The 106579-nt window shown below is 43.0% G+C and overlaps 2 protein-coding genes across 7 annotated transcripts in view; one reads left to right on the top strand and one right to left on the bottom strand.

Moving 5' to 3' along the window:
- Nucleotides 1–7966, top strand: part of LOC110496662 (casein kinase II subunit alpha) — a 19002-nt gene extending 11036 nt beyond the window's left edge. Inside the window, exons 3-13 of the mRNA XM_021572680.3 lie at nt 205–316; nt 2043–2144; nt 2347–2397; nt 2526–2585; nt 4253–4336; nt 4978–5088; nt 5524–5625; nt 5943–6043; nt 6451–6599; nt 6851–6940; nt 7139–7966. Of these exons, the coding sequence (XP_021428355.1) occupies nt 205–316; nt 2043–2144; nt 2347–2397; nt 2526–2585; nt 4253–4336; nt 4978–5088; nt 5524–5625; nt 5943–6043; nt 6451–6599; nt 6851–6940; nt 7139–7251 (1075 nt within the window). The 3' untranslated portion in view covers nt 7252–7966. The remainder of the gene's footprint in view (nt 1–204; nt 317–2042; nt 2145–2346; nt 2398–2525; nt 2586–4252; nt 4337–4977; nt 5089–5523; nt 5626–5942; nt 6044–6450; nt 6600–6850; nt 6941–7138) is intronic.
- Nucleotides 7967–9830: 1864 nt separating this feature from the next.
- On the bottom strand, nt 9831–78810 carry LOC110496663 (protein tyrosine phosphatase type IVA 3). 6 transcript variants are annotated; one of them, XM_036953447.2, is made up of 6 exons: nt 78677–78810; nt 31300–31899; nt 27769–27861; nt 15260–15390; nt 11777–11851; nt 9831–11497 (listed from the first exon to the last, which is right to left on the bottom strand). In XM_036953447.2, exons 2-6 carry the CDS (start codon nt 31402–31404, stop codon nt 11380–11382), a joined length of 522 nt encoding a protein of 173 aa, XP_036809342.1. In that variant the 5' UTR covers nt 31405–31899; nt 78677–78810; the 3' UTR covers nt 9831–11379. The 6 variants fall into 6 exon arrangements, with proteins under 6 accessions (XP_036809342.1, XP_036809340.1, XP_036809343.1 ...); XM_036953445.2 differs by lacking the exon at nt 78677–78810 and adding an exon at nt 32784–33055; XM_036953448.2 differs by lacking the exon at nt 78677–78810 and adding an exon at nt 32468–32761.
- Between the last annotated feature and the right edge of the window lie 27769 nt (nt 78811–106579).

Below are 106579 nucleotides of genomic sequence, written 5' to 3'. Positions count from 1 at the left end.
CGTGACATTTCTATCTGCAACATTCCACAACGTTTGCCTACTGAACATGGCCCTGGTGCATTGCAGGTCTAATCTAAAATGTGGAATGTGCCAGCTTTATCATCAGGTATCAGTGTTCACTATCAGTTGGGGGAATCAGGGCTCATCTGTGTTAACATTGTTGTGAATATTACTCATTGTTATATTTGTCTGTCTGTCCCTCAGGAATCAAGATGACTACCAGCTGGTGCGAAAGCTCGGCCGGGGCAAATACAGCGAAGTGTTTGAAGCTATCAACATCACAAACAACGAGAAAGTAGTCGTCAAAATACTCAAGGTACTGGCGCAGGACTTCATCCTATTGAGACCCAGTGTGTTTCTTTCAAATATATGTTTTGAATGTTTTTTTGACCCTTTATTAACCTCTATAGGGTACGTGGAACGGTAGCTTCTCAACTGTCAACAGCCAGTGAAACTGCAGGGCGCCAAATTAGAAACAACAGAAATCCCATAGCTAAAATTCCTCAAACATGCATGTATTTTACACCATTTGAAAGATATACTTGTTGTAAATCCAGCCACAGTGTCCGATTTCAAAAAGGCTTTACGACGAAAGCAAACCAAACGATTATGTTAGGTCGGAGCCAAGTCACAGAAAAACACAGCCATTTTTCCAGCCAAAGAATCAGAAATATAGATAAAATGAATCACTAACCTTTGATGATCTTCATCAGATGACACTCATAGGACTTCATGGTACACAATACATGTATCTGAGTTTACATTGGAGCGTTATGTTCAGTAGTTCCAAAACATCCGGTGATTTTGCAGAGAGCCACATCAATTCACAGAAATAGTCATAATAAACATTGATAAGCGATACAAGTGTTATTCACAAAATTAAAGATATACTTGCAACCGCTGTGTCAGATAAAAAAAAAAACTGTTTGGAAAAAGCAAACCATGCAATAATCTGAATTGGAGTTAACATTAGTCAGAAATAGCATTATAAATATTCACTTACATTTGATGATCTTCATCAGAATGCACTCCCAGGAATCCCAGTTCCACAATACATTTTGGATTTGTTCCATAAAGTCCATTTATGTCCAAATAACTCCTTTTGGTTCGCACGTTCAGTACACAATCTAAACTCACGACGCGCAGGCAGGTCCATGCAAAAGTTCAGACGAAAAGTTCCGTTATAGTCCGTAGAAACATGTCAAACGATGTATAGAATCAATGTTTAGGATGTTTTTAACATAGATCTTCAATAATATTCCAACCGGAGAATTCCTGTCTTCCGAAAAGCAGTGGAACGAGAGCTACCTCTCACGTGAACGAGTGTCACGAGCCTGTGGCACTCTGCCAGATCACTGACTCAAAGAGCCCTTATACGCCTCTCCTTTACAGTAGAAGCCTCAAACAAGCTTCTAAAGACGATTGACATCTAGTGGAAGCCTTAGGAAGTGCAACAGGACCAATATCCCACTGTATCTTCAAAAACCACAAACCTCAGATTTCCCACTTCCTGGTTGGATTTTTTCTCAGGTTTTCGCCTGCCATATGAGTTCTGTTATACTCACAGACATCATTCAAGCAGTTTTAGAAACTTCCGAGTGTTTTCTATCCAAATCTACTAACTATATGCATATTCATAGTTTAATATGGGCACACTTTTCATCCAAAATTCCCAAAGCTGCCCCCTACCCTAGAGAAGTTAAAGACAGAGGGGGAGACGGGCTTATGGGAGTAACAGTGGGAAGGCTGGAGTCAGGGGTGGAGCGTGTCTCTGCTGGGGAGAGACATACATACATACATACTACCTCTAGACCACAGGCTCTGCAACTCAGACCCAAAGTTATTGAAGCTGTGGATAGGTTTCACTAAGAGATTGGCAGCTAGTCTTTTACCTGTTATTTGGCCAATGACTGATGATTATGAATGGGCCATATAGCAGGGTTCCCCAATAGGCAGCTTATGTTAATTGTTAATTGACAGAAGCTCTGTCAAACATTCTCTTTGCCCAATCTCTCGGTCTGTTCTTCTCTCGTGCTCAACAGCCAGTAAAAAAGAAGAAAATCAAGCGAGAAATCAAGATTCTAGAAAACCTGCGAGGCGGCCCCAACATCATCTCACTTCTAGACATCGTCAAGGATCCAGTGGTCAGTTTCATCAACCTACCAATAACACATGCCATCATGCTGCTCGGTACATATCATATGACATTTTGGCTACCACTCTCGCTGAAAATCCAGCTGAATCTGGTATGAATCTGCTATTTAATGGTAGTTTATACTGATCATATTTGGTCTGTTTTTCAAAAGAAATTGTATAGTTTTTTTTATTGTATTTTTTTTATTGCAGTCTCGGACTCCAGCTCTGGTCTTTGAACACGTCAACAACACAGACTTCAAGGTAAGAAGAATCACAGTTAATTTTTATCCAGTCAAAATGGAAGCCGAAGCTTTGACCACATGCCTCTATTACTTCCCTCATGGTAGCATTCTGCTGAAATGTCTTCAGTTGTTCTTCTCTTTTTGCAGCAATTGTATCAAACGCTATCCGACTACGACATACGGTTCTACATGTATGAGATCTTGAAGGTAAGACCCCATTATTGTAACCTATAACTGGTTGTGCCTCCCAAATGGCACCCTGTTTTCTATATAGTGAACTATAATGGAATATGGTGCAATTAGGGACACAGTCTGGGTGATTGAGACTGGAGCTTCTCCAATCCCCCCTGATTAAAATAGCGTTATGTTGTTCAGGACTTCAGCTTTAAGTCGCAGCACTATAGAGTTGGGTGATTTTATTAGGATAGTATCTATCGGATACCGAAGATGATTGACGGCAATTGTCGATGGTGACATCATCGTGATGTGACAGCCAATTACAGAATGCAAGAGAACGATGTAAACGGAGCTAAGATTTTTTATTTTATAGCGGTCACTCTGGTGTCTAATTATTTTAAAAGCTGAATTTTGGCTAAAGCCTAATCCCGCCCCGCCCCACTCCTGCTGTTGCTGAGGGCCTCTCACTCTTCACCATGGTGATCAGGACAGGCGAGAGAGAGGCGCCTCATATGGAGGAGACGTGTTAAAGACGAGGATTTATCTGAGTGGACAGGCCTGACACGTCGCGCCTCTCTCTGTGCTGCCAGCCACAACCCCAGCTCAGCACAACCCATCTCCAGCCCCAGCTCAGCACAACCCATCTCCAGCCCCAGCTCAGCACAACCCATCTCCAGCCCCAGCTCAGCACAACCCATCTCCAGCCCCAGCTCAGCACAACCCATCTCCAGCCCCAGCTCAGCACAACCCATCTCCAGCCCCAGCTCAGCACAACCCATCTCCAGCCCCAGCTCAGCCAGGAGTATTTATACCACAGCTGCTCCTCACATGGCTGCTTTTCAACTAGCTACAGGAAAACCACTATGCCTGAGACTTCATGAGTTTATTATTATTCAGTTTACACTGTAGCCTGTATGGATGGATAAAAACCTGCGGGTTTCATAATTATTTCAATAGCATTTTTAAGCATTTACCCGTTGACTTGATCTCTGAGGACAATGGGAATATACTTGACTTTTGTTTGTCCTCAGCATCTTTCTTGTGAAGACACCTGATGTTTAAAAAAAAAAACAAGGCTCTAAAAATGGCAGTACTATGGACAGGGTTCACTTAGGTTTGCTGCTCTACAACAGCTCTGTCTCAGACGGTGGTAGCAGCCTTGTTGATTCCTACTGCCAATCATGGGACAGAAAGCTGCAGATCTCCAGGAGCAGGGTTGATGAGAATATAATGTTCACATTTTCAGTGGGATTATTGTATGTAAAACTATAATACTTTATTAATATAAGTCTATTTTAGACTTTTAGATGTATAGTGTGTGTAGGGTCACATTCTGCCGGTGGGAAAGCAAATCAATCATTACACCACTGATGATAATACCCAATAGGTGTGTTGGCCAAGTGTTTTCCATTATGTTTTGGTCACTAGGACTTAATGCAGCCATAAAGATGACTCGCAAGTTCTTTCTCCCCACTTAATTGGCTGGAATACGTTAGAGAGACCTGTTATCCACCTGTGAGCACCGTGGCTATGTTCAGTACGCACAAAACGCTCACAAACTGGGAGGTACTATCTGAACTTGGCCGATGAGAAATGCTTGCTTCTTTTGTTTTCTGTTGCAAAACGTTTTTCCACGGTGTGCCGTAGTGAACGTGAGCCAGTTGTCAGCTGTTTCTCCTCTCTGTTCACACCCTCAGGCTCTGGACTACTGTCACAGTATGGGAATCATGCACAGAGACGTCAAGCCACACAACGTCATGATCGACCACGAACACAGAAAGGTACTGGCCTATCCTTCCCTTTTCCCTCCCTCCCTTCTCTACTCTGATTGGCTAATGTACGTGTGGTCACAGAGACCAACTTATGGCCGGAGTATTGCCTGACAGTTTGCTGCTGTTGGGTTTAGTTGGTTCGCAAAGCACTCATCTGTGATTGGTCCAATTGTGGCATACAAGAAATTTAGCCAATCGTTGACTAGCTTGTGAGTGTGTAACCACCACAGTAGAAAGCTCAACATGAATCTTTCCCCAATAGAGAACTACTCAGCACAACCCCTCTGAGGGGTCTAATGGGACCTTTTCATTCACTTGGTAGGATAATTCATGTTGCCTCTTGAGGTAAGACAAATTTCAGAGATAGTCTTTGGTTTATTTTTCTAATATGATATAAAACATTAATCATATTTATTTACTAAGGTTCGGTCCCCCATTGTGACTATTAAACATAAATTATCAATTAATTTATGAGATTTCTATCTGATTCTGTATATACAAATTACAATTCATGCACTCCCCACACACACACACATTTTTTGACAAAGTCCTGAGTGTGTTGATTTAATCCATCTATATGAATATTAGTCCTGGCCGTTGGATTCTAATAATGTTTTCAAACTAACTGGATTTCATCTTCTGTCTCCTAGCTTCGCCTTATAGACTGGGGTTTGGCAGAGTTCTACCACCCTGCTCAGGAGTACAACGTACGAGTGGCTTCCCGATACTTCAAGGGTCCAGAGCTGCTGGTCGACTACCAGGTTAGTCAGGCGTCGTGCCAGGCGTCGTGCCCCATTGAACACGGCCCTGTTTTATCAGCTTTCTTCTAAAGACGATATACTGTATTCCTACTGCATTGATCTGGGGAACAATCGACTGTCGTATAGCTATGGTTCTTGGTTTACTTTCGTCCTCAGAAGATTGAATTAGATGCATCTGTTCTGTACAATGTAGGTTTATGCCACATTTTATCCAGAAAATAAATCATGCAGTCAGAGCAGATGTCATTTCACATCTGCCCAGAACACCGTCCCGAAAAAACCCCCACTCAAAATGTAAAAGGGATCATTTCTTTTGTTTTATTAAAAATTCACCTCAATAACCTACATCTAATTTAATTCTACTGTCGCCTTTTCCTTGACTTATTCTGTGGTCTGATGTTTTGACACCATTCCCTGTTGACTGTCCCTGTATAGATGTACGACTACAGTTTAGACATGTGGAGCTTGGGCTGCATGCTGGCCAGTATGATCTTCAGGAAGGAGCCTTTCTTCCACGGACACGACAACTATGACCAGGTGAGAGCTCAGCCATCCTATCAAATCAACCAAACTATACATCAATCAATTGTATTTGTTTATAGATACTTTAGTTTATTTAGTAAATATTTTCTTAACTCTGCATTGTTGTTAAGGGCTTGTAAGTATTTCACGGTAAGGTACACCTGTTGTATTCGGCGCATGTGACAATTTGATTTGATTATAACATTACTTTATTGTCCAATGGCATGTCTGCTGCTTTATCCCCTCTGATAGACAACTAGTAGTAGTGGTTCTAGTGATGTTCGGGCAGCCCTCCATTGTTTAATGCATGTCATGTCCCGTTTGTTTTGCAGCTTGTACGAATCGCAAAAGTCCTGGGCACAGAAGACCTGTATGACTACATCGACAAATACAACATCGAGCTAGACCCAAGGTTCAATGACATCCTGGGCAGGTAGGTTGCAGAATCGCAGAAGTTGTTAGTGTTGCGTCTGTCTGTCAGTTTGAGCAATGAGACGAGGCGTAGAATCACAATGACTAGTTATTTTGGATGCACTGTGATTTGTAGATCAGCGATTCTGCACATTCCGGCTGCGATAGTCAATCTAGTTCAGAGATTCTGCGCATTCCGGCTGCGATAGTCAATCTAGTTCAGAGATTCTGCACATTCCGGCTGCGATAGTCAATCTAGTTCAGAGATTCTGCGCATTCCGGCTGCGATAGTCAATCTAGTTCAGAGATTCTGCACATTCCGGCTGCGATAGTCAATCTAGTTCAGAGATTCTGCGCATTCTGTCTGACCGTGAGGAGAGGCTGTGTCCATGTTGTGTTCTGTCTATGACCATTTAGTCTGTTTCCCAGGCATTCCCGTAAGCGGTGGGAGAGGTTTGTCCACAGTGAGAACCAGCACCTGGTCAGCACTGAGGCACTGGACTTCCTGGACAAGCTGCTGCGTTACGACCACCACGCCCGCCTCACCGCCCGGGAGGCCATGGAGCACCCCTACTTCTGTGAGCTCCACCTCTTAAATAGCATACATACTTAACATGCATGGTCAGAGTGGAGGCCATTGATTCCTCCTACTTCTGTGACCTGCGAGTCATTCCTACCGTACTATATATACACACACTTCTTCCCATTGTTCACAGGAATGTATTGAACTCTGAGGTCACGGTTGTGATGCATAGCTGCGTTTGTGTCTGAAATATCTGCTGCATCTCTGTGGCCTTAGCTTGCTTTTCTGTCATTCTCTGTCTGTCAGACCCCATTGTGAAAGACCAGGCGAGGATGGGCTCTATATCAGGGCTGTCGACTGGTTCTACCCCAGTCAGCTCCTCCAGTATGATGACAGGTAACAAACACGGGGTCTGATGATATGAGGTGTCTGCAGGGGTCATAACAGTATGTGGCTGTTCTGAAGAGATGATTCTACAGCTGGCCAAGGAGGACTGTTAATTATAGAAAATAGTATCAGTTCTTATGTGAATATTTTCTTCTTAGGGAAGACCCCAGACTCTTCCTCTGACCCTGTTTTCCTCCTCTTCTCCAGGCATCACTTCCATGTCCTCGTCGCAGCCCCTGGCTAACGTGGCGGGCTCTCCTGTGATCTCTTCCCCCAGTGCTCTGGCCACGCAGGTCCCAGCCGCCGGGGCCCAGCCCTGAAAGGTGCTCTCAGCCTGGGGCCCGGGACGGACCCACTGCCCCTGTCTGGCCCGGCCTACCAAGCCCTCAGCAGGTCCAGGCAACAATCATTTTTATGTTGAGTATAACAAAGAGAGAGAGAAAAAAAGATATTAGGTTCCCCTTTTTTCTTTTACCATACAATAATTATATAATGAGATCCGGGCGCACAACGAGAGACAGAAAAAAGATAAAACAAACATTACTTGCGTCTGTGTCCGGATAAAAACAGTAGCTGCGTTCTTTCATAATGAGTGTCTAGAAATGCAACTACAATGTAGAAATGAAGCAAAATGGATAATAAAATGTATTTTATATGTCCCTAAAGTACTTTTGTTTGAGGTGGTTTTCTATGGGCCAGAGGTTGTACTCATTTTCTAGTGTTTTTGTTTTCTAATCAACTGTTAGTGGTCACATGAAATGACTCATGGGCTGCATGTAACACTTTCTGTTTGTTAAATACATTTCTTCTGTTGGTCATATCGTTTCAACATTGAATTTCTCTCTATAGAACGGCACCCCCCCCCCCCGTAGTTATTTTCAATGTTATCCGTAATGTTCTTATCACGAGGCATTTTCACAATGATTATGCTTGTTATTTAGTTGTGGCTATTCCAAGGCTCATTGAACAACCATTTTGTACAAGAGTTAAGGTGACATATGACATTGTGTTTATAAAATGTGTTCAATAAGCCCATGTTGTTGTAGTTTACTGGCTAGTTGAGACTTCACTGGCTCATTGTTTTACTTTAGTTTAAGAGACCTCACTGTCCCAGTTTTACTAAATGAGGAGTTGACTTGTTTGAAGCTGAGATGGAAAATGGAGAAAGTCCAGTTGGATAAATGATCATACACGTATAGAAACCTAAGTCTCTTACCTTCCGGAAAAGCACCAAGATCAATGATTGAATCTCCTTTTTTTGTACAATTTGAATGATATATACTTACATGGTTGTTTAATTAATGAGCCCAGGAATGGAATCTTTCACTCTGTAGCTAAAGGGTTATCATGAGTTCCAATTCATAAGAGTTATTGTGAGAGGCTGCAGCTCAAACAGTGGGTGAAGAAGAGTTTGCACTCAAGGCTCTCTGGATAAGTATCTGCTAAATTACTCAAATCTAAGGTAGGACTAGTATCAGGACTAGAACAGTATCTGTCGTGTGGGGAAATTAAGGGTTGTTCAGAAGGGATTTTTTTATTTTTACTGGGAGCTACAACCTGAACTTATTCAATAAGTGTTTTTTTTATAGAAAAACCCTTTGCTTTGGTGTACCCTACTCAATCATTACCCAGAAGGCCCAGTAGATTTGGTTATGCACTATGCAGAAATCGCTCAGCCATGAACTGGTTGCAAACATTCTAATAGTCTGCTTATTTTCAGTTTGCGATAAAACAAGTATGGTGTAGAGTAATTGTTCCATCTCAACCGCTGTGAAATATTTTCAGCTGTTTTGAACCTAGTGAACAAAGCCAAAATGTCACTTAACAGGAAGCATAGAAACAGATCTATAACTCACATTTCTATGTGAATTTGGTCAGGTAGCCCAAAAAGTGACATATTGCAGGTTTAAAGCCCTGGCCCACAAGTGAATGCGAATATCACATTGAAAAGACAGATCTGGTGGAAAACTTCAGGTGGTGGTCAGGGACACATTGCTGATGCGATCAGGCTACTGAAACAACACTCCGCCCACAATAAAGGTGTGTTGTTGGAGCAAGAGGGACCTTTTTTCATGCCTAGCTTTTGAGGAATGTGTTTTGTGGCTTCATAAAAGGCTAGCGGTTAGCTGGCTACTGCCATCAAGTTGATGTATTGTCAGATTTAGCCTATTCCATTTACATACTGCATTTGAATATAGCGTGGGAAAAGGGCATCTAGACACTGTGGATGCATTTAAATATAGGTGTAGATGCATGACTTGTTCGGATTTCCATGATCAGAATACAAAAGCTGCATGAACTGTCAAGTCTAGACCTGGCGTTACTCAACAGCAGCAGGGATGGGAGTCACAAGGAGGATATTGTTTTAAGTCTTCTGGTTCATTTGATACAGATCTCCTTTACGGAATCAGTTCTAAATAGCACCCTATTCCCTATATAGTATCCTACTTTTGACAGGGTGCCATTTGGGATACAGCCTGGGAATCGAAACCGAACAGTTTGGATTCCCAGGCTAGCCCAGAGTCTCTCCCATCTGGGGAAGGTTAGGAAGGGAAACAGGGCCCTGGTTCTGCTGAAGTGGAAGAATGGAATATGAGCGTGGGCCCCTACACACAGTAGAGACTACCAAATTTGAGAAAGGGATTCTTTCATCAATCAAATGTATTTATAAAGCCCTTTTCATCCAATCAATCTCTGAAGGTGGTGAGTATCTGACCACAATCAATTATTTTACTCGTCCCCTGATCTTGGCCAGATGTTTAGGTGTAGACATGTTAACACCAGGTATAAACCGGGCTCTTGAAAGCCCTTTCCCTCAGGTGAACCCATAACTCAAAGGCACCATCTACTTGGCAAAACAGGTATTTTTACTGTTCAGAGATTTGAAATACTGTCATACTCTGATAACAAAATAGTTTATTATTAATACAGCTAATTATACCATATTTTGGATCGAGTCCATCAAAGTTATATCCACACCCTGTAGCAACTCATTACGTCCAGCAGGTGGAAGCATTGTGGAGAGTAATTAAAGTAGTGAGTCAATCAAAACAAAGTGGATGACTGCTACTGCTGTCATATTTTCACGCTCCTCTTACATAATCCAATGTCTCACACTACTCCCACTCAGCTCATCGCACCAGGAATGAGCAGTTCCATGACAAACACTTTATTTCTATACAGCTGAAGGTGGTTTCTTCAAAAGGCAGACGGAAGGCGACTTCAATGCGGCGAACAGAGACAAGGCTGTGTGTCTGGTGAGGTGTAAACTGACTACACCTGCACAAGAGTTGACCTGATAGAGAAACTGGGCTAGAAAAGAAACGCAGAACGTGCATTCATTCTGGTTGGCCTAACCAACTATGCCAATGGGGGGGGGGGGTGGGGTAAACCAAAGTGTTTTGACGTGACCCTTGAATTCAGCAACAGCATTTAACTCCCTGCGAGTAGACTCAATGCACAGCTGCCGTGTAACAAAGAGTATGGTAGAGAGAGAGGGACACGTATTCAGTACAGGATATGACCGTAGAGCACTTTGTGGCTTTTTGTCCCTTAGGTGCAGATCTAGGATCAGCTTCCCCTCCCCAAATCCTAACCTTAACATTAGTGGGGAAACTGCAAAACTGACCCAAGATCAGAGTCTAGGGGAAATTTAACTCTGCTTCCTCCCATACACCCGTGAGCCAGTAAGTGAATAACCGTCCTACCTAGCCTAACATCAGTTACAAAATTGAGGTACAGTACAAATAAACCTATTGGTCATCATCCAAGTGCACCCCACCCTATAACCATCCCAACCCCTCTGTTCTCATCTGCAAGCCCACTGAATATTCAAGCTAGAAAGGGGCATCATGACAAAAATATATTACAGTAATCATCAGGTCATTGGAACAAGGAGTGAACAGAACAGCCTACTCTAGGCAGGGCAAAAAAGGGCAACCAGGCACAAAAAAAAAAAAAAATCCCATGATTCACATTGGTTTTATATTCATACAGCTAAAGCTGGCTGTCTTTCAGACCATGAGTTGAGGCGCTACCACCATTTGGTAGCAAAGGGTGTTGGAGGTACAATTACCAAGTCAAGTCATTTGCGGCGAGGCACCACCCAATGGTTATGATGGAGTTCAATGTGGCGAGAGTCAACGTCCTATTGCCACCATCCATTCCAAGCTACCTTCGCCTGGCTCTTGGATAAAAAGTCAGATTCAAGGAGGTCTTGGCTGGATCCATCGACCCCCTCAGTAAGCGCTGTCATTAGGCACCAGGGAGACATCACACCCTTCCTTTGGTGGAGCTGCTCAGCTCAGTTCATGATTTATAAATCCAATAGTTCTCAAAAGTTCAGTCACAAAGTGCATTGGCTGTGGACTTGTCCGTCGTCGTCGGTATCCATTCGGGTCAGATCAGTCGGTGGCAGGCAGATGATTGGCTGAGAGGGGTGGGGGGGGTCACATGATGCAGCACTTGTTCTTGAAGATGTGTGGGTCTTTGTAGCGCAGTCTCTGTTTGGGTCGGTACTTCTCCAGGTAGGTCAGCTGCTTGCTGTTGATCGCCCCTCGGCGCTTCCTGGAAAACAAAAAAAACATGGATATTTAAGAACGAACTACAGTAAGAGAACTGAGCTCAACAGACCTCATCTGTAGAGGTTCTTATCCTCTAATAATAGGGCCACTTGTTCAAAACAGACAGATCCATAAGCATTTAAATCAGTCAAAAAAGGTGTGTCTGACAGCCATGACAATGAACGCAAGAGCAACAAGTTTCATAACATGACCGCAGTAGATCAAGAGAGTTTGGCAGAATACAGAAGAACAGTAAGACGGAAAGAGAGTGAGGGATACTCACTGTCTGATAAACTGGATGGCGTCCTCATATTTCATACCACTCTCGATCAGTGCCAACGCCACCAGCACCGGGGCTCTGCCAAGACAGAACATCCACAACAGGCCAGTCAGAAACAATCACATCACTAACTGATATAGAAAGTTGACTTTCTTTCTTAGATTCCTTTCCAGATGGGATGCAAAGGGTCCCAAAGCTTCATTCAGGCCCTCCGGCACCAAAATGATCTATTGAAACCAAAATTATTTTAGGCAGGGAACAATAGAGGGGATAGATAGGGGGCGCACTGCAATACCTTACTGTACAGAACAGAATAACCTGTGGCTGTATAGGACAGTGGTGACTCCTGAATATGAGGGCCAGAGTACGGCTGGTGAGTGGTGCCCTTTACTGAAACAGTGAAAGCTTGGGACGTGGGAGGGTGAAGTTGCTCCTAGATGCTGATCTGGAATCAGTTTAGCATTTCCACCACTAATGGTTATGTTTAGGATTGGGGAAGGAGAAGCTAGATCTGTACCCAGATGAAAACTCCCCCCCAGAGTGTGTGGGACATAGAAAGGCAAAGTGTGAGACAATGGCTGTGTGTGTGAGTGTGCTCTCATACACAACCTTCTCAAACAGAGCATCCCCTTACAAGGCACAGACAGAGCTATGTGCTTTCAGCCAGACTAACTTCCACTAACCTGTTGAATCCACAAAAGCTTTAGCTCAACACTGCTTACTAATAGGGTTAAGGGGGCTGGTTCCGCCATAACCTCAGAGTTTTGGGTCTTTTTAATGAGGAGCGGGGATAAAGATGTGTCAGTCTCAGAATAAACCGGGGACACAATATTCTGTGAACGTTTCAAAACAAATCTAATCATGGGCCATTAAGGTTTTTCCTGTTAGACACACAACCTAAACGTAAGCCTGTAACCCCCTCTTAGTGAGCCTTTGCTCAGAGAAAAAGGGTGCTGAAACAGTCTTTTCCATTTGAAACGTATGAAAATAAATAAGTTGGGCCAAGAAAACATTGGCACCATTTCAAAAGCTGAGGCTAGCTCCTTGGGGAAGGGAGATGTGCGTCAGAGATGGGGTTATACTGCCACCAAACCAGACTGCCAGGGTTATACTGCCCCCAAACCAGACTGCCAGGGTTATACTGCCCCCAAACCAGACTGCCAGGGTTATACTGCCCCCAAACCAGACTGCCAGGGTTATACTGCCCCCAAACCAGACTGCCAGGGTTATACTGCCCCCAAACCAGACTGCCAGGGTTATACTGCCTCCAAACCCAGACTGCCAGGGTTATACTGCCTCCAAACCCAGACTGCCAGGGTTATACTGCCTCCAAACCCAGACTGCCAGGGTTATACTGCCCCCAAACCAGACTGCCAGGGTTATACTGCCCCCAAACCAGACTGCCAGGGTTATACTGCCCCCAAACCAGACTGCCAGGGTTATACTGCCTCCAAACCAGACTGCCAGGGTTATACTGCCCCCAAACCCAGACTGCCAGGGTTATACTGCCCCCAAACCCAGACTGCCAGGGTTATACTGCCCCCAAACCAGACTGCCAGGGTTATACTGCCCCCAAACCAGACTGCCAGGGTTATACTGCCCCCAAACCAGACTGCCAGGGTTATACTGCCCCCAAACCCAGACTGCCAGGGTTATACTGCCCCCAAACCAGACTGCCAGGGTTATACTGCCCCCAAACCAGACTGCCAGGGTTATACTGCCTCCAAACCAGACTGCCAGGGTTATACTGCCCCCAAACCAGACTGCCAGGGTTATACTGCCCCCAAACCAGACTGCCAGGGTTATACTGCCCCCAAACCAGACTGCCAGGGTTATACTGCCCCCAAACCAGACTGCCAGGGTTATACTGCCCCCAAACCCAGACTGTCAGGGTTATACTGCCCCCAAACCAGACTGCCAGGGTTATACTGCCCCCAAACCAGACTGCCAGGGTTATACTGCCCCCAAACCAGACTGCCAGGGTTATACTGCCCCCAAACCAGACTGCCAGGGTTATACTGCCCCCAAACCAGACTGCCAGGGTTATACTGCCCCCAAACCAGACCCCCATGTCACTCGGTTTATAACTCTACCCCTACTACATTCTGTTGGACTGTTTGTTTGTGTGTAATAAGAAGAAGAGCAGTGTGTCTTTACACAAAGTCTGATCAGTATAATACTGTCCTATTGTTCAAAAACATGTCCCAGTGGGGTGGTTGCTAGCTAGAATGGCTCACTTTCTCCCTTCACAGCTTCAAAACGACAAGAGGGAAAGTTAGCCTATCCCTGCTGCAGACAGAGGGGTGGATCCAGGGTCATCTCTAGTTACTGGGCTGCTGGGCTGGGGCCTGATATAAACACTAGATGGAATGGGATGGAACAGCAGATTCAATTATAGGGTATTGGCCCCCGCTCTGCTCCAACTGGGGTCGGGCCTGATCCCAGCTAAAAGGTCATGGAAGGAGCCCAGCGTACGTACAGTGAAGAGGGGACCGCAAAAACAAATGCCTCCTTCCTGTTTCGTCTTCAGACTTCACCCCCGGTGCCTCTAATAATACTGTGGGATTACTGAATTGCTGCAGCACGGGGGCACCAAGGGGTCTGTTTGTGTTGACTTTGGCCCAGTGCTAGGCTAGCTAGCTAGCCAGCCCTCAGAGAGAAGGGGAGACAGGGAGGGGTCTAGACACCGGTCTAGAAGAGGTTGTTCAGTATGATGGGGTGGGCAGCTACGCATTAGCCTGGTCCCATATCTTTTTGTGGTTTCTTGCCAACTCCTTTGGTTATTGTCACACCAGCACACACAGATCTGGGACCAGGCAACCTCATTGTGGCTGTGTAGAGGAAGAGTGGGTACTGGGAAAACTCACGCTGAAGCGCTGAGCTAGAAGGATACTCGCCGCTATTATCTGTCTTACTCAGAAGGCCCCTTTTCTTTCCCCTAGAAATGAACAATGGGTGTGTCCCAAACGGCACCATATATAGTGCTGCCACTTGGGACGCAACCAGAGGTGCCTATCCTATCCTTGAACCTGGAGAGGTGTGGGTCCGGTGAGAATGAGCCTCCCTTGACCCAGGTTTAACCAACTGACTGGCAGATAAACTTGGTAAGCACTGTGCAAAGCTCAGTGACAGTCAACACAACCTCTTTGGATCCAGTTCCGTGTGATACCTTGTTAACCTTAAATCAAAAATGTCCCCTTGATCTGATTATAGGCAATGATATGCATGAATACTCAAACACGGTTGTCCATTCACTACAGAGCATCCTACTGGTCCCCTAATACAGAGTATCAATAATAATAATAATAATAATAATAATAATAATAATAATAATAATAATAATAATAGCCATTTAGCAGATGCATATACCCAAAGTGACTTACAGTCATGTGTGCATACATTTTAAATATAGGTGGTCCCAGGAAACAAACCCACTATCCTGGTGTTATGAGCACCATGCTCTACCAACTGAGCTGGTCCCCTCACCTGCCCAGTCCAGCCACACAGTGCACAGCTACGCAGCAGCCTGGATCCTCTAGGAAACGGGACCTTAGCAGACTCAGCCAGTCCTCCACCACCTTAGAGGGAGGGGGCGCGCCGTCGTCAAACTGCCAGTCCTGGGGAGGGAGAGAGAGAGATAGACTGCGGCCTTAGGGCTCAGACACACCAATAGCATTTGCTGGCTGAGAGTACTTAGCACCTCTAAACATAATTAGCGCGCTGATTTTACATGTAGAATCTTGTGAAAACGATCGTCAGATTAACACTAGATCTACTTTCGGTGCGATGTGTTCGAGCATTAATGACACGATGCTCCTGGGAAATAGTATGGTTTGGAATCTCATGCATAGCACTTTGGAATGTTGTGTTGACTGTACTTGAAGTGTTCTCTGTTGTCATTTTCTAAGCTTCACAAAGTTGTTTAAAATGAAAGTTCAGGTGACCACAGTGGGGAAAACATTGGTTTGCATGCCACTGCAATGCCAAGCACACTAGGATTGGGCGGTATACCGTATATATACAGTATACCAGGGTATTTGGGATGGTTTTTCAATACCATTGAAACTATTTATTTGAAGTTTTTCAATACATTTTAATATTTGTAGCTATTTTTTAAAGTAAATATCTGCAGTTAACTTGTGTAATTCATTAGGAGATAAAGCAGATTGCGTTCTTCATTTCACCAGGCACATTATGATGCTTACTTAGTTCCCCAGAACAGTTTATCCAGTCACGTGCTTGTTAGTAAGTAGCACAACGTGAGAAAGCGGGAGTGAGAAAGCGGGAGCAGGTGAGTCCGGCTGTGTATTGACAGGGGTCGCGCGTTTTATGTTGAACGTTTTTGTTGTTGTTGCTTGAACAGAGTGATCAGGGACGTGCAGCTATAGTTTTCCTTCACAGAAAATGCATTAATGCAAACACATTCAGCAGAAAATAGATTAATTTTCATCAGATGACAACAGAAGTGCAATGCTATTTGGCTGGCAGCCAAAGGTAAATCAGCTTAAAATGAAAAGGCTAACACTACGCATGTCCATCATATTTCTAATGTTTAGGCCTATCATAAACATAATGTAGCCAGCTATATTTCCAATTTTTTTGCTTAAAGTTAATCTTGCATTTTACCTGAGAAATAGGCTGCCTATTTGAAAAGCACTGGAGAACAGTAGCTACAGTACAAATCAGGTAGAGCGCTGTCTGCTCATCTGAAGCACAGAATTAGTATGATGCCGAGCAGAAATTACAATAAGAAGCATTTTAGATCTGTGCTTACAAAGCGCAGCAAGATACACTATATATACACACTATATATACACACAGTGCAATCGGAAAGTATTCAGACCCCTTCACATTTTGTTACGTTACAGCCTTATTCTAAAATTGATGATTTTTTTTTTTTAACACAACAACCCTGCTGAAAAACATACCCACAGCATGATGCTGCCACCACCATGCTTCACCGTACGGATGGTGCCATGTTTCCTCCAGACGTGGTGCTGGAATTCAGGCCCAAGAGTTCAACCTTGTTTCTCATGGTCTGAGAATCTATAGTTGCCTTTTGGAAAACTCCAGACGGGCTGTCATGTGCTTTTTACGGGGTAGTGGCTTCCGTTTGACCACTCTACCATAAAAGTCTGATTGGTGGAATGCTGCAAAAATGGTTTGTCCTTCTGGAAGTTTCTCCCATCATCACATAAGAACTCTGGAGCTCTGTCAGAGTGACCATCGTTTTCTTGGTCACCTCTCTGACCCTTCTCCCCCGATTGCTGAGTTTCGTCAGCTCTAGGAAGAGAGTCTTGGTGGTTCCAAACTTCTTCCATTAAAAAATGATGGAATCCACCGTGTCCTTGGGGACATTCAATGCTGCAGAAATGTTTTGGTACCTTTCCCCAGATCTGTGCCTCGCCACAATCCTGTCTCGGAGCTCTATGGACAATTCCTTCAACCTCATGGCTTGGTTTTTGCTCTGACATGCACTGTCAACTGTGGGACCCTATGTAGACAGTTGTTTGCCTTTCCAAATCGTGTCCAATCAATTTAATTTATCACAGGTGGACTCCAATCAAGTAGTAGAAACATCAAGGACGATCAATTTAAACAGGATGCACCTGAGCTCAATTTCGAATCTCATAGAAAAAGAAGGTCTGAATACTTATGTAAATAAGGTACAGTTGAAGTCGGAAGTTTACATACACTTAGGTTGGAGTCATTAAAAGTTGTTTTCAACCACTCCACAAATTTCTTGTTAACAAACTATAGTTTTGGCAAGTCGGTTAGGAAATCTACCTTGTGTATGACAAGTATTTTTCCAACAATTGTTTACAGACAGATTATTTCACTGTATCACAATTCCAGTGGGTCAGAAGTTTACATACACTAAGTTGACTGTGCCTTTAAATAGCTTGGAAAATTCCAGAAAATGATGTCATGGCTTTAGAAGCTTCTGATAGGCTAATTGACATCATTTGAGTCAATTGGAGGTATACCTGTGGATATATTTCAAGGCCTACCTTCAAACTCAGTGCCTCTGCTTGATATCATAGGAAAAAAATCAATAGAATTCAGCCAAGACCTCCACAAGTAAAAAAAACTTTGTAGACCTCCACAAGTCTGGTTCATCCATGGGAGCAATTTCCAAACGCCTGAAGGTACCACGTTAATCTGTACAAACAATAGTATGCAAGTATAAACACCATGGAACCACGCAGCCATCATACCGCTCAGGAAGGAGATGCGTTCTGTCTCCTAGAGATGAATGTACTTTGCTGCGAAAAGTGCAAATCAATCCCAGAATAACAGCAAAGGACCTTGTGAAGATGCTGGAGGAAACAGCTACAAAGGTATCTATATCCACAGTAAAACGAGTCCTTTATCGACATAACTTGAAAGGCCGCTCAGTAAGGAAGAAGCCACTGCTCCAAAACCGCCATAAAAAAGTCAGACTTCGGTTTGCAACTGCACATGGGGACAAAGATCGTACTTTTTGGAGAAATGTCCTCTGGTCTGATGAAACAAAAATAGAACTGTTCGGCCATAATGACCATCGTTATGTTTGGAGGAAAAAGGGGGAGGCTTGCAAGCCAAAGAACACCATCCCAACCGTGAAGCACGGGGTGGCAGCATCATGTTGTGGGGGTGCTTTGCTGCAGGAGGGACTGGTGCACTTCACAAAATAGATGGCATCATGAGGATGGAAAATTATGTGGATATATTGAAGCAACATCAAGATATCAGTCAGGAAGTTAAAGCTTGGTTCCAAATGGACAGTGACCCCAAGCATACTTCCAAAGTTGTGGCAAAATGGCTTAAGGACAACAAAGTCAAGGTATTGGAGTTGCCATCACAAAGCCCTCACCTGGAATTTTTACTAGGATGAAATGTCAGAAATTGTGAAAAACTGAGTTTAAATGTATTTGGCTAAGGTGTATGTAAACTTCAACTGTATGTTGAAAAAAATATATACATAAAATTTGCAAAAATGTCTAAAAACCTGTTTTTGTTTTGTCATTTTAGGGTATTTTGTGGAGATTGATGAGGGGGAAAAGTATTCAATCCATTTTAGCATAAGGCTGTAACGTAACAAAATGTGGAAAATGTCAAGGGGTCTGAATACTTTCCGAAGGCACTGAATATGTGCCTGAGTATGTGGACACCCCTTCAAATTAGTGGATTTGGCTATTTCAGTCAAGCCCGTTACTGACAGGTGTATAAAATCAAGCACACAGCAATGAAATCTCAATAGACAAACATTGGCAGTAGAATGGCCTTACTGAAGAGCTCAGTGACTTTTGACATGGCACAGTCATAGGATGCCACCTTTCCAACAAGTCAGTTTGTCAAATTTCTGCCCTAATAAAGCTGAACCGGACAACTGTAAGTGCTTGTATTTTGAAGTGGAGCAACAACAGCTCAGCCGCGAAGTGGCCACACCAGCTCACAGAACGGGACCGCCAAGTGCTGAAGCGTGTAAAAATCATCGGTCCTCAGTTGCACACAAGCCTAAGATCACCTTGCGCAATGCCAAGTTTTGGCTGGAGTGGTGTAAAGGTCCCCAACTCCATGTGGGGGGCCCAACTCCATATTAATGCCCATGATTTTGGAATGAGTATCAGCCACAGTGGTCTGGACCCAGGGCCTGTTGATCTACAGTCACAGTATCAGCCACAGTGGTCTAGCCACAGTGGTCTGGACCCAGGGCCTATTGATCTACAGTCACAGTAGTCTGGACCCAGGGCCTGTTGATCTACAGTCACAGTAGTCTGGACCCAGGGCCTGTTGATCTACAGTCACAGTAGTCTGGACCCAGGGCCTGTTGATCTACAGTCACAGTAGTCTGGACCCAGGGCCTGTTGATCTACAGTCACAGTAGTCTGGACCCAGGGCCTGTTGATCTACAGTCACAGTAGTCTGGACCCAGGGTCTGTTGATCTCCAGGGAGGGCTGGCTGTCTAGGGAGTGTTTAAAAAGTATCACTAACTCATACCTCTCAACAATTGTCCCAAATACAGTTCCAGTCAAACGTTTGGACACACCTACTCATTCCAGGGTTTTTCTTTATGTTTACTATAATCTACATTGTAGAATAATAGTGAAGACATCAAAACTATGAAAAAGCACATGGAATCATGTAGTAACCTGAAGTGTTAAACAAATCAAAATATATTTTAGATTTCACATTCTTCAAAGTAGCCACCCTTTGCCTTGACAGCATTGCACACTCTTGGCATTCTCTCAACCAGATTTACCTGGAACAGTCTTGAAGGAGTTCCCACATACGCTGAACACTTGTTGGCTGCTTTTCCTTCACTCTGCAGTCCAACTCATCCCAAACCATCTCAATTGGGTTGAGGTCAGGTGATTGTGGAGGCCAGGTCATCTGATGCAGCACTCCATCACTCTCCTTCTTAGTCAAATAGCCCTTACACCGCCTGGAGGTGTTTTGGGTCTTTGTCCTGTTGAAAACAAATGATAGTCCCACTAAGCGCAAACCAGATGGGATGGCATATCGCTGCAGAACGCTGTGGTAGCCATGCTGGTTAAGTGTGCATTGAATTATAAATAAACCACTGACAGTGTCACCAGCAAAGCTCCCCCACACCATCACACCTCTTCCTCCATGCCTCACGGTTGGGAACCACACATGCGGAGATCATCTGTTCACCTACTCTGCGTCTCACAAAGACACGACGGTTGGAACCAAAAATAGAACATTTCGGATAAGACAAAAAGGACAGATTTCCACCGGTCTAATGTCATTGCTCCTGTTTCTTGGCCCAAGTAAGTATATTCTTCTTAGTGGTGTCCTTTAGTACTGGTTTCTTTGCAGCAATTCGACCATGACGGCCTGATTTACAGTCTCCTATAAACAGTTGATGTTGAGATGTGTCTGATACTTGAACTCTGTGAAGCATTTATTTGGGCTGCAATGTCTGAGGCTGGTAACTCTAATGAACTTATCCTCTGCAGCAGAGCTAACTCTGGGTCTTACTTTCCTGTGGCGGTCCTCATGAGAGCCAGTTTCATCATAGCGATTGATGGTTTTTGCGACTGCACTTGAAGAAACGTTCAAAGTTCTTGATATTTTCCGGATTGACTGACCTTCATGTCTTAAAGTAATGATGGACTGTTGTTTCATATTATGGTGTTGCCATAATATGGACTTGGTCTTTTACAAAATAGGGCTATCTTCTGTAAACCACCCCTTGTCACAACACAACTGATTGGCTCAAACACATTAAGGAATGACATTTCACAAATTAACTTAGGGCACACCTGTTAATTGAAATGCATTCCAGGTGAATACCTCATGAAGCTGGTTGAGAGAATGCCAAGAGTGTGCAAAGCTGTCATCAAGGCAACAGGTGGCTACTTTGAAGAATCTCAAATATAAAATCTATTTTGATTTTTAAAAAATATTTTTTGGTTACGACATGATTCCATGTGTTATGTCATAAAAAAAATTATTCACTATTATTCTACAATGTAGAAAATATTAAAACATTAAGAAAAACCCTGGAATGAGCAGGTGTGTCCAAACTTTTGACTGGTACTGTAGGTGTGTCATTTATAGTAAACAGTGTGGAATTACCATAGTAACACCTAACAGAGGAGGGAGTTGGCCTTTCATGAGGAAGCAGAGACCAAGAGCCTCTTACCCCCACAAACACACACACACACACAATCCCTACCAGGCAGCTTAGGCGGCAGCCACCACCAAAACAGACCATCTCTCATTTGGGGGTTAGGCTATTTATTTGCCTTGGGCCGTGTCTTACTGTTTTCCTAGGCTTTCTAGCATCAGCTCCTGAAGGCTAAATATTTGCAGCGTAGTACATGTTGTAAGCTGCTGCATGATGTTGGCTGAGGTAATATGGGCTCAATAACAGCAGCACTGGCCTACTCCGGAAACGAGGTATGATCACACGCACACTCACCTCGCATGCTGGCACACACACACACACACACACAGGCTTCCGTTCCGGTCAACGTGACCTCGGAATGGTTTTTAGAATGTCATAGATACAAGATGACCTGCTCCAATACCATGCTCTCAACACACAGAACACACTGTTCACATTAACTATCCAATTATGAGACCCTAGCTGTGAAATCCTGTAGCCAAGGCAACTCACTGCCTCCAGAGCATCAAATCGCAGTGGAGATATTGAATAAACATACAATTCACTATAACAATTCACCATAATCAATTCCTAGTTAACAGCGATATCCCAAATGAGTTAACACTTAAAACGTCACATCACCCGTTTCTTCCCTATTACAACAGTTATTCAACAGTTGAAGCAGCCTTTAAGAAGAACAGCCATCCTCCCAGGTCTCCGTCCATGTGAGCGGAGTTCTAGGCAAAACACCCTGCAGGCCAGACAGATAGAGCTATGATAACAGAGTACAGCTCTATCCATCTGTCTGGCCCTAGCTTCATTGTTGTTGTCAATATTTTGGGGCACTGGACAGCTGATTGCTTAATAGAGTACGAGCCCTTTGACAAGATCTCTCCAGATTTCCCCAATATCCCTATAGAGATAAAGGAGAGGGTGGGAGGTAGCAGAGGTGTCATTCCCATAGGGGGCACGTGCTCCCTCAGATTAGACCTGTTTAAAATCAAAGAAATGTATCTGTAATACTACTAGCCACCTAGCAATTGTATGAAGTTGGCTTTAGCTAGCCCAGCCTACTAGCTACCAAGAAGCCATTTCAGGCTACTAAAACACAGGCTAGTGTTTTGGTACTATATCTCTTGACAAAATGATGAAAATAATCATGGCCTCCAAACCTTCAAGCTGCATACTGGACCCTATTCCAACTAAACTACTGAAAGAGCTGCTTCCTGTGCTTGGCCCTCCTATGTTGAACATAATAAACATCTCTCTATCCACCGGATGTGTCCTAAAGTGGCAGTAATAAAGCCTCTCTTGAAAAAGCCAAACCTTGACCCAGAAAAAAAAAATAAATAAAAAATAAAAAATAAAAAAATAAAATCGGCCTATATCGAATCTCCCATCCTTCTCAAAAAAAATTGAAAAATCTGTCACGGCCTTCCAGAAGATAAACAATGTATACAAAACGCTTCAGACTGGTTTTAGACCGCATCAAAGCACTGAGACTGCATTGTGAAGATGGCAAATTACCTTTAAATGGCGTCAGACAGAGGCTCTGCATCTGTCCTCGTGCTCCTAGACCCTAGTGCTGCTTTTGATACCATCGATCACCACATTCTTTTGGAGGGATTGGAAACCCAAATTGGTCTACACGGAAAAGTTCTGGCCTGGTTTAGATCTTATCTGTTGGAAAGATATCAGTTTGTCTCTGTGAATGGTTTGTCCTCTTGACAAATCAACTGTAAATTTCAGTGTTCCTCAAGGTTCCATTTTAGGACCACTATTGTTTTCACTATATATTTTACCTCTTGGTGATGTCATTCGGAAACATAATGTTAACTTTCACTGCTATGCGGATGACACACAGTTGTACATTTCGATGAAACATGGTGAAGCCCCAAAATTGCCCTCGCTGGAAGCCTGTGTTTCAGACATAAGGAAGTGGATAGCTTCAAATGTTCTACTTTTAAACTTGGACAAAACAGAGATACTTGTTGTAGGTCCCAAGAAACAAAGAGATCTTCTGTTGAATCTGATAATTAATCTTGATGGTTATACAGTCGTCTCAAATAAAACTGAAGGATCTCGACGTTGGACCCTGATCTCTCTTTTGACGAACATATCAAGACTGTTTCAAGGACAGCTTTTTTCCATCTACGTAACATTGCAAAAATCAGAAACTTTGTCCAAAAATGATGCAGAAAAATTCATCCATGCTTTTGTCACTTCTAGGTTAGACCACTGCAATGCTCTACTTTCCGGCTACCCAGATAAAGCACTAAATAAACCTCAGTTAGTGCTAAATACGGCTGCTAGAATCCTGACTAGAACCAAACAATTTCATCATATTACTCCAGTGCTAGCCTCCCTACACTGGCTTCCTGTCAAGGCAAGGGATGATTTCAAGGTTTTACTGCTAACCTACAAAGCATTACATAGGCTTGCTGCTACCCATCTCTCTGATTTGGCCCGGCCGTACATACCTACACGTAAGCTACGGTCACAAGACGCAGGCCTCCTAACTGTCCCTAGAATTTCTAAACAAACAGCTGGTGGCAGGGCTTTCTCCTATAGAGCTCCATTTTTATGGAATGGTCTGCCTACCCATGTGAGAGACGCAGACTCGGTCTCAACCTTGAAGTCTTTATTGAAGACTCATCTCTTCAGTAGGTCCTATGATTGAGATATTTGTGGGCTATACCTGGCCTTGTCTCAGGATGGTAAGTTGGTGGTTGAAGATATCCCTCTAGTGGTGTGGGGGCTGTGCTTTGGCAAAGTGGGTGGGGTTATATCTTGCCTGTTTGGCTCTGTCCGGGGTATCGTCAGATGGGGCCACAGTGTCTCCCGACCCCTCCTGTCTCAGCCTCCAGTATTTATGATGCAGTAGTTTGTGTCGGGGGGGCTAGGGTCAGCCTGTTATATCTGGAATATTTCTCCTGTCTTAGCCGGTGTCCTGTGTGAATTTATGTATGCTCTCTCTAATTCTCTTTCTTTCTCTCCCTCTCTCTCTCGGAGGACCTGAGCCCTAGGACCATGCCTCGGGACTACCTGGCATGATGACTCCTTGCTGTCCCCAGTCCACCTGGCCGTGCTGCTGCTCCAGTTTCAACTGTTCTGTCTGCGGCTATGGAACCCTGACCTGTTCACTGGATGTGCTACCTGTCCCAGACCTGCTGTTTTCAACTCTAGAGACAGCAGGAGCGGTCTATTTACATCTATATTTTTCATAGCTGTCTATATACCGCCACAGACCGATGCTGGCACTAAGACCGCACTCAATGAGCTGTATGTGGCCATAAGCAAACAGGAGAACGCTCATCCAGAGGCGGCGCTCCTAGTGGCTGGGACTTTAATGCAGGAAAACTCAAATCAGTTTACCTCATTTCTATCAGCATGTTAAATGTGCAACCAGAGGGGGGATTAAATAAATAAACTCTAGACCACCTTTCCTCCACACAGACGCATACAAAGATCTCCCTCGCCCTCCATTTGGTAAATCTAAACATACTTGTATCCTCCTGATTCCTGCTTACAAGAAAAAACTAAATCAGGAAGCACCAGTGACTAGATCAATAGGAAAGTGGCCAGATGAAGCAGAAGCTAAGCTACAGGACTGTTTTTCTAGCAGGGTAGGGAACAACACATCCGCAACGCTGATCCTCAACACGGGGGCCACTCAGGGCTGCGTGCTCAGTCCCCTCCTGTACTCCCTGTTCACTCATGACTGCATGGCCAGGCACGACTCACCAACACCAACAACAAGTTTGCCGATGACACAACATTGGTAGGCCTGATCACCGATGAGACAGCCTATAGAGAGGAGTTCAGAGACCTGGTCGTGTGGTGCCAGGACAACAACCTCTCCCTCAGCGTAATCAAGACAAAGGAGATGATTGTGGACTACAGGAAAAGGAGGTCCGAGCACACCCCCATTCTCATCAACAAGGCTGTAGTGGAACAGGTTGAGAGCTTCAAGCTCCTTGGTGTCCACATCACCAACAAACTACCATGGCCCAAACACACTAAGACAGTTGTGAAGAGGGCACGACAAAGCCTATTCCGCCTCAGGAGATTGAAAAGATTTGGCATGGTTCCTCAGATCCTCAACAAGGTTCTACAGCTGCACCATTGAGAGCATCCTGCCCGGTGTGGCAACTGCTCGGCCTTCGACCGCAAGGCACTACAGAGGGTAGAACATACGGCCCAGTACATCACTGGGGCCAAGCTGCCTGCCATCCAGGACCTCTATATCAGGCGGTGTCAGAAGAAGGCCTAAAAATTGTCAAAGACTCCACCCACCTTAGTCATGGACGGTTCTCTCTGCTACCGCACGGCAAGCGGTACCGGAGCGCCAAGTCGAGGTCCAAAAGGCTTCTTAACAGCTTCTACCCCCAAGCCATAAGACTCCTGAATAGCTAAGACTCCTGAATACCCAGACCCCTATTTTACGCTGCTGCTACTCGCTGTTTATAATCTATGCATAGTCACTTTAACTCTACATGTGCATATTACCTCCAGTGCTCCCACACCGGTACCCCCAGTATATAGCTTCGCTTGTTATTTTACTGCTACAGTTTAATTATTTGTTACTTTCACTAAAAATAAAAATGTATACTTATTTGTATTTTTTTTCTTAACTTCTTAAAGCATTGTTGGTTAAGGGCTTGTAAGTAAGCATTTCACTGTTGTATTCGGCACATGTGACAAATACAATTTGATTTGAATCTTACCCTGGAGGCAGAACTGGGCGTTAGATGGGCCAACTGCAAAGTCAATATTGGCTCTATAATAAAAATTAATGACAACAGAATTGTGTTTTTTTTTTAAATCTTAATTTAAAGTTAGCGTTAAGCATTAGGGTTAGCAGTGTGGTTAGGGTTAGGCATTAGGGTTAGCAGTGTGGTTAGGGTTAGGCATTAGGGTTAGCAGTGTGGTTAGGGTTAGGCATTAGGGTTAGCAGTGTGGTTGGGGTTAGGCATTAGGGTTAGCAGTGTGGTTGGGGTTAGGCATTAGGGTTAGCAGTGTGGTTGGGGTTAGGCATTAGGGTTAGCAGTGTGGTTAGGGTTAGGCATTAGGGTTAGCAGTGTGGTTAGGGTTAGGCATTAGGGTTAGCAGTGTGGTTAGGGTTAGGCATTAGGGTTAGCAGTGTGGTTAGGGTTAGGCATTAGGGTTAGCAGTGTGGTTAGGGTTAGGCATTAGGGTTAGCAGTGTGGTTAGGGTTAGGCATTAGGGTTAGCAGTGTGGTTAGGGTTAGGCATTAGGGTTAGCAGTGTGGTTAAGGTTAGAATCAGATTGTATGACTTTGTGGCTGTGCCAGCTAGTGACCACTCTGCAGAGCTGCAGGGAAAAAACGGTTTCAGGTTTTCTAAAAATGTGAAATTCTCCAACTTCAGGACAGGGGGCCTAGCCCCACTCCAGACATCCCCCCCAGCCGTCCTCACGTACTTTGTGCCCCCTCAGATTTTTGGGGTGCATGACGCCCCCGAGACAAAGGCTACCCCCTCTCAGGCATTCACTTCTGTTTTTCTGGATGCTGGAGAGCTATTGCCAATTGCCATGATCCTCAATGTTTTCCAGGGTTCTGGCAGAAAGCTAAGTATGTCCTTCACGTAAACAAAAATCCAGGATCTTGTGTTTACTTAACCTCGTCCCCAGGCTATTGCGCGTGGCGCATATAAGACTGGGATATCAACGATTAAAAGTTGGCCTTAGTGGGAGTGACCATATAATTCAATGGGGGTGACCTACTGAGTAAAGTATTTGTCATCATTGTGTGTTGTGGGAGATAAAGCCAATATCTTTCAGTATTGGGCTAACAAAGGCCCAGTTTGACACATTGGACCACCAGACTCTTCTCCCATTTGGGTGGAAGTGTCTGGCAACAAGATTAGTGCTTACGTAACTGGAGAGAGAGAAAAAAATGGAGATGTGGAGGCCGTGTGGAGTAACCAGGCTCTGCAGCTGCCATGGCAACGATGGAACGTTGACGTATGGGTAATCAGAAACAGTGTCTTCGAGTTCAGATACAGATACTGGTCCGAGTTGTGTGTTTAAGGGTGACCCAGATGAGTCTTCGAAGGGGTATTGGCTGTTATCAGGATGTTGGGTGTATATCAGTACTTATGCATGTGTGCCTGTGTTTACGTGCATATAAGGACCGGGTGTGCTCCAGGAATTTGCCCCCCCCCCCCGCCCATCTACCTCAGCCCCCACTGAACACAGAGCAGTTTGTTTGATAACACTCTGCCCCCTCCTTCCCTCCCTCGTCCCTCGTCGTGTCTTTCGGGGGAATCAGTAAGGGAAGTCCTGTCTGAGACACTCCCCTCTACTCTTCACAGGGAAATGTGAGGGACATGTGACACTGTGGGCTGTACTCACCACCACGGTGATGCCGTCCTTCTCCAGCGGAGCCTTGTCATAGGTGACCTCACACACTCTCACCACCGTCGTGGCTCCGTACTTCTTAAGGTCCTAAGGGGGGAGGGGTGGGGGCAAGTTAGGTTAAAAGTAACTCACACTGTGTGTGTGTGAGGAGGGAGGGGACAAGTTAGGTTAAAAGTAACTCACACTGTGTGTGTGTGAGGAGGGAGGGGACAAGTTAGGTTAAAAGTAACTCACACTGTGTGTGTGTGAGGAGGGAGGGGACAAGTTAGGTTAAAAGTAACTCGCACTGTGTGTGTGTGAGGAGGGAGGGGACAAGTTAGATGAAAAGTAACTCACACTGTGTGTGTGTGAGGAGGGAGGGGACAAGTTAGGTTAAAAGTAACTCGCACTGTGTGTGTGTGAGGAGGGAGGGGACAAGTTAGATGAAAAGTAACACACTGTGTGTGTGTGTGAGGAGGGAGGGGACAAGTTAGGTTAAAAGTAACTCGCACTGTGTGTGTGTGAGGAGGGAGGGGACAAGTTAGATGAAAAGTAACTCACACTGTGTGTGTGTGAGGAGGGAGGGGACAAGTTAGGTTAAAAGTAACTCGCACTGTGTGTATGTGAGGAGGGAGGGGACAAGTTAGATGAAAAGTAACTCACACTGTGTGTGTGTGAGGAGGGAGGGGACAAGTTAGGTTAAAAGTAACTCACACTGTGTGTGTGTGAGGAGGGAGGGGACAAGTTAGATGAAAAGTAACTCACACTGTGTGTGTGTGAGGAGGGAGGGGACAAGTTAGGTTAAAAGTAACTCACACTGTGTGTGTGTGTGTGGGGAGGGAGGGGACAAGTTAGGTTAAAAGTAACTCACACTGTGTGTGTGTGTGTGTGTGTGTGTGTGTGTGTGTGTGTGTGAGGAGGGGAGGTACACGTATGTATACAAATAGAGCCAATATGTCTGCATGCACATGTTCATATGGTAGAACAGGAGTAAACAAACAGGAGTCTGATTGAGTTATTTTTAAGGGTTCTGCCTGTGTCTGTCCGTCCGCCTGTCTGCCTGTGCCTGTCCTTCCGCCGCGGTACACTTTGACAGCGCACCTGTGTCTGTCCGCGGTACACTGTGAGAGGGCACCTGTGTCTGTCCGCGGTACACTGTGAGAGGGCACCTGTGTCTGTCCGCGGTACACTGTGAGAGCGCACCTGTGTCTGTCCGCGGTACACTGTGAGAGCGCACCTGTGTCTGTCCGCGGTACACTGTGAGAGCGCACCTGTGTCTGTCCGCGGTACACTGTGAGAGGGCACCTGTGTCTGTCCGCGGTACACTGTGAGAGGGCACCTGTGTCTGTCCGCGGTACACTGTGAGAGGGCACCTGTGTCTGTCCGCGGTACACTGTGAGAGCGCACCTGTGTCTGTCCGCGGTACACTGTGAGAGGGCACCTGTGTCTGTCCGCGGTACACTGTGAGAAGGCACCTGTGTCTGTCCGCGGTACACTGTGAGAGGGCACCTGTGTCTGTCCGCGGTACACTGTGAGAGGGCACCTGTGTCTGTCCGCGGTACACTGTGAGAGGGCACCTGTGTCTGTCCGCGGTACACTGTGAGAGGGCACCTGTGTCTGTCCGCGGTACACTGTGAGAGCGCACCTGTGTCTATCCGCGGTACACTGTGAGAGCGCACCTGTGTCTATCCGCGGTACACTGTGAGAGCGCACCTGTGTCTGTCCGCGGTACACTGTGAGAGCGCACCTGTGTCTGTCCGCGGTACACTGTGAGAGGGCACCTGTGTCTGTCCACGGTACAAGGTGAGAGGGCACCTGTGTCTGTCCGCGGTACACTGTGAGAGGGCACCTGTGTCTGTCCGCGGTACACTGTGAGAGGGCACCTGTGTCTGTCCGCGGTACACTGTGAGAGGGCACCTGTGTCTGTCCGCGGTACACTGTGAGAGGGCACCTGTGTCTGTCCGCGGTACACTGTGAGAAGGCACCTGTGTCTGTCCGCGGTACACTGTGAGAGGGCACCTGTGTCTGTCCGCGGTACACTGTGAGAGGGCACCTGTGTCTGTCCGCGGTACACTGTGAGAGGGCACCTGTGGCCCACGTTGTTCTGAGAAGTGTAGCGGTAGTTCTGCTATTGTCTGACCGTGCGGCACGCTCCTCTCACCGCAAGGTGTCCGAAGGTTGCACCAGGACACCATAGAAACGGAGGCTTTGTGAAATCAGGAGCCTGTTGTTATCATCCCTCTGTACTGTTTTATCAGTGTAGAAGCAGTGTGGGGAGGAGGGGCTTGGATCAGTATTGACATAATGTAATAGTGCAGCCAAAGCGCGCGTGCGCAGAGAGAACGAGAGAGAGAGAGAGAAAACGAGAGAGAGAGAGAAAACGAGAGAGAGAGAGAGAAAACGAGAGAGAGAAAACGAGAGAAAACGAGAGAGAAAACGAGAGAGAGAAAGAAAACGGAGAGAGAAAACGAGAGAGAAAACGAGAGAGAGAAAACGAGAGAGAGAGAGAACAGGGAGCGAGAATAGGGAGCGAGAACAGGGAGCGAGAACAGGGAGCGAGAGAGAGAACAGGGAGCGAGAGAGAGAGAGAACAGGGAGCGAGAGAGAGAGAGAACAGGGAGCGAGAGAGAGAGAGAACAGGGAGCGAGAGAGAGAGAGAACAGGGAGCGAGAGAGAGAGAGAACAGGGAGCGAGAGAGAGAGAACAGGGAGCGAGAGAGAGAGAACAGGGAGCGAGAGAGAGAACAGGGAGTGAGAGAGAGAGAACAGGGAGCGAGAGAGAGAGAACAGGGAGCAAGAGAGAGAGAGAACAGGGAGCGAGAGAGAGAGAGAACAGGGAGCGAGAGAGAGAGAGAACAGGGAGCGAGAGAGAGAGAGAACAGGGAGCGAGAGAGAGAGAGAACAGGGAGCGAGAGAGAGAGAGAACAGGGAGCGAGAGAGAGAGAGAACAGGGAGCGAGAGAGAGAGAGAACAGGGAGCGAGAGAGAGAGAGAACAGGGAGCGAGAGAGAGAGAGAACAGGGAGCGAGAGAGAGAGAGAACAGGGAGCGAGAGAGAGAGAGAACAGGGAGCGAGAGAGAGAGAGAACAGGGAGCGAGAGAGAGAGAGAACAGGGAGCGAGAGAGAGAGAACAGGGAGCGAGAGAGAGAGAACAGGGAGCGAGAGAGAGAGAACAGGGAGCGAGAACAGGGAGCGAGAACAGGGAGCGAGAACAGGGAGCGAGAACAGGGAGCGAGAACAGGGAGCGAGAACAGGGAGCGAGAACAGAGAGAGATCGAGAACAGAGAGAGATCGAGAACAGAGAGATCGAGAACAGAGAGATCGAGAACAGAGAGATCGAGAACAGAGAGATCGAGAACAGAGAGATCGAGAACAGAGAGATCGAGAACAGAGAGATTGAGAACAGAGAGAGAGAGAGAACAGAGAGAGAGAGAGAACAGGGAGAGAGAGAGAACAGGGAGAGAGAGAACAAAGAGGGAAGATGAGAGAGAGATAAAGGTGAGAAAAGAACAAGGGAGAAAGAGAGGGTTGGATAGAGCAGTCCTCACCTCGATGAAGCTGTTCAGGGTGGAGTTGGTGGGGTTGTGCGTGATGAGTAGTCGCATGTTCTTGTAGCACACCTCGGCAGGCGCCGGACGGTTCATACGGGCCATGTTGACAACCGTTACCCAGCTGGGGGTGCGAATGCAACACGGACAGGGACGCACAGGGGACACAAAGTGGTGGACCACGGACGCCACGGTAACTGGTGGGCTGAACTCCTCCGAAAACTCCTCTTCAATCCTCTTCTCAGTCCTTTCCCTCCTTTGAAAAGATCCGCCCTCGGGTTGGTCGATCCTCTGGGGTCACTGTGGTTGGTTTAGATGAGGAAGAGCGTAGCCATGGGCTTGGGGCTTTCACTGAAGAGTAGTGGAATAGTTAGTCCAATCACCCCATTAGAGTTCCTGAGAGGGTCTTACGGTGAGAGATCTAAGGGGGTGGAGAGTCCTGGGAGGCAGGGAGCCCTTCAGTGCAGGTTAGTAGGCTGAGAAGGCAAAGCAGTGGGCATCCTCCCCTGGATCAGTCTATGCTCTGGGATGTTGCGCGTGGCAGTAGTCTCCAGTCTTCTGCAAGAACGCCATCAAAAGCACAGCGCCAAGGATGTAAAACTGTGTGAAAGGGGAAGGGGCAAAGGAAGACAGAAGAGAGTTATCGCTGATAAATCTGAGACATTGGCTGCCTCCCAGTGAAGGACAATGGTGTTTCCCTGCTTTCTCTCATTCCCCCAACTAGCACTATGTAAATATACTGATTGATGATGTGCAACATCAAATAATGGTCTAATGTTTCAATGAGCAACAAGGGCATTCATTTCACCTCCAGTCACTGTTTTTATTTCCCTAACTAATTTGATACATTAGATATGCTGGAAATCAACATAACAAGCATGCCAATTATTTAAAAAAATATCACATAAAACTGACTTTATCATCTGCTCTACCAACTACAATATTTTTTCGTGTGCAAAAAAACAAACATTTGAAAAACATGATTTACACTTGCCCACATCCATCCTGATTCAATAATAACATTTACTAGCCTACCGCTATGCATTGTGGAACATTGCATTGATGACACACACACTTATACAGATTAACTTTATATCCTCAAAATATAATTCAATCCGTGCAATCAAAAAAAGACGACAACCCCCCCACCCACCCACAAAAGGCGCACCTTTGTTCACTCCGGCGAGTTAAAACTCCCGGTGTGAACAAAACATAATACTAGTCCACATCATAGCCATATATTTAGAACAATATGGCTCTGGTCCACATCCACAAAATCTTCCAACTGCTCCTCGAATAATGGATAGGACACAGACAGACCAAACAGCTTTCAGTGTGTACAGGGTCGATAATAAACCCTACATAACCCTCGAAGAACAAGCGCACGCTGATTATAAATGAGAAGAGACCTATGTGGCCAAACGAGTTTATGCGCCCGTCTCTACCTCTCTCTCGTTGCTCTATCCCCTCCCCGTGCCGCTTACCTTACGCAGCTCCCTGATCGGAATCCTGTTGTTCCCAAGAGAATAAGAGGAGGTAAACAGTCTCTACAGCCGACACCAAAATGCCTTTTTTCTCAGACTCTGTTGAGACAGTTCAGACTTGATTTATGGCACGTAGTACACTGTCGCCTACTCCGCTACACGCCATCGGTCTGCAACTCCTATCACAGCAAAGCAGACACAGCCTCCTCTACCCATACGAGAGGGAGGGAGAGCCACCCCCAACTATATATTGCATCCCATTTTCATGATTCAGTTCTCATCTCAGTATTGGTAAATATATCCAATGCAAAACCGCCAAAAAGTTGCTCATTTGCAGCACGAAATCAACATTGTGAGGAATGTCTTAAACTTTCTGCCACTAATAAATCTTGTATTTATTATTCTACTTGACGCATTCATGTCGCCTGAGTTCGTTGAGGTTATGAGAGAGTAGGGTTGCACATTTTGGGGAATATTCAGAGGTGGAAACTCTCCGTGGGAATATATGGGAATTAACGGAAATATATGCAAATTAATATTAATACAATTTAAATGTAGATTTTTTTGCATTGGATATATTTACCATATCATATGGAGACAGAAACAGAAACCTTTTACCTTATGAGTATACATAACTACAAATGATTACATCCTTCCAAAAATGTAGTTATGAATTGAACATTAATTAAATGAGTTGAGTCTTCCCATGGGTGATTTCACTGAACAACAAAAGAAAGAGAATATTGAATGATCCATCGCATCTCCCAAAAACGTTTTCAACAGTTTGTAAAATGATAGTCTAGAAATTAGAGCTTTGGTTGTGTTAATCTCAGGCTTCCATGTCTTCTCCCTGGACCTCCTCAATGTCCACCTCTTGAACATCAGACTCTGAGGCCTCATCTTCACTGTCACTTTTCAACCTTGTTGAGGATGGCTTGTTGTCAGGCTCAAAAAGCCTCAAATCTGCTCGGATGGCTGCCAATGTTTCAACCCTTGAATTGGTCAGCCTATTGCGTGCTTTGGTGTGTGTGTGTTCCCAAACAAGGACCAGTTGTGCTCTGAGGTGGCTGATGTTGGTTGGATTTGGAGGATGATGGAGGCAACAGGGGAAAGAGATCCTCAGATCCACAAAGTCCCTTCCACCAGTTGGCTGATGAGATACGTTGGCACGACTGTCATATTGCATCTCCATCCCAAAGCCCTTGCTTGGAAGTGTACTTTGCCAGACTGCCAAGAACATTGCTCTCATCCAGGCCAAGGTGGTGAGACACGGTAGTGATGACACCATAGGCCTTGTTGAACTCTGCACCTGCCAGGATGCTCTTGCCAGCATACTTGGGGTCCAACATGTACGCTGCATGGGCTTGTATTTCATTTTTGTTTCCCCTTTATTTAACCAGGTAGCACAGTTTAGAACAGTTCTCAGTTTAGTTCTCATTTACAACTGCGACCCGGTCAAGATAAAGCAAAGCAGTGCGAAAAAAAACAACAACACAGAGTTACACATAAACAAACGTACAGTCAATAACACAATAGAAAAATATATGTACAGTGTGTGTAAATGTAGAAGAGTAGGGAGGTAAGGCAAATAGGCCATAGAGGCAAAATAATTACAATTCAGCATTAACACTGTAGTGATAGATGTGCAGATGATAATGTGCAAGTAGAGATACTGGGGTGCAAAAGAGCAAGAGGATAAGTAACAACATGGGGATGAGGTAGTAGGGTGTGTTATTTACAGATTGGCTGTGTACAGGTACAGTGATCAGTAAGCTGCTCTGACAGCTGATGCTTAAAGTTAGAGAGGGAGATAAGACTCCAGCTTCAGACATTTTTGCAATTCGTTCCAGTTGCTATGGTGATCATTGAGCTGAGATAAGGCTGGGCTTTACCTAGCATAGACTTATAGATGACCTGGAGCCAGTGGGTTTGGCGACGAATATGTACTGAGGGCCAGCCAACGAGAGCATAGTAGTATATGGGGCTTTGGGGAAAAAACGGATGGCACTGTGATCGACTACATCCAGGTTGCTGAGTAGAGTGTTGGAGGCTATTTTGTAAATGACATTGCAGAAGTCAAGGATCGGTAGGATATTCAGCTTTATGAGGGTATGTTTGGCAGCATGAGTGAAGGAGGCTGTGTTGCGAAATAGGAAGCCGATTCTAGATTACATTTTTGATTGGAGATGATTAATGTGAGTCTGGAAGGAGAGTTTACAGTCTAACCAGACACCTAGGTATTTGTAGTTGTCCACATATTCTAAAAAAGAACCGTCCAGAGTAGTGATGCTGGGAGGGTGGGAGGGTGCGAGCAACAATCGATTGAAAAGCATGTACTTAGTTTTACTAGCATTTAAAAGCAGCTGGATGCAGAAGGAGTGTTGTATGGCATTGAAGCTTGTTTGGAGGTTTGTTAGCACAGTGTCCAAAGAAGGGCCAGAAGTATACAGAATGGTGTCGTCTGCGTAGAGGTGGATCAGAGAATCACCAGCAGCAAGAGCGACATCATTGATATATAGAGAAAAGAGTCGGCCTGAGAATTGAATCCTGTGGCATCCCCATAGAGACTGCCAGGGGTCTGGACAACAGGCACACTGAACTCTATCTGAGAAGTAGTTGGTGAAGCAGGCGAAGCATTCATTTGAGAAGCCACGGGTATTGAGTCTGCCGATAAGAATGTGGTGATTGACAGAGTCGAAAGCCTTGGCCAGATCGATGAAGACGGCTTCACAGTACTGTCTTTTATCGATGGTGGTTATGATATCGTTTAGGACCTTGAGCGTGGCTGAGGTGCATCCATGACCAGCTCGGAAACCAGATTGCATAGTGGAGAAGGTACGGTGGGATTTGAAATGGTTGGTGGTTTGTTTGTTAACTTGGCTTTCAAAGATTTTGGAAAGGCAGGGCAGGATGGATATAGTTCTATAACAGTTTAGGGCTGGAGTGTCTTCCCCTTTGAAGAGGGGGATGACCGCAGCAGCTTTCCAATCTTTGGGGATCTCAGACGATACGAAAGAGAGGTTGAATAGGCTAGTAATAGGAGTTGGAACAATTTCGGCAGATCATTTTAGAAAGAGACGGTCCAGAGTGACTAGCCTAGCCGAGCTGATTTGTAGGGATCCAGATTTTGCAACTCTTTCAGAACATCCGCTGTCTGGATTTGGGTGAAGAGAAGCGGGGGGGGGGGGGGGGGGGGGGGGGAGCTTGGGAAAGTTGCTGCAGGGGGTGCTAAGGTGTTGGTCGGGGTAGGGGTAGCCAGGTGGAAAGCATGGCCAGCCGTAGAAAAATGCCTCTTGAAATGATCGATTATCGTAGATTTATCGGTGGTGACAGTGTTTCCTATCCTCAGTGCAGTGGGCAGCAGTGAGGGGGTGCTCTTATTCTCCATGGACTTCATGGTGTCCCAAAACCTTTTGGAATTAGTGCTACGGGATGCACATTTCTGTTCGAAAAAGCTAGCCTTAGCTTTCCTAACTAACTGAGTATATTGGTTCCTGACTTCCCTGAAAAGTTGCATATCGCGGGGGCTATTCGATGCTAATGGAGACTTACATTTCCCTCACTAACTTTAAACATCAGCTATCTGAGCAGCTAACCGATCACTGCAGCTGTACATAGTCGATCTGTAAATTGCCCACCCAATCTACCTACCTCATCCCCATATTGTTTTTATTTACTTTTCTGCTCTTTTGCACACCAGTTTCACTACTTGCACATCATCATCTGCCTATTTATTGCCTTACCTCCTCAAGCCATTTGCACACACTGTATATAGACTTAATTTTTTCTATTGTGTTATTGACTGTACGCTTGTTTATTCCATGTGTAACTCTGTGTTGTTGTTTGTTTCACACTGCTTTGCTTTATCTTGGCCAGGTTGCAGTTGTAAATGAGAACTTGTTCTCAACTAGCTTACCTGGTTAAATAAAGGTGAAATAAAAATACAATTAAAATAATGCAGAACGCCACAGGATGTGTTTGTGCTGGTCAAGGGCAGTCAAGACTGGGGTGAACCAAGGGCTATATCTCTCCTTAGTTTTAAATTTTTTGAATTGGGCATGCTTATTGAAAATGGTGAGGAAAGCACTTTCAAAGAGCAGCCAGGCATCCTCTACTGACGGGATGAGGTCAATATCCTTCCAGGATACCCGGGCCAGGTCGATTAGAAAAGCCTGCTCGCTGAAGTGTTTCAGGGAGTGGTTGACAGTGATGAGGGGTTGTCGTTTGACCGCAGACCCATTACGCACGCAGGCAATGAGGCAGTGATCGCTGAGATCCTCGTTGAAGACAGCAGATGTGTATTTAGAGGGAAAGTTGGTCAGGATGATATTTAAAAGGATGCCCATGGTTACAGATTTAGGGTTGTACCTGGTAGGTTCATTGATGATTTGTGTGAAGGCATCTATGTTTAATTGTAGGACGGCCGGGGTGTTAAGCATGTCCCAGTTTAGGTCATCTAACAGTGCGAACTCTGAAGATAGATGGGGGGGCAATCAATTCACATATGGTGTCCAGTGCACAGCTGGGGGCTGAAGGGGGTCTATAACAAGTAACAACGGTGAGAGACTTGTTTCTGGAAAGGTGGATTTTTATAAGAAGAAGCTTGAATTGTTTGGGCACAGACTTGGATAGCATGACAGAACTCCGCCCCCTCTGACAGTTCTATCTTGTCAGAAAATGTTATAGTTAGGGATGGAAATTTCAGGATTATTGGTGGCGAGGATTCAGACACGGCTAGGATATCGGGGTTGGCGGAGTGTGCTAAAGCAGTGAATAAACCAAACTTAGGGAGGAGGCTTCTAATGTTAACATGCATGAAACCAAGGCTTTTGCGCTTACATAAGTCAACAAATGAGAGCGCCTTGGGAATGGGAGTGGTGCTGGGGGATGCAGGGCCTGGGTCAACCTCTACATCAGCAGAGGAACAGAGGAGGAGTAGGATAAGGGTACGGCTAAAGGCTATAAGAACTGTTCGTCTAGTGCATTCGGAACAAAGAGTAAAGTAGCAGATTTCTGGGCCCTGAAGTATAGATTCAAGGCATAATGTACAGACAAGGGTATGGATGGATGTGAGTACAGTGGAGGTAAACCTAGGCATTGAGTGACGTTGAGAGAGGTTTTGTCTCTAGAGGAACCATTTAACTTCTTATGGCTGCAGGGGCAGTATTGAGTAGCTTGGATGAAAGGTGCCCAAAGTAAACGGCCTGCTTCTCAGTCCCGGTAGCTAATATTATTATTAGTATTGGATAGAAAACACTCTGAAGTTTCTAAAACTGTTTGAATGATGTCTGTGAGTATAATAGAACTCATATGGCAGGCATAAACCTGAGAAGAAATCCAAACAGGAAGTGGGAAATCTGAGGTTGGTCAATTTTCAACCCAGACCCTATTGAATACACAGTGGGATATTGGTTATGTTGCACTTCCTAAGGCTTCGACTAGATGTCAACCGTCTTTAGAAACTTGTTTGAGGATTCTACTGTGAAGTGGGGGCTCATAAGGGCTGTTTGAGCCAGGTGTCTGGCAGAGTGCCACAGGCTCTGAAGCGCGGTCACGAGAGAGTTCGCTCTCGTTCCATTGCTTTTCTACAGACATAGGAATTCTCCGGTTGGAATATTGTTGAAGTTTTATGTTAAAAACATCCTAAAGATTGATTCCATACATCGTTTGACATGTTTCTACGGACAGTAACGGAACTTTTTGACATTTCGTCTGTAACTAGGGAACGCGCTTCATGACTTTGGATTTGTTTACCAAACGTGCTAACTATCTCTTTGGACATAAATGATGGACATTATCGAACTAAATCAAACATTTAATGTGGAACTGGGATTCCTGGGAGTGCATTCTGATGAAGATCATCAAAGGTAAGTGAATATTTATAATGCTATTTATGACTAATGTTGACTACCCAATATGGCAGATATCTTTTTGGCTGTATTTGTTGTCTGAAAGCTGTACTCAGATTATTGCATGTTTTGCTTTTTGAAATCTGACACAGCGGTTGCATTAAGGAGAAGTGTATCTATATTTCCATGTCTAACAATTGTATTTTCATCTACATTTATAATGAGTATTTCTGTAAAATGATGTGGCTCTCTGCAATATCACTGCATGTTTTTGGAACTAGCTATTATATAAATATGCACTTTATCGAACAAAACATATATGTATTGTGTAACATGAAGTCCTATGAGTGTCATCTGATGAAGATCAAAGGTTAGTGATTCATTTTATCTCTATTTTTGCTTTTTGTGACTCCTCTCTTTGGCTGAAAAAATGGCTGAATTTCTCTGCTTTCGCTGTAAAGCCTATTTAAAATCGGACACTTTGGTGGGTTTAACAACATGATTACCATTAAAATGGTATAAGATACATGTATGGTTGAGGAATTTTAATTATGAGATTTCTGTTGTTTGAATTTGATGCTCTGCACTTTCACTGGCTGTTGTCATATCAATCCCATTAATGGAGCCCTAAGAAGTTTTAAGCCAGGTGAGGTCACCGCATGTGTGGGGGGTGGAACAAAACAGCTAGCAAAGGCATATTGAGCAAGGCTGGAGGGGCTCTACAGTGAAATAAGACAATCACTAACCAAAACAGCAATAGACAAGGCATATTGACATTAGGGAGAGGCATGTGTAGCCGGGTGATCATAGGGTCCAGTGAGTAGCTAGGCGAGCTGGAGACACGGCGATTCAGACAGCTAGCGGGCTGGGGCTAGCAGATGGGCCCCCGGGGGACGTCGGAATTGAAGAGCCTGTTGAAACCCCCTCGGACGGGTACGTCGGCAGACCAGTCGTGATGGATCGGTGGGGCTCTGTGTCGGCAGTAAAGGGGTCCAGGCCAATTGGCCAAATCTTCACGCTTTTTGATGTATTTCAGAACTGCAGTTTCCTCTGCTTGGAGCAACAGTTAAGTGGGCAGGGCAGTACGGATTTCTTCTCTTAGATCTGCAAGCAGAGTCTGAACATCAGACAGGATGGCATTGTCTCCCTCAATTCATGCAATGGCTACTGCTATAGGTTTCAGGAGTTTTAGGCTGCTTACCACTCTCTCCCAAAATACATAATCCAGGAGGATCCTCTTGATGAGGTTGTCCATATCGGCAGACTGTGATATGGCCATTTCTTGGAGACTCCTGCCCCTCCAGGAGACTGTCAAACATGATGACAACACCATCCCGACAGGTGTTGCTGGGCAGCTTCAATGTGGTGCTCTTATTCTTCTCACTTTGCTTGGTGAGGTAGATTGCTGCTATAATTTGATGACCCTTCACATCCCTAACCATTTCCTTGGCTCTCTTGTAGAGTGTATCCATTGTTTTCAGTGCCATGATGTCCTTGAGGAGCAGATTCAATGCAAGAGCAGCACAGCCAATGGGTGTGATGTGAGGGTAGGACTCTTCCACTTTAGATCAAGCAGCCTTTATGTTCGCAGCATTGTCTGTCACCAGTGTAAATACCTTCTGTGGTCCAAGGTCATTGATGATTGCCTTCAGCTCATCTGCAATGTAAAGAATGGTGTGTCTGTTGTCTCTTGTGTCTGTGCTCTTGTAGAATACTGGTTGAGGGGTGGAGATGAAGTAGTTAATTATTCCTTGCCCACAAACATTAGACCACCCATCAGAGATGATTGCGATACAGTCTGCTTTCTCTATGATTTGCTTGACCTTCACTTGAACTCTGCATCCAGCAAATGAGTAGATAAAGCATGTCTGGTTGGAGGCGTGTATATGCTGGGCGAAGAGCATTCAGAAATCTTTTCCAATACACAGCTCGAGCAAGACATTCATCAGCATTTCTCTGATGACGTTCTTCCATTCAGTAAAAAAAAAACAGGAGGACCATGAGCTGTTGCTCTCGATAAGGTGTCTAATTCATAATTTTCACCTCGAATAGAAGTAGAGGGACTTTTGTCAGAGGTTGCTTGTTGTGAGCGCTGAGGGAACTTTATGCACTTGGCCAGATGATTCTGCATCTTTGTTGCATTCTTCACATATGATTTGGCACAGAATTTGTAAATGTACACAGTGTTTCCTTCTACATTAGCTGCAGTGAAATGTCTCCACACATCACCCTTGGCATTTTCCTGTAAAGATTAGGATTTTTTTATTTATTTTTAAAGCCCCAAATACAATTCCATGTACAGACAAATTGTTAAGCAGTTAGATTAAACAACTAATTTGTAAGATAAATGTTTAGAAACGAAATATGTATGGAAACAGGTGAATTAACACTCCTCAGTTAACAGGCTCAAGCAAGCTAAAACCCACATGGTAGCAAAAACTAACTAGCAGAAATTGTTAACATGTAAGAAATTATAAGCACACTTTGCCGTAAGCTACTATTTACTAGTTAACAAAAAATTATGTATGTCATATAACATATATTCACCCCACCCGGTATTGTAATCAAAACGTACTAGGAAACATGTAGTCCTTGTAATACTGTGGGCTCAACAGCATCTCATTAGTGTGCAAGATCTTGAGAATAAGCTCTACATGTGATGGAAGAATGCACTGTACATGCAGAGGGTTGCAATTCCATTGAATTGGGGATAGTTTAACCAAAATATGCCACAAGACCTAGAATTGCCTTGTGTGTATCCAACAAAAAAAGGTTCACTGTTATAAGCTAACTTTTTTGATGAATTTAAGCAAAATTCCCCAAATTCCAGGGCTTAACTTCCCATGGAAAATTTCAGGCAAAATTCCAGAAATTTACCAGAAAGTTTACGACCCTTTGCAACCCTATGAGAGAGTGAAGTTCTGAATGGAGAATGACTCTACATTCCCAAGCATGGTTAATATCTGTGGCAATGTCACATCAATTCCAGACATTTTGTGAATTAGATATTATTGAAAGAGGTCCCTTTTGAAACATTACAAGTGCCTCTTTTGGACCCAATAAATGAATAAATAACCAGTAAAGTAAATTTGAAGAAGAGAGATATGACAGCTCATGCTAGATTAAGCAAAATAAGGAATTGGGTTGCTTGAAGAAAGATGCTGACCCAACATTTCATGAGGGCCCAGGGGAAAACACCCTGTCCTTAAAAAGAGCACTGGGAGTGAGCAGTAAAACAGTCAATTAAGGGGTCAGGTCCTCCACCAAAAAAATCCATTACATGTTTGGCTGGTCATTTGCACTCCAAATAAACAATGAGAGTAAAGTGATCTAACTTTCCCATCTGTGATTTTCGATGCCTCGTCTGTCCAGCAGCTCTCTCTTTTCCCCCTTAGCTCCCTGTCTAAACATCAGCCATACAGTTCTAAGGCCTGGCCTCTACCCGTCTTGCATGCCCAAGCAGCTGAACCACAAGTAAATAGAAAAACGAGTCTATACCACCCTGACAATCATGCTTGATGCTTGAGCAAACAATGAAGTCCCAGCCCTATAATCTTAAAGTGAAGTGACAAACTGGTATTCTAGGTGGGTAGATGAGCAGAACAGGCAACATTAAACAAACAGAAGAACACAATTACAGGCTGAGGTCCCAGAGTAGGGCCCAGTTCCCAGAAGTCAGTGCAGTACAGCGGGAACTATGGTGGAGCTTAATTGTGTGTTGCTGTGATGTGTGTTTGTACCAGTTAGACTCAAGGGTCACATGCAATCAACAGGAGAGAGAGAGAGAGAGACCGAGATCAGTAAACATCCTTAGAAGGTACAAGGGGGATGGGTGCACACACACAACAGGTGGACTGACTGGCTAAATTAATAGATGGAATCTGCGGTAGAGGAAATAGTGCCACTGTCCACCCCAAGGCCGTTGTTACTGTTTATGTTGACGAAGCGGATGTGAGGAGCTTCATCCAACATGGTAAACAAATTGCAGTATATATTCTGCTGTTCTATCGCATGTGCAAGGATGTCCGAGGGAGGGGGCTGTTTCACTATTAAGGATTCCAGCTTTATGGATCTAGGGGTGTTAAACCCACACTAGAATTTGTTATTTTACATTCTATTACTATTGTAGAGACACCCACTCACACATGCATTATCCTCCATTGGGCTCCTACGCCCTTAGTAAAACGGACTGGCAGTCTATTCCTCCTTCAGGACAATTACCTAGCTGTTTCCCACAAGGGTAACATGAATAAATATTTACAGTGACCATTTTAAGAGCAGCTGTTGGTATCAGGGACCCGGGTATGACAGCACTTAAATAAACTTCAACGTGAACGTGTAAACCTCAAATAAACTTTAAATGAACCTTAAATAAACCTCAATGTGAAGGAGATAGGGGATTGGTGGAGGATGAGAAGGAAGAGGAGGATGAGAAAGAGGAAGAGGAGGAGGAGGTGGAGGAACAGATGCATCCCTTGTGCTCGTGCACCCATGTCACATTGCTGCAACGTGTCCCTATGGAATCTGGAGATATATATTTCTGCACCTTGACGGTAGTGATGGTCACAGAGAGGCCTGCCTGGAGGTCTCAGCTCTGAATCTGTTTTCTAAATTTGGAGGACACTCAGACTTGGCGTGTGGTTGGTCCGATAGGTCGATTTGCTATTTTGAAATGCCAAGTCATATGACCGAGATGGTGTCCTCCTTAAAATGCTGCCGTTTCTTATTATGAGAGTGACCTCTTCAAAGTGTGATGGTTTAATCGCTGTGGAGACACACAATATGAGAGGTGTAAGGACAAGTGAGTGTAGCATCATGCGGTAGGATGACAGTTGTACTGATTGTAAGGGGTTTGGGTGCCTGTGTGTGTGTGTGTGTGTGTGTGTGTGTGTGTGTGTGTGTGTGTTTTTGCAGGTATGTTTTTGACTAATTAATTAGGGCCGATTTCAAGTTTTCATAACAATCGCCGATTTGCCGATTTCTTTTTAGTTTTAATTGTATTTATTTTTTTCCTTAATTTAACGAAGCAAGTCAGTTAAGAACACATTCTTATTTTCAATGACTGCCTAGGAACGGAGGGTTAACTGCCTTGTTCAGGGGCAGAACTAAAGATTTTCACCTTATCAGCTCGGGGGATCCAATCTTGCAACCTTACAGTTAACTAGTCCAATAGTTAATAACGACCTGCTTCTCTCTCGTAGCACTCCACAAGGAGACTGCCTGTTACGCGAATGCAGTAAGCCAAGGTAAGTTGCTAGCTAGCATTAAACTTATCTTGTAAAAAACAATCAATCATAATCACTAGTTAACTCCACATGGTTGATGATATTACTAGATATTATCTAGCGTGTTCTGCGTTGCATATAATCTGACTGAGCATACAAGCATATACATTTTAAGTATCTGACTGAGCGGTGGTAGGCAGAAGCAGGCGGGTAAACATTCATTCAAACAGCACTTTCGTGCGTTTTGCCAGCAGCTCTTCGTTGTGCATCAAGCATTGCGCTGTTTATGACTTCAAGCCTATCAACTCCCGAGATGAGGCTGGTGTAACAGAAGTGAAATGGCTAGCTAGTTAGCGCGTGCTAATAGCGTTTCAAATGTCACTAGCTCTGAGCCTTCTAGTAGTTGTTCCCCTTGCTCTGCATGGGTAACGCTGCTTCGATGGTGGCTGTTGTCATTGTGTTGCTGGTTCGAGCCCAGGGAAGAGCGAGGAGAGGGACGGAAGCTATACTGTTACACTGGCATTACTAAAGTGCCTTTAAGAACATCTAATAGTCAAAGGTTAATGAAATACAAATGGTATAGAGGGAAATAGTCCTATAATTCCTATAATAACTACAACCTAAAACTTCTGACCTGGGAATATTGAAGACTCATGTTAAAAGGAACCACCAGCTTTCATATGTTCTCATGTTCTGAGCAAGGAACTGAAACGTTAGCTTTCTTACATAGCACATATTGCACTTTTACTTTCTTCTCCAACACTTTGTTTTTGCATTATTTAAACCAAATTGAACATGTTCCATTATTTACTTGAGGCTAAATTGATTTTATTGATATATTATATTAAGTTAAAATAAGTGTTCATTCAGTATTGTTGTAATTGTCATTATTACAAATAAATCAATAAAAATCGTCCGATTAATCGGTATCTGCTTTTTTGGTCCTCCAATAATCGGTATCGGTATCGGCGTTGAAAAATCATAATCGGTCGACCTCTAGTGTGTGTGTTACAGTGTGTAACCTCCATGTTCAACAGGGTTGTTTTGACACCCGGCACTTCAGTGAGGCTATTTTGAAGAACGGGGACCTGATGCTCTCTCGACTGAAACTGAACTAAAAATAAACCTGGCAGCTGCTTTCTGATGCATTTAGGCCTGTGGGTACAGAAAGCTGAGGGCTGCACAGTATGAGATAGCATGGGAGAGTGGGGAGAGGAGTGCGTGTGTGTGTGTGCACTTGTTTTGAAATCAAAGATGCGCTCCATGAAGTTTGAGCAATCCACTGACCACTGCCTTTTGAAAAAGTGTAAATTAAGATGGCATAGGCTAAACTGGGATATTAGAAATTAATATTATTGGCATGAAAATGGAGACTCAAATGGAGGGTTAACTTAAATTAGCAGTGTCAAATCCTAATTTTCATCAAATACCTAACATGTTCAGGACTAGCTACAGAATTGTAACGGGATATGTGATGCTCCCTTATGAGTAACACCTCGGAAGGAATTGTTCGACTAAAATGAGTAAGTGAAAATTGCAAGTGGAACGTAAGAATGTACAAAATGCTCTGTTATTAAATGTAATAAATTTTTACTCCATGAGGTAAACCAACAATGTGAACGCCACCATATTGTCTTGTTTCCTATCCTCTCTTATTGATACGAAACAGGTGAGTTTCATTCAAAGTGACACTAGATTTCTAAGTCGCACCTGTCTCTGCTCGATGACAGAAGATCTGAAATATACATTATGGCTGGGTCGTGTGCAGAGGGGAGAGGACATTTTGAAAATGGACTTCGACTAGGACTAACTGAATTTATCCATTATGAATCCACACAGATTCTGGCCTTCTATTGCAAAATGTTTCACTATGGTGTGCCCTGCTGAACATGGCCCTGAACTGAACTAGGCCACCTAAATGCCTTATGTAACCTGTCACATGGTGGGGGTTAGTATTTTTTGTTATTTTTACCAGTCGGTCCTCGGGGTTCAGGTGAAAAGGGTTTTGGCTTTCATCCCCTCAACATGGCTCCCGAATTCCATCATCTGACATTTACATAACTTGACCCTTGACCTTTGAATGTGACCTTTCCCAACTGAGGCTGGTCCTCCACTGACTGTCATCACGAGGGCAACAAAAAAGACACCCGCCATCGATCAACAACATACAGAACTGGCGCAAAAGACCAGCCATGGTATGTCCATGTCCTAAACAGATGAACACAACATGTCCTCCATAGTAAACTGAGTAGGCCAAGTTGGCAAGCAACCCACAGTGAAACACATTAGTCATCGTTGCTGATTAAATTACCAGAGTAATGATGGGGATAGGGAGGCCATAAGTACTGATCTGAATAGGGTTGCCTTCATAGGCCCATAATGGAGATTGTCTGTAACCTGTTGTGAGGCAGGCAGTGGATGCATCCAAATCATCTCTCCTACCTCCTGAAGTCTGCACTCATTCACTAATCCCCACACTATTAAACTAATTGGATTGGTGTTTACATGGGGCTAGCGGGAGTTTCCTTTCAAATCCATTAATGGAAGTGAACAAGTGCACACTTAGAAGAGAAAGGAGAGATATTCGGAACACACCACTGCTGTGAGGGTGTTAGTAGCTTCTGCAGACAGGAGTGAGTTTTTAGAAACCACTCATTTACAGCAGGGATCCACTTAAAATGTCATTTCTCCTTAAAAATTTAAAATGTTCACTCCTGACACTGCAACCTAGCAGATAAGGTGACAATTCAATCTTATAACACAATCACGGTTAATATACTCCTTCCACCCAAAACCAAAACATCCTAAGGTGATTAACTAGACCCAGTTAGGATGTGCCTGACATTACTCCCCCCCTAAGCCTTCATATTTTTATGAGGCTAAAATCACTGGCTTAACAGCTATAGCGTACTGGCTAATTTCTGTTTATAGCCAAGTGCCTCAGACACGCCACAGGGCCATATTAAAACCTCTACTTGGCAAGTTGGCCTTCGTCCCCAGGCCAGGAGGGCGTTTTCAGACAAAACACCTCACAATGACTGGGTGTGTGTTAAACAGGGGGGCTTTGTGCATCTAAGTGGCATTGACTTATTCAGTGTGTGTGTGTGTGTGTGTGTGATTCATTCTCTGTGTGTGACTACGTTACGTAGTCTGAGGAAAAACAGGTCAGTCAGGCTGAGTCGTGACTGAACACAAAAAAACATGATTCACTGACAGACAGCTCTCTCTCACCCTCTATCCTTCCCTCCCCACTCTCTCTCTCTCTCTCTCACCCTCTATCCTTCCCTCCTCACTCTCTCTCTCTCACCCTCTATCCTTCCCTCCCCACTCTCTCTTTCTCTCTCTCACCCTCTATCCTTCCCTCCCCACTCTCTCTCTCTCTCTCATCCTCTATCCTTCCCTCCCCACTCTCTCTCTCTCTCTCTCTCTCTCACCCTCTATCCTTCCCTCCTCACTCTCTCTCTCACCCTCTATCCTTCCCTCCCCACTCTCTCTTTCTCTCTCTCACCCTCTATCCTTCCCTCCCCACTCTCTCTCTCTCTCTCTCTCTCTCTCTCCCTCTCATCCTCTATCCTTCCCTCCCCTCTCTCTCTCTCTCTCTCTCTCTCTCTCACCCTCTATCCTTCCCTCCCCACTCTCTCGCTCTCTCACCCTCTATCCTTCCCTCCCCACTCTCTCTCTCTCACCCTCTATCCTTCCCTCCCCACTCTCTCTCACCCTCTATCCTTCCCTCCCCACTCTCTCTCTCTCACCCTCTATCCTTCCCTCCCCTCTCTCTCTCACCCTCTATCCTTCCCTCCCCACTCTCTCTCTCACCCTCTATCCTTCCCTCCCCACTCTCTCTCTCTCACCCTCTATCCTTCCCTCCCCACTCTCTCTCTCTCACCCTCTACCCTTCCCTCCCCACTCTCTCTCTCTCACCCTCTATCCTTCCCTCCCCACTCTCTCTCTCTCACCCTCTATCCTTCCCTCCCCACTCTCTCTCTCACCCTCTATCCTTCCCTCCCCACTCTCTCTCTCTCACCCTCTATCCTTCCCTCCCCACTCTCTCTCTCTCTCACCCTCTATCCTTCCCTCCCCACTCTCTCTCTCTCACCCTCTATCATTCCCTCCCCACTCTCTCTCTCTCTCTCTCTCACCCTCTATCCTTCCCTCCCCACTCTCTCTCTCTCTCACCCTCTATCCTTCCCTCCCCACTCTCTCTCTCTCTCTCTCTCTCTCTCTCGTTTCCCTCTCCCTCTATGATTGTCAATTCAGTCAGCTATTACGGAACTGGCTCTCCATGTGCGAGCAGAACGGCAAACAGACCTCTGACACGACAACGCTCGCAGCAGCAGAGGTACCAAGGGAAATCAAATCACACTAAAATTAGAAGATGGTTGGGGGAACGCTAAAAGAAAAATGCATAAACTAATAGGGAAATCACATAGACGCTGTTAGCTAAATGATAACAAGTGAAAACGAACATAAACTAAATTGCAAAGACAGGCAAATCCAGCTCAAGTTATACAAGCATAGCTAGTAGCTACCAAATGTCATTTTCAGTGAGTGTGGACATCTACAAGCGAAAGTGAACCATTTTTTTGTGTGCAAATGAACAAAGTTGTGATGCATGGTTTTCTGAAGGAAGAGCAGCATGTGTACGCAGAGTAGAGGGGAGAAGAAAAAAAACACTGGTATGAAGCAGAGGGAGAAAATGTCAGTTGTACAGACAACATGCTATTTACAAACAAACAAGTGACTGGCTAAACTGTTCTGGGGAACTACTGTAAGCTTCATAATGTAAAATAATGAGACTGGCTCAACTGTTCTGGGGAACTACGGTCAGCTTCATAATGTAAAATAATGTGACTGGCTCAACTGTTCTGGGGAACTACGGTCAGCTTCATAATGTAAAATAATGAGACTGGCTCAACTGTTCTGGGGAACTACTGTAAGCTTCATAATGTAAAATAATGTGACTGGCTCAACTGTTCTGGGGAACTACGGTCAGCTTCATAATGTAAAATAATGTGACTGGCTCAACTGTTCTGGGGAACTACGGTCAGCTTCATAATGTAAAATAATGAGACTGGCTCAACTGTTCTGGGGAACTATGGTCAGCTTCATAATGTAAAATAATGTGACTGGCTCAACTGTTCTGGGGAACTACTGTAAGCTTCATAATGTAAAATAATGAGACTGGCTCAACTGTTCTGGGGAACTACGGTCAGCTTCATAATGTAAAATAATGTGACTGGCTCAACTGTTCTGGGGAACTACTGTAAGCTTCATAATGTAAAATAATGTGACTGGCTCAACTGTTCTGGGGAACTACTGTAAGCTTCATAATGTAAAATAATGTGACTGGCTCAACTGTTCTGGGGAACTACTGTAAGCTTCATAATGTAAAATAATGTGACTGGCTCAACTGTTCTGGGGAACTACTGTAAGCTTCATAATGTAAAATAATGTGACTGGCTCAACTGTTCTGGGGAACTACGGTCAGCTTCATAATGTAAAATAATGTGACTGGCTCAACTGTTCTGGGGAACTACTGTAAGCTTCATAATGTAAAATAATGTGACTGGCTCAACTGTTCTGGGGAACTACGGTCAGCTTCATAATGTAAAATAATGAGACTGGCTCAACTGTTCTGGGGAACTACGGTCAGCTTCATAATGTAAAATAATGTGACTGGCTCAACTGTTCTGGGGAACTACTGTAAGCTTCATAATGTAAAATAATGTGACTGGCTCAACTGTTCTGGGGAACTACTGTAAGCTTCATAATGTAAAATAATGAGACTGGCTCAACTGTTCTGGGGAACTACTGTAAGCTTCATAATGTAAAATAATGAGACTGGCTCAACTGTTCTGGGGAACTACGGTCAGCTTCATAATGTAAAATAATGTGACTGGCTCAACTGTTCTGGGGAACTACGGTCAGCTTCATAATGTAAAATAATGTGACTGGCTCAACTGTTCTGGGGAACTACGGTCAGCTTCATAATGTAAAATAATGTGACTGGCTCAACTGTTCTGGGGAACTACTGTAAGCTTCATAATGTAAAATAATGTGACTGGCTCAACTGTTCTGGGGAACTACGGTCAGCTTCATAATGTAAAATAATGAGACTGGCTCAACTGTTCTGGGGAACTACGGTCAGCTTCATAATGTAAAATAATGTGACTGGCTCAACTGTTCTGGGGAACTACTGTAAGCTTCATAATGTAAAATAATGTGACTGGCTCAACTGTTCTGGGGAACTACTGTACGCTTCATAATGTAAAATAATGTGACTGGCTCAACTGTTCTGGGGAACTACGGTCAGCTTCATAATGTAAAATAATGAGACTGGCTCAACTGTTCTGGGGAACTACTGTACGCTTCATAATGTAAAATAATGAGACTGGCTCAACTGTTCTGGGGAACTACTGTAAGCTTCATAATGTAAAATAATGTGACTGGCTCAACTGTTCTGGGGAACTACGGTCAGCTTCATAATGTAAAATAATGTGACTGGCTCAACTGTTCTGGGGAACTACTGTAAGCTTCATAATGTAAAATAATGTGACTGGCTCAACTGTTCTGGGGAACTACGGTCAGCTTCATAATGTAAAATAATGAGACTGGCTCAACTGTTCTGGGGAACTACGGTCAGCTTCATAATGTAAAATAATGAGACTGGCTCAACTGTTCTGGGGAACTACTGTAAGCTTCATAATGTAAAATAATGTGACTGGCTCAACTGTTCTGGGGAACTACTGTAAGCTTCATAATGTAAAATAATGTGACTGGCTCAACTGTTCTGGGGAACTACTGTACGCTTCATAATGTAAAATAATGTGACTGGCTCAACTGTTCTGGGGAACTACTGTAAGCTTCATAATGTAAAATAATGTGACTGGCTCAACTGTTCTGGGGAACTACGGTCAGCTTCATAATGTAAAATAATGAGACTGGCTCAACTGTTCTGGGGAACTACTGTAAGCTTCATAATGTAAAATAATGTGACTGGCTCAACTGTTCTGGGGAACTACTGTACGCTTCATAATGTAAAATAATGTGACTGGCTCAACTGTTCTGGGGAACTACTGTAAGCTTCATAATGTAAAATAATGTGACTGGCTCAACTGTTCTGGGGAACTACGGTCAGCTTCATAATGTAAAATAATGTGACTGGCTCAACTGTTCTGGGGAACTACTGTACGCTTCATAATGTAAAATAATGTGACTGGCTCAACTGTTCTGGGGAACTACGGTCAGCTTCATAATGTAAAATAATGAGACTGGCTCAACTGTTCTGGGGAACTACTGTAAGCTTCATAATGTAAAATAATGAGACTGGCTCAACTGTTCTGGGGAACTACGGTCAGCTTCATAATGTAAAATAATGAGACTGGCTCAACTGTTCTGGGGAACTACAGTAAGCTTCATAATGTAAAATAATGTGACTGGCTCAACTGTTCTGGGGAACTACGGTCAGCTTCATAATGTAAAATAATGTGACTGGCTCAACTGTTCTGGGGAACTACGGTCAGCTTCATAATGTAAAATAATGAGACTGGCTCAACTGTTCTGGGGAACTACAGTAAGCTTCATAATGTAAAATAATGTGACTGGCTCAACTGTTCTGGGGAACTACGGTCAGCTTCATAATGTAAAATAATGTGACTGGCTCAACTGTTCTGGGGAACTACTGTAAGCTTCATAATGTAAAATAATGAGACTGGCTCAACTGTTCTGGGGAACTACTGTAAGCTTCATAATGTAAAATAATGAGACTGGCTCAACTGTTCTGGGGAACTACGGTCAGCTTCATAATGTAAAATAATGTGACTGGCTCAACTGTTCTGGGGAACTACTGTAAGCTTCATAATGTAAAATAATGAGACTGGCTCAACTGTTCTGGGGAACTATGGTCAGCTTCATAATGTAAAATAATGTGACTGGCTCAACTGTTCTGGGGAACTACTGTAAGCTTCATAATGTAAAATAATGTGACTGGCTCAACTGTTCTGGGGAACTACGGTCAGCTTCATAATGTAAAATAATGAGACTGGCTCAACTGTTCTGGGGAACTACGGTCAGCTTCATAATGTAAAATAATGTGACTGGCTCAACTGTTCTGGGGAACTACTGTAAGCTTCATAATGTAAAATAATGTGACTGGCTCAACTGTTCTGGGGAACTACTGTAAGCTTCATAATGTAAAATAATGAGACTGGCTCAACTGTTCTGGGGAACTACTGTAAGCTTCATAATGTAAAATAATGTGACTGGCTCAACTGTTCTGGGGAACTACTGTAAGCTTCATAATGTAAAATAATGTGACTGGCTGAACTGTTCTGGGGAACTACTGTAAGCTTCATAATGTAAAATAATGTGACTGGCTCAACTGTTCTGGGGAAGTACTGTACGCTTCATAATGTAAAATAATGTGACTGGCTCAACTGTTCTGGGGAACTACTGTAAGCTTCATAATGTAAAATAATGAGACTGGCTCAACTGTTCTGGGGAACTACTGTAAGCTTCATAATGTAAAATAATGAGACTGGCTCAACTGTTCTGGGGAACTACTGTAAGCTTCATAATGTAAAATAATGTGACTGGCTCAACTGTTCTGGGGAACTACGGTCAGCTTCATAATGTAAAATAATGTGACTGGCTCAACTGTTCTGGGGAACTACGGTCAGCTTCATAATGTAAAATAATGTGACTGGCTCAACTGTTCTGGGGAACTACTGTACGCTTCATAATGTAAAATAATGAGACTGGCTCAACTGTTCTGGGGAACTACTGTAAGCTTCATAATGTAAAATAATGTGACTGGCTCAACTGTTCTGGGGAACTACTGTAAGCTTCATAATGTAAAATAATGTGACTGGCTCAACTGTTCTGGGGAACTACGGTCAGCTTCATAATGTAAAATAATGTGACTGGCTCAACTGTTCTGGGGAACTACGGTCAGCTTCATAATGTAAAATAATGTGACTGGCTCAACTGTTCTGGGGAACTACGGTCAGCTTCATAATGTAAAATAATGAGACTGGCTCAACTGTTCTGGGGAACTACGGTCAGCTTCATAATGTAAAATAATGTGACTGGCTCAACTGTTCTGGGGAACTACGGTCAGCTTCATAATGTAAAATAATGAGACTGGCTCAACTGTTCTGGGGAACTACGGTCAGCTTCATAATGTAAAATAATGTGACTGGCTCAACTGTTCTGGGGAACTACTGTACGCTTCATAATGTAAAATAATGAGACTGGCTCAACTGTTCTGGGGAACTACGGTCAGCTTCATAATGTAAAATAATGAGACTGGCTCAACTGTTCTGGGGAACTACTGTAAGCTTCATAATGTAAAATAATGAGACTGGCTCAACTGTTCTGGGGAACTACGGTCAGCTTCATAATGTAAAATAATGAGACTGGCTCAACTGTTCTGGGGAACTACTGTAAGCTTCATAATGTAAAATAATGAGACTGGCTCAACTGTTCTGGGGAACTACTGTAAGCTTCATAATGTAAAATAATGAGACTGGCTCAACTGTTCTGGGGAACTACGGTCAGCTTCATAATGTAAAATAATGTGACTGGCTCAACTGTTCTGGGGAACTACGGTCAGCTTCATAATGTAAAATAATGTGACTGGCTCAACTGTTCTGGGGAACTACGGTCAGCTTCATAATGTAAAATAATGAGACTGGCTCAACTGTTCTGGGGAACTACTGTACGCTTCATAATGTAAAATAATGAGACTGGCTCAACTGTTCTGGGGAACTACTGTAAGCTTCATAATGTAAAATAATGTGACTGGCTCAACTGTTCTGGGGAACTACGGTCAGCTTCATAATGTAAAATAATGTGACTGGCTCAACTGTTCTGGGGAACTACTGTAAGCTTCATAATGTAAAATAATGTGACTGGCTCAACTGTTCTGGGGAACTACGGTCAGCTTCATAATGTAAAATAATGAGACTGGCTCAACTGTTCTGGGGAACTACGGTCAGCTTCATAATGTAAAATAATGAGACTGGCTCAACTGTTCTGGGGAACTACTGTAAGCTTCATAATGTAAAATAATGTGACTGGCTCAACTGTTCTGGGGAACTACTGTAAGCTTCATAATGTAAAATAATGTGACTGGCTCAACTGTTCTGGGGAACTACTGTACGCTTCATAATGTAAAATAATGTGACTGGCTCAACTGTTCTGGGGAACTACTGTAAGCTTCATAATGTAAAATAATGTGACTGGCTCAACTGTTCTGGGGAACTACGGTCAGCTTCATAATGTAAAATAATGAGACTGGCTCAACTGTTCTGGGGAACTACTGTAAGCTTCATAATGTAAAATAATGTGACTGGCTCAACTGTTCTGGGGAACTACTGTACGGTTCATAATGTAAAATAATGTGACTGGCTCAACTGTTCTGGGGAACTACTGTAAGCTTCATAATGTAAAATAATGTGACTGGCTCAACTGTTCTGGGGAACTACGGTCAGCTTCATAATGTAAAATAATGTGACTGGCTCAACTGTTCTGGGGAACTACTGTACGCTTCATAATGTAAAATAATGAGACTGGCTCAACTGTTCTGGGGAACTACGGTCAGCTTCATAATGTAAAATAATGAGACTGGCTCAACTGTTCTGGGGAACTACTGTAAGCTTCATAATGTAAAATAATGAGACTGGCTCAACTGTTCTGGGGAACTACGGTCAGCTTCATAATGTAAAATAATGTGACTGGCTCAACTGTTCTGGGGAACTACTGTACGCTTCATAATGTAAAATAATGAGACTGGCTCAACTGTTCTGGGGAACTACGGTCAGCTTCATAATGTAAAATAATGAGACTGGCTCAACTGTTCTGGGGAACTACTGTAAGCTTCATAATGTAAAATAATGAGACTGGCTCAACTGTTCTGGGGAACTACGGTCAGCTTCATAATGTAAAATAATGAGACTGGCTCAACTGTTCTGGGGAACTACTGTAAGCTTCATAATGTAAAATAATGAGACTGGCTCAACTGTTCTGGGGAACTACTGTAAGCTTCATAATGTAAAATAATGAGACTGGCTCAACTGTTCTGGGGAACTACGGTCAGCTTCATAATGTAAAATAATGTGACTGGCTCAACTGTTCTGGGGAACTACGGTCAGCTTCATAATGTAAAATAATGTGACTGGCTCAACTGTTCTGGGGAACTACGGTCAGCTTCATAATGTAAAATAATGAGACTGGCTCAACTGTTCTGGGGAACTACTGTACGCTTCATAATGTAAAATAATGAGACTGGCTCAACTGTTCTGGGGAACTACTGTAAGCTTCATAATGTAAAATAATGTGACTGGCTCAACTGTTCTGGGGAACTACGGTCAGCTTCATAATGTAAAATAATGTGACTGGCTCAACTGTTCTGGGGAACTACTGTAAGCTTCATAATGTAAAATAATGTGACTGGCTCAACTGTTCTGGGGAACTACGGTCAGCTTCATAATGTAAAATAATGAGACTGGCTCAACTGTTCTGGGGAACTACGGTCAGCTTCATAATGTAAAATAATGAGACTGGCTCAACTGTTCTGGGGAACTACTGTAAGCTTCATAATGTAAAATAATGTGACTGGCTCAACTGTTCTGGGGAACTACTGTAAGCTTCATAATGTAAAATAATGTGACTGGCTCAACTGTTCTGGGGAACTACTGTACGCTTCATAATGTAAAATAATGTGACTGGCTCAACTGTTCTGGGGAACTACTGTAAGCTTCATAATGTAAAATAATGTGACTGGCTCAACTGTTCTGGGGAACTACGGTCAGCTTCATAATGTAAAATAATGAGACTGGCTCAACTGTTCTGGGGAACTACTGTAAGCTTCATAATGTAAAATAATGTGACTGGCTCAACTGTTCTGGGGAACTACTGTACGGTTCATAATGTAAAATAATGTGACTGGCTCAACTGTTCTGGGGAACTACTGTAAGCTTCATAATGTAAAATAATGTGACTGGCTCAACTGTTCTGGGGAACTACGGTCAGCTTCATAATGTAAAATAATGTGACTGGCTCAACTGTTCTGGGGAACTACTGTACGCTTCATAATGTAAAATAATGTGACTGGCTCAACTGTTCTGGGGAACTACGGTCAGCTTCATAATGTAAAATAATGAGACTGGCTCAACTGTTCTGGGGAACTACTGTAAGCTTCATAATGTAAAATAATGAGACTGGCTCAACTGTTCTGGGGAACTACGGTCAGCTTCATAATGTAAAATAATGAGACTGGCTCAACTGTTCTGGGGAACTACAGTAAGCTTCATAATGTAAAATAATGTGACTGGCTCAACTGTTCTGGGGAACTACGGTCAGCTTCATAATGTAAAATAATGTGACTGGCTCAACTGTTCTGGGGAACTACGGTCAGCTTCATAATGTAAAATAATGAGACTGGCTCAACTGTTCTGGGGAACTACAGTAAGCTTCATAATGTAAAATAATGTGACTGGCTCAACTGTTCTGGGGAACTACGGTCAGCTTCATAATGTAAAATAATGTGACTGGCTCAACTGTTCTGGGGAACTACTGTAAGCTTCATAATGTAAAATAATGAGACTGGCTCAACTGTTCTGGGGAACTACTGTAAGCTTCATAATGTAAAATAATGAGACTGGCTCAACTGTTCTGGGGAACTACGGTCAGCTTCATAATGTAAAATAATGTGACTGGCTCAACTGTTCTGGGGAACTACTGTAAGCTTCATAATGTAAAATAATGAGACTGGCTCAACTGTTCTGGGGAACAATGGTCAGCTTCATAATGTAAAATAATGTGACTGGCTCAACTGTTCTGGGGAACTACTGTAAGCTTCATAATGTAAAATAATGTGACTGGCTCAACTGTTCTGGGGAACTACGGTCAGCTTCATAATGTAAAATAATGAGACTGGCTCAACTGTTCTGGGGAACTACGGTCAGCTTCATAATGTAAAATAATGTGACTGGCTCAACTGTTCTGGGGAACTACTGTACGCTTCATAATGTAAAATAATGAGACTGGCTCAACTGTTCTGGGGAACTACTGTAAGCTTCATAATGTAAAATAATGAGACTGGCTCAACTGTTCTGGGGAACTACGGTCAGCTTCATAATGTAAAATAATGTGACTGGCTCAACTGTTCTGGGGAACTACTGTAAGCTTCATAATGTAAAATAATGTGACTGGCTCAACTGTTCTGGGGAACTACTGTAAGCTTCATAATGTAAAATAATGAGACTGGCTCAACTGTTCTGGGGAACTACTGTAAGCTTCATAATGTAAAATAATGTGACTGGCTCAACTGTTCTGGGGAACTACTGTAAGCTTCATAATGTAAAATAATGTGACTGGCTGAACTGTTCTGGGGAACTACTGTAAGCTTCATAATGTAAAATAATGTGACTGGCTCAACTGTTCTGGGGAAGTACTGTACGCTTCATAATGTAAAATAATGTGACTGGCTCAACTGTTCTGGGGAACTACTGTAAGCTTCATAATGTAAAATAATGAGACTGGCTCAACTGTTCTGGGGAACTACTGTAAGCTTCATAATGTAAAATAATGAGACTGGCTCAACTGTTCTGGGGAACTACTGTAAGCTTCATAATGTAAAATAATGTGACTGGCTCAACTGTTCTGGGGAACTACGGTCAGCTTCATAATGTAAAATAATGTGACTGGCTCAACTGTTCTGGGGAACTACGGTCAGCTTCATAATGTAAAATAATGTGACTGGCTCAACTGTTCTGGGGAACTACTGTACGCTTCATAATGTAAAATAATGAGACTGGCTCAACTGTTCTGGGGAACTACGGTCAGCTTCATAATGTAAAATAATGTGACTGGCTCAACTGTTCTGGGGAACTACTGTAAGCTTCATAATGTAAAATAATGTGACTGGCTCAACTGTTCTGGGGAACTACGGTCAGCTTCATAATGTAAAATAATGTGACTGGCTCAACTGTTCTGGGGAACTACGGTCAGCTTCATAATGTAAAATAATGTGACTGGCTCAACTGTTCTGGGGAACTACGGTCAGCTTCATAATGTAAAATAATGAGACTGGCTCAACTGTTCTGGGGAACTACGGTCAGCTTCATAATGTAAAATAATGAGACTGGCTCAACTGTTCTGGGGAACTACGGTCAGCTTCATAATGTAAAATAATGTGACTGGCTCAACTGTTCTGGGGAACTACGGTCAGCTTCATAATGTAAAATAATGAGACTGGCTCAACTGTTCTGGGGAACTACGGTCAGCTTCATAATGTAAAATAATGTGACTGGCTCAACTGTTCTGGGGAACTACTGTACGCTTCATAATGTAAAATAATGAGACTGGCTCAACTGTTCTGGGGAACTACGGTCAGCTTCATAATGTAAAATAATGAGACTGGCTCAACTGTTCTGGGGAACTACTGTAAGCTTCATAATGTAAAATAATGAGACTGGCTCAACTGTTCTGGGGAACTACGGTCAGCTTCATAATGTAAAATAATGAGACTGGCTCAACTGTTCTGGGGAACTACTGTAAGCTTCATAATGTAAAATAATGAGACTGGCTCAACTGTTCTGGGGAACTACTGTAAGCTTCATAATGTAAAATAATGAGACTGGCTCAACTGTTCTGGGGAACTACGGTCAGCTTCATAATGTAAAATAATGTGACTGGCTCAACTGTTCTGGGGAACTACGGTCAGCTTCATAATGTAAAATAATGTGACTGGCTCAACTGTTCTGGGGAACTACGGTCAGCTTCATAATGTAAAATAATGAGACTGGCTCAACTGTTCTGGGGAACTACGGTCAGCTTCATAATGTAAAATAATGAGACTGGCTCAACTGTTCTGGGGAACTACTGTACGCTTCATAATGTAAAATAATGTGACTGGCTGAACTGTTCTGGGGAACTACGGTCAGCTTCATAATGTAAAATAATGAGACTGGTGAAATGAAGAACGCAATCTGCTTTATCTCCTACACCAGTTGACTGCAGGTACTAACTTAGAAAGTAGCTACAAATATTCAAAAGTATTTGAAAACTTCAAATATTTGTATTTTTTTGTATTGACAGTACTGAAAAACCTTTGTGGCTTTTTCCAAATACCCGGTATATAAGATATACCGCCTAAGCCTACCTAGCACGTCCTTTTTTTGTTTGTTTTTGGGACAGCCAAATCTGATGCCGATTCCAGTCATTGTTTTGAATCAAGATTGTTTTTAACCCCGTGCTCACTTGACTGTGAACTGTGTCAAAGTCAAGGCTATTGGTGCAGAAGAACAGGTCCAGAGTTACTGGCAGGCATACACACTATATACCAGACAACAGCAGAGCACCGCTTCCCCTAGAGAGAGAAAGAGAGAGCGAGAGAGCGGCGGAGAGGAAGGGGTATGGGGCAAAGGGTGAAGGTATGGAGGAAGGAGAATAGAAATACAGGAAGAGGGAGAAAGAGGGGGTCGAGAGAGAGAGTGATGGGAGAGGAAAGAAAGTGAAAGAGAGATGGAGAGGAGTTATGTAGGCTAGAAGGAGAGGGCCGGGGATTTGACAATGAGAGATTTTTATCAATCTGTATTATAAAATCAAAACCTTTTTTTCTATTTAATGAACGTTTTTCCTTGTTGCTCTCGGATTCGGAATTCCCACAGTAATCAGTAGGTCATGATTGTCCCATCGTGGTTTTGGTGGGTGGAGGGGTTAGGGAGGTCTAGGGAAGGATAACCACACCACAGGAAGCCCCTCTGCCTGTCCTAGGGGAAACATCAGCAACACTCATGGACACACCGCAGAGAGACCCCCCTGAGTCCCCTCTCAGTCCCCTTTCAGACCCTTCCCTCGCCCCCCTCGTGCTGTCAGTAAGGGGTCAACAGTGCGTCCCGAGTCATCATGGCCAGCATCCCCAGAGAGCTACAGAAAGTAGTGGTCGATAGGAGGAGCTGAACTCACAACAGGACTACTAGGCCTAAGTCTCCCTACACAGAGCTGCTCAGGCTTTCTTTTCTTTTTTTTTCTGGAGGGTGGATCAGCTTAATATTGCAGAAAGAATGTTGCTTCCAATGTAATTGTCTGCATCATTTCCAATCCCCCATATTTTTGGGGTAAATATATATATCCATACACGCATGCATACATATACACATATATACACACACACATACCTATATATACATACATACTTTTTTAAAGAATATACTTTTATTATTATTCCCCAAACCCTACCGCCAATCCCCCAATTGGAGTAAACTAATAAACACTTCTGCTTCTACCTTCAATCCATACATCTTATACACACTCTACAGACACAGTCTACTTTACAATAGTTCTCTCTTGTTTGTTCTTAGTCCTTCCTCTATTTCTGATGTCCATCCAGTTTGATTTCTATTTGTAACTATGCTATTTCACAAAAGCTCCCAACCTATATACATTCTACAGACCCCATATGTTTTACATTGTTTGTCTTGTTATTAGTCCCACCCTTCAGCTCCATTCAACCCCTCCCATCTATCTCTCAACATCATCCATTTCGGATTTCTACTTGCCATATATTTTTCAACTGTGCTGTGATGCTTCACAAAAGAATTTAACCTTCCTATTCTCATAGCTTCTACAGATTGTAAATTAAAAATAAACATTTTTGCTAAAATAATTATTATATTATTGATTGATTGACTATGGCTTTTCAAATCACCCAGTATTGCTATCTGTAGTGTTAGTTCTAGGCAAATGTTTCAATTCTTCAGCCATTCCTGGACCTGTGACCAAAAATGAGCTACATATGGACAATACCAAAATAAATGATCTAATGACTCTGCCTCCTCACAGCAGAATCTGCAGAGCTGGGAAGATTGTATCCCCCATATATATAACATTCTATTAGTTGCAAGAATTTTTTATAGTAATTTATATTGAAAAATGTGAAGTTTTGAATCGGGCGTTGTTTTGCGTATCAATTCATAAACCATGTGCCATGGAATGGGTACCTCAAATCTCTTCCCAACTATTTAGCAATTTATATGGCACAGCTGTCAGTTTTTTGGTCCTTAAATTAAATTGGTATATGTTTTTATATATCACACTTTTCGTTAACTATTTATGTTCTTTAATACAGGGCCGACATACAAGTTCCTTACTTTTTTCCCCTTCTACTTGCCTCTTCCATTTTTGTGGTTATGCTGCAAGTAATTGGTTGTAATTTTTGGTAGAGCAGACATTTCCCTTTGTCTGTGTTCGCTGCATGTGTAACATAACTCCACCAGTCCTATTTATCATATCATTCACTAAATGTATACAGTTTTTTTTATCAATTAGTATATTTGAATTTAACCAAAATATTTGTTGTTGTACTATTTGTTCCATCCTTTCAGGTGGATTAAACTGAAATTGCAACCAACTTTCTAAGGCTTGTTTAAAAAATAAAGATATTTTGGAGATTATTTCCTTTTCAAACAACCGAAAGTGAGCAGGTATTATCTGAATAAAGGGGAAAAGGCCCTTCCTGAATATAGGATGAGACATTCGTACCAATTGACTAGAGAACCAGTTTGGATATAAGTATAACTTTTGTATGACTGATGCCTTTAGTGAGAGGTCTAATGCTTTAATATTTAATCATTTCTGCCCTCTGAATTCATATTCGTTATATAAATAGGCCCTTTTAATTTATCTGGCTTGCCGTTCCAAATTAAATGGAATATTTTTTGTTCATATAATTTAAAAAGCAGGTCACTAGGTGTAGGCAAAACCATAAGCAAATAGGTAAACTGTGATATAACTGAGGAGTTAATCAGGGTGATTTTTAGTAGGCTTTGATTAAATTTCCAATATCCTTGCCCAAGTGGAAATTAAGGTAAGAGAAATATATATTCCAATTATGTGATGATCCGACCGCATTCTGTCCCCTATCAACACTTTTTAAACTTTTGGTGCCAGAGAGAATGGTATAAGAAAGTAGTCAAGGCGACTAGCTTGATTAAGCCTCCACCATGTATATCTCACTAGGTCAGGGTATTAAACCTCCGCCATGTATATCTCACTAGGTCAGGGTATTTAAGCCTCCATATATCCACTTGCTTGTAGAGTTGATTGATTCTTATATATATTTTCAAAGAAGCTTGGATCATCATTATTCGGACCGTATAGGTTAATGAGCCATATCTGTTTATTGTCCAATAACATATTTAAAATAATCCACCTACCTTGAGGATCTGTTTGGACAATTTGCACATTTGGATCAAAATTATTGTTAATTAAATCCATCACCCTTTTGAATTTCTTTGCCCATGGAAGAAGTATATTTAGCCCCCCCAGTTCTTTTTCCACAAAACTTCATCTAAAACTGTTGAATGGGTTTCCTGTAAACATTAAATATTATATTCCTTCTCTTTTAGCCAGGTAAATACTGATTGTCTTTTCTTATTATCTGCTAGGCCATTACAATTGTAACTGGCTATACTTATTTCACCACTTACCATAATGAGACACAACTTTCAATTCTATTTATCAAAATATATGTTTGTAAACGTACCATTAAAAAGTAACATGATGATTGAGTGTCTATATAGCTGTACCATGATCTTTGCCTTTCTACTAAGTAAACCTCCAATTGGTCCCTACTATTCCACCCGCTAAAAGCCCTCCTCATCCCGAGTTGGTTTGTCATCCCAATGCCCGGCAGACCACCCTCGACCCCCTGTATCCCATAACCCATAACCGACTGGGATCCATCCTTTGGAAAGAGCACACAGTGCCATTTACCGAATTGAAGTAGATCAACTGCCAAATGCATTTCCATCGCCCTCACCTCGATTTGTATTATATATAGCTGTGGATCATCCTCTATTGTCCCTAACATCTTTTACTTCTTCGCAACAGTTGTGGGATACACACATACACCCACACACACTCAACCCATACCCCTAGACAACCATAAGATCACTTACTCAACAATTGCACCACCCCAGAGCCCAACTCAAGACAGGTCTTGAATTACAAATGTACTCGCAGTTGCAGCTGCACGAGAAGGCCTGCAAGACCGCACAACAAATTAGGCAAAAATTAAGAGATTTTATTTACCATTGTCACATCCTAGATGATGGACAAATGTACACTTCTACCCTGAAACACCCACAATACGGTCACCCGTATTGACCATATTCCATGCAGTCCAACTTTGATTCTGTGCCACTAGGGTCACAATAATGTACCCCCTCTCTGAATGTCCGAGTGTGACCCCCTCCCCATGGGTTACTGCAGCTAGTGTTGCCAGCACTGCCACTGCCTGGGTGGGGGCACCCCACCGGAATCCCCACCGGCTAGGTACAAGGTCGTCAAGGTTCTCATTAGCAGCTATGAGAATTTCCTTGTACAGTATTCTCTCCCTCAGGCTTCCCTGGAATTGTACCAAGGGATAGCCTTGTCACGCAGCATCACAGAGGGGTAGCCTTGTCATGCACCATCACAGAGGGCTAGCCTTGTCACGCACCATCACAGCGGGATAGCCTTGTCACGCACCATCACAGAGGGGTAGCCTTTTCACGCACCATCACAGAGGGATAGCCTTGTCACACACCATCACAGAGGGGTAGCCTTGTCACACACTATCACAGAGGGGTAGCCTTGTCACCCACCATCACAGAGGGGTAGCCTTGTCACGCACCATCACAGAGGGCTAGCCTTGTCAAGCACCATCACAGCGGGATAGCCTTGTCACGCACCATCACAGAGGGATAGCCTTGTCACGCACCATCACAGAGGGGTAGCCTTGTCACACACTATCACAGAGGGGTAGCCTTGTCACACACCATCACAGAGGGGTAGCCTTGTCACGCACCATCACAGAGGGGTAGCCTTGTCATGCACCATCACAGAGGGGTAGCCTTGTCACACACATCACAGAGGGGTAGCCTTGTCACGCACCATCACAGAAAGGCCATCAGATGGGAATTCATGTTTATTTGAAAATTAACATGAATAGAAGTTTAAATGCTTTAATTTGGTATGAATAACCATAAATATTGACATTACTTTGAATGTTTACAATTACCAAACAGCATTACTGAGAATTAAAATAGTCTTATTCCTCTCAGTGGACATGAGGATAACTCAACCTCACCAATACTTCCCACTTGCACCGGCTTTGGGCTACACTATAGCTTTGCTTCAGAAACCGAAGGAAGCGGCTCACATTCCTGCTGTGTTTTCAAGGGGATATTCCCATTCCCTGCATCTGCAGCTGGAAGATTTCAAATGACACACACAAAGCTAGGCTAATGTCACAGAGCTTCCTGTCTCAGAGAGTCACAGCTGGAGCCACTGGAGCCCCAATCTGCAGAGAAAACACCATGACTGCCATTTGGGATACACATCATGAGAGAGGGGAAAAGACCAGGACCAGGCAGCGGGGAAACTACCCCCCTCCTCAGCCCCTTGTCTGTTTGAACTTCAGAGAAACATAGACATACTCTCCAGTCTCTCTCCCCACAGCCTCACCCCAGTACTGCCTTGTTGGAGTGGAGGGTCACCTCAAATCTGCATTTATTCAGCTTCCTCAAAATTGGCTTTAAGGATTAAGGCCAAGTCTCATTCCTCAAAGTGAGTTTAGGAATGTTTTCACTTTCCTGGAAATTATCTTGAGTGTATGTATGTGTCTATACATGTGTGTGTGCAGTCTACTTCATTGTGCCCCAAAGTCTGAGAGTTGAACTGGTGATCTACAATGCTTGGAGGGCGAGGGAGAAGGGGAGAGGCCAACTCCTCGGGGAATCCTACCAGAGCTGTTTAAATCTCCAGTCTGAGATCTCACTCTAGCGCAACACATCCTCTGTGCCACACAAACCCCCACGTTTCACTGCAGAACTTTTAACCCCAAAAATCTGACATTAACTGTAACAGAACTTTGGTGATGGTTAAAAATACTGGGCTAAAACATAGGGCTGTCTGGCACAAGCCAGAGAGTGTGTGTTTCAAACCCTACCACCCCTCCTCTGATTGGAATAAACTAACAGACAACAATACTTATACTGCTACTTTCAGCTATTTTCGCTCACATGTACGGTACCTGTAGTTACATAATTACACAACTATTTCCTCTTTGTGCAAGTGCTGGATTTTCACCCACAGTGGCCAATCCACCATTCATTCTGATCTGAACTCCAACCGTCTGATGTACACAGATAAACCCATCTTTCCTAGTATGATGCCATTTTGCCATTTCCTTTTGCAATACATTTTTCTGTGATGTCTTACGGGGATCCTGAACTTCCTTATTTGTAACATTTCAACTGATTTTGCCCTAAAAATAAATACTTTATCCAACAGTATAATGATATTTCCCATTGACTGGTTTGGTTTTTCATATCCCCTTACAATACAGTTTGCAGGTTCATCTGAACCCTGATAGTTTGGCATAACAACAATTTCTGGACCAGACTCTAAAAGCGAGCCACCGATGGACAGTACCAGAAAATATGATTTATTAATTCTGTTTTCTCGTGGCAGAGTCTGCACAAGGCTGACTTTTCATTGCCCCATATATATAGAGCATTCTTTTTGTTGCAAGTATTTTATATAATAGCATGAATTGAAACAAACGGATTGATGTGTCAATTGTTGTTTTATATGTCAGTTTATAGACCTAATGCCAAAGTATTGGGACATTAAAAGGCCTGTTCCATACAGACTTAAATTATATATGGCATCACTGACCAACCATTTGAAATGTTTTACTAATCATTTTAAGCCTTTTATGATTTTCTATGGGTGGCAGACAGACAAATTATTTCATTTCTTCTTTAAGTAATTATCTCTTTCTTCCAATTCTGTGGCAGGGCCGTGATGAGTTCGTTACAATTTTGTATTTGAGCGTACACCTCCATACACTGTTGTTATTTGCTTGTGTGACATCATTTTACCATCTTTGTTTAAAATGTCCGTCATAAATATTTTACCCTTCTTGTACATTTCTTTCAATATGTATTTTTTCCAATATGTATTTTTTCTGTCAGTACATATTATTTGCTGTAATATTAGATCTGCCTTTTCTGGAAGATGAAATTTAAATTGTAGCCAATTCTGTAAAACGGGGGACACTGTAAACAGTGATCCATTGTCAATCCCCTGTAAATGTCTGGTTTTAATCTTCAAAACATCTTAAACCATACGATGGGCCTCTAAACATACAATGGGCCTCTCTTAGTACAATACTAGAAAACCCGTTTGGATTTTGATACAATTCTGGTACAAAGGAGGCTTTTAGAGAGAGGTTTAATGTATTTCAAGTATTTAAAAAGATTTCCCATAGAATTAAGACTTTGAACCCAGGTCTGAATCTGATACAAGGGATGACAGCCATCTGGCCAAACTGACTGAATTCTGGAGAGAAGACAGAAGGAAAGGCTGAGCTCACCATGGAACGTTCCACTATGGTAACTGCTTGTAATCTACAGCCAGACTTTTCAACTTCCACATCCTTTCCTCCAAGCATAAAGTTATCTCCCAATAATATCTTCTTCCGCCTGAAGTGTTGCACTGACTTATTCACTTATTTCCACAAATCTAAAGCATTGTCTTGGTGGAGGCACGGGATAGTCTAGGGGGAGTTTCTCACATATTGTTTCTACCAGTCATTTCTTTTCAAATAAGCGAATGGAAGTGAAATAGTGCACACTTTGGGAGGAAGGAGAGATAATTGAAAAATAAAAAGTATGTGAACTCTTTGGAATGACCTGGATTTATGCATAAATTGGCAACCAAATTTGATCATCATCTAAGTCACAACAATAGACAAACACAGTGTGCTTAAACTAATAACACACACATTTTAATTGTATTGCCTATATTGAATACATAATTTAAACATTCACAGTGTAAGATGGAAAAGGTATGTGAACCCCCCTAGGCTAATGAGTTCTCCAAAAGCTAATTGGAGTCAGGAGTCCGCTAACCTGGAGTCCAATCAATGAGACGAGATTGGAGATGTTGGTTAGTGCTGCCTTGCCCTATAAAAAACACTCAAAATTTGAGGTTGCTATTCACAAGAAGCATTGCCTCGAACAAAAGAAATCTCAGAAGACCTAAGATTAAGAATTGTTGACTTGCATGAAGCTGGAAAGGGTTACAAAAGTATCTCTAAAAGCCTTGATGTTCATCAGTCCACGGTAAAACAAATGGTCTATAAATGGAGAAAGTTCAGCACTGTTGCTACTCTCCCTAGGAGTCACCGTCCTACAAAGATGGCGCAGAATGCTCAATGAGGTTAAGAAGAATCATAGAGTGTCAGCTAAAAACTTACAGAAATCTCTGGAACATGTCAACATCTCTGTTGACGAGTCTACGGAAGGCCAACAGAAGTTGGGTGATGCAACAGGACAACAACTCAAAACACAGAAGTAAATCAACAACAGAATGGCTCCAACAGAAGAAAATACGCCTTCTGGAGTTGCCCAGTCAGAGTCCTGACCTCAACCTGATTGAGATGCTGTGGCATGACCTCAAGAGAGCAGTTCACATCAGAAATCCCAAGAATATTTCTGAATTGAAACAGTTTTGTAAAGAGGAATGGTCCAAAATTCCCGCTGACCCTTGTGCAGATCTGATCCGCAACGACAGAAATGTTTGGTTGAGGTTATTGCTGCCAAAGGAGGGTCAACCAGTTATTAAATCCAAGGGTTCACATACATTTCCCACCCTGCACTGTGAATGTTTACATGGTGTTTTCAATAAAGACATGAAAATGTATAAATCCAGGTATTTCCAAAGGGTTCACATACTTTTTCTTGTCACTGTAGACTGATTCCAATAAACATGCAGCCAACCCAACGGTGGTTCAATAGTGATACCAGCCACTCATCCTCAGCCGTTGATGGTAAAGGAGCAAGATGCACCAGGGACTTTGTTTAGAAACCATTCGTACGACGAAATACATCTTGAACATGACATGAAAATGTTATTTACATAGATTTAGCATTGAATATGTAATTTATAAATTAAACATGTTTATTTGTGACCAATACAACTATTTGAATGGGTGTAGACATTACATAAACTAATATTTTACTAAATGTAAACTACACAGAATGTAGTTTTATAAATCAGGCCACCTAATAAGAGCCTAGTTAAGACATTGCTTCATCATCACCACCCTAACAGCCTGCCGTATACACACACCAGCACCAAGCAGCCCCAGAGGACGTCCTCCCTAGTGTCCTGTTAGGCCTTGTTATGCACGGAGGATACCATTAACTCCGCTGGGGACAACACGGAGGGTACCATTAACTCCGCTGGGGACAACACGGAGGGTACCATTAACTCCGCTGGGGACAACACGGAGGGTACCATTAACTCCGCTGGGGACAACACGGAGGGTACCATTAACTACGCTGGGGACAACAAACGTTACTTGGACACCAATGCTCTGAAAAAAATCTGAAGAAGTTGGGCTACTTGATTTCTAAAAGTTTTCTTTTGACACATTTGAAAAATCACCATTTTGAAAGCTTTTCCTTTATGATAACCAAAATCTTTGAGTACCCTCCCCTTTTTGAAATTCACCTAACACTTAAACTTAGTGTCAAAGGTCATGTTTGGATTTGATCTCTCAACCTGTTTATATTTGTTATCATACACTCTTTCCTGCTTGGCAAGTCAATTACAGTTTCAGGGAACGGAGGTCTGACCGAAATCGTTCTTGGTTGGACGGCAACAAGTCCCGAGGGACACATTTCCCGGGAAACCATAGAGAGAGAGACCTCATGATGAAACTCAGAGAAATCATGGGACATAAGAGTGTTGTCCAACCTGGTCAAGAGTCCCTGTAGGGCTAACAGTAACATAGGCTACATTAAAACCAGGTTGGAAGATCGACTCTAGGGTCGCATACGTTTTGTACTACCCCAGGGCTCACCTCCAATACAAAATTGTTTTACATTTTAGCAGATGATCTTATCTACATGGACAGATTTTCCATCTAGTCAGCTCTGAGATTTGGAACAGTAACCCTTTGATTACTGCACCAACGCTCTTAACCACTAGGCTACCTGCTGCCCTAGGGAGTTAACAACACAAAAAGGTGCAAAGTTTTGCCTCAAGTCCTCCATAGGGCTGGGAATTGCCAGGGACCTCACGATAATATATGATCATGATACTTAGGTGCCAATCTGATATGTATTGTGATTCTCACGATTCTATATGTATTACGATTAGATACTGCGATTTTATTGAGATTTGATGTTCCAAACTTATTGCTATATGTCTGATACAGAGAGAACATTAGATTTTTTTTGGGGGATCAGTCATAGAAGTATAAGTGCTAAAACAACATGCTTAGTTCACTATTTAAAAAGATGTTATAGGATGAAAAATACCAGAGTTTTGGCGCAGGTACAGCCGACTAGCGCTAGCTAACGCTACCTAGCAAAATAAATAAATATAATAAACAACAATAAAACATTTACAGATCGATACTTGGAGTCAAAGTATCAATATAATAACGTCCAAAATAATATTGCAATATGTAACTGTATGGACTTTCCACCCCCATCACTAGTCCTCCAGTCCAACGGCTTCCTTCTCCACTCAGCTCTGCGTGTGGCTAATCACCTCTTATCAACACCGTATCACGTGACCTCAAACGTTCCCGGGGTCAAGTGCTTTCGGATGCTAATCAGATCTGGCCGACGGTTCAAAGCCAGTGGAGGAAAAATGTTTACTTACTTCTCTTTCTGTGGAGGCCGATAGGGATCGAGTCCACAAGGAAGAAAGAGGGGGGACTTTCTAAACAGATTCAACATTTGATTTTGCTATGCCACGTCTTTCCTAAAGAGAAGGGTATTGACCCAATGCCAGCACCACTGGCACCACTTCTGACATTGTGGGCACAAAGGGGCACAACGGACTCCCCTTCAGGGTCCACTGTGGCATAAGCTGGTCCCAGATGTTTGGCGTGACAATGACTATAGGAGGAGTTGGCAAGGCAGCACAAGCAGATGATGGGCCCAGGCTACCGTGGAAGACTCTGGTCAGAAAGCAAAGCAGTGAGGGCAAACTGGTTCATAACAGTAGCATTAGTTATTCTTGGATAAAATAATAATGAATTAGAGGCAGGACAACAAAAGTACTGGTGTGAAAGGGAGCCCTGCCTGTATCACTTCGGCCTTGATCTTCACAGCAGCAGCTTGGCTCACTTTTAGATAAAAGACAACAGCTGCACAGAAAAGAAGAATAACGCCTTTGTTTTAATTCAGTAGCCTGCCTCCTTGAAATGAACACCCTTGAATGATTCATATAATGATTCATATTCATATCTAGATCATGTAAGCAGCATTTCCAGAGAGAAGTATGAGCTGTTGTATAATTTCAATTTAAAAAGTCTGATATTATGGGCGGTAAATCGGAAATTATTAATTTGATTTGATACAATTTCATCTTTGATGACCAACAGTGAAGCAACCACCACACAATCTTCAACTCAACAAACCCCCCCATTCTCTTGGTCTGGGGATGCTGATAATATTATAAACTCTGGGGCATGAAAATCTCTGCCCCAAAGTTCTCATGGGTCTTTGCTTTCTCTTGGAAATCCCACTTCCCGTCTATTTAAAATGTTGTGGTTCATTTTGCTCACTGCTTACGTCAAACATCATCCCATATGTGTGCAACCATTCATGTTGAATTGACACAGAAAAATGATTTGGATGCAAACGCAACTGGGGCCATGTAAGTAGTTGTTATGATTCTCATTTTCCACAGGTGGCACCTAGTGTGACCATAAACGTATGTGAGCGACCGCATGGCACATAAAAAAAATGTGGTTGCAAAAGATTGTGGTCTGTCCTACACACAAGCCTTTTATTTAAATTGAAGGCTCTGTCCTATACGATAGAATGCCCTTCACTATAGAAAAACACAAACTAACAAACCACTCTAGGGCTGTTTTATTTTTAAATCCAAAATCCATTAAAACACAGGACTGCTGTCATAACAGTGGATTCATTTGACAGTTTGATATTCAGAAGGAGAGCCTATCTTTGGCTTCTATATGCAGCCTCCTGGTTGTGTGGACTGGGAGTCCCTATATTTCCTCAAGGAGCTGAATGTAGAGCAGCAACTCCCCAACCAGGCTAAAATACAGGGCTGTGTTCATTAGGCCATAAGGGAAAATGAAAACCAGTGTTTTGGAAAGGTGTCTAACTATTCTATACTGTGTCTCACTATTCTATATTGTGTCTCGCTATTCTGTACTGTTTTGTGCCAACTGAATATGACCCCAGGCTTAAACTACAACTGCAGCAGCAGGCACCTGGTCAAGCCAATACCTCGAACACAACCGCCAGCAGACGGCTGGAGGAATCTCCAACAACATCACCCACACATCAAGTGGAGAAAACCATCGCTCCTTCCTCTGGCATTGGGACAGGGGTCATGTGGAAGTATTTATTTAGGGACCCTTTCAGAGGAGAGCGATGTGGGGCTGCGGGTGGATAGGGTGGTGGTGCAGAAGGCGAGAAGCAGCTGAATTATCATTGGCTCTACAGATAGGACCAAAGCACTTGGTATAGTTCCTTGTGAGACTCATGAGGTCCCTCTCGTGGTGGAAGTGTAGAATATGTTATAGTAGTCAAGTTATTCTCACTGGAATGTCAAAATATGCATTCGTCTATATTTGTAGAGATCATATTTCCATATCCAAATATAATTTTCTTACTCTCTCCAGTCTCCAAGTGTTAACTATCTAAGAGCACAAGGACCAGTGGCGACCCGTCATTCAGGGCAGGTGGGGCAGAGCCTGTTAGAGACCCACATTTTAAAAAAAATTAAAAAAATAATAATAATAATAATAATATTTTGGGGGTGGGCTTACATGTTATTTTGGCATTAATATGTGTCACATATCAGTTTGCAAACAATGTAAAAATGTATCTTTATAATTGAGTTAATAAAGCTGCATACAACCATGGTCTCTTTTTTGTTTTCTTGAGTAAAGCAGCTCCAAAATGCAGGTGTTTCAGCCTAGCTCAGTGCTTTCTGTGGTGGTGGGGCGGGCCAGCAAAAAATGGGAGTATTGCGCCGTGATTGGCTCAGTATTCTGTCACTCATGGGGACCTTGCACATTCGCCAAGCTTCAGTCCTTTAGTAATGGTAGACACCCAAAAGTTCAGCCATTTGGTTCCTACCATAGAGTTATATTACAAGTGCCCTTCCAAGAAGGTTCAAGGTCATTGGCCACAGAAATGACATCAAATCACGTTATATGTACAGTAGCTTTAATTGGACTGATCATGTCAACGTCTTACTTTAACAATCTTAACTAGCAGTCATCATCGTGAATCAAGTCTACTGGCAAATTATTTTTAATCCTTGTCATACGAAGAGAAATAATGAAGAGAAAATATAGATAAAACGTATCGGTGCTCATCGGCCATTGGACATAAACTTTACAAAACAAGTTAGAAATCGCAACTTCAACAATGAGTTGTTTGGAAGGAATCGGTGACAGTGGCTAACCGCAAGCATTGCAACTTGGAAGTCAGACTGTGAAAATAAGTTTTGAATGGTCGTCTAACTCGGAATTGTAAATCTTTTTCTTTGATGACATAATTTGAGTTTGCCCCACCAAGATTTCCATGCTAATATGGCCACGGACAAGGACACAGCCAGGCTCTTGATTCGTCAGAATGCGTATTGAGAAATCACACTCCTCCTTTACCATAAGCTGATGCACTGATGCATTTTGGATCATTACAGTAGAAACCTTTAGAAGCCTTGTCACCTCAGAGACGTGTACAGCAGCTATATGTTGCTCACAATTTAATATGACATTATTGCTCTAAGACTGTAACAGAATTAACAATCATTCCATACACGAGGGTTTCACAATCTCAGTTCTGGGGCACCCGCCCCTGCACGTTTTGGTTTTTGGCCTAGCACTACACAGCTGATTCAAATAATCAAAGCATGTGGCTCAGTTGGTAGAGCATGACATTTAGAATGCCAGGGTTGTGGGTTCAATTCCCTCCGGGGACCAATATAAACAAGTATGAAAATGAGAGTCTGCTAAAATTACTAATATGTCAATAACGAGTTGGTCATTTGAATCACCTGTGCAGTGCTATGGCAAAAACCAAAATGTGCACCAAGGGGGGAACTCACTACTGCCACACACTACTAAATTCAGAAGAGCATCTTCATCCAGTGACATTGCTATGAAAATTGTCATCTGTAGCCAAATAAATTAGCTGTCAAGCATCAAAGACAGGTTTGAAAACATGATGGAGGATGGGAGCAATGATAACTTCCTGTTGATGTTTCTTCTGTGGTGTTTAACCAGTGCCACCACCTACTGTAGGTTGCGCTCAACACTTGGGGGACTGGTGTAACCAGTGTAAAATGGCTAGCTAGTTAGTAGTGTGTGCTAGTAGCAATTTATTTGGTGATGTCACTCGCTCTGATACCTTGAAGTAGTTGTTTCCCTTGCTCTGCAAGGGCCGCCGCTTTTGTGGAGCGATAGTTCGAGCCCAGGTTGGGGTGAGGAAAGGGACGGAACAACTCTGTTACAGTGGCATTTAGAAAGGAATCTTTAGTATTGCTTCAAATATACTTACAGTAGCCTATATTATGCGCGGACCAACTGGCAAGTGTCTTCGCTGACATTTTCAACCTCTCCCTGACTGAGTCTGTGATATCTACATGTTGCAAGCAGTCCACCATAGTCACTGTGCCCAAGAAAGCGAAGGTAACCTGCCTAAATGATTACCGCCTGTAGCACTCACGTCGGTAGCCAGGAAGTGTTTTGAAAGGCTGGTCAAGGCTCATATCAACAACATCCTCCCGGATACCCTAGACCCACTCCAATTTGCATACCGCCCCAACAGATCCACAGATGATGCAATCTCAAATCACACTCCACACTGCCCTTTCCCACCTGGACAAAAGGAACACCTATGTGATGCTGTTCATTGACTACAGACCAGCGTTCAACACCATAGTGCCCACGACGCTCATCACTAAGCTAAGGACCCTGGGACTAAACACCTCCCTCTGCAACTGGATCCTGGACTTCCTGATGGGCCGCCCCCAGGTGGTAAGAGTAGGCAACAACACGTCTGCCACGCTGATCCTCAATACTGGGGACCCTCAGGGGTATGCGCTTAGTCCCTTCCTGTACTCCCTGTTCACCCATGACTGCATGGCCAAACGCGACTCCAATACCATCATTAAGTTTGCTGGCGACACACCAAGACAGTCATGAAGAGGGCACGACAACACCTTTTCCCCAGGCTGAAAAGATTTGGCATGGGTCCCCAGATCCTCAAAACGTTCTACAGCTGCACCATCGAGAGCATCCTGACAGGCCCAGTACGCACTACGGGCCAAGCTTTCTGCCATCCAGGACCTATAAAATAGGTTGCGTCAGAGGAAAGGTCAAAATGTTGTCAGAGACTCCAGTCCATAGACTGTTTTTCTGCTACTGCACGGCAAGCGGTACAGGAGCGCCAAGTCTAGGACCAAAAGTCTCCTTAACAGCTTCTACCCCCAAGTCATAAGACTGCTGAACAATTAATTAAATGGCCACCTCACTATTTACATTGACCCCACTCCATTTATTTTTTACACTGCTGCTTCTCTGTTATTATCTATGCATAGTCACTTCACCCCTACCTACATGTACAAATTACCTCGACTAACCTGTACGCCCGCACATTAACTCGGTACTGAGTCAACATAGCCTCGTTATTTCTATTTTATTGTGTTACTTTTTATTATTTTTTACTTTAGTTTATTTGGTAAATATTTTCTTAACCCTTCTTGAACTCCACTGTCGGTTCAGGACTTGTAAGTAAGTATTTCACAGTAAGGTCTACACTTGTTGTATTCGGCGCACGTGACAAATTAGGTTTGATTTGATTATACCAATGGCAAAAATGCAGGCTATTTTGGGGCATAATCAACACATCATTATTCTACTTAAACAGTAAAACAAATTATGGTATCACTTTTTTGTGTCATCCTCAATGATTGTAAATGCATAATGTCTACATGTGGTTGGATTGTGTTTTTAGACTGGCAAATAAATCTAATTAAAATCACAACAAATGTAAGGTATTTTTAGAAACAACAAAAACAGCTTGCATCCTCTGGCTGGCTGTGGTTAGCCGAATTTGAGATTAGGGAAATTCCTTGCTATTTTCTTTAAAATAAACTCATGGCTAGATGGCTTGCCTAGGGCTTATAGCTGTTCTCTGAGTGGAGGCTAAATGCCAAATATGCAAATCACGTCTTGTATGGCAACGCCCGCTGGCGGTAGAAAGTTATAGCTTTGGGCATAGGGAAAGTGGCAAATAGCAAGCGAGAGGAAATGTTTTGCTATCTGGGTTGCTGATTGGCTGAATACCTGGGGCGCTAGGTGGTTGGAGTTGTCAACAAAGCAGTAAGACAGAAATATGAGGCCAAGTTATCGAACTAATGTTAGTTTCTTTGAGAAGATATACAGTGCTTTCAGAAAGTATTCACACCCCTTGACTTTTTACATATTTTGAAAGTGTTAGAGCCTGAATTTAAAATGTATTAATTAAATTCAGATTTTATTGGTAGTGGCCTACACACAATTGTGTTTTTAGATTTTTTTACAAATTCATTACAAATGAATAGCTGAAATATCTTGAGTCAATAAGTATTCAAACCCTTTGATATGGCAAGCCTAAATAAAGTTGGACTCATCTGTGTGCAATAATAGTGTTTGCCATGATTTTAAAATGACTACCCCATCTCTGCACCAGACACAGCAGTCAAGCATTGAGTTTCAAAACACATATTCAACCACAAAGACCAGGGAGGTTTTCTAATGCCTCACGAAGAAGGGCACCTATAGGTAGATGGGTAAAAAAAAGCAGACATTGAATATCCCTTTGAGCATGGTGAAGTTATTAATTACACTTTGGATGGTGTATCAATACGCCAAGTCACTACTAAGATACAGGCGTCCTTCCTAACTCAATTGACGGAGAGGAAGGAAACCGCTCAGGAATTTCACTTTGAGGCCAATGGTAGCCTTAAAACAGTTACATAGTTTTCTCCTATCACAGCCATTAAACTGAGGAAGGATCAACAACATTGTAGTTACTCCACAATACTAACCTAAATGACAGAGTGAAAAGAAGGAAGCCTGTACAGACTAGTAAATATTCCAAAACATGCATCCTGTTTGGAATAAGGCAAAAAAGTAAAACTGCAAATAATGTGGCAAAGAAATTAATGTTATGTCCTGAACACAAAGTGTTATATTTGGGGCAAATCCAACACAACACATCACTGAGTGTATGGTGGTGGCTGCATCATGTTATGGGTATGCGTGTCATCCGCAAGGATAAAAAGAAATGGAATGGAGCTAAGCACAGGCAAAATCCTAGAGGAAAATCTGGTTCAGTCTGATTTCCACTGGGAGACAATTTCACCTTTCAGCAGGACAATAACCCAAAACACAAGGCCAAATATACAAGACAACATTGAATGTTCCTGAGTGGCCTAGTAACTGTTTTGACTTAAACTGGATTGAAAATATATGGCAAGACTTAAATGGCTGTCTAGCATCATTCAACAACCAACTTGACAGAGCTTGAAGAATTTTTAAAAGAGTAATGTGCAAATATTGTACAATCCAGGAGTGCAAAGCTCATAAAGACTTACCCAGGAAGGCTCACATACAGTGGGGCAAATAAGTATTTGGTCACCTACAAACAAGCAAGATTTCTGGCTCTCACAGACCTGGAACTTCTTTAAGAGGCTCCTCTGTTCTCCACTCGTTACCTGTATTAATGGCACCTGTTTGAACTTGTTATCAGTATAAAAGACACCTGTCCACAACCTCAAACAGTCACACTCCAAACTCCACTATGGCCAAGACCAAAGAGCTGTCAAAGGACACCAGAAACAAAATTGTAGACCTGCAATTCCAGGCTGGGAAGACTGAATCTGCAATAGGTAAGCAGCTTGGTTTGAAGAAATCAACTGTGGGAGCAATTATTAGGAAATGGAAGACATACAAGACCACTGATAATCTCCCTCGGTCTGGGGCTCCACGCAAGATCTCACCCCATGGGGTCAAAATGATCACAAGAACGGTGAGCAAAAATCCCAGAACCACACGGGGGGACCTAGTGAATGACCTGCAGAGAGCTGGGACCAAAGTAACAAAACCTACCATCAGTAACACACTACGCCGCCAGGGACTCAAATCCTGCAGTGCCAGACGTGTCCCCCTGCTTAAGCCAGTACATGTCCAGGCCCGTCTGAAGTTTGCTAGAGAGCATTTGGATGATCCAGAAGAAGATTGGGAGAATGTCATATGGTCAGATGAAACCAAAATATAACTTTTTGGTAAAAACTCAACTCGTCGTGTTTGGAGGACAAAGAATGCTGAGTTGCATCCAAAGAACACCATACCTACTGTGAAGCATGGGGGTGGAAACATCATGCTTTGGGGCTGTTTTTCTGCAAAGGCACCAGGATGACTGAGCCGTGTAAAGGAAAGAATGAATGGGGCCATGTATCGTGAGATTTTGAGTGAAAACCTCCTTCCATCAGCAAGGGCATTGAAGATGAAACGTGGCTGGGTCTTTCAGCATGACAATGATCCCAAACACACCGCCCGGGCAACAAAGGAGTGGCTTCGTCCTGGAGTGGCCTAGCCAGTCTCCAGATCTCAACCCCATAGAAAATCTTTGGAGGGAGTTGAAAGTCCGTGTTGCCCAGCAACAGCCCCAAAACATCACTGCTCTAGAGGAGATCTGCATGGAGGAATGGGCCAAAATACCAGAAACAGTGTGTGAAAACCTTGTGAAGACTTACAGAAAACGTTTGACCTCTGTCATTGCCAACAAAGGGTATATAACAAAGTATTGAGATAAACTTTAGTTATTGACAAAATACTTATTTTCCACCATAATTTGCAAATAAATTCATTAAAAATCCTACAATGTGATTTTCTGGATTTTTTTTCTCATTTTGTGTGTCATAGTTGAAGTGTACCTATGATGAAAATTACAGGCCTCTCTCATCTTTTTAAGTGGGAGAACTTGCACAATTGGTGGCTGACTAAATACTTTTCCCCCCCACTGTATATATACATTTTTTAAACTATATTATATATTAGCAATCATAAGTGTTGGGTAAAAAACAATCACACCTCCCCCCCCCTAATGGGCGGGCCACCGCTGGGTAGGATCTACTAGTCTTGTTGCTGAACAACCTGCAAGAACTGCCCTGCTTTTGCCTTGACTGACAATGATTGTAACAATGTCATACATAGTCTAATCAAACACTTACAGACTATACATGGTTACAAAGTAGCTAGACATTCATTCCACTACCCGTCCAATGTCACATTATCGCACTACTGCTATAGTTACTTCGACAAACTTGATGACAGAACTAGAATGCCGGTGTTGTCCGGCATCAGCCGCATTCGAATAGTCGTGATTTGGAGCTCGTGCGAGTAGGCTATACAATCTCAAATTAAGTAGCCATCTAATTACTCTGTATCATTTCAGACTTGCTTGCCAACAATAACTTACTGGGCTACAGCTGTTGCCAGGCTACCCTGCTTGGCCAAGCAGCAGGAAGACACACCCTGTGCAGATCGCATGGCGATGTCTTTAGTGCATGGCTGCTGGAAATTGTCATCATACCGTTATATTTCGAGCTAAATGCACCAGTTTGACCTGCATTAGACTCTTTATTCACAGTAGTGTCTAAACAAGTTATTAGCGTACTGCTGTAGGTTTATGATTAGTAGTCTACTCACCAGTCGTTTTCCTGCCGATCAAATCTGGGCTGAAACTACCGGTAGGTCCATTGGTTAGCAATACCAAGGCGGACGGAGTAGTGGGTTCATGTGCACTGAAGTTCCTCCCACCGGCTACGTGCATCAGGCAGCACTCTGAGAGCGTGATGTTGGGACTAATGGGTAGGGCCGGCCCTAGTTTTTGGGGGCCATGGACGAGATGTGGTTATTATTTGATGACTTTTTAAAATGTCATTCCAAGTCATCAACTCATCTCTATAGAGCTGCTGCCCATGCTGTCTGACAAATTCACTATTTTGTAGTTCTTCAAAGTAAATAAGGCATACTTTTATGACTACTGAATACCACGTATCAATCACTAAGATAATGTATTTTCAGGTACACATACCTCACAAAGCAACAGCTGCTCTTCAGAAAGTATTCAGATCCCTTGACATTTTCCACATTTTGTTACGTTACAGCCTTTTTCTAAAATGTATTAAATAATTAAAAATCCTCAGCAATCTACACACAATACCCCATAATGACAAAGTGAAAACCATTTTTTTAATGTTAGCAAATATGTTAAAAAACAGAAATACCTTATTTACATAAGTATTCAAACCCTTTCTACAACTTGATTGGAGTCCACCTGTGGTAAATTCAATTGATTGGACATGATTTGGAAAGGCACACACCTGTCTATATAAGGTCCCACAGTTGACAGTGCATGTCAGAGCAAAAACCAAGCCATGAGGTCCTGATACAGGATTGTGTCGAGACACAGATCTGGAGAAGGGTACCAAAAAATATCTGCAGCATTGAATGTCCCCAAAAACACAGTGGCCTCCACCATTCTTTACTGGAAGAAGTTTGGAACCACCAAGACTCTTCCTAGAGCTGGCTGCCCGGGCCAAACTGAGCCATGGGGGGAGAAGGGCCTTGGTCAGGGAGGTGACCAAGAACCCGATGGTCACTCTGACAGAACTCTACAGTTCCTCTATGGAAACGTGAGAACCTTCCAGAAGGAGAACCATCTCTGCAGTATTCCACCAATCAGGCCTTTATGGTAGAGTGACCAAACGGAAGCCACTCCTCAGTAAAAGGCACATGACAGCCCGCTTGGAGTTTGCCAAAAGGCAACTAAAGACTCTCAGACCATGAGAAACAAGATTCTCTGGTCTGATGAAACCAAGATTGAACTCTTTCACCTGAATGCCAAGCGTCAAGTATGGAAGAAACATGGCACCATCCTTACGGTGAAGCATGGTGGTGGCAGCATCATGCTGTGGGGATGTTTTTCAGCGGGAGGGACTGGGAGACTAGTCAGGATCGAGACAAAAATAAACGGAGCAAAGAACAGAGAGATCCTTGATGACAACCTGCTCCAGAGCGCTCAGGACTTCAGACTGGGGCAAGGTTCAACTTCTAAACGGACAATGACCCTAAGCACACAGCCAAGACAATACAGGAATGGCTTCGGGAGAAGACTCAAAGTCCTTGAGTTGCCCAGCCAGAGCCCGGACTTGAACCTGATCGAAGATCTCTGGAGAGACCTGAAAATGGCTGTGAAGCAATGATCCCCATCCAACCTGACAAAGCTTAAGGGGATCTGCAGAGAGAAATGGGAGAAACTCCCCAAATACAGGTGTGCCAAGCTTGTAGCGTCATACCCAAGATGACTTGAGGCTGTAATCGCTGCCAAAGGTGCTTCAACAAAGTACTGAGTAAAGGGTCTGAATACTTATGTAAACGTAATATTTCAGTTTTATTTTGACTAAATTTGCAAAAATGTCAAAATCTGTTTTTTCTTTGTCATTATGGGATGTTGTGTGTAGATTGATGAGGGATAAAACAATTGAATCAAGTTAAGAACAAGGCTGTAATCTAACAAAATGTGGAAAGTCAAGGGATCTGAATATTTTCCGAAGGCACTGTATATACCCTCATCATCGCGCATTCTTCTGTCTCTCCTGTAGCAGGTGTAAAAGAAACACAGGCCGGACAAATGGATGCTCAATGGATTATGATCATTGTAGTTAATTATCACGTTTTTTTGCGCTAAACTATGTAGAATATTGGCCAGTTGTAATCTATAACTCCCTTTGTTGGTCAATGACTTGTTTAAAAACAAGAAAATAACCAACATTTCAGTTAATCGCACAGCCCTACAAGATGCAGGCAGGGTGTCTTCAAAACAGCGCCCCCTGTCATTCATCTATATGTATATATATATATATATATGTCATTGGTTGAGACCTGACTTAGTTCCTAAGAAAAATTTGGGGTGGCCCTAGGCAATGGCCTGTCAATCAAATCAAATGTATTTATAAAGCTCTTTTTACATCAGCAGATGTCACAAAGTGCTGTACAGAAACCCAGACTAGAACCCCAAACAGCAAGCAATGCAGATGAAGAAGCACAGTGGCTAGGAAAAACTCCTTAGAGAGGAACCAGGCTTTGAGGGGTGGCCCAGTCTTCTGGCTGTGCCGGGTGGAGATTATAAGAGTACATGGACATTAAGGCCAGATTGTTCTTCAAGATGTTTAAACATTCATAGATGAAAAGCAGGGTGAAATAATAATCACAGTAGTTGTAGAGAGTGCAACATGAAACTAATGTCTGAAAATGGGAAAAGCATGAAGTCGTTTGAGCTGGAATTCGAATGGCTGGTTGGACTGGACTATTATGTGGGCCAGATAAGACTCGAAGCGGACAATGGATATTTACAGTATCTGCATCTGTAAATACAGCCGAGTAATGTGATGGGTTCAAGCCGGTTCAAGACATTTTTTCCTAGAGCTTTCCAAAACACAATCTTCATAGTCTTGAAAAATGAATCAATAAATAATGTTAATGAGTTATAGACTGGACGTCACTGCAGAGTTGGCCTTTCAATCAGCCTATAAAACATCTCAGTATAGGTCTAGAATTTAGGTTAATTTTGTCTGATTAGTTCATCTCCTGTCCTTTCCTACATTTCTATCTCGTGTCACACCCAATAGAAAAGTCAGAATGGAGAAAACTATATGGGTCAGGATTGTCTAAACTATCCAGGCAAGAAGCCAAGCATTTATACAACTGTAATTGGTGTAATTGTATTTAGACCTTCTACTATGGGATTCAAGTATGAATGAGTGTCCAGCCAGCCAGGGTGAGGCAGCACTTCACAACATTTCAATGTTATAATCCTGTGAATCTCTAATACATATTTAGTGGATGCAAATGCCCAAAGAAGCCCTTGTTGTAGCTAAATAACAAATAACCTGGGACAATGGCAGAGATGAGTGAGGTGAACATTGTTAGAATGTGCACCACTTCTTTTTGTCTTTTTTTGCTTTGTGGAAATTAGCAGACGAACCAAATGAAATCATCCATTTGATACACATTTCCAGTTATTTTTCTAGAATGGAAGAAAATAAACACAATTTGACAGGATGAATACATATTACAAGTATTTCGCTACACTGGCAATAACATCTGCTAAATATGTGAATGTGAATAATAATTGATTTGATTTATAAATACTTCTTGTGTTCTTATAAAACAGTAGGCCTAGGCTACATTATTTTTTATGTAAACCTTATTGAAAACATATTAACAAGTTAAAAGTGCACAATAATAAGTGAAAGGTACGTTTTACAATCTAAAAGTGAAAGATACTTTTTACAATCTAAAATGGTGATCATCATAAGCATATGTAGGTAGGGACAGGGTACTTCACATAACAGATAGTTTGAGGGTTGGCAAAACGAGGAGCGACGCTGGGTCTGGAGTAGATCAGGTAGTAGGGCTCAGCACACACTCGTTTCTTCATGATGGGTCTTTCACCATCATCACCAATGAGACCATGGACTGTGGCTCCCCCTGTGGCGTAGCTTTGGAAACTGACACCTTTACATGGAAAAAGGTGTATCTCCACTGGTGGAGAGTCCCAGCTCATCCTCTTCTTGGTTCAAAGGCCTCTCTCCGCACGCAATGGCAGTTGATCCGGTGGCGTGCTAGACACAAACGACAACGGGGTGGGTTTTGTACACAGAAGAGAAGTAATGTCTCTGTTCAGGATGGATTCGATGGAGAATGGTGGACAACTTGCGGAACTGGTCCATTAATGCCCTTTAAGTGGCGTCGCAAATTTTTTGCTTTAATTAGACTCTCGTCTACTTTCCAGAAGTTATTCTTTGAGTGTGGCATATATGGACTGACTAGAACCTGAAATAGATAAACATGTCTAATGTATGTTGACCTCAGGGTGATTTAATGAAAGAGACTAGAAATAATGTCTGATATAGGCATAATAATTGTTGTGGACATACAGTACCTTAACAAAACAGTCATTGGATGATAAGCAGACCCTGATGTTTCACATGCGATGACATCATCTGGTTTCAATGATGTTTCTAGAGACAATATCTCTTTCATCATCACTCAATACCTAGGTTTACCTCCACTGTATTCACATCCTACCATACCTTTGTCTGTACATTATACCTTGAAGCTATTTTATCGGCCCCAGAAACCTCCTTTTACTCTCTGTTCCGGATGTCCTAGATGACCAATTGTCATAGCTTTTAGCCGTACCCTTATTCTACTCCTTCTCTATTCCTCTGGTGATGTAGAGGTGAATCCAAGCCCTGCAGTGCCTAGCTCCACTCCTATTCCCCAGGCGCTCTCTTTTGATAACTTCTGTAACCGTAATAGCCTTGGTTTCATGCATGTTAACATTAGAAGCCTCCTCCCTAAGTTTGTTTTATTCACTGCTTTAGCACACTCTGCCAACCCGGATGTTCTAGCCCTGTCTGAGTCCTGGCTTAAGAAGACCACCAAAACCTCTGAAATCTCCATCCCTAACTACAACATTTTCAGACAAGATAAAACGGCCAAAGGGGGCGGTGTTGCAATCTACTGCAGAGAGAGCCTGCAGAGTTCTGTCCTACTATCCAGGTCTGTACCCAAACAATTTGAACTTCTAATTTTAAAAATCCAACTCTCTAAAAACAAGTCTCTCACTGTTGCCGCCTGCTATAGACCACCCTCTGCCCCCAGCTGTGCTCTGGACACCATATGTGAACTGATTGCTCCCCATCTATCTTCAGAGCTCGTGCTGCTAGGTGACCTAAACTGGAACATGCTTAACACCCCAGCCATCCTACAATCTAAACTTGATGCCCTGAATCTCACACAAATGATCAATGAACCTACCAGGTACCACCCCAAAGCCATTAACATGGGCACCCTCATAGATATCATCCTAACCAACTTGCCCTCTAAATACACCTCTACTGTTTTCAACCAAGATCTCAGCGATCACTGCCTGCATCCGTAATGGGTCAGCGGTCAAGCAACCTCCACTCCATTATCATTATTAAAATAAGAATTTGTTCTTAACTGACTTGCCTAGTTAAATAAAGGTAAAATAAAAAACTCATCACTGTCAAACGCTCCCTGAAACACTTCAGCGAGCAGGCCTTTCTAATCGATCTGGCCCGGGTATCCTGGAAGGATATTGACCTCATCCCTTCAGTAGAGGATGCCTGTTTGTTTGTTTTAAATGCCTTCCTCACCATCTTAAATAAGCATGCCCCATTCAAGAAATTTAGAACCAGGAACAGATATAATTACCGACCCTTTCAAATCCCACCGCACCTTCTCCGCTATGCAATCTGGTTTCAGAGCTGATCATGGGTGCACCTCAGCCACGCTCAAGATCTAAACGATATTTTAACCGCCATCGATAAGAAACAATACTGTGCAGCCGTATTCATTGACCTGTGCAGCAGTATTCATTGACCTTGACTTTTCGACTCTGTCAATCACCACATCCTCATCGGCAGACTCGATAGACTTTGTTTCTCAAATGATTGGTTCACCAACTACTTCTCTGATAGAGTTCAGAGTGTCAAATCGGAGGGCCTGTTGTCCGGGCCTCTGGCAGTCTCTATGGGGGTGCCACAGGGTCCAATTCTTGGGCCGACTCTCTTCTCTGCATACATCCATGATGTCGCTCTTGCTGCTTGTGAGTCTCTGATCCACCTCTACGCAGACGACACCATTCTGTATACTTCTGGCCCTTCTTTGGACAGTGTTTTAACAACCCTCCAGATGAGCTTCAATGCCATACAACTCTCCTTCCGTGGCCTCCAACTGCTCTTAAATGCAAGTAAAACTAAATGCATGCTCTTCAACCGATCACTGCCTGTAACTGCCCGCCCGTCCAGCATCACTCCTCTGGACGGTTCTGACTTAGAATATGTAGACAACTACAAATAGCTAGGTGTCTGGTTAGACTGTAAACTCTCCTTCCAGACTCACATCAAACATCTCCAATCCAAAGTTAGGCTTGTTAGGCTTCGTATTTCGCAACAAAGCATCCTTCCCTCATGCTGCCAAACATACCCTTGTAAAACTGACCATCCTACCGATCCTCGACTTCGGTGATGTAATTTACTAAATTGACTCCAATACCCTACTCAATAAATTGGATGCAGTCTATCACAGTGCCATCCGTTTTTGTCACCAAAGCCCCATATACTACCCACCACTGCGACCTGTACGTCCTCGTTGGCTGGCCCTCGCGTCATACTCGTCGCCAAACCCACTGGCTCCAGGTCATCTACAAGAACCTGCTTATCTCAGCTCGCTGGTCACCATAGCAGCACCCACCCGTAGCACGCGCTCCAGCAGGTATATCTCTCTGGTCACCCCCAAAACCATTTCTTCCTTTGGCCGCCTCTCCTTCCAGTTCTCTGCTGCCAATGACTGGAAGGAACTACAAAAATCTCTGAAACTGGAAACACTTATCTCCCTCACTAGCTTTAAGCACCAGCTGTCAGAGCATCTATAATTTAGCCCAAACATCTACCTCTTTCCCTACTGTATTTATTTTATTTATTTATTTATTTTGCTCCTTTGCACCCCGTTATTTTTATTTCTACTTTGCACATTCTTCCACTGTAAATCTACCATTCCAGTGTTTTACTTGCTATATTGTATTTACTTCGCCACCATGACCTTTACCTCCCTTATCTCACCTCATGTATATATGTAGACTTATTTTTCTACTGTATTATTGACTGTATGTTTGTTTTACTCCATGTGTAACTGTGTCGTTGTATGTGTCGAACTGCTTTGCTTTATCTTGGCCAGGTTGCAATTGTAAATGAGAACTTGTTCTCAACTTGCCTACCTGGTTAAATAAAGGTGAAATAAAAAAATAAAAATGTTGTTCTTGATGTCTTTTCTGTCTCCTACAGGGAATGTTCCCAACTTGTCCATAAACTGCAAATGATAACATTCCATATTAGCACTCATCAATACCCACCAATATTCATTTTTACATCAGCACTGAAATTATACAGTGGTTGCAAAAATATATTAGTTTTATTTGACTAAATGTCAGCATCTTGTCTTGAGAGTCCTGAATGACATAAGCAATCAGTCCCAGATAGGTAGTGTGCTTCTTCTTGCCCTAACGTTGGTTCTACCTTTGCTGAACACTGTTGGATGGAGCCTGGAAAGGTAGGAGAGTTCCCATGATGTCCTGTGTCATGATCTCCATCTTGTTCATTGAGTTCTTCTCACACCAAGTCACACACGGAGCACTGATATCAGAACCTTCCTCAGTTGAACTGTGGATCTAGAATGATGCAGTCCCAAACCTCTCAATATATGTCCTGCTGGAACAATACCAGGGAGAAGGTGTTCAACAGGACAGGGTCCTGAGGGGTACATGTCCAGTTTGTCCTTCTCTTTAGAATCTTCTTATTTTTAGTTAATCAGTCTTATACTATAATTTTAATTATTAAATAAATACATTATTATATGACAAACGTGCAAGCCTGTTAAACTCAAAACTCAAAATGTTAATAGCTATTGTCCAGAACTAGTTCATGCGTTTAGTATGGTTGATTTGTTTCCCATTATACGCTTTGGTAGACTTCTTCAGGATCGATGTCCCTTCCACGGGATGGTTGGGCTAACGTAGGCTAATGTGATAAGCATGAGGTTGTAAGTAACAAGAAAACAAGAACATTTCCCAGGACAGAGACATATCTGATATTGGCAGAAAGCTTAAATTCGTACTAATCTAACTGTCCAATTTACAGTAGCTATTACAGTGAATGAATACCATGCTATTGTTTGAGGAGAGCGCACAATTTTGAACATGAAAAATTATTAATAAACAAATTAGGTACATTTGGGCAGTCTTGATACAACATTTTGAACAGAAATGCAATGGTTCATTGGATCAGTCTAAAACGTTGCACAGACACTGATGCCATCTAGTAGCCAAAATCTAAATTGCGCCTGGGCTGGAATAATAGATTATGGCCTTTCTCTTGCATTTCAAAGATGATGGTACCAAAAAAATACAAACTTTTTTTAAATTTTTCTTTGTATTATCTTTTACCAGATCTATTGTGTTATATTCTGCCACATTCCCTTCACATTTCCATAAACTTCAACATGTTTCCTTTCAAATGGTACCAAGATTATGCATATCCCTGCTTCAGGGCCTGAGCTACAGGCAATTCGATTTGAGTATGTCATTTTAGGAGAAAATTGAGGTTAAGTACTTGGTTCTTACATTTTGTATGAACTTTTCCTAAGCCTGTCCAATATATATAAAGTTTATCAAACATTTTGTATCCCAATGCTTTTTTTCTTACCCTGGTGATACACACACAGCTATAAAGATTAAATCCCCCCCCCCAAAAAAAAGTATTAGAATGTATAGTGTAATTCACATATTCAAATATGAAAATATAGTGTATGTGGTCGTTTATAGTCTGCCCACCCCACATTTAGTCTAATTTGGGTAGGCCTACAAAAGTGACATTTTTTTAAAGTTGAATGTGAGATCTATCGGAGGGCTTCTTTTTTTTATCAAGCAGATTTAAGATTTAAGAACATTCGGGATCACTCAACACCTATTGGAAAGCCATTCTGGTATGTCTTTGGCATTCACATTTGTGTACTTGTCCTGCTGGGTTCTCTATCCCAGGGTTAGGTATTCAGAAGACTGATATATTTTAAATTAAAAACTACAGGCTTGATTCAAATCCAATACAACACAACACAGAGTGAAACACTATATTTTCAAGTATTGTGCTGGCAGCGTCATGTTATGGATACGTGTTCCAAGAGGTTTTGAGTGTTCCTGAGCAGTCCACTCTCAGTCCTGACTGAAATCTGCTTGAAAATCAGATACATGGTTTGAATATTGCTGTCCATCAATGATTTCCAACCAAATGTACTGAGCTTGAGCAATTTTGACAAAAGCAATGGATACATTTTTCCCTATAAGAGATGTGCAAAGTTGGTAGAATCTTATTCACAATGATTCACAGCTGTAATGGCTTTCACTAGGCACGTCGTGTGGGAATGAGTTTCCATGTTGTTTAGTAATCAGTACTTGTCCTCTCAAAATGTAAGTTTATTTTACTAAACTAACTGCTAATACAGAAACGATACTGTACTGAACCACCAGTTGAAAAAATGTTGTGATTAGGGAAATTAACGAGTTTTACGATTCAGATGGTCACGCCCATATTGATCAGACGAAACGTACCTCAAAGCATGTTGAAAAACGGAGCACACTGTTTTGGGTAAACGTGTAGTTTAGTACAAAGAGTCAAGCCACGTAGCAAACTGAGGCGAGCCAAACGCACCCCCTGGTTGGTTCTTCCCTTTTCAACAGTTGCAACTGACATTTCCCAGCGCAATAGGGACATTTTGTCTGATTGAATTTATGAACTCAAATTTCTTATGAGGATACTGACCTCAGTGATACAGAATGTCTGCTTGTGATAATCATGTGCAAAATAAAAAACAAAATTACAATAAGACCTATACACCCGGGCCAAGTGCGTAACGACCTGTTGTCCTTCAATTAGGCTGTTAAGATATTATAGACTACATTTATTTTGTAGTATGATCAAACGTCTTATTTCGATAATTGTCCCTAAATACTTAAGAAAAACCTGTAATTAATCTGGTTGGGTTAGATTTAGGCCAAGCTGTGAATTCTAAATATTCCATGAGATAACCTGCGTTAATGTAATTAGCATGACGTTTTAAGTAAAGAATATTCCCCAGGACATAGACATGTCTTATATGGGCAGAAAGCTTAAATTCTTATTAATCTAACTGCACTGTCCAATTTAAGGTAGCTATTACAATGAAAAAATGCCATGCTAATGTTTGAGGAGAGTGCACAACAAAAAACTTTTATCACAGCAACTGGTTTGATAAATTCACCTCTGAAGGTAAATAATGTACTTACATTCAGTAATCTTGCTCTGATTTGTCATCCCGAGGGCCCATCCATCTAGATGTGTGAAGGTTAGTGTATTTTCTGTAGGGAAGCTAATTATCCATCATTCCAGGGAGTGTGTAAACTTAAATGTATCAATTGACCAATTCGGCACATTTGGTCAGACTAGATACAGCATTTTGAACAGTGATGCAATGGTTCATTGGATCCGTCTAAAACTTTGCACACACACACTGCTGCTATTTAGTGGCCAAAATCTAAACTGCGCCTAGACTCTTAAGTGATATCATGGCCTTTCTCTTGCATTTCAAAGATGATGGAAAATGCATGTTATTTTCTTTGTATTATTTTTCACCAGATATAATGTGTTATATTCACCTACAATAACATTTCCACAAACTTCATAGTGTTTCCTTTCTAATGGAATAAAACATATACATTGCTTGCTTCAGGTTCTGAGTTATAGGCAGTCAGATTTGGGTATGTCATTTCAGACGAAAATTGAAGAAAAGTGTCCTGGTTTTTTTTTCTCCTGGAAAAATGGAACTGATAAATGGGATGAGAATCATTGGAATGTGGGTAGGGCCTTCAGGCTACATTAACAAACAACTTAGTTTGTGGAAAATAGCCTACCCAAATCACATCATCCCTGGGATTTGAGGAGGCTGTATTGATATAAATACAGACTCATATACTATTTTACACTACTAACACTCATTTGGGATCCATTTCTAGGCCTAAATGCCAAAAAGGGGACATTAAACATCAGCATACTTCATCTCATAACTCTATAAATTCTGCATTTATTTGCCTTTATTTAAGCAGACAAGTCATTGAGAACACATGGGTCATGTTCGAGAGGATCAAAACAGCAGTGTATCATGGGTAAATTGTGCGACTGACCAATACAAATAATAATTCATTGTTATTTATGATGCAAGAAGATTTGTAGATCAGTCGGCAGTCGCCTGCAGTCGTTTTAATGCTCTCGTACACGGCCATTCTCTTCTACATTAATGACCTGACATAAAAAAAAACAGACAGACTCCCAACAACAACAAAAAGACACAGAACGTCTCGAAGGCGAGGGAGGGGCCCATACTGTTGGGTAGGTGGGGAGGATGAGATGTCAGCACCCCCCTGTTTAGCCCTCAAATCTTGGGTTGAAGCAACCGACTGCAGAAGAAAGTTGAAGAGTGAAGTGTGGTGCATTTGCCACAGCCTAAAGTCAGACACTGATGTGGATTTCCAACAGCAAGGCTCAGTGCAACATGGTAGTGTTCCCATTGTTTATAAAAGTTTTACTTTGTAATGACTCCCAACCGCATATCACACATTCACAAACTGGAAAAATACAATGAGGATACCAGCCATTAGGAACACCCCCCCCCCCCCCCACCACCCCATGCCTACTAATTTCTGTACTGAATTAAATATTACCACTTCCTTTTTAAAACAATGTCTATCTTTATTTCCCAAACACAAATCAACACAATCACTTATAATCATATTTTAATACAGGCTTAAAACTTTATTATTCTATTCTACTGAGCCAGTTACTTTATGTTCGTATTCTTATTTTTTTACCTTGACCCAGAAAATATAAAGAACTATCGGCCTATATCGAATCTCCCATTCCTCTCAAACATTTGAGAAAAAGCTGAAAAACTCACTGCCTTCCTGAAAACAAACAATGTATACAAAACGCTTCAGTCTGGTTTTCGACCCCATCATAGCACTGAGACTGCACTTGTGAAGGTGGTAAATTACCTTTTTAAATGGCGTCAGACCGAGGCTCTGCATCTGTCCTCTTGCTCCAACCTATCTTTCCGATTTGGTCCGGCCGATTTGGTCCGGCCGTACATACCTACACGTACGCTACGGTCACAAGACCGTTTGTAGGTGACCAAATACTTATTTTCCACCATAATTTGCAAATAAATTCATTAAAAATCCTACAATGTGATTTTCTGGATTTTTTTTCTCATTTTGTCTGTCATATTTGAAGTGTACCTATGATGAAAATTACAGGCCTCTCTCATCTTTTTAAGTGGTAGAACTTGCAGAATTGGTGGCTGACAAAATACTTTTTTGCCCCACTGTATAAGGTTCTGCTATAGCTGTGTTTTGATTGGTTAATACAATTTTGTCCAACACCAAATAACAACAGTATTTTCCTTGGTTAAAGTTGGACTCCTCCCTGTGTATGAATTAGTTGGTTGGTCATCACCACCATCATCAATACTTTTCATCCGTATCAAAATGATCATGTGTTTTCTCTCCCCTTCATTTCAGAAAGAGAATACAGTATTTTGAATATGTCCTTCTATTCTAACATGATATTTGTTGTAGTTAGCATGTTGTATGTGAAAGATTTGGTTCCGGTTTGTAAAACTGCATCCAAAAACAAGGAGGGGAGGGGAGCAGAATTGAACAACACGTTATCATTTTGATTGGAATTCAATGTTTTGGAAAAACTGATCTCGTGACAAGAATTGTATTCATCTATGTCCCAGTAATTCATCCACTCAAGTCCTTTTACCATTTAGTCAAAAGGTGGGTGTGGCCAAAACTGTAAATTCCAAATGTTCCAATGTTCTAGCCCTGTGAAAAACATTTACATATTTACTGCATGCAAATCACACAGGTAGCATAATCACTAAGCCTGTTTTAACTGGACAATTGAACCGATAAATGGGGCCTATACAATCACAGGGCCTATACAATGTAGTTCAAGTTAGTTTGCCAACACCAATTCCCTATGCTAACATGTTCTATGGTTGAGAATACTATTTCAGTAGGCCTATTCTGTCTTGTCATGTGTAATATGCCTGGCCTATTTACCTAAACTGTAACTGCATGTAATATAATTAACCACTAGATGGCAGTAGTAAGCCTACTTGAACACTTTACCACAACCTTCAACAAAGCCCTGGCAGAGAATGCTATATATTTTTAAAGTTGGTTCAGACATAACATAAAGCAACTACTTTGACTTAAAAAAAAGAACAGCATTGCCAACCCAGATGTTTTAGCTGTGTCTGAATCCTGGCTTAGGAAGACCACCAAAAATTCTGAAATGTTCATCCCAAACTACAACATTTTCAGACAAGATAGAACTGCCAAAGGGGGCGGTGTTGCAATCTACTGCAAAGATAGCCTGCAGAGTTCTGTCCTACTATCCAGGTCTGTACCCAAACAATTTGAACTTCTACTTTTAAAAATCCACCTCTCTAAAAACAAGTCTCTCACTGTTGCCGCCTGCTATAGACCACCCTCTGCCCCCAGCTGTGCTCCGGACACCATATGTGAACTGATTGTCCCCCATCTATCTTCAGAGCTCGTGCTGCTAGGCGACCTAAACTGGAACATGCTTAACACCCCAGCCATCCTACAATCTAAGCTTGATGCCCTGAATCTCACACAAATTATCAATGAACCTACCAGGTACCTCCCCAAAGCCTTAAACACGGGCACCCTCATAGATATCATCCTAACCAACTTGCCCTCTAAATACACCTCTGCTGTCTTCAACCAAGATCTCAGCGATCACTGCCTCATTGCCTGCATCCGTAATGGGTCAGCGGTCAAACGACCTCCACTCATCACTGTCAAACGCTCCCTGAAACACTTCAGCGAGCAGGCCTTTCTAATCGATCTGGCCCGGGTATCCTGGAAGGATATTGATCTCATCCCGTCAGTAGAGGATGCCTGGTTATTTTTTTTAAATGCCTTCCTAACCATCTTAAATAAGCATGCCCCATTCAAGAAATTTAGAACCAGGAACAGATATAGCCCTTGGTTCTCCCCAGACCTGACTGCCCTTAACCAACACAAAAACATCCCATGGCGTTCTGCATTAGCATCGAACAGCCCCCGTGATAAGCAGCTGTTCAGGGAAGCTAGAAACCATTATACACAGGCAGTTAGAAAAGCCAAGGCTAGCTTTTTCAAGCAGAAATTTGCTTCATGCAACACTAACTAAAAAAAGTTCTGGGACACTGTAAAGTCCATGGAGAATAAGAACACCTCCTCCCAGCTGCCCACTGCACTAGAGATAGGAAACACTGTCACCACTGATACATCCACTATAATTGAGAATTTCAATAAGCATTTTTCTACGGCTGGCCATGCTTTCCACCTGGCTACTCCTACCCCGGTCAACAGCACTGCACCCCCCACAGCAATTCGCCCAAGCCTTCCCCATTTCTCCTTCTCCCAAATCCAGTCAGCTGATGTTCTGAAAGAGCTGCAAAATCTGGACCCCTACAAATCAGCCGGGCTAGACAATCTGGACCCTTTCTTTCTAAAATTATCTGCCAAAATTGTTGCCACCCCTATTACTAGCCTGTTCAACCTCTCTTTCGTGTCGTCTGAGATTCCCAAAGATTGGAAAGCAGCTGCGGTCATCCCCCTCTTCAAAGGGGGGGACACTCTTGACCCAAACTGCTACAGACCTATGTCTATCCTACCCTGCCTTTCTAAGGTCTTCGAAAGCCAAGTCAACAAACAGATTACCGACCATGTCGAATCTCACCATACCTTCTCTGCTATGCAATCTGGTTTCAGAGCTGGTCATGGGTGCACCTCAGCCACGCTCAAGGTCCTAAACGATATCTTAACCGCCATCGATAAGAAACATTACTGTGCAGCCATATTCATTGATCTGGCCAAGGCTTTCGACTCTGTCAATCACCACATCCTCATCGGCAGACTCGACAGCCTTGGTTTCTCAAATGATTGCCTCGCCTGGTTCACCAACTACTTCTCTGATAGAGTTCAGTGTGTCAAATCGGAGGGTCTGCTGTCCGGACCTCTGGCAGTCTCTATGGGGGTGCCACAGGGTTCAATTCTTGGACCGACTCTCTTCTCTGTATACATCAATGATGTCGCTCTTGCTGCTTGTGAGTCTCTGATCCACCTCTACGCAGACGACACCATTCTGTATACTTCTGGCCCTTCTTTGGACACTGTGTTAACAACCCTCCAGGCAAGCTTCAATGCCATACAACTCTCCTTCCGTGGCTTCCAATTGCTCTTAAATACAAGTAAAACTAAATGCATGCTCTTCAACCGAATGCTGCCTGCACTTGCCCGCGTGTCCAACATCACTCCTCTGGACGGCTCTGACTTAGAATACGTGGACAACTACAAATACCTAGGTGTCTGGTTAGATTGTAAACTTCCAGACCCACATCAAACATCTCCAATCCAAAGTTAAATCTAGAATTGGCTTCCTATTTTGCAACAAAACATCCTTCACTCATGCTGCCAAACATACCCTTGTAAAACTGACCATCCTACCAATCCTCGACTTCGGCGATGCCATTTACAAAATAGCCTCCAATACCCTACTCAACAAATTGGATGCAGTCTATCACAGTGCAATCCGTTTTGTCACCAAAGCCCCATATACTACCCACCATTGTGACCTGTACGCTCTCGTTGGCTGGCCCTGGCTTCATACTCGTCGCCAAACCCACTGGCTCCATGTCATCTACAAGACCCTGCTAGGTAAAGTCCCCCCTTATCTCAGCTCACTGGTCACCATAGCATCTCCCACCTGTAGCACGCGCTCCAGCAGGTTTATCCCTCTGGTCACCCCCAAAACCCATTCTTCCTTTGGCCGCCTCTCCTTCCAGTTCTCTGCTGCCAATGACTGGAAGGAACTACAAAAATCTCTGAAACTGGAAACACTTATCTCCCTCACTAGCTTTAAGCACCAGCTGTCAGAGCAGCTCACAGATTACTGCATCTGTACATAGCCCATCTATAATTTAGCCCTAACAACTACCTCTTTCCCTACTGTATTTATTTTATTTATTTATTTATTTTGCTCCTTTGCACCCCATTATTTTTATTTCTACTTTGCACATTCTTCCACTGCAAATCTACCATTCCAGTGTTTTACTTGCTATATTGTATTTACTTTGCCACCATGGCCTTTTTTTTGCCTTTACCTCCCTTATCTCACCTAATTTGCTCACATCGTATATAGACTTGTTTATACTGTATTATTGACTGTATGTTTGTTTTACTCCATGTGTAACTCTGTGTCGTTGTATGTGTCGAACTGCTTTGCTTTATCTTGGCCAGGTCGCAATTGTAAATGTGAACTTGTTCTCAACTTGCCTACCTGGTTAAATAAAGGTGAAAAAAATATATATTAAAAAAAACAAATATGAAAGCTACTCGATGAAGTAGCTTGTTCGGCTAATATTATTATTCCCATGATTTTCAATAAACAATGTACGCCTATATGAATTTGGACGGTTCCACAATAGCTAAACAGACTGGTACCAGACTAGTGGAACGATAGCTAAACAGACTGGTACCAGACTAGTGGAAAGATAGCTAAACAGACTGGTACCAGACTTGTGGAACAATATCTAAACAGACTTACCAGACTTGAGGTACGATAGCTAAACAGACTGGTACCAGACTAGTGGAACGATAGCTAAACAGACTGGTAACAGACTAGTGAAACGATAGCTAAACAGACTGGTACCAGACTTGTGGAACAATATCTAAACAGACATACCAGACTTGTGGAACAATATCTAAACAGACATACCAGACTTGTGGAACAATATCTAAACAGACTTACCAGACTTGTGGAACAATATCTAAACAGACGTACCAGACTTGTGGAACAATAGCTAAACAGACTGGTACCAGACTTGTGGAACGATAGCTAAACAGACTGGTACCAGACTAGTGGAACGATAGCTAAACAGACTGGTACAAGATTAATGGAATGATAGCTAAACAGACTGGTACCAGACTAGTGGAACGATAGCTAAACAGACTGGTACCAGATTAATGGAACGATAGCTAAACAGACTGGTACCAGACTAGTGGAACGATAGCTAAACAGACTGGTACCAGACTAGTGGAACGATAGCTAAACAGACTGGTACCAGACTTGTGGAACAATATCTAAACAGACTTACCAGACTTGTGGAACGATAGCTAAACAGACTGGTACCAGACTAGTGAAACGATAGCTAAACAGACTGGTACCAGACTTGTGGAACAATATCTAAAACAGACTTACCAGACTTGTGGAACGATAGCTAAACAGACTGGTACCAGACTAGTGGAACGATAGCTAAACAGACTGGTACCAGACTTGTGGAACAATATCTAAACAGACTTACCAGACATGTGGAACAATATCTAAACAGACTTACCAGACTTGTGGAACAATATCTAAACAGACGTACCAGACTTGTGGAACAATAGCTAAACAGACTGGTACCAGACTTGTGGAATGATAGCTAAACAGACTGGTACCAGACTAGTGGAACGATAGCTAAACAGACTGGTACCAGACTAGTGGAACGATAGCTAAACAGACTGGTACCAGACTAGTGGAATGATAGCTAAACAGAGTGGTACCAGACTAGTGGAACGATAGCTAAACAGACTGGTACCAGATTAGTGGAACGATAGCTAAACAGACTGGTACCAGACTAGTGGAACGATAGCTAAACAGACTGGTTCCAGACTAGTGGAACGATAGCTAAACAGACTGGTACCAGATTAGTGGAACGATAGCTAAACAGACTGGTACCAGACTAGTGGAACGATAGCTAAACAGACTGGTTCCAGACTAGTGGAACGATAGCTAAACAGACTGGTACCAGACTTGTGGAACGATAGCTAAACAGACTAGCAACCTCCTGGAATATTAGGACGTAATTTCTGAACATTCTACTTGATGAAATGTTATTTTTTGGCTCCAGTTATCAATACTGTTGAAGGATGTTAGAATTCAAAGTTGACTGACCACCTGACCACCATCAAGGTTAGCAAATATGGAGTGAGTGAAATCTGTATTTGCGGTTCTATCTAGAATTGTCTGTGCAGTGTGTACATGGTCAGCAACTTGCCGCACTGCACCCACTGACCTCATATGGACTGTAGGCCAGATGAGTTTGGAGAGGGTAGAAGGGCATTGTGCTTGTGTGTGAGTGTGCCTTTGTACCTGTGCTTTTATGCCTGCAGTCTGTTATGCAACCACTTCCTGAATGACACCAAACTTTGCTGGGTCAATGCAAGAGTTAATTCAGCCAGAAGATGCAAGGGCCGAAGGTCAAGAACTAAAATGTATGCCTAAAACAACCCAAAATCAATCAATCAAATGTATTTATAAAGCCCTTTTTACATCAGCAGATGTCACAATGTGCTTATACAGAAACCAAACCTAAAACCCTAAACAGCGAGCAATGCAAATTGCTAGAAACATGCCTTTCTCCATTAGTGTATGCCAATACTGCATGTAGGCCTACAGTTACTGTATTTGTTGTTCTGACACCCACTGTTCAGATAATACAGTCGTACAGTAGACCTACTCATCCACTGTTCAGAAGATAAAGTTGCAATCCCACAGGCGACAGGTGGGATGTATCATAAAGGTTCCCTGTCCGTCGATGTCCTGCTATAAAGTCACAATCAAGGATGTCGTTGATATTTATGACCTTATTTGAGCATTTGGCTGCATCTCAAACGACACCATACAATATTGCCCCATAGACCCTGGTCAAAAGTAGTGCACTGTATAGGGAATAGGGTGCCATGCGGGACAAAGCCTATATCAGCGTCAGACGTATCTGCTACCTTGTGTACATTACAACAGCATCTGTGCTAACTGGTACCTTGGCTGTTCGCCTCAGTCCACAGGTGGGGCTTAGTTGGCTGCAGCTCATGATGCATCACACCTTTGTGTTTTTATCTGTCTCACCTTTTACCATTTTATTTGTTCAGCACTTTGCACTGCATTTTCTGTAAGTAATGTGTTATATAAATAAAGTTGGATTGATTGATACATCTCACGAAAGAGCAGCGATCCTACCTTACAGCACATGTAGGAAATCTTGTTCCACAACAATATCAGAGAAATGTTTGAATATCGTCAGAAAGAACCAAATTCAGCCAATGACTTTCAAACTATGTATGTCATTTAGCAGACACTTTGATCCAAAGCGACTTAGTCATGCGTGCATACACTGTTCATATCGGTGGCTATAGCGGGAATTGAACCCACAAACATGAACAATCGAACACTGAATGAGATGTTATATTATGACACCTATCCCATCTCTGTTGATGTTTTTCTTGTTACACTATATATTAGCCTTGATGTCAGCCTGGTATAAGAGACTACATTTTGCGTTGACATTTTTGTCATTTAGCAGAAGCTCTTATCCAGAGTATCTTACAGTTAGTGCATTCCTCTTTAAATTGCTAGGTGGGATAACCACACATCACAGTCAAAGTAAGTACATTTTTCCTCAATAAAGTATCTATCAGCAAAGTCAGAGCTAGTAAGGGGAAAAAGAGTCAAGTGCGGGGGGCCAGAACAGAGAAGAGCTGGACTGGGCTAAGCCGGAACTGCAGAACGGAGTGCTCGGATTGGGGTGTAGGGTTTGAGCAGAGCCTGAAGGTAGGGCAGGGCAGTTCCTCTTGCTGCTCCGTAGGCAAGCACCATGGTCTTGTAGTGGATGCGAGCTTTGACTGGAATCCAGTGGAGTGTGAATGAGCGAGGTGACATGGGAGAACTTGGGAAGGTTGAACAAGTTGGATAAGTTGCAGGGGTTTGATGGCACAAGCGGGGACCCCAGCCAACAACGAGTTGCAGTAGTGCAGACGGGAGATGACAAGTGCCAAGTATGGTCATTCTCTACGGATGTTGTAGAGCATGAACCTGGAGGAGCGAGTCACTGCTTTCATTTTAGCAGAGAACGACAGGGTGTTTTCCAGGGTCACGCCAAGGATCTTTGCACTCTGGGAGGGGGACACCGTGGAATTGTAAACCGTCATGGAGAGATCTTGGAGAAGGCAGGCCTTCCTCAGTAGGAAGAGCAGCTTGGTCTTGTTGAGGTTGAGCTTGAGGTGGTGGGCCTACATCCAAGCTGAGATATCTGTCATGCACGCAGAGATGCGTCTTGTCACTTGGGTGTCAGAAGGGGGGGTAAAGGAGAAAAGTAGTTGAGGGTCATCCGCATAGCAATGACAGGAGAAGAGCAGTCTTGGTTGAGAGACCCGTCTTGAAGCCTGACTGATTAGGTTGAATAAGATTGTGAGAGCGTTGGTCAGAGACAGCACTCTCAAGTGTTTTGGAAAGAAATGAAAGAAGGGATACCGGTTTGTAGATTTAGACATCAGACATTTCTTGAGGAAGGAAGTTAGAGGGGACACAGGCAGTGGTTAGGGATTAGTTGATGAGGGAAGTGAGAAATGGGAGGTCTCCAGAGATGGTCTGAAGAAGGAGGAGGGAATGGGGTTTAGCGGGCAATTCGTTGGGCACCCAGACCTCACTAGTCGCAGGACTTCATCTGGAGAAGGAGGGGAGAAATAGATCAAGGCATAGGGTAGTTATGTGTGAGTGGGACCAGTGGACTCAGTATGCTGAGTGAATGTGGAGCGGATGTCATCAACCTTCTTTTTAAAGTGGTTGATGAAGTCGTCCGCAGAGAGGGAGGAGGGAGAGGGAGGGGTGGGGGATTAAGGAGAGAGGAGAAGGTGGAAAAGATTTTCCAATGATTAGAGGCAGAAGCTTGAAATTTAGAGTGGTAGAAAGTGGCTTTAGCAGTGGACACAGAAGATGAGAAGGTAGAGAGGAGGGAGTGAAAGGATGATAGGTCCTCCTGAAGTTTAGTTTTCCTACATTTTTGCTCAGCTGCCCGCAGCACTGTTCTGGAAGCTCGCAATGAATCACTCAGCCACAGAGCAGGAGGGGAGGGCCGAGCCGTCCGGTAGGGAAAGGAGACAGTGCGAGTCATATGATGCGGAAAGGGAAGAGAGTAGGGTTTATCAGAAGGCATAGATGGTAGGATAGAAGAGGAGAAAGTAGTGGGAAAAAGAGCGAGATAAGATTGTGATGGCGTATGACCATCTGGATAAGGGTTGAGTGGTTAGGGTTGGAGGAATGGGAGACAGAAAAGGAAACAAAGTAGTGATCAGCAGTGGTTGGAACCAAAATTATTTTCCAATTGTTTTGTTCTGAACAGAACCACTATACTTTTCGTGTTCCACTGTTCCGACCAGCAAGATAAAGTTTTTAACTGGTTTGAAACAAAAAACAGTACCGTTTTTTATCGTTCCTTTCTGTTCCTTTTTTAACCTGTGAATTTTTTTTTTTTATACATGTAGCTCATTACTTCACCGATCAGTGCGGATAGACCAGGCAAACTAGTTGTTTGCATTCGTGATGGACAGCCTATGGCAACAGATGTGACTGAAATTTTAGGAGCAGGCTTGAAGTGCTAGGCATCTTGTTATGACATGCATTATCTGAATTAGGTCCAACGCTCTAACCACTAGGCTACCCTGGTAATGTCAGTACAGTAGCCTATGGTAACGTCAGTACAGTAGTCTATGGTAACGTCAGTACAGTAGCCTATGGTAACGTCAGTACAGTAGCCTATGGTAACGTCAGTACAGTAGCCTATGGTAACGTCAGTACAGTAGCCTATGGTAACGTCAGTACAGTAACCTATGGTAACATCAGTACAGTAGTCTATCGTAACGTCAGTACAGTAGCCTATGGTAACGTCAGTACAGTAGCCTATGGTAACGTCAGTACAGTAGTCTATGGTAACGTCAGTACAGTAGCCTATGGTAACGCCAGTACAGTAGCCTATGGTAACGTCAGTACAGTAGCCTATGGTAACGTCAGTACAGTAACCTATGGTAACATCAGTGCAGTAGCCTATGGTAACATCAGTACAGTAGTCTATGGTAACGTCAGTACAGTAGCCTATGGTAACGTCAGTACAGTAGCCTATGGTAACGTCAGTACAGTAACCTATGGTAACGTCAGTACAGTAGCCTATGGTAACGTCAGTACAGTAGCCTATGGTAACGTCAGTACAGTTGCTTATGCTTCGGAGGGGGGAGGGGCAGGTAGCCTAAACATGCACACACTCTGGCAAAGATTTTCAGCTTGCAGGCAGATGCTGGAATACGTTTGAGGGCTTTGCATAGGCGGTTTGTAGCATTTTTTTGTTGGACTAGAAAAACAATTCCGGAATGTAGACTAACGTTATTAACCAGTTTCCATGCTTTTAAAATAACGGTTATTTTCCGGAACAGTATGGGTCACTTTCGTTCCCAGTTCAGTTCCTGTTCCTAGAACATTTTTGTTATATTCTGGTTTTCGGTTCTGTTCTCTGAACCGGTTCCAACCCCTGGTGATCACAGACCCGGAGGGGGGGTTACAGTGAGACTAGTAGGCGAACAGACTCTAGTAAAGATGAGGTCAGCATATTGCCTGCCTTGTGAGTGGGAGGGTACTGGGAAAGGGTGAGTTAAAAAGAAAGACTTCCCACACACCAGTCCCTATAATGAACAGAGATCTGTGGGCATAACATTAGACTATTGATAGTTTTAGCTGCTTCATGTGAATGTGTGATTGTGGAGGGAGCTAGTCACGGTACTGCAGTGGTGCGGTCAGTCAGCACTCTGTGCCCACGGTAGACTTCCATTCTATGAGATTACTGATGGCAGACCTAGATTGACACCGCCAACTTCTTCACCCTGCCCTTCTGCCTTCCTCCCTCCTGCCCCCCCCCCTCCCTCTAGCGCTCTGTTACTTTCCTCCCTCCTGCCCCCCCCCCCCCCCTCTAGCGCTCTGTTACTTTCCTCCCTCCTGCCCCCCCCCCCCCTCTAGCGCTCTGTTACTTTCCTCCCTCCTGCCCCCCCCCTCTAGCGCTCTGTTACTTTCCTCTCTCCGCTTACACCCCCCCTCCCCCTTTTGTCACTCTCTCACAACATTTTTATTGGGTCTGTATTTTTCACACGCTATTATTACAGTATATCCCCTACCTACCCAAAAAGCCTGGTTAAAACCATTTGTGCTCTCACCTTCTAATGCGTTCATGTTCTGATCTGGCACCCTATTCCCCATATAGTGCACTACTTTTGACCCTGGTTCCATGGTCTTGCTGATGTGATACTGGACCTTGTACAGTATTAATGAGATTTGTTTCTCTCCAGATGGGTCTCGCCCTCTGAGCTCTTTGTTTTAGCAAAACAAATCCAATCCAGATGAATTAAATTGGAAAATAGCCATGGTTATTCCAACGTATTAACTGTAATTGAACAATCACAGTAAATGGAAACACTTCCCCCTATTGTTCCTTCAGGGATGATAGGGCCTGTTACAGGTTTGTCTGTGAACTGGTTCAGCCATTAATCTGTTTCCCTGGCCTGCACTTTATACTGAGCAGTTAATGCCAGCCTCTAAACTGAACTCAGAGAGAGACAGAGGGTGAGAGAGAATGACAGATTTACAGAGCGAGGACTGAGAAAGAGAGAGGGTGAGAGAGAATGACAGATTTACAGAGCAAGGACTGAGAGAGAGAGAGAGAGAGAGAGAGAGAGAGGGTTAGAGAAAATGACAGATTTACAGAGCGAGAACTGAGAAAGAGAGTGTGAGAGAGAGAGAGAGAGAGAGAGAGAGAGAGAGAGAGAGAGAGAGAGAGAGAGAGAGATGAATGGCTCTGTGTTGTGTTACGTTCCTGACGCCTGGGCCTATGGTGATCTGTTATATGACTGGTCAGTTGATTACCTGGTTGTAACTGGCCAGACCCATGGCTTTGGCTTGTGTCTCTGACAGATGTCTGTGTTCCACTCTGGCTTATCTGAAGACAGCTGTTGTGGTTCAGTTTGTTAACATCAAATAGAGAGGCTACTGTTGTGTAGTAGGGTCTAGTATAGTTCTCATTTTGCCAGTAAACCTGTAGTTTTTTTTTTCATTTTCACTGCATTTGTTGCTCATGTCCTTGTAGCGAACTGTGGGGAAACTGGGTCAAACCAAGCAACACATAGGCTACAGAAGTAGGCTATGGAACAATACTGCTGCTTGGAATGACACTGGAATGATGGGCTGACACTGTAATAGGACGACACTGGAATGATGGGATGACACTGTAATAGGATGACACTGGAATGATGGGATGACACTGTAATAGGATGACACTGTAATGATGGGATGACACTGTAATAGGATGACACTGTAATGATGGGATGACACTGTAATAGGATGACACTGGAATGATGGGATGACACTGTAATAGGATGACACTGGAATGATGGGATGACACTGTAATAGGATGACACTGGAATGATGGGATGACACTGTAATAGGATGACACTGGAATGATGGGATGACACTGTAATAGGATGACACTGGAATGATGGGATGACACTGTAATAGGATGACACTGGAATGATGGGATGACACTGTAATAGGATGACACTGTAATGATGGGATGACACTGTAATAGGATGACACTGGAATGATGGGATGACACTGTAATGATGGGATGACACTGTAATAGGATGACACTGTAATAGGATGACACTGTAATGGGATGACACTGTAATAGGACGACACTGGAATGATGGGATGACACTGTAATAGGATGACACTGGAATGATGGGATGACACTGTAATAGGATGACACTGTAATGATGGGATGACACTGTAATGGGATGACACTGTAATGATGGGATGACACTGTAATAGGATGACACTGGAATGATGGGATGACACTGTAATAGGATGACACTGGAATGATGGGATGACACTGTAATAGGATGACACTGGAATGATGGGATGACACTGTAATAGGATGACACTGGAATGATGGGATGACACTGTAATAGGATGACACTGTAATGATGGGATGACACTGTAATAGGATGACACTGGAATGATGGGATGACACTGTAATGATGGGATGACACTGTAATAGGATGACACTGTAATAGGATGACACTGTAATGGGATGACACTGTAATAGGACGACACTGGAATGATGGGATGACACTGTAATAGGATGACACTGGAATGATGGGATGACACTGTAATAGGACGACACTGGAATGATGGGATGACACTGTAATACGACGACACTGGAATGATGGGATGACACTGTAATAGGATGACACTGGAATGATGGGATGACACTGTAATAGGATGACACTGTAATGATGGGATGACACTGTAATAGGATGACACTGGAATGATGGGATGACACTGTAATGATGGGATGACACTGTAATGATGGGATGACACTGTAATGATGGGATGACACTGTAATGATGGGATGACACTGTAATGGGATGACACTGTAATGATGGGATGACACTGTAATAGGATGACACTGTAATGATGGGATGACACTGTAATGGGATGACACTGTAATAGGATGACACTGTAATGATGGGATGACACTGTAATGGGATGACACTGTAATGATGGGATGACACTGTAATAGGATGACACTGCAATGATGGGATGACACTGTAATGGGATGACACTGTAATAGGATGACACTGTAATGATGGGATGACACTGTAATAGGACGACACTGGAATGATGGGATGACACTGTAATAGGATGACACTGGAATGATGGGATGACACTGTAATGGGATGACACTGTAATAGGACGACACTGGATGGCTCTGGATTAGGTTTATTACCATACTGGGTAGCCTACATAATGATATCATAATTGTTATTATTGAGATCAATCAATTAACCAAAGGTATTTGCTGTAAAAAGGTCCTAATAAAATAAATCTGATTGATTAATTCAACTCATTAATATTATAATTAAACTCTTGAAAGCATGAACATTTTATCATGATGTGATAACACAATAGTTCTCAACTTCCTGTTCCTGTGAAAGATGTCCGTATAGTATGATCAATTGGCTGCTGAAGGTATGATCTCAATGGTTGCCTTTAATCCATTTCTTATGAATGTAGGATTTACATTTGATACAACACATTACACATTAACCAAACCCATTACCTGGGCAAGTACTATTCGACTGCCTCGAGTTGCGCCACAGGATAATAAACACCAAACACGCGCTTTCTTTGCGACCCGCCCAATAATAGTATTGCACAGAAGGCAGTCACGTTGCGCACGTCTTTCACGTCGGGACAACGCCTCATTCTGAATCACTCGCAGTTGCTGCCCAGTGTAATAAGATAGCGAGTTACAATGATGTCACGTATCTGTTCCAAGATCGATTATAACTTGTCCCACTGCCGTGCGCATTTGCACGGGCCATAAAAGGAAACATCGTAAAAGCGGTGAAGAGAGTCCAACAGTGATGATCACAATCTTATAATTACTGCACTCTGTCTTCTGCTTAGGCTACCTATACTGTATGTTTTCATAAACCGAATGTAGGCCTATGTGTTGCTCACACTTGTCAATGCCCAATGCTGCTTAGAGACGTGGTAATAATATATTCAGTGCTGAAAGATGAGGAGCATAATTACAATTCTGTTGACTTGAATTGGCTTTTTGTTTGGACTTTGACACTAATTGCTTCCAACAACATGAACTAGGTAACATCATGTTGTGTCTGCAGGTCTAAAGGAAGTCACATGGTCACATTTTGAAATGAGAAGCCATTGGCTTCTATCATTAGTATTCACATTTACAACTTGTTTATAACACAGTGATAAATGTCACCATGTTTTGTGTACTTGTGTGTGTGTGCAGTGGAGTGAAAAACACCTCAAAGCATCGCATGACTGTGAGGTTAGGATAGGTTAATAAAATCATTAACAGGTCTCTTCTGATATCTAGGTCAAATGCCCAAGTGTCCACCGACTCCTCCCCAAATTATAATCATTAACACCGTCACAAACTAGTTAAGGCTGTCTGTATCCATATCTACTGAATAACATGGAGTGTATCAAAGATGGGAAAAAAACACAGTTATTTTCAAGGATTTAAGGGCTGTAGTGAAAACCAATATACTCTCTTGTCCTCGAGGGCTGCAGTAGTGAATCTCCCAGATTAAAATAGGTTACCATTGTTTTGTGTAATGTAATGTTGTATTGCTCAGTATCAGAATTGACGGCTATTAATGAGTCGTTATCTAATTCACATTTATGGCTCCAGAATGGCACAGCCGTCTAAGGCACTGCATGTTAATGCTAGTAGGCGTCGCTACAGACCCTGGTTCGATACAGGGCTGTATCACAACCGGCCGTGATCGGAAGTCCCATAGGGCGGCGCAAAATTGGCTCGGCATCGTCTGGGTTAGTGGAGGGTTTGGCCACGGTAGGCTATCATTGTAAATAATAATTTCTTCTTAACTGACTTGCCTAGTTAAATAAATTCACCTAATTTGACCTTTGACTCTCAGGTTACAGCTTCAGTTTACCAAAACATCCTACTGTACTCTCGACCCCTGTCTCCAGTTTAGATGGCATGACCCTCTCATTCTTTAGGGGCCCCCTTTCTTTTTTTTATTTTTTGTTGTTGTTGTTATATATGTTTTAGGGGGGGGGGCTTGTGTTCAGTCCTCTTGTATCCACTCTCTCCCTGTCCCTGGTTTGCCCCCCCCCCCCCCCCCCAATCCCCTCCATCTGTCCCCAGTGTCCCTCTGTCTCAGTGTCTCTCTGTCTTCAGGGGGACTGGTATTTCGGCCAGTCCCGCTCATTCCTGCTGACCACCAAGGAGCACTGTTCCCAGCTGTAGCCAGTGTTAATATATCAAGTATGTTTCCCAGATCATTAGTAATTTTCCAGTTTGAGCGATGAGAAGAAAACAGAATCCCACCCCATGGCTCAGCGGGGCCTATTATCTTAGTCTATCCTCTGTGAG

This window comes from Oncorhynchus mykiss, chromosome 18 (genome assembly GCF_057628025.1).
Source record: "Oncorhynchus mykiss isolate SJ-2025 chromosome 18, ASM5762802v1, whole genome shotgun sequence".
NCBI classification, from domain to species: Eukaryota; Metazoa; Chordata; class Actinopteri; order Salmoniformes; family Salmonidae; genus Oncorhynchus; species Oncorhynchus mykiss.
Note: the sequence above shows the minus strand (reverse complement) of the source record. Positions and strands in the feature narration are given on the sequence as shown.

What these genes read in the sequence shown, in the direction of transcription:
- LOC110496663 (XM_036953447.2), bottom strand. Translation starts at nt 31,404, where the DNA reads ATGGCCCGTATGAACCGTCCGGCGCCTGCCGAGGTGTGCTACAAGAAC. An exon ending in AGGACGGCATCACCGTGGTG is followed by an intron (nt 15,391 to 27,768) that starts GTGAGTACAGCC and finishes CTCCCTCCCCAG; the next exon opens with GACTGGCAGTTTGACGACGG. An exon ending in GCCATCCAGTTTATCAGACA is followed by an intron (nt 11,498 to 11,776) that starts GTGAGTATCCCT and finishes TTTGTTTTCCAG; the next exon opens with GAAGCGCCGAGGGGCGATCA.